This window comes from Melanerpes formicivorus, unplaced genomic scaffold (assembly GCF_026170545.1).
Source record: "Melanerpes formicivorus ecotype bairdi unplaced genomic scaffold, bMelFor1.0.p_v2 SCAF_26, whole genome shotgun sequence".
Lineage (NCBI taxonomy): Eukaryota > Metazoa > Chordata > Aves > Piciformes > Picidae > Melanerpes > Melanerpes formicivorus.
In genome coordinates this window covers 612,522-751,357 of record NW_027142378.1, presented here as the reverse complement: position 1 = coordinate 751,357, position 138,836 = coordinate 612,522, and the positions used below count along the sequence as shown (strand labels likewise).

At 56.8% G+C, this 138,836-nt stretch overlaps 1 protein-coding gene across 1 annotated transcript; it reads left to right on the top strand.

The window, feature by feature from the left end:
- The first annotated feature begins 44,616 nt into the window (after positions 1-44,616).
- Positions 44,617-117,956, top strand: KHDRBS2 (KH RNA binding domain containing, signal transduction associated 2). Its single transcript, XM_068153425.1, is given in 10 exon segments — positions 44,617-45,065; positions 64,944-65,071; positions 82,199-82,315; positions 87,235-87,255; positions 87,257-87,382; positions 91,532-91,659; positions 93,073-93,268; positions 98,676-98,758; positions 111,670-111,728; positions 115,656-117,956. Coding segments are annotated over 10 exon segments (1,047 nt in total). The 5' UTR covers positions 44,617-44,974; the 3' UTR covers positions 115,754-117,956.
- Positions 117,957-138,836: the final 20,880 nt, after the last annotated feature.

Sequence of the window (138,836 nt, the reverse complement as noted above, 5' to 3'; positions counted from 1 at the left end):
GCTTGGTAAGTGTTCAGATGAGGGTTAGTTGTGCTCTGAAACAGAACCCCTGGGCTTGATGTGCCATGCAGGAACCCACCTTTGTTGGAATCAGAGAACCATTCAGGCTGGAAAACCCCTCTGAGAGTATCCACTCCCATGGCCACACCATTGCTGCTCCAGGCCAGGATGCTGGTGTCCTTCTTGGGCCATTTGCTCTCGTTCTGTCACTTGATGCTGGTTGGACTCAGTCATGCAAAGAGAAAGGGACCTGGGGATGCTGATTGACAGCTGCCTAAGCATGAGCCAGCAGTGTGCCCAGGGGGCCAAGAAGGCCAATGGCATCCTGGCCTGCATCAGGAAGAGTGTGGCCAGCAGGAGCAGGGAGGTCATTGTGCCCTGTGCTCAGCACTGGTGAGGCCACACCTTGAGTCCTGTGTCCAGTTCCGGGCCCCTCAGGTTAGGCAAGATGTTGAGTTGCTGGAAGGTGTCCAGAGAAGGGCAAGAAAGCTGGGGAGGGGTCTGGAGCACAGCCCTGTGAGGAGAGGCTGAGGGAGCTGGGGTTGCTTAGCCTGGAGAAGAGGAGGCTCAGGGGAGACCTTCTTGCTGTCTGCAACTCCCTGCAGGGAGGTTGTAGCCAGGTGGGGGTTGGTCTTTTCTCCCAGGCAAGCAGCACCAGAACAAGAGGACACAGTCTCAAGCTGTGCCAGGGGAGGTTTAGGCTGGAGGTGAGGAAGAAGTTCAATCCAGAGAGAGAGATTGCCCATTGGAATGTGCTGCCCAGGGAGGTGGTGGAGTCCCCATCCCTGGAGGTGTTTAGCAAGAGACTGGCTGAGGCACTTGGTGCCATGGTGTAGTCATGAGGTCTGTGGTGACAGGTTGGACTTGGTGATCTTTGAGGTCTTTTCCAGCCTTGGTGATTCTGTGATTCTGTGATCCTCTTCCTAGTGAGGGTGGTGAGACACTGGCACAGGTTGCCCAGGGAGGCTGTGGCTGCCTCCTCTCTGGAGGTGTTCAAGGCCAGGCTGGATGAGGCCCTGAACAACCTGGGCTGGTGGGAGGTGTCCTTGCTAGTGACAGGGAGGCTGGAACTGGATGATCTTGAAGGCCCCTTCCAACCCAACCCATTCCATGGATCTGTGAACCTTGAAGGTCTTCTCCCACTGAAGCAGTTCCATGATCCCATGGCAGTGGAAGGGCTTCCATATCAAATATTTTCCCTTTGCCTTCTGGCTCAGTAATGATTATTGATTGCCTGCAAGGTCTGGGAATACTCTGATGGCTTCTGATTAGCCACCACAGCCAGGTGCAGGGTGGCAGCAGCTCAGCCATTTAATAGAGCAGTAAAAATGCAAGGGCAGAGCTGTTAGCTCCTGCCCATTCCTCTCAATTACAGCTCCAGCCATCAATTTCCATGACAGCTCCTAATGTGTCACTTAAAGCTAACTGCTTAGCCAGTGATTCTCAATTACTCAGGGATTAATGATCCCCAGAGGGGCTACTAATAAGGGAGAGGAAAAAACAATTAAAGTCTGCGGGCACATGACGAGTTCCCTTGGAATGAAAAGCACAGCGAAGGGCTCTGAGAGCCGGGTGAGGTTTCTCTGCCCGGGTCAATGGTGGTTTGCACTCCTGCCCTTGGAACAGCTGCAGGGGAAGGAGCTCTAGGAGGAACACAGGGTTGTTTGGGTGGGAGAAGCACCACAGAATCATTCAGGCTGGAAAACGCTCTCAGGGCCATCAGGTCCAACCATTAACCCTGCTCTGCAAAGCTCCCCCAGAACCGTATACCCAAGCACCACATCCAAACCACCTTTAAACACCTTGGGGAAGGACTGCTCAGGATCTCAGGTAGTGATAGGACTAGGGGGAATGGAATGAAGCTGGAGGTGGGGAGATTGAGGCTGGAGGTGAGGAGGAAGTTCTTCCCCATGAGAGTGGTGAAGCCCTGGAATGGGTTGTCCAGGGAGGTGGTTGAGGCCCTGTCCCTGGAGGTGTTTAAGCCCAGGCTGGATGAGGCTCTGGCCAGCCTGATGTAGTGTGGGGTGTCCCTGCCCATGGCAGGGGGGTTGGAACTAGCTGATCCTTGTGGTCCCTTCCAACCCTGAATGATACTATGATACTATGATACCTCCAGGGCTGGGGACTCAGCCACCTCCCCAGGCAGCCTGTGCCAAGGTCTGAACACTCCTGCGTGGGAAAAGATTCTTCCTGCTGTCCAGTCTCACCCTGCCCTGCTGCAGTCTGAGGCCAATCCCTCCTGTTCTGTTCCAAAATGCCTGTGAGAAGAGAGCAGCACCAACCTCTCCACAAGGTCTCCTCTTAAAGCTCTCTGAGATGATTGAGTCCCAGCAGCAGCCCACCAGGAATAAGGATAAACAGGAAAATGTGTAAAACCAAGCCTGGATGGCCTAATATTTCCCTGGATGTGCATGGATTCAGTGCTTTAGAGAAGCATGGATGCAGCAGGGAGAGCCCAGGAGGCTGGAAGGAAAGATGTTGAGTTGCTGGAAGGTGTCCAGAGAAGGGCAAGAAAGCTGGGGAGGGGTCTGGAGCACAGCCCTGTGAGGAGAGGCTGAGGGAGCTGGGGTTGCTTAGCCTGGAGAAGAGGAGGCTCAGGGGAGACCTTCTTGCTGTCTGCAACTCCCTGAAGGGAGGTTGTAGCCAGGTGGGGGTTGGTCTCTTCTGCCAGGCAAGCAGCACCAGAATAAGAGGACACAGTCTGAAGCTGTGCCAGGGGAGGTTTAGGCTGGATGTTAGGAAGAAGTTCTTCCCAGCAAGAGAGATTGGCCATTGGAATGTGCTGCCCAGGGAGGTGGTGGAGTCCCCATCCCTGGAGGTGTTTAGGAAGAGCCTGGATGAGGCACTTGGTGCCATGGTTTAGTTGATTAAACTTAGAAGAAACCAAACCAGGTTGGAAGAGACCTTCAAGATCATCGTGTGCAACCCATCAACCAATCCAACACCACCTAAACAACTAACCCATGGCACCAAGCACCCCATCAAGTCTCCTCCTGAACACCTCCAGTGATGGTGACTCCACCACCTCTTTGGGCAGCCCATTCCAATGGGCAATCACTCTCTCTGTATAGAACTTCTTCCTAACATCCAACCTAAACCTCCCCTGGTGCAGCTTGAGACTGTGTCCTCTTGTTCTGGTGCTGGCTGCCTGGGAGAAGAGACCAACATCCACCTGTCTACAACCTCCCTTCAGGTAGTTGTAGAGGGCAATAAGGTCACCCCTGAGTCTCCTCTTCTCCAGGCTAAGCAATCCCAGCTCCCTTAATCTTTCTTCATAGGGCTTGTGTTCCAAACCCCTCACCATTAGATTAGATCAGATGGTGTTGGGTGATAGGTTGGTCTGGATGATCTCCAAGGTCTTTTCCATCCTGGTTAATTCTATTCTATTCTACTCTGCTCTGCTCAGGCCACAGCTGGAGTCTTGTGACTAGACCTGGGCTCCCCAGGCCAAGGACAGGGAACTGCTGGAGAGAGTCCAGGAGAGGCTGTGAGGATGCTGAAGGACCTGGAACATCTCTGGAAGGAGGAAAGGCTGAGAGAGCCCTGGGGCTGCTGAGCCTGGAGAGGAGAAGGCTGAGAGGGGATCTGAGCAATGGAGTCCCCATCCCTGGAGGAGTTCAAGAGGGGATTGGATGTGGCACTTGGTGCCATGGTTTAGTAGTCAGGAGGTGTTGGGTGACAGATTGGACTTGATGATCTCTGAGGTCTTTTCCAACCTTATTGATTCCATGAGTCTATTGTTCCTCTCAAGCAGGTGAGGCAGAGGAAAGAGGGAAAAGGGCAGCAGTGTCTCCCTTTTTACAGCCCTGCTGGACAGGCAGGGGGAGTGGAATAGACCACCTCTGACCCAGGGGACCCCACCTCCTGGGAGGGGGAAATCAAGTCCCTCTCTGTTCCCCTGGATCAGGTTTCTTTTGTCCCCTGGGGGGAAGCAGGGCTCTCAGGGCAGCCCTCCCCCACGATGGGTGTAAGCCAGCACACTTGAGCAGCTCCAGGGATGGGGACTGGGTGAGATTACATCCTGGGACAAGGCAAAACTGCTCTGCCAATGCTGTGTACAAGGAGGACCTTCAGCTCCTCCTGTGCCAGGGAAGGGCTCTGGAGCAACCTCACCTAGGGGGACATGCTCCTGCCCTTGACAGGGGGCTTGGAACTGGATGGTCTTAAAGGTCCCTTGCAACCCAACCCATTCTGTGACTCTTGGAGGGATTTCAGCTTCCTGGGAAAATCCTTGCCCTGGTTTCCCAGCTGTCCTGGTTCTGGGGGGGCAGGGTCCCAGGCCAGCCATGGGCTGCAGGCCCCTGCACACCTGAGTCCAACTGGCTCCAGGTGTACCTCAGACCAGGAGCATCACAATCAGTATAAAAGGGGGAGCCTGAGGCAAGAAGAACTCCCTGCTTGGGCTGCTCCTTGACCTGCTCTCCTTTTCCTTCCTGCTCCTGAGGCCTTTGCTGCCTGGCTGGGCTGGGGGTCACTTTACATCTCCTGTGGGGGCTTTGCTCTGGGTTTGGCTGTTTCACTGGATCCATCCTCAGTTCAACCTGGGGGGGCTTCTCTCCTTCTCCTGAGCCCCTCCTCTCTCCAGGGAGGAGCCTTTGCTTCAGGGTGGCTGACCACCACGCAGAGCTTGGTTGGATCAGTCCAGCTTGTGCTGCATGCAAGTATCAAACAGAGGAGCTCATCCCCTGCATGAAATGAGGTGGGGGTCCTCCTGGTACGGAGTGTTGGCAGAGCAATTTGCACAGAGCCATCCAATTGGTTCAGCTGGAAGATACCTCTGAGACCATCAATCTCACCTTGTAGCAGAGCACAGCCTCACCTCTGATGTGCTGCTTAACTGCCAGCCATAAAGCAGAGCAGAGGGCTAGCCAAGGGTCCAGCCCCAGCTGCTAGGGCAGCCCGTGGGGCAGGGGCCGTTAGTGTAAAGTGCCTGAGGAGCGCTGCAGGGCCTCTGCCAGGCTGCCCCTGCTCCCTTCCCAAAGGCTGTGGCATGGGTTTAAAGCACTCCCAATAAACCAGGACACTGCTGCTCAGATCCGGGCTGCTGGGATGGGAGCTGCTTAACCCTGATGCTGCTCCTCTAAGGCTGCTTGTGATGGCTCTTCGAAGGGCAGGCTGAGTGTGTGTGTCTGACATGCTCAACAAGCTCAGGGCTTGGCTGATTGCCTCTTTAAGTGCCACTAGACATTATCAGAGCCATGAGATGCATCAAAACAGTTCTGAGCAATAATCTGGGGCTGGAAGGCAATTACATATCCTAGGCAAACCCGTTCCAGATGGAGATACATTGAATAAATTTCTCTGCCCAGGTGCCTGGAACCTGATAGTTTGGTTTATTGTTGGCATATTTCAGCTCCTCAGAGAACACAATCCACAAGGCAGGGTTTAAAACTCATGAACTCCTGCCTTGGAAGGAGTTCAGTGTGGAGAAGAGGAGGCTGAGGGAGACCTCCTTGCTCCCTGCAGCTCCCTGAGAGGAGGCTGCAGGGAGCTGGGGGTGTTGAGTGTGGAGAAGAGGAGGCTGAGGGTGACCTCATTGCTCTCTGCAGCTCCCTGAGAGGAGGCTGCAGGGAGCTGGGGGTGTTGAGTGTGGAGAAGAGGAGGCTGAGGGAGACCTCCTTGCTCTCTGCAGCTCCCTGAGAGGAGGCTGCAGGGAGCTGGGCTCTGCTTCCCCAGTCTCAGGTGAGAGAGGGAGGGGGAATGGCCTTGCTGGGCTGTGCAGCACAACCACAGCCTTCAATTTACTCCTCCTGTCACAATCCCTGGCAATCCAGCTGGGGGAAGCAGAAATCCCTGTTCTACGTTCTCTGGAGCTGAGAGGAGCAAATGCCACTGGCAGCCCTGCAGCAGCAGCAGCAGCAGGCAGTGCCAGCAGCAAGAGCTTTGCTCTCCAGAGCGATTGCACCGAGTTGCAGGTTACCAGCAGCGCCCTGACCCGCAGCGAACCATTCCCTTTGCAAAAGGTCAAACATCCTCTGCCTCCAGCTTCTGAAATGGAGCAGAGAAAACAATTTCAGGGCTATTTACTCTGCAGCTCTCTGCCAGCTTTTGTCCTGGCTCCCTGTAAGAGATATTTGCTTTCAGAGTCGTAATCCTTTAACTCCATGTGATGCTTCTGGCTGTGGGGGAAAAGGCTTTGGGTGGTTGTGTTTGAGTCACAAAGCTTCAGCCTCGTTCCCCAAAGCACCAAAGATACCTGGCAATGCCTCTGGTTATCTCTGGGCCAGTGTTTGATGTCCTTGCTCATGTTTTAGGCTAGGCTGCAAGAGTGGTCAGGGACTGGCAGAGGCTGCCCAGGGAGGTGGTGGAGTCCCCATCCCTGGAGGGGCTCCAGAAAGCTGTGGCCATGGCACTTGGTGCCAGGGGTTGGTGGCCATGGTGGGGTTGGGGTGCTGGCTGGACTGGATGATCTCAGAGGGCTTTGCCAAGCCAAGCAATCCTCTGCAGTTAGCTGTCTAAGGCAAAATTCCACCCTTGGATGTAGCCACAAGTTGGTTATCCAAGGCAAGTGTCTAGAGGACTCTCAGCTGCAGCTCTTTGCAGTTGTGACAACCTCTCTGTGTGTCCAACCCTTCAGCTGCATCTCTTGTTCCACTGCTCAAGAGAGGGACCTGGGGGTGCTGATTGACAGCTGCCTAAGCATGAGCCAGCAGTGTGCCCAGGTGGCCAAGAAGGCCAATGGCATCCTGGCCTGCATCAGGAAGAGTGTGGCCAGCAGGAGCAGGGAGGTCGTTGTGCCCTGTGCTCAGCACTGGTTAGGCCACACCTTGAGACCAGTTCTGGGCCCCTCAGTTTAAGAAGGACATTGAGACTCTTGAAGGTGTCCAGAGAAGTTCTTCCCAGAGAGAGTTGTTGGCCATTGGGATGTGCTGCCCAAGGAAGTGGTGGAGTCCCCATCCCTGGGGGTGTTGAAGAGGGGATTGGATGTGGCACTTGGTGCCATGGTTTAGCAGTCATGAGGTGTTGGGTGACAGCTTGGACTTGATGATCTTTGAGGTCTCTTCCAACCTTGGTGATTCTGTGAAGAACACTCCTGGCACTCCAAAGGGTTCCAGGGGTTCACCATCCCCTTTGACAGCTCTTTCCAGCTGAAGGTCTAAGTTCCTGCTGAAGTGTGCTTGTGGAGGGCTAACCCAGCTGGTGCCTCTGAGTGGGTGTCAGCTGTGAGGCCGGGGCAGTTTGGGGTTAATGTGCTGGGGTTTGCTCCCCGAAGCCGTTTCTGAGCAGTCAGCTAATGGGGAGGGCAGAGCACCACATGGGCTGGGAGGGACTGATTCATGCAGGACCTGGTGATAATTGAGGTCAGATGTTAAAGAAAAGAGAAAATCAGCTGGGGAAATGGCTTTGAGTCTCGGGAGAGATCCAAGGTCCTGAGGTGGTGAGTGCTGAATGACAAACGTTTCACTGCTGGCCGACGTGGCCCTTGGCAAAAGTCCCTCCCCAGCTCCCCTGCAGCCCCCTCAGGTACTGCAAGGCTGCTCTGAGGACTCCCCAGAGCCTTCTCTTCTCCAGCCTGCACAGCCCAAACGATTTCAGCTTCTCCACTGATCATCTCCTTGTCCTCCTTGGACCCTCTCCAGCGGTGCCCTGTCCTTGCCTGCATGCCCGTGGGTGCTGTGACTGAAGTGGTGCCACCTCTGTGCTTGGGAAGGTGGCTCTCTGGGGGCTGCTGTTGGCACTGGGCTGCTGTGGAGGGCAGGGATTATCAGCACCCCTCAGCTGGCTGCCTCCTGCTCTGTGCCCAGCGTCACTGAGCTGCCTGGAGAGGAGAGGAGCTTGCTGAACACCTCTGCTTAAGGCTCCTTCTGCTTTGGCAACACCACAGGCTGAGTCAGAACTCCTGCTGTGGTCACACCAAAGGATTGTTAACAGGGACAACAAAAGCTCTACCTGTGAACTCGAGGCACGATGAAAGGTGCTCCAGTGGCTTTTAGGACCCCTAGAAGCTCTCCCAGTGGCTTTTAGGACCCCTAGAAGCCCTCCCAGTGACTTCCAGGTACAACAAAAGGTGTCCCTGTGGCTTTTAGGAGCCACACCTTTCTGCAACCCCTCCAGGGATGGGGACTCCACCACCACCTCCCTGGGCAGCCTCTGCCAGTCCCTGACCACTCTGGCAGCAAGGACACTCTTCCTCCTCTCCACCCTGACCCTGCCCTGGCACAGCCTGAGGCTCTCATTTCATTCCCCATGCTGTTACATCTCGTAGCTGCCTCTTTCCTTCTGCTCCTGAAGGCATTTTTTCCACTTCTCCTGCAAGTCCACACTTAGTCCCAGAGCACAGACTGGGTTGGGTTGGAAGGGACCTTCAAGACCATCCAGTTCCAACCCCCTGCCATGGGCAGGGACACCTCCCACCAGCCCAGGTTGCTCAAGGCCTCATCCAGCCTGGCCTTGAACACCTCCAGGGAGGAGGCAGCCACAGCCTTCCTGGGCAGCCTGTGCCAGTGTCTCCCCACCCTCACTCTCAGGAATTTCTTCCTCCTCTGCAGTCTCTGTGCTTGGCTCTGGCTGTCTCAATGTGCTCCTCGCTTCTTCCTCTCTTTACCTCCCACACGTCTTCAAACCTTTCCCTTTATGAGCCTCACTTAGTTCCTGTGCTTACCAGGCTGCTGCTCACCTCCCACACGTGGGGGTAGGTTTGTTTAGCAGGGATTTATTTCATTCTGCCTGTGGCATTTATCCCTTCAGCCCGAGGAGCAGCTTCCCCACCCAGTGATGTCTTCATCAGGCAGGGAGCACCAGGGGGCTCAGCCCCCTCCAACCATCCCTTACACACCACCTTCCTCTCCCAGCCTTGCAGACTGCACAGACATCTGAACCCTGGCAGCAAATTCAAATAGGATAAAATAAACCAGGTGGGAAGAGACCTCAGAGATCATCGAGTCCAACCTATCACCCAACACCATCTCATCAACTAAACCATGGCACCAAGTGCCTCAGCCAGGCTCTTCCTAAACACCTCCAGGGATGGGGACTCCACCACCTCCCTGGGCAGCACATTCCAATGGCCAATCTCTCTTGCTAGGAAGAACTTCTTCCTCACCTCCAGCCTAAACCTCCCCTGGCACAGCTTGAGACTGTGTCCTCTTGTTCTGGTGCTGCTTGCCTGGCAGAAGAGACCAACCCCCACCTGGCTACAACCTCCCTTCAGGGAGTTGCAGACAGCAAGAAGGTCTCCCCTGAGCCTCCTCTTCTCCAGGCTAAGCAACCCCAGCTCCCTCAGCCTCTCCTCACAGGGCTGTGCTCCAGACCCCTCCCCAGCTTTCTTGCCCTTCTCTGGACACCTTCCAGCAACTCAACATCTTTCCTAACCTGAGGGGCCCAGAACTGGACACAGGACTCAAGGTGTGGCCTAACCAGTGCTGAGCACAGGGCACAATGACCTCCCTGCTCCTGCTGGCCACACTCTTCCTGATGCAGGCCAGGATGCCATTGGCCCTCTTGGCTGCCTGGGCACACTGCAGGCTCATGTTCAGCCTACTCTCAACCAGTACCCCCAGGTCCCTCTCTGCCTGGCTGCTCTCAGCCACTCTGACCCCAGCCTGTAGCACTGCCTGGGGTTGTTGTGGCCAATGTGCAGAACCTGGCACTTGGATGTGTTCAATCTCCTGCCCTTGGACTCTGCCCATCTGTCCAGCCTGGCAAGATCCCTCTGCAGAGCTCTCCTAGCCTCTAACAGATCAACTCCTGCCCCCAGCTTGCTGTCATCTGCACATTTACTGCTGATGGACTCAATCCCCTCCTCCAGATCATCAATAAAGCTATTGACCAGGCTGGGGCCCAGCACTGATCCCTGGGGGACACCACTGGTGCCTGGCTGCCAGCTGGCTGTGGCACCATTCCCCACCACTCTCTGGGCTCAGCCTCCAGCCAGTTCCTCACCCAGCTCAGAGTGCTGCTGTCCAAGCCACAGCAGCAGGGGGGCAGGAGGGGCAGGAGAGCCTCCCTCGACCTGCTGCCGCACTTCAAGGGCTGTGCTGTCTGGGCTCTGTGTAAGCAGTGTTTGGAGAGGCAGAGAGCACAAGGAGAGGACTCAGTGTTCTGGGGGACTTTAATGAGTGGTGGCAGCAGTGGCAGCAGCCAGCCCTGCTGTGTGAGACAGGTGAGAGCTGCTCCCCGTGGAGGCAGCTGAGGAGAGAGTTCAGAGAGGAGCTGTTCACTGCCGACAGTGTCTGACACATGGCTCCGGAGAGGAAAAGGACTTCCAAGTCCTTGAGGACTGGCACAAAGGGGAGACAGAGACAAGAGCAGGGCAATTTGTCCTGTTGACAAGCAGGAGGGGAAAGGCAGAGCAGGATCAAAGAGGGAGATTTCCTGTCTGAGAGCACAGCCGAGGAAAGCAATTTGTGCCTGGAGAGTGAAGAGCTGCAGAGCGCAGGGAGGAATCTGCTCTTGGAGGCACTTGAGAGGAGAGTCCTGCACTTGTGCAGAGAGCTGAGGACCTGTGCAGCCTACAGGCAGCTCAGCAAGGCAAGCACTGGGAGAGCTCCTGGCTCCCTGCAATGCCCTGAGAGGACTTTGGGGACAGTTGGGGGCTGATCTCTGCACCCAGGTGGCGACTAGAGGAGAGCCACCAGCAGCCTGGCCTGGAGCAGCAATGCTGTGGGCAGCAGCAGCAGGGCAGGGATTGTGCCCCTGGGCTGGGCACTGGGGAGGCCACAGCTTGAGTGCTGGGTTCAGGTTTGGACTCCTCACTCCCAGAAGGACATTGAGGGCTGGAGCAGGGCCAGAGAAGGGCAACAGAGCTGGGGAAGGGTCTGGAGGAGAGGGCTGGAGAGGAGCAGCTGAGGGAGCTGGGGGTGCTCAGCCTGGAGAAGAGGAGGCTGAGACAGGGTTGCCAGCCCAGCAATAGCTGCAGACTGTGGCTCAGAGCAGGGCAGTGCCCCACACCGTGCTGGCCTGGCACTGCCTGGCAGGTGAGCTGCAGGAGCAGCAGCAGTGCTGAAGGTACCTGCCTGCAGCTAGTGGCCAATCGCCATGGCAACAGCGGCTCCACAATAGCAGCAACCAGGGAAGTGCCACCTGGGAGCGTTTGTCCTTGTGCTGAAGAGGAGTGCATCTTACAAACACCAGCTGGCTGTGGCAGCACCTACTGCTGGGGCTCAGCACCCACGGTTTGGTACAACCATGGAACTGTTTGGGCTGGCAAAGCCCTCTGAGATCACCCAGCCCAGCCCCACCACGGCCACCAAAGCATGGCCCCAGGTGCCACAGCCACCCCTTTCTGCAACACCTCCAGGGATGGGGACTCCACCACCTCCCTGGGCAGCCTGGGGAACTGTGCCAGGGGAGGGTCAGCTTGGAGAGGAGGGAAAAAATCAGCTTGGAGAGGAGTGGTCAGGGACTGGCACAGGCTGTCTAGGGAGGTGGTGGAGTCCCCAGGCTGCACAGCCCCACCTCTCCCAGCCTGACCCCATAGCAGAGCTGCTCCAGCCCTCTGTTCAAGAGGGGATTGGACGTGGCACTTGGTGCCATGGTCTAGTCATGAGGTCTGTGGTGACAGGTTGGACTCAATGATCCTCCAGGTCTCTTCCAAGCTTGGTGATACTGTGATACTGTGATCATCATCATGGCCTCCTCTGGACCTGCTCTGAAGCTCTTCCTGAGCTGTTTTAGTTTGCTTTCCACCGTGGCTGTTGCCTTTTCTGTGTCTAACTCCCCTGAAGCAGCTCAGCCTCCCCCCCGAGCAGTGAGCACCTCTCCAGCCCCTCTCTCATGGCCTCTCTTGCAGTGCAGGTAGTCAATCCTGGCTTGCTTTAACAAGGGCTATAAAAATGTAAATTGCCCAGCTCTGATTTGCTCTCATTGCCTTCACTGAGCTCCAGCAGTCAGATGTAAGATCTAGAGCTGCTGCAGCTTGTTAATGCAGCCTGATCTGCATATTCAGAGGGAGCCCCTTGCAGTCCCTTCCTCTCAGCAGAAGAGGAAGGAGCAGAAGCTCCCCAGGGCACTTCAGTCAGAATAGAATAGACTTAACCAGGGTGGAAAAGACCTCAGAGATCATCAAGTCCAACCTATCACCCAACACCATCTAATCAACTAAACCATGGCACCAAGCACCCCATCAAGTCTCCTCCTGAGCACTTCCAATGATGGTGACTCCACCACCTCCCTGGGCAGCACATTCCAATGGCCAATATCTCTCTCTCTGTAGAATTTCTTCCTAACCTCCAGCCTGAACCTCCCCTGGCACAGCTTCAGACTGTGTCCTCTTGTTCTGGTGCTGCTTGCCTGGGAGAAGAGACCAACCCCCACCTGGCTACAACCTCCCTTCAGGGAGTTGTAGACAGCAAGAAGGTCTCCCCTGAGCCTCCTCTTCTCCAGGCTAAGCAACCCCAGCTCCCTCAGCCTCTCCTCACAGGGCTGTGCTCCAGACCCCTCCCCAGCCTCATTGCCCTTCTCTGGACTCCTCAGGTTTGGCCTTGCTTTGCTTTGCTTTGTTAGGCTTCCTGCAGGACTGTGCCAGCTGATGGTGTCTCCTGGCTGGGTGCTTGTGGAGGTCTATCAAGCAGGAAGCATTTTCCTTGGTTTCATCTGGGCTGGGGCATTAGGAAACATCAGCACTGGAGCTGGCTGCCCAGAGAGGTTGTGCAGCCTCCTTCCCTGGAGACCTCCAAGACCCACCTGGATGTGATCCTGTGTGGCTTGCCCTAGCTGGGCCTGCTTTGCAGGGAGGTTACAACCAGTTTTGGAGCCCTCACTCCTAGAAGGACACCAAGGGGCTGGAACAGGTCCAGAGAAGGGCAACAAAGCTGGGGAAGGGCTGGGGAGGAACAGCTGAGGGAGCTGGGGGTGTTGAGTGTGGAGAAGAGGAGGCTGAGGGAGACCTCATTGCTCTGTGCAGCTCCCTGAGAGGAGGCTGCAGGGAGCTGGGGGTTGGCTTCTTCCCCTAGTAATAAGCTACAGGATGAAAGGAAATGGCCTGGAAATGCCCCAGGGGAGGCTTAGGTTGGATAGCAGCAGAACCTTCAGGCCTGAAAGGCTTCTCCAAGCCTGGCCCAGGCTGCCCAGGGAGGAGGCTGAATGCCCATCCCTGGAGGTGTTTCAGAGGCAGAGCTGTGGTGCTGAGGGCCATGGGTTAGGGCTGACTTGGCAGAGGTAGAGAACCGTTGGACTGGATGATCTTGAAGGTGTTCTCCAACCAAAACCATTCTCTATGACCTCCCCAGGCCCTCAGCAAACTCTGTATTAGCTGCAGTGGGATGGCTGCAGGTGCTTGACTTGCCCAGGTGGCTTCTAGTGGGAGGTGTCCCTGCCCATGGCAGGGGGTTGGAACTGGATGACCATCAAGGTCCAGTCCATTCCATCCCCATCCCATCCCATCCCATCCCATCCCATCCCATCCCATCCCATCCATCTCTGAATCTCAGTCCTATGTGGTCCTGACACCTGGATTAAGAACTCAGCCTTCATGCTTTCACCTTTTGTGTTGGGTAAGCTATGCCAGCAGCAGCTCTAAAGGCTTCTGAAGGTCCTCAGCCACCTCAAGAAGGAGACAGAGCTGGAGTGAGGCTGCCAGAGGCTGATGGAACCTGATCAGGAGCTTCACATACTGCCAGGTGCCTCTGAACACCTCGCTGGGTGGAGGCTGCACTTTGAGCAGCCCCAAAGCCTGAGCCCTGCAGGCTCTGGGAGGGCAACTAAGGATATTTGTTTAATCTGCCACTGCCTGCTGTTGAACACCTCTTGAGCCCTTATTTATTTGCTTGTTTATCTCTCTGCCTGGGATGCTTTTGTGTTTCTGGAGCAGTGCAGCAGGGATCTGGCAGCATTAACGCCACTCACTGCAATTTATTCCTCGGAGTGAGCTTTACATCAGGCCCTCCAGAGCCATCAATTCCCTGAGTGATGGCCCAGATGACATTAAACAATGCAGGCTAAGGAAAGCAGCTTTGCCTTGGGAGGTACAGCACGGCCTGCAGCGGCCTGGCAGGGACTCTCAAAGGGCAGCTCCAGCTCCTGGCACCCAGCACCCCCAGGGCCATTGCTGCTGGGAGCTTCCCAGCCTCTCTGCCCCCAGCCTGGAGCCTTCCTGGGGTTGTTGGGGCTCAGGTGCCGCACCCAGCACTTGGCCTTGGTGAACTCAGTTGGGTGATAGGTTGGACTTGAGGATCTTGAAGGTCTTTCCCAACCTGGCCTGGTGTTTAGGAGGAGACTGGATGGGGTGCTTGGTGCCATGGTTTAGTTGATTAGATGGTGCTGGGTGATAGGTTGGACTGGATGATCTCCAAGGTCTTTTCCACCCTGGTTAATTCTATTCTATTCCTATTCTATTCTATTCTATTCTATTCTATTCTATTCTATTCCATTCCATTCCATTCCATTCCATTCCATTCCATTCCATTCCATAAGCCTGGGCCTGAAGGGGAACTGAGCTTCTCTTTGCTGCCTGCCCCTCTGGCTGACCTTTCCTCCAGGTGTTATCCTTTGCTGTGAACATTAAGGACACAAACCCTGCACTCTCCTCTCCTCTCCTCTCCTCTCCTCTCCTCTCCTCTCCTCTCCTCTCCTCTCCTCTCCTCTCCTCTCCTCTCCTCTCCTCTCCTCTCCTCTCCTCTCCTCTCCTCTCCTCTCCTCTCCTCTCCTCTCCTCTCCTCTCCTCTCCTCTTCCTCTCCTCTCCTCTCCTCTCCTCTCCTCTCCTCTCCTCTCCTCTCCTCTCCTCTCCTCTCCTCTCCTCTCCTCTCCTCTCCTCTCCTCTCCTCTCCTCTCCTCTCCTCTCCTCTCCTCTCCTCTCCTCTCCTCTCCTCTCCTCTCCTCTCCTCTCCTCTCCTCTCCTCTCCTCTCCTCTCCTCTCCTCTCCTCTCCTCTCCTCTCCTCTCCTCTCCTCTCCTCTCACTCTCCTCTCCTCTCCTCTCCTCTCCTCTCCTCTCCTCTCCTCTCCTCTCCTCTCCTCTCCTCTCCTCTCCTCTCCTCTCCTCTCCTCTCCTCTCCTCTCCCCTCCCCTCCCCTCCCCTCCCCTCCCCTCCCCTCCCCTCTCCCCTCCCCTCCCCTCCCCTCCCCTCCCCTCCCCTCCCCTCCTCCCCTCTCCTCTCCTCTCCTCTCCTCTCCTCTCCTCTCCTCTCCTCTCCTCTCCTCTCCTCTCCTCTCCTCTCCTCTCCTTCCCCTCCCCTCCCCTCCCCTCCCCTCCCCTCCCCTCCCCTCCCCTCCCCTCACAACTGGAGCCAGCTGGAAGCCAGCAGAGCCCCAGGAGGTTGGGAGAGATGTGAACATCTCCTTGAGCAAGAGGTGGATTCCTTCATGCCCTGGTTTTGTGGACTCCTCCTTTAGCTGGGCCCCCTCTCAGTGGGGTTGGGTTGGTGGCTGGGCTGGATGACCTCAGAGGGCTTCTCCAACCCAAACAGCTCCATGGTCCTATGAGAAATGGTGCAGACTGCCTCAGCCCAGGCACTGACAGGCAGAGTGTTGCAAGGAGAGAAATCCTTCCTGTTGTTTCAAGGAGCTGCTGAGGACTTGGAGAGTCCTTTCCCCAGCTCTGTTGCCTGCAGCCCATCAGGTGAGGGCAAAGTGGGATGTGTAAAGCTGCAGGTGATGAAGTTCCCTGGAGCTGGTACCCTCAGAGTCCCCACAGGCTGTGGGGCCTTCTGCTCCAAGCTGTCCTCATTCTATGTGCAGGGCAAGCGAGCTGCTAAAGCAGCCCAGGTGTGCTGGGATGGATCCCATCAGGGTGCACCCAGGACAGCCCTGCTCACCCCTTCCATGCCTCACCCTCCAGCCACTGAATTTGTCCCCCTCGAGGGGGGTTTCCCTTACTCTCCAGTGCCCAAAGGAATCCCCAGCTGGTGGTGTTGCATTTGTGAGGCATGGCCACTAGAGTGCTGCAGGAATCCATGGAGCCTCTGGCGCTCTGCAGCACCACCCCCAGCTTCACAATGGGTCTGTGACACAGGAATGGGGTTGGGAGGTGGCTTTGGGGAACTGATAGCCTCCAGCAGGGTGATGGGCATCAGCAGGGTCACAGCTGAGGTCTCTGTGCCTGCAGGAAAGAGCAGTGCTGCTGCTGGGGCAGGGTCTGGTGGCCATGGGGGGGTGGGTTGATGGGTGACCTCAGAGGGCTTTGCCAACCTTCATGATTTGGTGATTCAGTGGTTTAGTGATCATGATGGTGTTGAGTTGACAGCTGGGCTTGATCTCAGGGGGCTTATTCCACCCTTGATGATTCCAAGATGATTACATGATTCCATGGCTGGAGGCTGAGCCCAGAGAGTGGTGGGGAATGGTGCCACAGCCAGCTGGCAGCCAGGCACTAGTGGTGTGCCCCAGGGAGCAGTGCTGGGCCCCAGCCTGGTCAATAGCTTTATTGATGATCTGGAGGAGGGGATTGAGTCCATCAGCAGTAAATGTGCAGATGACACCAAGCTGGGGGCAGGAGTTGATCTGTTAGAGGCCAGGAGAGCTCTGCAGAGGGACCTTGCCAGGCTGGACAGATGGGCAGAGGCCAAGGGCAGGAGATTGAACACATCCAAGTGCCAGGTGCTCCACATTGGCCACAACAACCCCAGGCAGTGCTACAGGCTGGGGTGAGAGTGGCTGAGAGCAGCCAGGCAGAGAGGGACCTGGGGGTGCTGGTTGGGAGTAGGCTGAACATGAGCCAGCAGTGTGCCCAGGTGGCCAAGAAGGCCAATGGCATCCTGGCCTGCATCAGGAAGAGTGTGGCCAGCAGGAGCAGGGAGGTCATTGTGCCCTGTGCTCAGCACTGCTTAGGCCACACCTTGAGTCCTGTGTCCAGTTCTGGGCCCCTCAGGTTAGGCAAGATGTTGAGTTGCTGGAAGGTGTCCAGAGAAGGGCAACAAAGCTGGGGAGGGGTCTGGAGCACAGCCCTGTGAGGAGAGGCTGGGGGAGCTGGGGTTGCTTAGCCTGGAGAAGAGGAGGCTCAGAGGAGACCTTCTTGCTGTCTGCAACTCCCTGCAGGGAGGTTGTAGCCAGGTGGGGGTTGGTCTCTTCTGCCAGGCAAGCAGCACCAGAACAAGAGGACACAGTTTCAAGCTGTGCCAGGGGAGGTTTAGGCTGGAGGTGAGGAGAAAGTTCTTCCCAGAGAGAGTTGTTGGTCATTGGAATGTGCTGCCCAGGGAGGTGGTGGAGTCCCCATCCCTGGAGGTGTTTAGCAAGAGCCTGGCTGAGGCACTTGGTGCCATGGTTGAGTTGATTAGATGGTGTTGGGTGATAGGTTGGACTTGATGATTTTGAAGGTCTTTTCCAACCTGGTTAATTCAATTCAATTCAATTCTATTCTATTCTATTCTATTCTATTCTATTCTATTCTATTCTATTCTATTCTATTCTATTCTATTCTATTCTATTCTATTCTATTCTATTCTACTCTACTCTACTCTATGCTATGCTATGCTGTGCTGTGCTGTGCTGTGCTGTGCTATACTGTGCTGTGCTATGCTATGTTATGCTATCCTTAGAGGCTTTCCCAACCTTGCTGATTCCATGATTCCCTGACTGCTTTCTAGGCAGTCTGCAACTGGGCAATGGTTTAGAGGCTGTGGTGGTGTCCCTGCCAGTGCCAGGGGGGTTGCAACTAGATGGTCTTCAAGGTGCCTTCCTGCCCAAACCACTCCATGTATCTAGGAGCTGCCATTGTCTGCTGAAGGGCTATCAGTGCTGTTGGAGGCCTGTTTCCCTGTTGAAGCTGTCTGTGGTATGGCTGATTTGGCATTAATGAGAGTGTCTGTAGAGCTAATTAGTTATCCTCAGCTCTCCCATCCCTTCCCTAATGAGCACTGACAGCAGATAAGAGCCAAGGCTTGTTTCAGGAGCTCGAGTGCTAACATGAATAGCAGAGCACCACAGAGCCATTCAGGTTGGAGAAGCCCTCTAAGACCATCATGGGACCCTTGACATGGGAAAAGCCCTCCAAGATCAAGTCCAACCCCACCATGGCCACCAAACCCTGGCCCCAAGTGCCATGGCCACAGCTTTCTGCAACACCTCCAGGGGATGGGGACTCCACCACCTCCCTGGGCAGCCTCTGCCAGTCCCTGACCACTCTGGCAGCAAGGAAATCTTTCTCCTTTCAGTACAGAAAGACCTTTAGAGGAACCTTTCTTCAGTCCCTCTGCCCAGATGTGCCAAGCAGAACCAGTCCAACAGGGAGACCCAGGGATGTCCTCATGGTCCCTGAGACAAGCTCTGGACCCACCAGAGCCATTCAGCCCTGACAGCACCACACTGCTCTTCCTAACATCCAATCTGAACCTTCCCACTTCTAGTTTTGCTCCATTCCCCCCCATCCTATCACTCCCTGACACCCTCAAAAGTCCCTCCCCAGCTTTCCTGCAGTCACAACTGTAGGATCTCAAACTGGGTTTGCTTCAGAATGGGTTGGGTTGGAAGGGACATGAAAGCTCATCCAGCAGTGTGATGCCTTCTAGGGCAGCAGTTGTAAGAGCAGCAGCCTGACTGGAGAGGTGACACAAGACCCTCTGCTGGAGCCTGCTAAGTGCTGAGTGGAAGCCAAGTCTGATCTCGTGTTGCTGTGGTTTCAGGGTTGACCTTGGTCCTGTCCAGGACAGCAGAAAGCCTCCTGGCCAAACCCCTTCACAGCCACAAGTCAGTGATGGGGCTATGAGGACAGGCTGAGTGAGCTGGGGCTGTTCAACCAGCAGAAGAGAAGGCTCCAGGGAGACCTCAGAGCAGCCTTCCAGTACCTGAAGGGGCTCCAGGAGAGCTGGGGAGGGACTTTGGACAAGGGCTGGGAGTGACAGGGTGAGGGACAAAGGCTTTGAGCTGGGAGAGGGGAGACTGAGACTGGAGATGAGGAAGAAATTGGTGGCAGTGAGGGTGGGGAGACCCTGGCACAGGTTGCCCAGGGAGGCTGTGGATGTCCTCCCTGGAGGTGCTCAAGGCCAGGCTGGATGAGGCCTTGAGCAACCTGGGATAGGGTGAGGTGTCCCTGCCCATGGCAGGGGGTTGGAGCTGGATGAGCTTTCAGGTCCCTTCCAACCCAACCCATTCTGAAGCAAACCCAGTTTGAGATCCTGCAGTTGTGACTGCAGGAAAGCTGGGGAGGGACCTTTGAGGGTGTCAGGGAGTGATAGGACTGGGGGGGATGGAGCAAAACTAGAAGTGGGAAGGTTCAGCTTGGGTGTTAGGAAGAAATTCTTCCCCATGAGGGTGGTGAGAGACTGGCACAGGTTGCCCAGGGAGGTGGTGGAAGCCTCATCTCTAGAGGTTTTGAAGGCCAGGCTGGAGGTGGCTGTGAGCAACCTGCTGTAGTGTGAGGTGTCCCTGCCCATGGGTTGGACCTGGCTGATCCTGGAGGTCCCTTCCAACCCTGACAATTCTATGACTCTATGACTGTCTGGTTTAACTCAGAGCTACACAAACATCAAAGCTGCAGGAGAACAAGGCCAAAACATTCCTCCAAGGTCAGGAAAGATAAAAGCCAAGAGGGGAAGTGCTGGTGGAGGGGAGATGAAAGCTGAGCACTTCCAGCCTGCTCGGGGAGCCCAGCAGGACACAGCGTGGGGAGGGGGGAGGCTGCTGGGCCACAGAGGCTGAGCAGTGCAGACAGAGCCCCAGGGCTGCCCAGGCTGGCATGGCACAGCTCTGCTGCCACACACAGCTGCCAAAGCCAGAGAGAGCCTCGGGAGAGCCTGAAAGCTGGGGACTGAGGTCATGGTCACCATGGTGAGCAGCAAAACAGACAGGGGAGAGGAGGCAAAGGGAGAGCAGAGGGAGGGCACACAAGCAATTTCTGATCACCCAGGGGGAAAGGAGAGTGGAAGGAAGGAGGGAAAGGCTTTCAGTGGTACACAGAGCAGGGCAGGGTTTCGTCTGCCTTGCTCCCTCAGCCTGGCTGAAATTCCATCCCCTTTCCCTGCCACCTCCTCAACTGTTGCTGTCAGACTCTGCTGGAGAGGCAATGAAGGATGTGGTGGGGAAGGGTTTGAGCTCTGAGACATCTTCTCAATGTCATTGTGTGCCAGCAGTCCCTGGCTGCAGTGGTCAAGCTTCTGTCCCAGTTATAGGCTCACAGAATAGGTTGGGTTGGGACCTCAGAGATCATCCACTCCCCACCCCCTGCCATGGGCAGGGACACCTCCCACCAGCCCAGGCTGCTCAAGGCCTCTTCCAGCCTGGCCTTGAGCACCTCCAGGGAGGGGACATCCACAGCCTCCCTGAGCAGTCTCTTCCAGTGTCTCTCCACCCTCACTGTCAGGAATTTCTCCCTAACCTGCTGCCTGAAGTTGCCCTCTCCCAGCACAAAGCCATCCCTCCAGCTTTACCCCTCAGGACTGGCTCTATTCTGGACACCTCCCTGCATGCCAGGGCTCTGATGAACAAGTTCCTTCATCAGGATGTTGGGTCAGAGATGAGCCTGGAGAAACCTGAGTTTCCTCTTGCCCCCCCCACCCCTCCCAGCCCTTGCCTCCAGTTTGTTCTCTGTGGATCTCCTTGGTCTCTAAACCAGGGATCATTATTCAAGGGGGGGGAAAAACCCACTTCTTTTAGCTCTGCTGGTGTGTGTGCCACTGAGCAGATCTGCAAGGTTCAGGCACTAAGCAAAGCCTTCAGAAATCTCAGGTGTCTGGGATCTCCCCAAAGCCCCAGAGATGTTCTCCACAGCTCCTCAGGACAGTGCTGCCCAGACCATTGTTCCTGCTCCTCTTCACCTCTCCCAGTGCAGCCCTTCACTCCTTCCTGCTGTGTTCCAGTGGTGAGCACAAAGAGCTCCTTCATTTCCAGGGTCTTTCCATGCTCTCCCCTATCATCTCCCACTCATCATGAAGCTGTCAGTCCTGTCCCTGAGCCTCTCACCCATCTCATCTCTCAAACAATTTTCTTTCAGAAATCTCCACTCTCCTCCCCCAGGGTTTGCAACGAGCTCCCTGCAATTGCCTGCATTACCATTCTGCTGAGCTCCTTTTCAGGCCCTTCAGCTGCTCCTTTTGATTTGCACAATGGGCAAGTGCCCACTGCTGCTGCAGACAGCTCTGAGAAAGAGCAGCCCTGCAGAGAAGGACTTGGAGGGTGGAGAGTGGGGGGAGGTGGGGGTGAGAAGCTGGGCAGGAGCACTGGCAGCACAGAAGGTCAAGGGCAGCCTGGGCAGCATCCAAAGCAGTGTGGCCAGAGATGGAGAGAGAGGATCCTGCCCCTCTGCTCTGCTCTGGGGAGACCTCACCTGCACGGCTGTGCCCAGCTCTGGGCCCCCAGCACAAGGGTTGCTTAGCCTGGAGAAGAGGAGACTCAGGGATGACCTTATTGCTCTCTACAACTACCTGAAGGGAGGTTGTAGACAGGCAGAGGTTGGTCTCTTCTCCCAGGCAACCAGAACAAGAGGACACAGTCTCAGGCTGCCCCAGGGGAGGTTTAGGCTGGAGGTGAGGAGAAAGTTCTACGCAGAGAGAGTGATTGCCCATTGGAATGGGCTGCCTGGGGAGGTGGTGGAGTCACCATCACTGGAGGTGTTCAGGAGGAGACTTGATGGGGTGTTTGGTGCCATGGTTTAGCTGATTAGGTGCTGTTGGGTAGTAGGTTGGACTTGATGATCTTGAAGGTCTCTTCCAACCTGGTTTATTCTATTCTATTCTATTCTATTCTATTCTATTCTATTCTATTCTATTCTATTCTATTCTATTCTATTCAAGAGAGACACAGACCTGATGGAGAGGGCCCAGAGGAGGCCACAAAGATGATCAGAGGCTGGAGAACCTCTTCTGTGGGGACAGGCTGAGAGAGTTGGGGCTGTGCAGCCTGGAGAAGAGAAGGCTCCAGGCAGACCTTAGGGCTGCAATTCATTATCTGCAGGGGAGCTGCAGGCAGGCTGGGGAGGGACTGCTCAGAAGGGGCTGTGGGGATAGGACAAGGGGCAAGGGTTTGGAAGTGGAGCAGGGCAGGGTTAGGTTGGACATCAGGAGGAAGTTCTGCACAGTGAGGGAGGGCAGACACTGGCACAGGCTGCCCAGGGAGGTGGTGGAGGCTCCATCCCTGCAGACATCCAAGCTCAGCCTTGCTGTGTCCCTGGGCAGCCTGCTGTGGCTGGAGCTGTCCCTGCTGCCTGCAGGGGGTTGGCCAAGATGCTTTTGGAGGGTCCCTTCCATCCCAGTGCATTCTGTGCTCCACAGCAGTCAGGGTTTAGCTTTCAGTTGCAGTCCAGGAGTGCCAGAGAAAAGCAGTAAATGTTCCTGTACAACTCTTAAGCTCCATTAGCTTTGGGATTTGGAATAACTGGCACCAGCCTGAGAAATTACTGAGCCCAAAGATGTGAGAAGCTGGGAAATGCTCCAGGCTCCCAGTAGCTTCCCCTGCCCTTGCCAACAAGTGGCACTGTAGGAGCTCACAATCAGTGGAGGCTTTGTCTTGGATCATGGATCCAGAGGCACTGGAGCAGGCTGCCCAGAGAGGTGGTGGAGTCCCCATCCCTGTAGGTGTTCCAGAAACCTGTGGCCATGGCATCTTGTGGTCCAGTGGTCAAGGAGGTGTTGTGTGGAAGGTTGGAAGTGATCTTAGAGATCCTCTCCAACCTTCATGATTCTGTGGTTCATTGGTCATGCTGGTGTTGGCTTGATGGTTGGACTTGATGACCTTAGAGGTCTCTTCCAGCCTTCATGGTTCTGTGCTGGTATTGGGTGGAAGGTTGGGTTTGATCACCTTGGATGTCTTCTCCAACCTCAATGATTCCATGCTGGTGTTGGCTTGATGGTTGAACTTGATGACCTTAGAGGTCTCTTCCAACCTTCATGACTCTGTGATGGTGTTGGGTGTAAGGTTGGGTTTGATCACCTTGGATGACTTCTCCAACCTCAATGATTCCATGCTGGTGTTGGGTTGAACTTGATGACCTTAGAGGTCTCTTCCAGCCTTCATGGTTCTGTGATGGTATTGCTTGGAAGGTTGGGTTTGAGCACCTTGGATGTTCTCCAACCTCAATGATTCCATGCTGGTGTTGGCCTGATGGTTGGACTTGATGACCTTAGAGGTCTTTTCCAGCCTTCATGACTCTGTGATGGTATTGGGTGGGAGGTTTGGTTTGATCACCTTGGATATCTTCTCCAACCTCAATGATTCTATGCTGGTGTTGGCTTGATGGTTGGACTTGATGACTTTTGAGGTCTCTTCCAGCCTTCATGACTCTGTGATGGTATTGGGTGGAAGGTTGGGTTTGAGCACCTTGGATGTTCTCCAACCTCAATGATTCCATGCTGGTGTTGGCCTGATGGTTGAACTTGATGACCTTAGAGGTCTCTTCCAACCTTAACGACTGCATGGTTCCGTGGTGCTGCTTGGGTAGAAGGTTGGACTTGATGATCTTCGAGCTCTTTAATGATTCTCTTTTATGACTCTCCCTGGAACAAGCAGAGAGGAGCTGTCTCTGCTCTTCTGCATCCAGTCATAAATATCAGTGTAGCAGGAAAATGTCCAGCAGATGTAAAGGATTCATGGCAAAAATAAAACAAGAAGCAAAGAGGCCAACGTTTAATAAGACAATAACTCACAGGCAGGCTGATAAATGAAAGCAGCAGTTCCTCTTCCCTCCCTTTCTTCTCTGGGTAATGATTGCCAAGGTCAGCTCCAGAGATTATTGATGGGGGAAAGCTAATTGGTTCTGTGCACATCAGAGGTGTGAGGCAGGGAGTTGTGGGATGAGCAATGAGGAGATCAGCGCGTCGGAGAAAAATGAGGCCAGAGACAAATTGTCACCGGAGAGTTATGCATAAAATCATCATTTTTAGGCCTTTCTTTGGGTTGGGCTTTTTTTTTGCATATTTATCTCCCTCTGCTGCTGCTTTGCTTCAGCAGTTGCTACCCAGGCCTTGCTTGCTGCCTCAGTTGGTTGGAGATGGCTGTTCCTCGGGCGCCGAAGCTCTTTGGGACGGCAGCGGCCTTCCGTGCTGACGCTCGCCTGGACTCTGTCTCTGCTGTGGGAGCAGCAGCACAGCATCACCTTTGCAGAGACTCTGCAGCTGCCTGCAGCTGGAGCAGCTCTTGGCTTGTTGCTTTGGACCGAGGGATGGAGACACAAACAAAGCAGCCCTGCAGAGCTGGGCTGCTGGGGGGTGAGAAGCTGGGCAGCAGCCAGCAATGGCTGCACAGCCTGGAGAGGAGGAGGCTCCAGGCAGACCTTAGAGATGCAGCTCAATCTGCAGGGGAGCTGCAGGCAGGCTGGGGAGGGACTGTTCAGAAGGGGCTGTGGGGATAGGACAAGGGGTAGTGGTCTGAAACTGGAGCAGGGCAGAGTTAGGCTGGACATCAGGAGGAAGTTCTGCACAGTGAGGCTGGGGAGACACTGGAACAGGCTGCCCAGGGAGGTGGTGGAGGCTCCGTCCCTGCAGACATCCAAGCTCAGCTTTGCTGTGTCCCTGTACAGCCTGCTCTGGTTGGAGGTGCCCCTACTGCCTGCAGAAGTTGGACAAGATGCCCTTGGAGGGTTTCTTCCACAACAGTGCCCTCTGATATGTCATCTTCTCTCCATGCTGACTTCAGGCTGGCCAGACCAACCTCTCTGCCCTTTGTCTTCCTCATATTCATGGTAAAAGCTTCAGGTGGACACTCTCAGGCTTTCCTGTTTCCCATGTTCTGCCACACCTCTTGCCCTGTGTGTGCAATGCCAGCACTGCTGGGTTCCAGGCAGAAGGAGCACTCTGGGTGCTGCAGATGGATGGCATCAGCCAGTGGCAGCTCTGCCTGGTCCTGCATCTCTGTCACTCCCTGCTCCATGCTGGATCAAAAAGCTGCTGTGAAGCAATCCATCATTCCAGCGGCCAGCAGGAAGGGGCTGAAGCTCCATCTGGGCTGGGTCAGGACACAATTTGATGCTCAACTCCTCTGTCTGTTTATCAAATGTTGCCTGGAGGCAATGGGAAGGTTGGTGAAGTGCTGCTGCCAAGAGGCTTCTGGTTCTGTGCTGTTAGCAGCCCGTGCAGCCCAGCCACCTCGGCGTGAGGGATGGAGCCCTGTCAGTGGCAGCTTTGTCACTGGCTTCAGCTGCAAATGGAGCTGGCTTGTGCTTGTGTCTCCAAGTGTCAGTGGAGGAAAGGAGCTTGGCAGCTCCTATTTATCTTAGAGGGATTAGCACATCAGTCTGGTGCCACAGACCCACCAGCAGCGTGCAGCACCACAGCTCTGTCTCCTGTGTGTCACAGCAGTGCAGAGCGGCAGAGGTTGGAAGGGACCTCTGCAGATCATCCACTCCAACCCCCCTGCCAAGATGGGGGTCACCTGGGGAAGGTCATGCAGGGTCACATCCAGATGGGTTTGGAAAGTCCAGAGAAGGAGACTCCACCACCTCTCTGGGCAGCCTGCTCCAGGGCTCAGCACCCTCCAGTTACAGAAGGTCCTCCTCATGCTCAGATGAACTTCTGATGTTCCACTCTGTGCCCCTTGCCCCTTGTCCTGTCCCTGGGCACCTCTGAACCAAGCCTGGTGCCATCCCCCTGACCCCCACCCTTGCAGTATTGATCAGCACTGATCAGATCCCCCTCAGGCTGCTCCTCTCCAGGCTCTCAGCCCCAGGGCTCTCAGCCTTTGCTCCTCCCAGAGCTGCTGCAGGCCTCTCAGCAGCTTTGCAGCCCTTTGCTGTGCCCTCTGCAGCAAGTGCCTGTCCTTGGACTGGGGAGCCCAGAACTGGAGAGCAGCCTCCAGCTGTGGCCTCAGCAGAGCAGATGTCAGTTGCTTGTAGCTCTCTGCTGTACCTCTTGCCCTGCTCATTAAGAACATCACTAATTGCTCAGTTTGGGACTGCTGTTGCTGAGCTGTGGCATGGATTCAGCTGGGGCCAGTCTCATGTTTGTTTTGAAGCAAAAATGTCAGTGCCCAGGAACCCTCCCATGCTCTAATTTCAGCACTAAAAGTAAGATTTTATCCTTCTAAATTTATTCCTGGAAGAGCAGAGCCTTTCTGCTTCCCTTTTCCTTTCCACTCACAACCAATGCCAAGAGCTCCATGGGTTGAGTTTCATGTGATGAGGAGAGGTGGTTCAGAGGCAGTGATGTGGTGCTGAGGACCCTGGGCTAGCCCCAACCTTGCCAGAGTTAGGGAATGGTTGGACTGGAGGATCTGGAAGGGCTTTTCCAACCACAATAATTTGATGGTTCTAGACTGTGCAAAAGGCCTGGGGGAAGATGGGGACTCTGGTTCACAGAGGCACTGAGGATTCATGCTCTTTAATATCTTTACTGATGATCTGGAGGAGGGCATTGAGTCCATCATCAATAAATGTGAAGATGACACCAAGCTGGGGGCAGGAGTTGATCTGTTAGAGGCTAGGAGAGCTCTGCAGAGGGACCTTGCCAGGCTGGACAGATGGGCAGAGGCCAAGGGCAGGAGATTGAACACATCCAAGTGCCAGGTTCTGCACATTTGCCACAGCAACCCCAGGCAGTGCTACAGGCTGGGGACAGAGTGGCTGAGAGCAGGCAGGCAGAGAGGGACCTGGGGGTACTGGTTGAGAGTAGGCTGAACATGAGCCTGCAGTGTGCCCAGGTGGCCAAGAAGGCCAATGGCATCCTGGCCTGCATCAGGAAGAGTGTGGCCAGCAGGAGCAGGGAAGTCCTTGTGCCCTGTGCTCAGCACTGGTTAGGCCACACCTTGAGTCCTGTGTCCAGTTCTGGGCTCCTCAAGTTAGGAAAGATGTTGAGTTGCTGGAAGGTGTCCAGAGAAGGGCAAGAAAGCTGGGGAGGGGTCTGGAGCACAGCCCTGTGAGGAGAGGCTGAGGGAGCTGGGGTTGCTTAGCCTGGAGAAGAGGAGGCTCAGGGGAGACCTTCTTGCTGTCTGCAACTCCCTGCAGGGAGGTTGTAGCCAGGTGGGGGTTGGTCTTTTCTCCCAGGCAAGCAGCACCAGAACAAGAGGACACAGTCTCAAGCTGTGCCAGGGGAGGTTTAGGCTCGGGGTGAGGAGAAAGTTCTTCACTGAGTGAGTTGTAGCCATTGGAATGTGCTGCCCAGGGAGGTGGTGGAGTCCCCATCCCTGGAGGTGTTTAGGAAGAGCCTGGCTGAGGCACTTGGTGCCATGGTTTAGTTGAAGAGATGGTGTTGGGTGATAGGTTGGATGTGATGATCTCTGAGGTCTCTTCCAACCTGGTTTGTTTTCTCTTCTCTTCTCTTCTCTTCTCTTCTCTTCTCTTCTCTTCTCTTCTCTTCTCTTCTCTTCTCTTCTCTTCTCTTCTCTTCTCTTCTCTTCTCTTCTCTTCTCTTCTCTTCTCTTCTCTTCTCTTCTCTTCTCTTCTCTTCTCTTCTCTTCTCTTCTCTTCTCTTCTCTTCTCTTCTCTTCTCTTTCTCTTCTCTTCTCTTCTCTTCTCTTCTCTCTTCCGTTCCATTCCATTCCATTCCATTCCATTCCATTCCATTCCATTCCATTCCATTCCATCCTATCCTATCCTATCCTATCCTATCCTACCCTATCCTACCTCCAGGGAGGGGCCATCCACAGCCTCCCTGGGCAGCCTGTGCCAGTCTCTCCCAGCCCTCCCTGTCAGGAATTTCCTCCTAGAAGGCAGCTCACTGAAGTTAACCTTACAAGGAAGAGCTGCATCCTGGCTCCCTGGCTCGCCTGGGCTGTGCTCCAGCTGCTCTCTGTTTCTGCTGGAGCTGCAGGGGTACATCCACAGTGATTTGTAGGAGTCAGAGCCCTGGTGACAGCTCAGTGCTCACTCTTTGGTACCAGACAATTACTTGCAGGAATAATCTTTGGCAGGGCCCAGGAGGCGTTCAGTTGAGTGCAGCAGGACGTGGATGCTCTCTAGATGGAAGGTTAATGTCAGAGCTAAGTGACCAGCACTGAGGAGCTGCATCTGCTTTGCTAGGCTGTGGAATGATGAAGATGTGCCTCCAGGTCTCCAGCTGCACTTCTGATCACAAGGCAGCATCCCTTGCATGTCTTTGGTGTGAACTGAGAACGTCTGAAAGGGTTTCTTGAGCATGGCAGTGCAGAACATCCCTGCAGGCATTTCACAGAGTGCTGGGGCTGGCAGGGATCTCTGGGGATCACCCAGCCCAACCCTCTGCCAGAGCAGGGCACCCACAGCAGCTTGCCCAGCAGCACAATAGCCAGGGGGACCTGGAGGCTCTCCACAGAAGGAGACTCCACAGCCTCTCTGGGCAGCCTGCTCCAGGGCTCAGCATCCTCACACCAAAGAAGTTTCTCCTCCTGCTGAGATGGAACCTCCTGGCTTCCAGCTGGTGTCCACTACCCCTTGTCCTGTCCCAGGACACCACTGACCAGAGCCTGGCCCCTTCTTGCCCCCCACCCTCAGATATAAGAGGGGGGGGGTTGGGCTCTTCTCCCTTGTATCAAGTGATAGGAGGAGAGGAAATGACCTCAAGTTGCCCCAGGGGAAGTTTAGGTTGGACATCAGAAGAAACTTCTTCCCTAAAAGGCTTCTCCAAGCCTGGCCCAGGCTGCCCAGGGAGGGGGCTGACTCCCCATCCCTGGAGGTGTTCCAGAGGCAGAGCTGTGGTGCTGAGGGCCATGGGTGAGCCCCAGCCTGGGCAGAGCCAGAGAAGGGTTGGACTCAAAAGGCTTTTCCAGCCAAAACATTTCTCTGCTGCCAGCTGCTGATTTCTGTGCAGCACACCCAGAAATCTGCTGCAAACCACTGTCATCAGTGTCCTCTGAAACATCTCACCAGGGCCTCCAGCTGTGGTGGCAGAGGTGTGGAGCAGGCTGCCCAGAGAGATTGTGGAGTCTCCTTCTCTGGAGACTTCAAACCCCCCTGGATGTGTTCTGTGTGCCCTGCTCTGGCAGGGGGTATGATGTCTTTGAGGTGCCTTCCAACCCCAGCATTCTGTGATCCATATTTCACAGCCTGTGACTCTTAAAACCTGGGGTGGATGAATTCCATAGATACAAAGAACTGCTTGGTTGGAAAAGCTCTCTAAGACCATAGGCCAGCCATAGCACAGCCAGCACAGCCCCTCACGGCCATTAAACCATGGCCACAGGTTTCTGGAAGCCCTCCAGGTGCTCTCATTCTACAGGATGAGGGACAACACAGAAGTGCAGCAGGCAGGCAGTAGGTCAGGAAGCACCCAGGGAGTGTGCAAGAGTTGCTGAACATGAGCCTGCAGTGTGCCCAGGTGGCCAAGAAGGCCAATGGCATCCTGGCCTGCATCAGGAAGAGTGTGGCCAGCAGGAGCAGGGAAGTCATTGTGCCCTGTGCTCAGCACTGCTTAGGCCACACCTTGAGTCCTGTGTCCAGTTCTGGGCCCCTCAGGTTAGGAAAGATGTTGAGATGCTGGAAGGTGTCCAGAGAAGGGCAAGAAAGCTGGGGAGGGGTCTGGAGCACAGCCCTGTGAGGAGAGGCTGAGGGAGCTGGGGTTGCTTAGCCTGGAGAAGAGGAGGCTCAGGGGAGACCTTCTTGCTGTCTACAACTCCCTGCAGGGAGGTTGTAGCCAGGTGGGGGTTGGTCTCTTCTCCCAGGCAAGCAGCACCAGGACAAGAGGACACAGTCTGAAGCTGTGCCAGGGGAGGTTTAGGCTGGAGGTGAGGAGAAAGTTCTTCCCAGGAAGAGAGATTGACCATTGGAATGGGTTGCCCAGGGAGGTGGTGGAGTCCCCATCCCTGGAGGTGTTCAAGAGGGGATTGGATGTGGCACTTGGTGCCATGGCTTAGCTGTCCTGAGGTGTTGGGTTATAGGTTAGACTTGCTGATCTCTGAGGTCTTTTCCAACCTTGTTGATTCTATGAATTCTGATGTGAATTGAGTCAAATGCTTCATTCTGTGGCAAGACACAACCCCCCTGGGTGTGAGGAAGATGTTCCTGGGGATGACAGGGAGGTTTCACTTGGCATTCATAGAGAGCTGCTCGTTCCCAGTGTTTTTCCTGTGACTCCAACAGAACCTACTCAGCACCAGCAGTGACCTTTAAATAAATAGCTTCCAAACCTTTACAAATGTCATAACTGAAGCTCAGGAAGCAGGAAAAGCCAATTTTCCCCATGTGATCCTGCTGGTGATGGCTGTATCCAAATGCTTGGAAAGGCTCTCAGGAAGCTAACTGTTGGGAGGTGAAATTTCTCTCCCTTTGAAGCTGTTTGCTCTGCCTGGCTAAAGGCTGGAGGCACTCCATGGCTCTGTCATCAGATGCCAGCTCAGCAGTGCCCAGCTTTGTCCCAGCAGCCACAGCAGCTTTGTCAGGATGCTTCAACTCCTTTCACAGAATCAATAAGGTTGGAAAAGACCTCAGGGATCATCAAGTCCAACCTCTCACCCAGCACCTCATGACTAAGTAAACCACGGCTTCAAGTGCCACATCCAATCCCTTTTTGAACTCATTCCCTCTCCCTCAGACACAGGAAGGCCTAAGTTCAACCCAGGTTCTCCACTGGCTTGATGTTGCCAGGGGGTGGGATGGGGCACAGCTCAGGCTCTGGAGGATTTTCTGCACTGGGGGAGGTTAAATGCAAGTTACTTAGTCCCTAGTGTAGGGGCACAGACAGCTCTTGGCCACCAGAATAAAAGAGAAGGAAACTGAGGGACACTGAGCTGTGGAGCAGCCTGGCCTGGAGCAGCAGTGGTGTGGGCAGCAGGAGCAGGGCAGGGATTGTGCCCCTGGGCTGGGCACTGGGGAGGCCACAGCTTGAGTGCTGGGCTCAGGTTTGGGCTCCTCACTCCCAGAAGGACATTGAGGGCTGGAGCAGGTCCAGACAAGGACAACAGAACTGTACTACAAACACAGTCAGAGAGGAGCCACCAGGGTGCTGAAACATCTCCCCAGGCCCCTGTGCATGCAGCACTGCCCAGCTCACCAGAGAATCACAGAATCACCAAGGTTGGAAGAGACCTCAAAGATCATCAAGTCCAACCTGTCACCCAACACCTCATGACAACTAAACCATGGCACCAAGTGCCACATCCAATCCCCTCTTGAACACCTCCAGGGACAATGACCCCTAATGACTCCACCACCTCCCTGGGCAGCACATTCCAATGGACAACAACTCTCTCTGGGAAGAACTTTCTCCTCACCTCCAGCCTAAACCTCCCCTGGCACAGCTTGAAACTGTGTCCTCTTGTTCTGGTGCTGCTTGCCTGGCAGAAGAGACCAACCCCCACCTGGCTACAACCTCCCTTCAAGGAGTTAGAATAAAACCTTTATTAGAATAAACCAAACCAGGTTGGAAGAGACCTTCAAGATCATCGTGTCCAACCCATCAACCAATCCAACCCACCTGAACAGCTAACCCATGGCACCAAGCACCCCATCAAGTCTCCTCCTGAACACCTTCAATGACGGCGACTCCACCACCTCCCCGGGCAGCACATTCCAATGGGCAATCACTCTCTCTGTATAGAACTTCTTCCTAACATCCAACCTGAACCTCCCCTGGCGCAGCCTGAGACTGTGTCCTCTTGTTCTGGTGCTGGGTGCCTGGGAGAAGAGACCAACCCCCACCTGGCTACAACCTCCCTTCAGGGAGTTGCAGACAGCAAGAAGGTCTCCCCTGAGCCTCCTCTTCTCCAGGCTAAGCAACCCCAGCTCCCTCAGCCTCTCCTCCCAGGGCTGTGCTCCAGACCCCTCCCCAGCTTTCTTGCCCTTCTCTGGACACCTTCCAGCAACTCAACATCTTGCCTAAACTGAGGGGCCCAGAACTGGACACAGGACTCAAGGTGTGGCCTAACCAGTGCTGAGCACAGGGCACAATGACCTCCCTGCTCCTGCTGCCCACACTGTTCTTGATGCAGGCCAGGATGCCATTGGCCTTCTTGGCCACCTGGGCACACTGCAGGCTCATGTTCATGGTGACATTCCCCCCCCCAGAGGCAAACACTGTGACAGCTCCCTGCAGAGGTTTGTGCTGTGGTGCCCAGACAGACAGGCAGCATGTTCCCACCCCTTCTTGCTCCAAGACTACAACAGGGCTGTTGATCTGTAGTCACCCTTACACAAGCAGTGGGGAGGTTCCAGCCCTGGCAGGCAGAGCCCTTCTGCTCTGCTGAAGAATCTTTGCTAGGGGAGGCACAAACTGGAGAACCAGCAGCTCCATCTGAGCGTGAGGAGGAGCTTCTGTAATGGAAGGGTGCTGGAACCCTGGGGCAGGCTGCCCAGAGAGGTGGTGGAGTCTCCCTCTTTGGAGATACTCCAAACCCTCCTGTGACCTTGGCCAAGCTGCTGTGAGGTGGACTAGGGGCTGGTGGGCTCGGTGAGCCCCAGAGGTCCCTTCCAAGCCTCACTGTGCTGGGATGTTGTGATACTGTGTTGTGTGGGTTGGATTGGTTGATGGGTTGGACGTGATGATCTTGAAGGTCTCTTCCAACCTGTTCTGTTCTGTTCTATTCTATTCTATTCTATTCTATTCTATTCTATTCTATTCTATTCTATTCTATTCTATTCTATTCTATTCTATTCTAAGCTATGCTATGCTATGCTATGCTATTCTATGCTATGCCATCCAGAGGGACCTGGACAGGCTGGAGAGGTGGGCACAAGCCAACCTCAGGAGGTTCAACAAGACCAAGGGCAGGGTCCTGCAGCTGGGTCGAGGCAATCCCAGGCACAAATCCAGGCTGGGCAGGGACTGGCTGGAAAGCAGCCCTGAGGAGAGAGACTTGGGGGTGCTGGGGGAGGAGAAGCTCAACAGGAGCTCTCAGTGTGCACTTGCAGCCCACAAAGCCAATCAGATCCTGGGCTGCATCAGGAGAAGTGTGGCCAGCAGGGCAAGGGAGGTGATTCTCCCCCTCTGCTCAGCTCTGGGGAGACCCCACCTGGAGTACTGTGTCCAGGTCTGGAGCCCCTATTACAAGAGGGATGTGGAGGTGCTGGAAGGTGTCCAGAGAAGGGCCAGGAGGATGATCAGAGGGCTGGAGCACCTCTGCTGTGAGGACAGACTGAAGGAGTTGGGGCTGTTCAGTCTGGAGAAGAGAAGGCTCCAAGGTGACCTCCTTGTGGCCTTCCAGTATCTGAAGGGGGCTACAGGAAGGCTGGGGAGGGACTGCTCAGGATCTCAGGGAGTGATAGGACTAGGGGGAATGGAATGAAGCTGAAGGTGGGGAGATTGAGGCTGGAGGTGAGGAGGAAGTTCTTCCCCATGAGAGTGGTGAAGCCCTGGAATGGGTTGTCCAGGGAGGTGGTTGAGGCCCTGTCCCTGGAGGTGTTTAAGGCCAGGCTGGCTGAGGCTGTGGCCAGGCTGATGTAGTGTGGGGTGTCCCTGCCCATGGCAGGGGGGTTGGAACTGGGTGATCCTTGTGGTCCCTTCCAACCCTGCCTGATACTATGGTACTGTGATACTATTCTATTCTATTCTATTCTATTCTATTCTATTCTATTCTATTCTATTCTATTCTATTCTATTCTATTCTATTCTGTTCTGTTCTGTTCTATTCTATTCTATCCTATTCTGTTCTTCTCTGTTCTTTTCTGTTCTATGTTCTAAGCCAAGGCTAACAGTGAGATGTTTCTGAAGTGGTAAGCTCAGGAGGCAGCAAACTGCAGCTCTCTGCTCCTCACAGCCCGCAGCCTGCCCAGGCTGGCAGCACCCTCAGCACACCGCTCCCCGCAGGCAGCCGGAGCCGTGCTGCTTCCCTGCTCTCAGGCAGCCCCACGCCTGCCTGGCAGGTGGGCTGGGAGTGCTTGGTGTGGCTGGCTGAGGCTCCAGCAGACAGTGACTCAGCAGCACACAGGGTGAGGAGAAGGCTCCCTGTGAAAGGCAGGAGCTGAGCAGGGCTGGGCACCATGCTGCAGCTCCCCCCCACACCTGACAGCAGGGATGGAGCCAGGGACCACTTGAGAGCCATCCTGGAGTGGAGAGCAGCCAAACCTCCAGTGCTCCAGATGTGGTCTCACAGGAGGTTCCACCTCAGCAGGAGGAGAAACTTCTCTGGTGTGAGGGTGCTGAGCCCTGGAGCAGGCTGCCCAGAGAGGTTGTGGAGTCTCCTTGTGTGGAGAGCTTCCAAACCCCTCCTGTGTGCCCTGCCCTGGGTGCCCCTGCTCTGGCAGGGGGGGTCACACTGGATGGCCTCCAGAGGTCCCTTCCACCCCTTGCCATTTGTGGTTCCTTGATTCAGTGCAGTGGATGTGAAGCTGGCTGCAGGAGGGGCAGGGTTCCATGCTTGGGTGATCTGTGGCTTTGGTATGGTGCCAGCCACAAAGCTGTGATGGAAACCCCGAGAGGAGAGCTGCAATCTTCTGTGGCTGGGTGCCCAGGCTGACTTGAATTTCCTGGCACCAGCCCCTGGTGTTTTCCTGGCACCAGAACTCTTCCCCCACGGTTCCTGATCCAGCTGAGGATGCTGCTGCCCTTCTTGGCCACACGCTGGCTCCTCTCCAGCCTGCTCTGAACCAGCACCCTGAGGGGTTTCTCTGCTGGGCAGAGTCTGCCTTGTTTGACCTTCCAGTACCTGAAGGGGCCCCAGGAGAGCTGGGGAGGAGCTTCTGACATGGGCTGGGATGAGGCCTTGAGCAAGCTGGGCTGGTGGGAGGTGTCCCTGCCCATGGCAGGGGCTGGGAACTGGATGAGCTCTGAGGGCCTGTCCCAACCCTTCTATAGCTCTATGGCTGAAGGCAACTCATCAAGCCCTGAAGTAAGAGTAAGGCAAAGAAATAAAGGTGTGGTTGGGTCCTTGGGAGGGTCACAGTTTGAGAGTCACAAACCCAGAGAAACTCATGCTTAGAGGTGGTGAATGCTGTGTCCAGTTCTGGGGCTCTGAACACAAGAGAGATGTGGACTTGCTGGAGAGGGCCCAGGGGAGGCCACAAAGATGAGCAGAGGGCTGGAGAACCTCTGCTGTGGGGACAGGTTGGGAGAGTTGGGGCTGTGCAGCCTGGAGAAGAGAAGGCTCCAGGCAGACCTTAGAGCTGCAGTTCAATGTCTGCAGGGGAGCTGCAGGCAGGCTGGGGAGGGACTGCTCAGAAGGGGCTGTGGGGATAGGATGAGGGGCAAGGGTTTGGAAGTGGAGCAGGGCAGGGTTAGGTTGGGCATCAGGAGGGAGTTCTGCACAGTGAGACTGGGGAGACACTGGAACAGGCTACCTAAGGAGGGTGTTGAGGCTCCATCCCTGCAGACATCCAAGCTCAGCCTTGCTGTGTCCCTGGGCAGCCTGCTGTGGCTGGAGCTGTCCCTGCTGCCTGCAGGGGGTTGGCCAAGATGCCCTTGGAGGGCCCCTTCCAAGCCATGCCCTCTGTGAATCTGAAGTCGTGTCTAAGGCAAAGAATTCAGACAAGGGCTGGGATGAGGCCTTGAGCACCCTGGGCTGGTGGGAGGTGTCCCTGCCCATGGCAGGGGCTTGGCACTGGATGATCTTGCAGGTCCCTCCCAACTCAAACCATTCTGTTAGTCTGTGGTTCTGTACCCATGCAGACACAAGGCTTGTGAAGCTGCTGCGACTGTGACAGCATCAAACAGACCCTGGCAGCCATGAGACTGCTTTTTGAGGCTCATAAAGTGACTGCTAATTAGTGCTTTGTTTGATGGCCCTTTCATAGCTGGATGCAGCTGGATGGAAGCAAACCACCAGGGGAGCCCAGTTTTGTTTACCATGAATTTTAACTGGGTTCTGGAGACACTGGAGAGGCCCTGCAGTGATCTCCTTAATTTGTCACCTATTGTCCATGGATTTAGGGAGCTGAGTCTCTTCAGGACTCCTTTCTGGCTTCCCCTCACCACTCTGACCAAATGAACACGTTTGGTAACAAGCTGGGCCCCAGAGCCAGCCAGGGAGGATCCATCCCTTAGAGATGTTTGAGCAGCCTGATCTGGTTGGGGCTGTGCCTCCTCACTGCAGGGGCACTGGCTGACCTCCAAAGGTGCCTTCCAACCCAGTGCTGTCTGGGATTCTGTTTTGCCCCAACTCATGAGGTCAGCTTCTGCTTTCTTACAGTGCTGGCTGACACTGGAGCATAGTGTGAGGGTTTCCAGTGTCCTGAGGGCATTTTCCATGCAGCACAGAAGGCTGCCCAGGGAGGTGGTGGAGTCCCCACTCCTGGAGGGGTTCCAAACCATTCATAGAGTGGGTTGGGTTGGAAGGGACATGGAAGACCATCCACTTCCAACCCTCTGGCCATGGGCAGGGACACCTCCCACTAGCCCAGGCTGCTCAAGGCCTCATCCAGCCTGGCCTGGCTGTTTCAGCCTCCTGACTGCAAGGGGTGGCTGTGGTGACCAGAGTAGATTTTGGACATCTGCTTTTTGCATGCTAAAGCTGGGTGAGGTTTCCATTTTCTGTGCTGTTCAGGGGTCAGGGACTGGCAGAGGCTGCCCAGGGAGGTGGTGGAGTCCCCAGCCCTGGAGGTGTTCCAGAAAGCTGTGGCCATGGCACCTGGGGCCAGGGTCTGGTGGCCACGGTGGGGTCAGGTTGGTGGCTGGGCTGGATGATCTCAAAGGGCTTTTCCAGCCCAACCAATTCTATGATTCTATGGAGCAGGGCTCTGAGATGACTCCTTTAGGCTTTTGTTCCAGCCAGCCCTTACTCCACATGTTCCTGAGGAACAGCATTTGCAGTGGTGTTCAGATAATGGCTCTTAGAGAGTGTTAACAAAATAAGCAGCAGGACATAACTGTCCTCACTGCTGCTTTAACATCTCCACTCCTAAAGCACCTCTAGAGCACAGACTCACACAGTTATTGTGGTTGAAAAAGATCTCCAAGTTCATTCAGACCAACCACCAACCCAACCCCACCATGGTCACCAACCCCTGGCCCCAAGTGCCATGGCCACAGCTTGCTGCAACACCTCCAGGGCTGGGGACTCCACCACCTCCCTGGGCAGCCTCTGCCAAGTCCCTGAAGAGGTTTTTTTCCTCCTCTCCAACCTGACCCTCCCCTGGCACAGTTTTCATTCTCCCCCAACAGTTCCTGCAATCAGGCAGTACCAGGAGCTCTGGGCTGGCTTGTTTGCAAAATAAAACCCTTGCAAGCTGAGGCTGCACTTAATGATCTGCTCAGCAAGGGAATGACTCATCCTCCATTGGCTCCATGGGCTTTGCCCTGGTGGAGGCTGAGAGGGCAGAGCTCCTGCAACAGAGCAAATCCATTTGCTGTGGCTCCAGCAGCAAATCATTCCCAGCAACAAATCATTCCCAGCCACAAATCATTCCCAGCAGCTTCAACAGCCTCTGATGAGCTTTGCCCATTTCCATCCTCAGCACTTTGAGAGTGGAGCTGGGCAGCCCCTGCAGCCCCTTTCAGCTCTTTCTGCCCAGCAGCTGCCTGAATGTTTGCCTAAAGCATTTCTTCCCTTGCAAGCTTCCTGACCTTCTCCACCTCTTAAGCACGTCTCTGAGACCCATTCAGGGTACAATGAGATACTGATGACCCCTCCTAAAAACAAACTGCTGGTTGCACTCACAGACTGGCTTGAGTTGGAAGAAACCTTCAAGATCACCCAGTTCCAGCCCCCTGCCATAGGCAGGGACACCTCCCACCAGCCCAGGCTGCTCATCCAGCCTGGCCTTGAACACCTCCAGGGGGGAGGCAGCCACAGCCTCCCTGGGTGAGCTGTTCCAGTGTCTCCCCAAAGGGTGTGCATTCAATGGGTCTGCTGATCACAGAGCAGTTTCAGCTGGACAGGAGCTCTAAGATCATCCAGCCCAAGCACACTGGGAATACAGCAGACACTAACTGCTTCCCAGGTTTCAGGTTCCCACTGAAATGTTCTGCCTAAAACAGTGGGGAAAAAAAAATATATGAGAGGTTTAGGCTCCTTTAAATCTCCAAAGCTTCTCTCTTCCATGGTTCTGGACAGTAGTGACTTCCAGTCCAATGCTTATAGAATCATTAAGGGTAGAAAAGCCCTTTACAGTCACTCAGCTCAGCCAACACCACCATGGCCAATCAAGCAGCCCCCCAGGTGCCTAACCAGGGAGATGGTGGAGTCCCCATCACTGGAGGTGTTTAAGAAGAGCCTGGATGAGGACCTTGGTGCCCTGGTTTAGTTGATTAGATGGTGTGGGGTGGTAGGTTGGACTTGATGATCTCAAAGATCTTTTCCAACCTGGTTAATTCTATTCTATTCTATTCTATTCTATTCTATTCTATTCTATTCTATTCTATTCTATTCTATTCTATTCTATTCTATTCTATCCTATCCTATTCTATTCTATCCTATCATGTTCTATTCTATTCTATCCTATCCTATTCTATCCTATCCTATCCTGTCCTGTCCTATCCTATCCTATCCTGTCCTATCCTATTCTATTCTATCCTATCCTATTCTATTCTATTCTATTCTATCCTATTCTATTCTATTCTATCATGTTCTATTCTATTCTATCCTATCCTATTCTATCCTATCCTATCCTGTCCTGTCCTATCCTATCCTATCCTATCCTATCCTATCCTATCCTATCCTATCCTATCCTATCCTATTCTATTCTATCCTATCCTATTCTATTCTATCCTATCCTGTTCTATTCTATTCTATTCTATTCTATTCTATTCTATTCTATTCTATTCTATTCTATCCTATTCTATTCTATTCTATCCTATCCTATCCTATCCTATCCTGTTCTATTCTATTCTATCCTATTCTATTCTATTCTATTCTATTCTATTCTATTCTATTCTATCCTATCCTATTCTATCCTATCCTATCCTATTCTATTCTATCCTATCCTGTTCTATTCTATTCTATCCTATCCTGTTCTATTCTATTCTATTCTATCCTATCCTATCCTATCCTATCCTATCCTATCCTATCCTATCCTATCCTATCCCATTCCATTCCATTCCATTCCATTCCATTCCATTCCATTCCATTCCATTCCAATCCATTCCATTCCTGGTTTATAGCCTCTGCAGGCTCTCAGTGTCTTCCTGTAGCAGCAGGTTTGTGCCCATCTCAGAGCAAGCACACACTGCTGCATCTCTCCTCCTTGCCTCCAGTGAATTGCACCAGGTGGGGCTGGTTTTTCCCTTCCCCCCCCCCATGTATGCCTGAAGCAGAACACACATTTGATGAGCCTCAGAGGCCCCTTTGCAGGGACTTGTTTTGTGTTGTAAGATGATGAACTCCTCTGGCCTCCTCGGTGTCCTACACTGCTGAAATGTGCTGCAGCTCGTCTGCACTGATGTCCTTATGCACGAGACAGCTGTTTGTGTCTCATCCAGTTACTGACTGCTGAGCCAGTGGAGAGAAAGCAGATTTTGCTTGGATGACTTCCCTCAACCAAAACCAGGTACCTGCAGGCCACACATAAACACTGCTAGGAGAAAAGGCTGCTAGGTGCTCAAGAAACCTGTGGCCATGGCACTCTGGGGCATGGTTTAAGGACCATGTTGGTCTTAGGCTGATGGTTGGACTCTCTTGGAGCTCTTTTCCAACAGGAGCAACTTCAATTCATAGATTCATAGAATGGGTTGGGTTGGAAGGCACCTGAGAGACCATCCAGTTCCAACCCTCTGGCCATGGGCAGGGACACCTCCCACTAGCCCAGGCTGCCCAAGGCCTCATCCAGCCTGGCCTGGCCTCCTAACTGCTAGGGGTGGCTGTGGTGACCGGAGTAGATTTTGGACATCTGCTTTTTGCATGCTAAAGCTGGGTGAGGTTTCCATTTTCTGTGCTGTTCAGGGGTCAGGGACTGGCAGAGGATGATAATAATAATAATAATAATAATAATAATAATAATAATAATAATAATAATAATAATAATAATAATAGTAATAATAATAATAATAATAATAATAGAAAACCAGGTTGGAAGAGACCTTCAAGATCATCGTGTCCAACCCATCAACCAATCCAACCCACCTAAACAATTAAACCATGGCACCAAGCACCCCATCAAGTCTCCTCCTGAACACCTCCAGTGATGGTGACTCCACCACCTCCCCAGGCAGCCCATTCCAATGGGCAATCACTCTCTCTGTGTAGAGCTTCTTCCCAACATCCAACCTAAACTTCCGCTGGTGCAGCCTGAGACTGTGTCCTCTTGTTCTGGTACTGGCTGCCTGGGAGAAGAGACCAACCCCCACCTGGCTACAACCTCCCTTCAGGGAGTTGCAGACAGCAAGAAGCTCTCCCCTGAGCCTCCTCTTCTCCAGGCTAAGCAACCCCAGCTCCCTCAGCCTCTCCTCACAGGGCTGTGTTCCAAACCCCTCCCCAGCTTTCTTGCCCTTCTCTGGACACCTTCCAGCAACTCAACATCTTTACTAATCTGAGGGGCCCAGAACTGGACACAGGATTCAAGGTGTGGCCTAACCAGTGCAGTGTACAGGGGCAGAATGACCTCCCTGCTCCTGCTGGCCACACTGTTCTTGATGCAGGCCAGGATGCCATTGGCCTTCTTGGATGCCTGGGCACACTGCAGGCTCATGTTCAGCCTACCATCGACCAGTACCCCCAGGTCCCTTCTCTACCTGGCCGCTCTCCAGCCACTCTGACCCCAGCCTGCCTGGGGTTGTTGCGGCCAATGTGCAGAACCAAGATGCCCAGGGAGGTGGTGGAGTCCCCATCCCTGGAGGTGTTCCAGCAAGCTGTGGCCATGGCACTTGGGGCCAGGGTTTGGTGGCCACGGTGGGGTCAGGTTGCTGGCTGGGCTGGATGCTGATGCAGGGCTTGGCCAACTGAAGCAGCTCCATGACTGTGTATCCTTGCCAGTGGCAGCTCAGCTCTGCAGGCAGGGGAAGCAAAAGCTGAGCACTCTTTCAGGACAGGAATTGTTGCTGCTATCCATCATTACCTGCCCTGTCTTCAGAGAAGCTCTGGTCTGGCCTGCTGGGATCCACTTGGGTATCAGATGTGGTACTAAAGCACAGATAAACTTTCATTTGGCTTGACACTGCAAAGGCAAAACAAAAAAAAAGGAGTTGTTAAATGTCTCTTTGGCTTTTAGTAGCTTTCCACAAACTAAAATTGATCCTCAGCTGGCAATGAAGCCATGCCTGGTGTCAGCAGAGGTCTGCATTTCCTCCCTGACAGATTTTAATGCTTTTCTCTCTTTTTTTTTTTAATGAGGTCTCAGGGAAAATTCAGAGAAGCCTCTCCCTGGCTTTGCAGTTTCAGCATTGCTGAAAGTCATTTTAACTTCAGGACTTCTGAGAATTGAACTTTCAGGGAGCTTGTTTCTCCCTGGCTGTATAAAGGTGTGAAGCAAATCTGCTCTCTGCTCCTCTGACCAGAAAAAGAAAGAGAAGAAGAAAGAAAAAGATGAATGCTGTGGTTGCCACTGTTTAATAAACTTAAGGGTGTTGGAATGAGAGCTTCCCATGAGCTAAGTGGGTTAAGCACAATTAAAGTGGCTGAAGTAATGCTGCTGTCCTCCTCAGAGTCCAGATGGAAAGCCCCCAAAACTCATTTCCCAGAGATGTGGCCATATGGTGTGCTCTGAAAGCTACCAGGCCAGGGCTGCTGTGGAGGGAGCACAGCTTGGGGTTGGCTGGAAGGTGCTTCAAGAGAAGACTTCTAGGTCAACAGTTAGCCCAGCAGAGAAGGGGGCATCAGGAGAAGGAAGGAGAGAAGAAGGTGGTGTCAGGAGAGGGAAGGAGAGAAAGAGAAGGCGGTGTCAGGAGAGGGAAGGAGAGAAAGAGAAGGGGATGTCAGGAGATGGAAGGAGAGAAAGAGAAGAGGATGTCAGGAGATGGAAGGAGAGAAAGAGAAGGGGGTGTCAGGAGAGGGAAAGAGAGAAAGAGAAGGGGGTGTCAGGAGAGGGAAGGAGAGGAGAAAAAGGGGCATCAGGAGAAGAGCCACAGGGTGGGATGAAAATGGCTTGAATGAAGCAGATAAATTCCCTCCACTGCCAGCACAAGGGACAGAAAGTGACACTCAGCCCAGCCAAGGGCAGCACTCACAGCATCCAGGCAGGCTCCAGGAGCAGGGTGAGGAGAAGCCCAGGCAGGAAGCTCCTCTCTTCTTAAACTTACCACTTTATACTGGTTTAATGGTCATGGCCTGGAGTACACCTGGAGTCAGCTGTGCTGGCTGGCCTGGGATTCTGGCCCAGTAAAACCAGGACAACCATCAGCAGCCTTCTCTCTCCTGAGCTGAGGGGCACCAGCCCAAGCTGTCCTGGTGGGCAGAGGCACAGATTCGTGATCTGAAGGCTCAGGTGATCTCTGGAGCAAACAGGGCTGTGCTGCCCAATGCACAACACTGCAGGCTGTGCCAGCAGGGAAGAATTGTTGATGGCAGCAGACTGGACTGGGGTAAATTAGGCAGGAAATGGCTTCTCTCTTATCCTTCCCTTTCTTTTCTCTTTCATTTTCCCTTTCAGTTTTTCTTCTTTTTTCTCCCCCTTCCCCTTCTCCTTCTCCTTCTCCTTCTCCTTCTCCTTCTCCTTCTCCTTCTCCTTCTCCTTCTCCTTCTCCTTCTCCTTCCCCTTCCCCTTCCCCTTCCCCTTCCCCTTCTCCTTCTCCTTCTCCTTCTCCTTCTCCTTCTCCTTCTCCTTCTCCTTCTCCTTCTCCTTCTCCTTCTTCTCCTTCTCCTTCCCCTTCCCCTTCTCTTCCCTTCCCCTTCCCCTTCCCCTTCCCCTTCTCCTCCTTCTCCTTCTTTCTCCTTCCCCTTCCCCTTCCCCTTCCCCTTCTCCTCCTTCTCCTTCTTTCTCCTTCCCCTTCCCCTTCCCCTTCTCTTCCCTTCTCCTTCTCCTTCTCCTTCTCCTTCCCCTTCCCCTTCTCTTCCCTTCCCCTTCTCCTTCTCCTTCTCCTTCTCCTTCTCCTTCTCCTTCTCCTTCTCCTTCTCCTTCTCCTTCTCCTTCTCCTTCTCCTTCTCCTTCTCCTTCTCCTTCTCCTTCTCCTTCTCCTTCTCCTTCCCCTTCTCCTTCTCCTTCTCCTTCTCCTTCTCCTTCTCCTTCTCCTTCTCCTTCTCCTTCTCCTTCTCCTTCCCCTTCTCCTTCTCCTTCCCCTTCTCTTCCCTTCCCCTTCCCCTTCTCCTTCTCCTTCTCCTTCCCCTTCTCCTTCTCCTTCCCCTTCTTTTCCCTTCCCCTTCCCCTTCTCCTTCTCCTTCTCCTTCTCCTTCTCCTTCTCCTTCTCCTTCCCCTTCTCCTCCTCCTCCTCCTCCCCCTTCTCCTCCTCCCTCTCCTCTTTCTTTGTTTTTCCTTTCTCCTCTTTCCCTTTTTTTCCAGGAGGACTTCTGCCTCCCCTCTCCCCTGTGCCTTGTTTCTGGCAAAGTCTATTTCCAGTTAAACCTTCCAGTCCTGCTGTCACTGCTCTCTGCTTCTAAATAAAGCATTTCACAAGCCTGCTGAAATCCCACTGTTTTCCTGCTCTCACTCTGTCTCAGCAGGGAAGTTCATTCTCAGGTCTTTTCTTTCCTCTGTGCAGTAGGAAAGCAGAGCCTGGGCCGTGGCCATCCTCTCCACCGTCCTCTGGACACCTGTAGGCCTTCAATCACCTGCACGCTGAGCAGGAATTGCTTAAAAGCTGTCTGCAAGCATCTTAGGATGCTGAACACATCACAGAGCAGATTTTGATGCAATGGCTGTGGAACAGCTCTGAAATCCTGCTCCTACAGAGCTATTGTCTTCATTTTTACCTCTCTTTGTGCCTTCATCCTCTGATAAATAAAAAGTAAAATGCCCAAGTACCTGGGGTGGGCACATGGGAGACTGCACCTCCAACAGAGGGTTCAGTTTTGGGGCCCTCATCCCAATAAAGACATTTTGGGGCTGGAGCAGACCCAGAGAAGGACAACAGAGCTGGGGAAGGGTCTGGAGAGCAGGGCTGGGGAGGAGCAGCTGAGGGAGCTGGGGGTGTTGAGTGTGGAGAAGAGGAGGCTGAGGGAGACCTACAGCTCCTGAGAGGATGCTGCAGCCACTTGTGGGTCGGGCACTTCTGCCTAGCCTCTGGTGATATAAGGAGAGGAAATGTCCTGAAAAGGTGCCTGGGGAGATTTAGGTTGAAGATGAGGAAGAAATTCTTTGCTGCAAGAGTGGTCAGGGACTGGCAGAGGCTGCCCAGGGAGGCGGTGGGTCCCCATCCCTGCAGGTGTTGCAAAAAGGTGTGGCCATGGCACCTGTGGGCATGGCGGGGTTGGGTTGCTGGCTGGACTGGGTGATCTCAGAGAGCTTTTCAAGTGTAGTGACCCTGTGGAAGGAGCCTCATGCCCATCCCCCTTGAGCTACTGGCAGCACCGGTGACATCTTCTTTCTTCTCTCTTCTCCACACCTCCTGCAGCAGAGCCACCGCCTCCGCCCCGCCCGCGGCTTCAGCACCACGGAGAGCGCCCGGCCGACGGCGGGGCCAGGGCTGCGCAGACACACGGACACGGACCCACGGACACGGACCCACGGACACGGACCCACGGACACGGAGGGACAGGGACACAAGCACACAGACACGCCGACACAGGGCTGCAGAGGTACACGCTGGTAGGCAGATACACATGCACCGACACCCAGACAAGCGACACAAATACAGGCACACAGGCAGACAGACAGACACACGGACAGGGGTAACAGCACGCGCGCGAGCACACGCACCAGCACACAGAGGTACGAGTGCACACAGACAGGCACAGACACGGATAATCACGCCCACACTTCCACAGACACACGGACACGCCAGCATACACGCGCAGACACACGGACAGACATGCACGGACACACGGACAGCCCCCAGTGACACACACAGGCAGAGCCCTCCCACCGCCGGCCGCCAGCCAATGGCGCTGCGAGCCTCCCTGCAGGACGCCCCTCCCCTATTCGCCCCTCTCCACCAATGGGCGCTGGGGGCGTGGCTCCCTGGCCCGGCCTCCCTTCTTAAGGCCGTGGTGGGGCCGGGCCGCTCAGTGCCGGGCGTGGGGGGGCAGCAGCTGAGCGCCCCCGGACCCGGGCCCGCCCAGGGCAGCCCCCGCCCGGCACCCAGCGGGGCCGGGGGGAGCGGCCAGGCAGGAGCCAGGTGCTGAGTGTTGCCCATCCCCGGAGCACCGAGAGGAGCCGGGTACCAAGCACTGCCCATTCCCGGGGCTCCCCCCGGGAGGAGCTGGACACCGAGCGGTGCCCATCACCGGAGCACAGAGACGATCCGAGTACCAAGTGTTGTCCATTCACGGAGCACCGGGGCGAGCCGGGCTCCAAGTACTGCCCGCCCCAGAGCACCGATCGGAGCCGGGTACCGAGCGCTGCCCGCCCCAGAGCACCGATCGGAGCCTGGCCGCGGGGCGATGGAGCAGGAGAAGTACCTGCCCGAGCTGCTGGCGGAGAAGGACAGCCTGGACCCCTCCTTTGTTCACGCCATGCGTCTCCTGGCCGACGGTAAGGCTGTGCCCCCCGCCTTGCGCCGTCCAACCCTGTCCCCGCTCCCGCAGGCCTCTCCGGGGTGGGTTGGCCAGGGGCAGCCGAGGGTACGCGGGGGAGTCTCCGGGCGAAGGCTGGGGAGCGGCTGGGGGAGTGCTGCCCACGCGTGGGGATGCGCAGGACGAGCCGTCCAGTCCCCCCTGGGGCCGGGCAGCGGCCTTGCGGGGTTTGTGTGCCCCGCAGCCTCTCCTGGTCCCCCGCCCGGCTCCGGGCTGAGGGACCCTGCTGTGAGCCCCCGCCCCGCGGCTGTGTCGGCTCTGCCCGCTGGGCTGCCCCGTCCCGCTTCGCACGCACAAAGGCAGGCGCTGCTTCTGCGGGAGGTTCATTCCAGCCCCGTTCCCCGCGCTGGAACCGCCAGGCTTGTCTGGCAGGGCTGGTACCCATCGGTGTGGCGCTGCCCGGGCTTGCCTGTACTATGCCAGGCACGGGTGAGATCTGGGTCATAGTTCCGTGGCTGTGCTGTCCAGAGCGTGGTTTTCCCTCGGATTTTGTGTGCTGGTGCAGAAAATGCTGCTGGTGGCACCTTGCTGTGCATTGCAATTGGCTCTGCTCTCCTGGTGATGGTTGAACAGGTTCAGCTGGGGCTCGTTGAGAAAGTTCTTCATTTAGGCTCTCTTCTAGCAGCTGCTCCAGGCAGTTGTTGTGTGCAGGCCTTGATGGTTAAACAGGTTCAGCTGGGGCTCGTTGAGAAAGTTCTTCATTTAGGCTCTGTCTTGACAGCTGATCCAGATAGTTGTTGCGTGCAGGCCTTGATGGTGATGGTTGAACTGATTCAGCTGGGGCTTGTGGAGAAAGTTCTTCATTTAGGCTCTCTCTTGACACCTGCTCCAGGTAGTTGTTGAGTGTGGTGTAGCACGGCAGCTTCTGCAGAAGGGTAATCCTTTGAGTTCCCTTAGAACCCTGCTTCTCCTCTCATGGGCACTCTGAGGGTCCCTGTTCAGCCTGGAACCCAACTACACAAAGTAGTGAAGAATGATGCAGAATTCAGGCAGCCCACCAAGGAAAGGGCAGTGCCCAGGGAGGCTGTGGCTGCCCCCTCCCTGGAGGTGTTGAGGGCCAGGCTGGATGAGGCCTTGAGCAAGCTGGGCTGGTGGGAGGTGTCCCTGCCCATGGCAGGGGCTGGGAACTGGATGAGCTCTGAGGGCCTGTCCCAACCCTTCTATAGCTCTATGACTGAAGGCAACTCATCAAGCCCTGAAGTAAGAGTAAGGCAAAGAAATAAAAGTGTGGTTGGGTCCTTGGGAGGGTCACAGTTTGAGAGTCACAAACCCAGAGAAACTCATGCTTAGAGGTGGTGAATGCTGTGTCCAGTTCTGGGGCTCTGAACACAAGAGAGATGGGGACTTGCTGGAGAGGGCCCAGGGGAGGCCACAATGATGAGCAGAGGGCTGGAGAACCTCTGCTGTGGGGACAGGCTGAGAGAGTTGGGGCTGTGCAGCCTGGAGAAGAGAAGGCTCCTGGCAGACCTTAGAGCTGCAGTTCAATGTCTGCAGGGGAGCTGCAGGCAGGGGAGGGACTGCTCAGAAGGGGCTGTGGGGATAGGATGAGGGGCAAGGGTTTGGAAGTGGAGCAGGGCAGGGTTAGGTTGGACATCAGGAGGAAGTTCTGCACAGTGAGGGAGGGCAGACACTGGCACAGGCTGCCCAGGGAGGTGGTTGAGGCTCCATCCCTGCAGACATCCAAGCTCAGCCTTGCTGTGTCCCTGGGCAGCCTGCTCTGGCTGGAGCTGTCCCTGCTGCCTGCAGGGGGTTGGCCAAGATGCCCTTGGAGGGTCCCTTCCAAGCCATGCCCTCTGTGAATCTGAAATCGTGTCTAAGGCAAAGAATTCAGTCTGTGGTTGAGCCCAAATCTGGAGTCTGGAATCCAGATGAGCACAAAGGTGGTGAATAATGTCTCAAGTTGTGCTGGGGCTGCAGGAAACTTCACAAATGAAGCCCTCCAGGAGCAGCAGTGTCCTTCTGTCTTGATGTTCCCTTCCCTCAGTGTGTTTGGTTGGCTGTGGATGGAGATCCCGAGCCTGGGCAGCCTGGGAGTTGAGGTTGAGCACTGCTCCTGGCACAGCTGCCCTGCTGCTGGCTCTGGCAGCCAGGCTGCTCCTTGCTCCTGCTGGGCTGGGTGCTGTGGGGTTTGCATCCCTGCAGTTCGGGTTTTGTCCCAGAGGGGGGAAGTGTCTGCTGAGAGCCTGCATGGGAAAGAAGGAAAATGCATGGAGGACAAAACTGAAGTGAGGAGAAAAGAGAAGAAGAGAGGTGTGTGTAGGTGCCGGCTCTGCTGCACTGGCACTTTGGGCAGCTGAGGTGGGACACATGAGGAGCTGCCTTGCTGCTTCTTAGTACAGGTGGATTGGGTTGGATCCTGCCTGGGTTGGACCTTCGGGGTGGTTGGAGGATGAAAGCAGGTTGCTTGCAGGGAATGCTGATGCCAGGTTCACACCAGCTAGCTGGCATTAGCCTCCAGAACACCATCTGGCAGCTTTCTAGAGAAGCAGTTGGCAGCTGACATGCTGCCTGGAAAAAAGCACTTTGCCCAAGGTAGGAGTGGAGCTGCTGGAGGCAGCAAGCATTAATCAACTGGTTGCTGCTGGGTGTAACGGGAAAGGACACCTATGGGGCTGGCAGGGGCTGCTTGGGCTGCCAGGTGGACTGTCCAGGGGCAGGGGATTGGTTGGATGATCACATCCAAAGGGCAGTGGTCAACAGCTCAATGCCCAGATGCAGATGGGTGACCAGTGGTGTCCCTCAGGGTCTGCCCGGGGCCCAGTGCTGGTCAGTGCCTTCAACAGTGCCACAGAGGCACCCTCAGCAGCTGTGCAGGTGGCACCAGGCTGTGTGGTGAGGTGGTTGTGACCCAAGCACAGGACCGTTGTCTTGGCAGTGCTGCTGGTGACAATCCCACCTTCAGCCCTGTTGACCAAGCCTGTGCCCTGCTCAAGTCACTCCTCTGCTGTTGGTTAACTTCTACCAGATCTTTGTGTTGAGAGCTGCTTGTGACAGTGGTGCTGCAGATGGCTTAGCTGACTCTGCCTCAGCAGGATGGGTGTGGAGGGGTCCTCTGAAGCCCTCCAGTAATATCCTCCTGCCAGCAGTCACCTGCTGCTGCTTGGGTCTGTGTTTGCCTTGGTGTTGCCCTCAGGAGGGAGGAAGTCTGTGCTGACACCACAGCTTGCATCACTGTCTGCTTTGCTGTCCCAGGGAGGCTGCAGGACTGACTTGGGAAACACAGGGATGAATAGAATAGCATTAACCAGGTTGGAAGAGACCTTTGAGATCATCAAGTCCAAGCTATCACCCAACACCATCTAATCAGCTAAACCATGGCACCAAGTGCCTCAGCCACGTTTGGAATCTGCTTATGTAAAGGTCACTGCTGGTGCTGAGTAGGTTCTGTTGGAGTCACAGGAAAAACACTGGGAACGAGCAGCTCTCTATGAATGCCAAGTGAAACCTCCCTGTCATCCCCAGGAACATCTTCCCCACACCCATGGGGGTTGTGTCCTGCCACAGAATGAAGCATTTGACTCAATTCACATCAGAATTCATAGAATCAACAAGGTTGGAAAAGACCTCAGAGATCATCAAGTCCAACCTGTCACCCAACACCTCAGGACAACTAAGCCATGGCACCAAGTGCCACATCCAATCCCCTCTTGAACACCTCCAGGGATGGGGACTCCACCACCTCCCTGGGCAGCACATCCCAATGGCCAACAGCTCTCTCTGGGAAGAACTTTCTCCTCACCTCCAGCCTAAACCTCCCCTGGCACAGCTTGAGACTGTGTCCTCTTGTTCTGGTGCTGCTTGCCTGGGAGAAGAGACCAACCCCCACCTGGCTACAACCTCCCTTCAGGGAGTTGGAGACAGCAAGAAGGTCTCCCCTGAGCCTCCTCTTCTCCAGGCTAAGCAACCCCAGCTCCCTCAGCCTCTCCTCACAGGGCTGTGCTCCAGACCCCTCCCCAGCTTTCTTGCCCTTCTCTGGACACTTTCCAGCATCTCAACATCTTTCCTAACCTGAGGGGCCCAGAACTAGACACAGCCTGAGTCTGGGCAGCTTGTCTGGGCTGGAAAGTGGATTTGCAGAGCTGCTCTCTGGCTGCTGTTGAGGAGCAAAGGCTCCTGGTGAGAACAGGGGACTTCATGATTTCTCCACAGCAGCCATGTGTCAGGCATGGGTGGTGGCTGGGACCTGAGAGTGGTGGGGAACAGAGTTAACTCCACTTGGTGTCTGGTCACCAGTGGTGTTCCCCAGGGCTCAGCTTGGGCTCAGTTCTCTTTAACAGCTTCATCAGTGATCTGGGTGAGGGCATCCAGGCAGCCTCAGTCAGTTTGCAGATGGCACTAAGCTGTGTGGCAGTGGTGATCTGCTGGAGGGCAGGAAGGCTCTGCAGAGGGACCTGGCCAGGCTGCACCCATGGCTGAGGCCAATGGGATGAGATCCAACAAGCCAAGAGTTGGGTCCTGCCCTTGGGGCACAACAACCCCAGGAAGGCTCCAGGCTGGGGGCAGAGTGGCTGGAAAGTGCCCAGCAGGAAAGGCCCTGGGGGTGCTGGGTGGCAGTAGCTGGAGATGAGCCAGGGGGTGCCCAGGTGGCCAAGAGACCACCAGCAGCCTGGCCTGGAGCAGCAATGGTGTGGGCAGCAGGAGCAGGGCAGGGATTGTGCCCCTGGGCTGGGCACTGGGGAGGCCACAGCTTGAGTGCTGGGTTCAGGTTTGGGCTCTCAGAAGGACACTGAGGGCTGGAGCAGGGCCAGAGAAGGGCAGTTTTGCAGCCCAGCAGAAGAGGACCTGGGGCTGCTGGCTTTCTTCCCTGTACTGTGAACATCTTCTGTTTTCCATCTGTAAGATGCAGGCTGCTGCTGAGCTCACTCCCATCTCTGAGGGTCCCTAAGTGAAATGAGGCTCAGAAGAAATGCCTCTGATCCTTCTGGCTTCTAATCCACAGCTATTCTTCCTAAATGTGCAGGCAAACATAATCCTGGGGGGGTCCAGCCCCCGTGGAAGCCCTGTCATGTTTTAATTAGCTCTGCTCCTTTCCAGCAGGATTCTATTTCCTCATCCTGAAAAGGAGGGGAGAGAATAATTAATATATATATATAGAAAAACCTCATCTTAAGTCTTTCAGCAGATTAAAAACCTCCACCTCCCCCAAGCCCCTCCTGGAATAGCTTCATCCTGTTGCTACTTTTGCTGTTAAAAGGCATTTTTTTTTACTTGGCTACTGAAACAAAAAAATGTCCCTAAGGATTGCCTGGAGCTGCTGAAGGAGCCAGGAGATAGAATAGCATAGAATAAACATAGAATAGAGCAGGTTGGAAGAGACCTTCAAGAGCATCGCATCCAACCCACCTGAACAACTAACCCATGGCACCAAGCACCCCATCAAGTCTCCTCCTGGACACCTCCAGGGATGGGGACTCCACCACCTCCCCAGGCAGCACATTCCAATGGGCAATCACTCTCTCTGTATAGAACTTCTTCCTAACATCCAACCTAAACCTCCCCTGGCACAGCCTGAGACTGTGTCCTCTTGTTCTTGTACTGGCTGCCTGGAAGAAGAGACCAACCTCTGCCTGTCTACAACCTCCCTTCAGGGAGTTGGAGAGAGCAAGAAGGTCTCCCCTGAGCCTCCTCTTCTCCAGGCTAAGCAACCCCAGCTCCCTCAGCCTCTCCTCACAGGGCTGTGCTCCAGACCCCTCCCCAGCTTTCTTGCCCTTCTCTGGACACCTTCCAGCAACTCAACATCTTGCCTAAACTGAGGGGCCCAGAACTGGACACAGGACTCAAGGTGTGGCCTAAGCAGTGCTGAGCACAGGGTACAATGACCTCCCTGCTCCTGCTGGCCACACTATTCCTGATGCAGGCCAGGATGCCATTGGCCTTCTTGGCTGCCTGGGCACACTGCAGGCTCATGTTCAGCCTACTCTCAACCAGCACCCCCAGGTCCCTCTCTGCCTGGCTGCTCTCAGCCACTCTGACCCCAGCCTGTAGCACTGCATGGGGTTATTGTGGCCAATGTGCAGCACCTGGCACTTGGATGTCTTCAATCTCCTGCCCTTGGACTCTGCCCATCTGTCCAGCCTGGCTAGGTCCCTCTGCAGAGCTCTCCTGTTCTCTAACAGATCAACTCCTGCCCCCAGCTTGCTGTCATCTGCACATTTACTGCTGATGGACTCAATGCCCTCATCCAGATCATCAATCAAGACATTGAACAGGCTGGGGCCCAGCACTGATCCCTGGGGCACACCACTGGTGCCTGGCTGCCAGCTGGCTGTGGCACCATTCACCACCACTCTCTGGGCTCAGCCTCCAGCCAGTTCCTAACCCAGCTCAGAGTGCTGCTGTCCAAGCCAGGGGCTGACAGCTTGGCCAGGAGTTTGCTGTGGGGATGGTGTCAAAGGCCTTGCTGAAGTCCAGGCAGACCACATCCACAGCCTGCCCCACATCCGCCTGTGGCACCTGGGGCTGTGGTCTAGTGGTCATGGAGGTGCTGGCTAGAAGGCTGCTGATCTTTGAGGGCTTTTTCCAACCTCAGTCGTTCAAATAAGGTAGTTTTGAAGACCCTCCAGGTTTAAATAGGACTTGTGGTCATCTGTGGCTACATGGAACAGAGTCATCTTGCAGACTTCCAGGGCTCTGCTGCTTCTGGGCGTTGCTGTTTGTCACAGTATCAGTCAGGGTTGGAAGGGACCACAAGGATCATCCAGTTCCAACCCCCCTGCCATGGGCAGGGACACCCCACACTAGATCTGCCTGGCCACAGCCTCATCCAGCCTGGGCTTAAACACCTCCAGGGACAGGGCCTCAACCACCTCCCTGGACAATCCATTCCAGGGCTTCACCACTCTCATGGGGAAGAACTTCCTCCTCACCTCCAGCTTCATTCCATTCCCCCTAGTCCTATCACTACCTCAGATCCTGAGCAGTCCCTCCCCAGCCTTCCTGTAGCCCCCTTCAGATACTGGAAGGCCACAATGAGGTCACCTGGGAGCCTTCTCTTCTGCAGACTGAACAGCCCCAACTCCCTCAGTCTGTCCTCACAGGAGAGGTGCTCCAGTCCTCTGATCATCCTCCTGGCCCTGCTCTGGACACCTTCCAGCACCTCCAGATCCCTCTTGCAATAGGGGCTCCAGACCTGGAGGCAGTACTCCAGGTGGGGTCTCAGCAGAGCTGAGCAGAGGGGGAGAATCACCTCCCTTGCCCTGCTGGCCACACTTCTCCTGCTGCAGCCCAGGATCTGATTGGCTTTCTGGGCTGCAAGTGCACACTGAGAGCTCCTGGTGAGCTTCTCCTCCCCCAGCACCCCCAAGTCTCTCTCCTCAGGGCTGCTTTCCAGCCAGTCCCTGCCCAGCCTGCATTTGTGCCTGGGATTGCCTCGACCCAGCTGCAGGAGCCTGCCCTTGGTCTTGTTGAACCTCCTGAGGTTGGCTTGTGCCCACCTCTCCAGCCTGTCCAGGTCCCTCTGGATGGCCTCCCTTCCCTCCAGCTGTCTGCTGCACCACACAGCTTGGTGTCATCAGCAAACTTGCTGAGGGTGCACTCAGTGCCACTGTCCATGGCACCCACAAAGATGTTGAACAGGTCTGGTCCCAGGACTGATCCCTGAGGGACTCTGCTTGTCCCTGGCCTCCACTGGGACATGGACCCATGGACAACCACTTGTGGTCATCTGTGGCTCCATGTGACAGGAACAAAGTCATCTTGCAGACTTCCAGTGCTCTGCTGGCTCTGGGCATTGCTGTTTGTCCTCCACAGCCAGAAGACAGCACAGCTCACTGCTGCCCTGGAATGTCTCTGCCCCTGCTGAAGTATCCATCAAGCACTCCAGCATCTGCTGCTTCTTGGCAAGGTGCCACTGAAAGGTGGAAACCTCAAACCCTTTTGATTCCCAAAGCCCTTTGAAGTCTGGGAGCTGCTGCAGCTGAATTGTAGAATAACACCACAGAATGGATTGGGTTGGAGAAGAGCTCTAAGCTCCCCCAGTCCAACCATTCTCTACCTGTGCCCAGCCCTGGGGCTCAACCCTGGCCCTCAGCTCCACAGCTCTGCCTCTGGAACACTTCCAGGAATGGCACTCAGCCTCCTCCCTGGGCAGCCTGGGCCAGGCTTGGAGAAGCCTTTCAGGCCAGAAGGTTCTGCTGATGTCCAACCTAAACCTGCACTGGTACAGCTTCAGGTCATTTCCTCTTGCCCTATCAGTTCATACTGAGGCAAGGAGCCCAACTCCCAGCTCCCTGCAGCCTCCTCTCAGGGAGCTGGAGAGAGCAAGGAGGTCTCCCTCAGCCTCCTCTTCTCCACACTGAACACCCCCAGCTCCCTCAGCTGCTCCTCCCCAGCCCTCTTCTCCAGACCCTTCTCCAGCTCTGTTGCCCTTCTCTGGACCTGCTCCAGCCCTCAATGTCCTTCTGGGAGTGAGGTGCCCAGAACTGAGCCCAGCACTCAAGCTGTGGCCTCCCCAGTGCCCAGCCCAGGGGCACAATCCCTGCCCTGCTCCTGCTGCCCACACCACTGCTGCTCCAGGCCAGGCTGCTGGTGGTCTCTTGGCCACCTGGGCACTGCTGGCTCATCTTCACCTGGCTGCTGACCAGCACCCCCAGGTGTTTCTCTCCTGGGCAGTTTGCAGCCACTCTGTGTCCCCAGCCTGAGGGTCAGGCTGCCCAGAGAGGTGGTTGAGCCCCCTTCTCTGGGGGTATTCCAGAAAGGTGTGACTTGAGGCCATGGCTTAGTGGCCATGGCAGTGCTGGGCTGGTGGCTGGGCTGGATGACCTTCAAGGGCCATTCTATGATTCTAATTCCAGCCATGACAAATTGCAGTGTTTGTGTCTGTCCAGAAGCTCCCAGCCAGCAGCTGGCTCTCCATGTGCTCCCCTGGAGGTAGGGAGGGAGAGGGAAGGGAGTGAAGGTGAAGCTGTTTGCTAACCTGTGAGGCATCTCTGCTGCTGACACTGTTCCAGGAGGTACTGTTTGATCTGGCTGGCAAAAGGCCCTCTGAAGCTCAGTGCCTCATTTGAATGCTGAGGGCTGGGAATGCCATCAGAAGCTCTGTGACCTCTGAGGTCTCCAACTTCCTCCTCTCTCCTCATTTCGATGTTTATAGCCTGAGGTGCAGGCACTGAGAGGGGAGGCTTGGTCCGGAGGCCTCTGGCAGCACTGCCAAGGCAATGATCCTGCCCTCATTAGGAGTTAGTTTGGAAGACAAATGACCCTTTTACAGCAGCCATTTAGTGAAGACCTTTACAGGAATCATCTGGAGGAGCTGCCTCCTCCTGGTGAAATGCTCTCCGGTGCCTGGAGCTGGGAGTTGCACAGGGGGAGAGTGGCTCAGGATTTAAGCTGGCAGGAATCCAAAGCTAAACTTATCTTAGCACTACTGCCAGCCCTTGGAGAGCTGCTAGGGCAAAAGGACTCTTTGGTGCCCAGTTGGGTTCACTCCTAAATGGGCATTCCCTGAGGGGACACCCCCTGGCTCCCTACAGCTCCCTGAAAGGAGGCTGGAGCCAGGTGGGGGTTGGTCTCTTTTCACAGAGTCACAGAAGGGGTTGGGCTGGAAGGGACCTTAAAGATCATCCAGTTCCAACCCCCTGCCATGGGCAAGGACACCTCCCACTGAACCACTTTTCCCTAGTAACAAGTGATAGGAGGAGAGGAAATGGCCTCAGGTGGCAGCAGGGGAGGCTTAGGTTGGACATCAGAAGAACCTTCTGGTCTGAAAGGCTTCTCCAAGCCTGGCCCAGGCTGCCCAGGGAGGAGGCTGAATCCCCATCCCTGGAGGTGTTCCAGAGGCAGAGCTGTGGTGCTGAGGGCCATGGGTGAGCCCCAGCCTGGGCAGAATTAGGGAATAGAATGAAGCAGGTTGGAGGAGACCTTCCAGATCATGGAGTCCAACCTATCATCCAACACCATCTGATGAACTAAACCATGGCACCAAGCACCCTATCAAGTCTCCTCCTGAACACCTCCAGGGATGGTGACTCCACCACCTCCCTGGGCAGCACATTCCAATGGCCAATCTCTCTTGCTGTGTAGAATTTCTTCCTCACCTCCAGCCTAAACCTCCCCTGGCACAGCTTGAGACTGTGTCCTCTTGTTCTGGTGCTCCTTGCCTGGGAGAAGAGACCAACCCCCACCTGGCTACAACCTCCCTTCAGGGAGTTGGAGAGAGCAAGAAGGTCTCCCCTGAGCCTCCTCCTCTCCAGGCTAAGCAACCCCAGCTCCCTCAGCCTCTCCTCACAGGGCTGTGCTCCAGACCCCTCCCCAGCTTTCTTGCCCTTCTCTGGACACTTTCCAGCAACTCAACATCTTTCCTAAACTGTTCATGAGAGCTGACAGAAGTTTCTGTGACCAGAGGGGTGAAGGGCTTGGGCAGCACTTCACTGATGCTTGTTCTCTTCAGGGTCTTCAGTAATGGTCTGGGTGAGGACCCTGAGGGCACCCTCAGCCACGTGGCAGATGACAATAGGGTGGCAGTGTTGATCTGCTGGAGGGTAGGAAGGGTCAGCAGAAGGACCTGGCCAGGCTGAGGTGATCAGGTGAGGCCAACTGCATGAGATCCAACAAAGGCAAGTGCTGGGTCCTGCATTTGGCTCACAACAACTCTGTACAGCTCCCTGAGAGGAGGCTGCACTGAGCTGGGGGTTGGGCTCTGCTCCCTAGGCTCAGGTGATAGCACAAGCCCTGAGAGGAGAGGCTGAGGGAGCTGGGGTTGCTTAGCCTGGAGAAGAGGAGGCTCAGGGGAGACCATCTTGCTCTCCACATCTCCCTGAAGGGAGGTTGTAGCCAGGAGCGGGTGTAGCCAGTTGGATGTTTAGGATTTCTCCTCCGTGCCCTAGCATGAGCCGTGGCAGCTGATGGTGCAGGAGCCTTCACACTCAGAATCTCCCTGCTGCCTTGGAGAGGCTCTTTGCTCCTAGCTGCTGGAGCCCTTCCCTGAAGGGAGGAGGGCAGCCTTTCGTCTCTGGACTTGGATTTAAAGTACCTATTGTGGCTGGTGAGCCCTGCTGGGGCTGCGGGCGGTGCTGGGGCTGCCGCCTCGCCAAGTCACGTTCTGCTCATCATTCACACATTTAGTTCAGATAATAAAATTGCTGCTGGAAGTTCTTAACAGCCAGCAAAGAAAATCAGCTGCAATTATCTCAATGACACCAATAAAGATGGGCTCCTGCACCTGAGCTGCTGGGGAGGGCAGCCAGAAGCCCACAGCCAGAGTGCTGTGGCTCAGGGCTCTGCTTCGTGGTTTACAAACTGCAGCAATAAAGCTTTGTTTGGCCTCCACCTCTGGAGGTGTGCCACAAACCTGTGGCCATGGCAGCATGGATTTAGGAAGGGCAGGTCCTGCCTCTCCAACCTGATCTCCTTCCATGCCCAGGTGACTGCCTGGTGGATGTGGGGCAGGCTGGGGATGTAGTCTGCCTGGACTTCAGCAAGGCCTTTGACACCATCCCCCACAGCAAACTGCTGGCCAAGCTGTCAGCCCCTGGCTTGGACAGCAGCACTCTGAGCTGGGTTAGGAACTGGCTGGAGGCTGAGCCCAGAGAGTGGTGGGGAATGGTGCCACAGCCAGCTGGCAGCCAGGCACCAGTGGTGTCCCCCAGGGATCAGTGCTGGGCCCCAGCCTGTTCAATATCTTTATTGATGATCTGGAGGAGGGGATTGAGTCCATCAGCAGTAAATGTGCAGATGACAGCAAGCTGTGGGCGGGAGTTGATCTGTTAGAGGCTAGGAGAGCTCTGCAGAGGGACCTTGCCAGGCTGGACAGATGGGCAGGGTCCAACAGGATGGCATTCAACAAGTCCAAGTACCAGGTGCTGCACTTTGGCCACAACAACCCCATGCAGTGCTACAGGCTGGGGTCAGAGTGGCTGAGAGCAGCCAGGCAGAGAGGGACCTGGGAGTGCTGGTTGAGAGTAGGCTGAACATGAGCCTGCAGTGTGCCCAGTGGCCAAGAAGGCCAATGGCATCCTGGCCTGCATCAGGAAGAGTGTGGCCAGCAGGAGCAGGGAAGTCCTTGTGCCCTGTGCTCTGCACTGCTGAGGCCACACCTTGAGTCCTGTGTCCAGTTCTGGGCCCCTCAGGTTAGGCAAGATGTTGAGTTGCTGGAAGGTGTCCAGAGAAGGGCAAGAAAGCTGGGGAGGGGTCTGGAGCACAGCCCTGTGAGGAGAGGCTGAGGGAGCTGGGGTTGCTTAGCCTGGAGAAGAGGAGGCTCAGGGGAGACCTTATTGCTCTCTACAACTACCTTCAGGGAGGTTGTATACAGGTCTCTTCTGCCAGGCAGCCAGCACCAGAACAAGAGGACCCAGTCTCAAGCTGTGCCAGGGGAGGTTTAGGCTGGAGGTGAGGAGAAAGTTCTTCCCAGAGAGAGTTGTTAGCCATTGGAATGTGCTGCCCAGGGAGGTGGTGGAGTCACCATCCCTGGAGGTGTTCAAGAGGGGATTGGATGTGGCACTTGGTGCCATGGCTTAGTCATGAGGTGTTGGGTGACAGGTTGGACTTGATGATCTTTGTGGTCTCTTCCAACCATGGTGATTCTGTGACAGGGGCTGAGGGGACCTCTGGAGCTCATTGAGCCTGGCTCCCCTGGCAGAGCAGGGGCACCTAGAGAAGGTCGCAGAGGAACACAACCAGGGGGCTTGGGAATGTCTCCAGAGAAGGAGAGTCCAGAGCCTCTCTGGGCACTGGTTGCACTTTTTTCCCCTTTCCAAAGCACACTGAGGCAAGCAGGCAGTTGTAAAATTGAGGAGTGCATTAAAACCTGTAAAATCAAATAATTATGCACCAGAGTCAGCCCCTGGAGCTGATTAACTCTGCAGGGCATTCAATCAAAACCTGAGGCTTCACTTCCATTCCCTCTGAGCACTGCAGACAAATAACTCAGGCTGCTCTCCATGGCAGAGGGCTGTGGGTGGCCTTTGAAATCCCTACAAGGTTGGTGGGGGAACCAACATTGCACTGATCCCTCTCAGGTGGGGCTGACTAAGCAGGGCCATGCTCATGCAGGCTGCTGTGAGTAGGGCCTCAGGAGTGCTGCTCTGGCAGCATGTCAGCTTCTGAGGGTCATGGAATGGGAGAACTGGTGAGGCTGAAGGAGGTCAGAGAGGGCTGGAGAGCCTCTGCTATGGGGAGAGTTGGGGCTGTGCAGCCTGGAGGAGAGAAGGCTCCAGGCAGACCTCAGAGCTGCAGTTCAATACCTGCAGGGGAGCTGCAGGCAGGCTGGGGAGGGACTGCTCAGAAGGGGCTGTGGGGATAGGAGGAGGGGCAGTGGTTTGGAGCTGGAGCAGGGCAGGGTTAGGTTGGACATCAGGAGGAAGTTGTGGGGATGGGAGACACTGGAACAGGTTGTTCTATCCCTGCAGACATCCAAGCTCAGCCTTGCTGTGTCCCTGGGCAGCCTGCTCTGGCTGGAGCTGTCCCTGCTGCCTGCAGGGGGTTGGATAAGATGCCCTTGGAGGGTCCCTTCCAGCCCAACCCAATCTGTGAACTGCAGATCGCTGCCCTTGGGATCTGTGAAGTGTACAAAGGATGAAACCAAAAGGAGAGATCCCTGAGGGGCTGTGGAGAAGCCCAGAGTGCTTGGAGTGAGGCTGGTGTTCTGGTCCTGTGGGCAGGTGTTTGCTTGATGCCATTGATTTAACATAAAGGAGTATGAAGCTGCTTCACAAGATCAAAGTACCAAGGAGCAGCCTCATTGGAATTCAGAGATGCAGCTGGGCTTTCTTAATTAAAAATGAGCCTGGAGATGAAATTCAGACTTAAAGCTCTGCAGGCAGAGCTGCTCAGGAGTTGTGAGGAGAGTGGCACCACTGCTTGTGGTCCTGGGACGTGCTTTCTGCTGTCACAGGGGAGAATGGCAGAGCCAGGAGATCACTTGGCTTGGGAAAGCTCCTGAAGAGCACCCAGCCCAACCACTGCAAGTGCCAAGGCTGGGGCTAGCAGGCAATGGGCTCAGGCAGTTGGTTGGGTTCCCTTCCAGCAAGCACACAAAACTGTTTGTCAGCTGAGGAGATGTCAGAGAACCATGGAATAATTGGGGTTGGCAAAGCCCTTTCAGCTCATCCAGCCCAGCCATCCCCTGACTGTGCCCAGGCTGGGGCTCACCCATGGCCCTCAGCACCACAGCTCTGCCTCTGGAACACCTCCAGGGATGGGCATTCAGCCACCTCCCTGGGCAGCCTGGGCCAGGCTTGGAGAACCACCTCAGCCAAGAAGTTTCTTCTCATCTCCAACCTAAACCTCCCCTGCTGCCACCTGAGGCCATTTCCTGTTGTTCTATCATAGGATGGGATAGGGTAGGGTAGAATTAACCAGGTTGGAAAAAGACCTTTGAGATCATCCAGTCCAACCTATCACCCAACACCATCTAACCAACTAAACCATGGCACCAAGTGCCTCAGCCAGGCTCTTCCTAAACACCTCCAGGGATGGGGACTCCACCACCTCCCTGGGCAGCACATCCCAATGGCCAACAACTCTCTCTGGGAAGAACTTTCTCCTCACCTCCAGCCTAAACCTCCCCTGGCACAGCTTGAGACTGTGTCCTCTTGTTCTGGTGCTGCTTGCCTGGGAGAAGAGACCAACCCCCACCTGGCTACAACCTCCCTTCAGAGAGTTGCAGACAGTAATAAGATCTCCCCTGAGCATCCTCTTCTCCAGGCTAAGCAACCCCAGCTCCCTCAGCCTCTCCTCACAGGGCTTCTGCTATCATCTGAGCCTAGGGAGCAGAGCCCAACCCCCAGCTCAGTGCAGCCTCCTCTCAGGGAGCTGTAGAGAGTTGTTGTGAGCCAACTGCAGGACCCAGCACTTGGCTTTGTTGGATGTCATGCACTTGGCCTCACCTTACCACATCAGCTAGGCCAGGTCCCTCTGCTGACCCTTCCTACTGTCCAGCAGATCAACACTGCAACCCAATTGTCATCTGCCAGGTGGCTGAGGGTACCCTCAGGGTCCTCACCCAGACCATTACTGAAGACCCTGAAGAGAACAGGCATCAGTGAAGTGCTGCCCAAGCCCTTCACCCCTCTGGTCACAGAAACTTCTGTCAGCTCTCATGAACAGTTTAGGAAAGATGTTGAGTTGCTGGAAGGTGTCCAGAGAAGGGCAAGAAAGCTGGGGAGGGGTCTGGAGCACAGCCGTTGGCCATTGGAATGTGCTGCCCAGGGAGGTGGTGGAGTCCCCATCCCTGGAGGTGTTTAGGAAGAGCCTGGATGAGGCACTGGGTGCCATAGTTTAGTTGATCAGATGGTGTTGGGTGATAGATTGGACTTGATGATCTCAGAGGTCTTTTCCAACCTGGTTAACTCTGTTCTGTTCTACTCAAACAGGTGGAGCAAGGACAATGAGCAGAGTGCAGCCACTGGCTGTGGTCTCTGTCCCAGTGCCAGCAGGCCCAGGCTGTTGCTTGTTGTTATTGTGGAGAGGTTCAAGCCAACTGAGTTTCTAGTTTGAAGTGCTCCTCAGCTGCTAATGTGTTCTGATTGCCTGCTGATGAATTCCTTAATGGGGTGTGATAAATATTTCTGGTGAGCATTTAGTGCCACCTTGCCTAATGACTGAGCCTGCACTGTGCAGTGGGGATGGATGGGCAGGGTGGGGGCAGCCAGGCAGCCTCAGGCAGCTTGCAGATGGCACTCAGTTGGGTGGCAGTGGTGATCTGCTGGAGGGCAGGAAGGCTCTGCAGAGGGACCTGGCCAGGCTGCAGCCATGAGCTGAGGCTATTAGGGATGAGGCTCAGCAAAGCCAAGGGCTGGGTCCTGCACCTAGGGCACAACAACCCCAGGAAGGCTCCAGGCTGGGGACAGTGCCTGGAAAGGTCCCAGGAGAGAAAGACCTGGGGGTGCTGGGTGCCAGCAGCTGGAGATGAGCCAGTAGTGCCCAGGTGGCCAAGGAGGCCACCAGCAGCCTGGCCTGGAGCAGCAGTGGTGTGGGCAGCAGGAGCAGGGCAAGAGTGGTCAGGGACAGGAGGAGCAGCTGAGGGAGTTTAGTGTGGAGAAGAGGAGGCTGAGGGAGACCTCCTTGCTCTCTACAGCTCCTGAGAGGAGGCTGCAGGGAGCTGGGGCTTGGGCTGTGCTCCCTAGCCTCAGGTCATAGAAGGAGAGGAAATGCCCTGGAATTGTGCCAGGGGAGGGTTAGGCTGGAGAGAAGGAACAATGTCTTTGCTGCCAGAGTGGTCAGGGACTGGCAGAGGCTGCCCAGGGAGGTGGTGGAGTCCCCATCCCTGGAGGTGTTCCAGCAAGCTGTGGCCATGGCACTTGGGGCCAGGGTTTGGTGGCCATGGTGGGGCTGGGTTGGTGGTTGGGGGGGATGCTCTTGCAGGGCTTTCCCAACCCATTCCATGAGTATCTGGTTTCAGTAGGCTCCAGGCTGATGTAGAGGCTGGAGGGTCATCACCTTTTAAGCAGAAGCTTGAAGCCCAGCCCTGGTTGTCCCTTTGTGCTGAGCTCCTCCTGGCTTGTCTGTGCTGCTGCACTTCCCCTGCTCTCCCTTGTGTGGGGGATGCAATTGCCCTCTAAATCACCATGCCACTGCCTCAGCCTTCTGCCAGTGCCCTCTGCAGTGTCACCCCCATGCCTGTGCCCACAGAACACTGCAGCAGGACACTGTGGGTGGGTGGCAGGCTGAGAGCTCCTGAGCCACCCAGGGCAGCCTGGGGTGGCTGTAACTGTGAGGTCCCAGTCCTCCATCATCCTGGGCTGTGTTCTCCTCATGTGGCTGACTGGGAACGGGCACAACCTGGAACACAGGAAGTTCCAGCTAAAGATGAGGAGGAACTTCTTGGCTTTGAGGGTTCTTCCTTGAAAGGATTGCCCAGGGCTGGCCCAGGGGCAGCAGTGCAGTCCCCATCCCTGCAGGCACTGGAAGGCTGTGTAGGTGTGGTGCTGAGGGACCTGGTGGATGTGGATGTGGCTGTGCTGGGTTGGCAGTTGGCCTTGATGCTCTTAAAGGTCTTTTCCAACCTAAATTCTGTGGTGATCACTCTGTGGGACTTCTTGAGCCATTGATTGATTCATCCTTCACCCCTGCTCTGTTCCACTCCACAGAGCATGTAGCACAACACTGCTGTTTGCTCCAGGAGAGCACCTCAGCATCCCCTCAAGTGCCTGGCTGAAAGGATTTTAACACAGCAGAAGGTACAGAAAACCCTTCCTGACAGAGGGCTGCTTTGCTTTTCCTTCCACATCACAGCAGCACAGCTGCTGCAGGATGTTAAAGTCAAGGGCATCCAGAGCTCTGTTCAGTAATGAATCCACTCTGGGCGCTTGGTGAGCTTTGCTGCCTTCCTTTTTTGGTCTGAGTAAATCGTCACACTCTCTGCTTCCTCTGTTCTAGGAGTAGTTCCATGCTCAGATGAGAACAAGGCTGGGGAGGAGCTGCTGAGGGAGTTTAGTGTGGAGGAGAGGAGGCTGAGGGAGACCTCCTTGCTCTCTACAACTCCCTGAGAGGAGGCTGCAGGGAGCTGGGGGTTGGGCTCTGCTCCCCAGTCTCAGGTGACAACAGAGGAAATGGCCTGGAATTGTGACAGGAGAGGATTAGGTTGGAGAGGAGGAGAAATGTCTTTGCAAGAGTGGTCAGAGACTGGCAGAGGCTGCCCAGGGAGGTGGTGGAGTCCCCAGCCCTGGAGGTGTTCCAGCAAGCTGTGGCCATGGCACTTGGGGCCAGGGTTTGGTGGCCATGGTGGGGCTGGGTTGGTGGCTGGGCTGGATGATCTCTGAGGGCTTTTCCTACCCAAACCATTCTGTGATTCTATGAAGGAAACCAGAAATAAACAAAGAACAGATCAGCAGCTCCCAGGTGTGCCTTCAGCTGACAGACACAGCACTGTCTGAGCTGCTCTAGGGTGTGGTAGTGAGAGGGAAGAAGGGAGTACTGCAGAGTTCAGCTGCCAGCACCCAGCTGTCATCATAGCTGGGGCAGGCCAGCTCCCCAGACAGGCACAGGAGGTTTCAAAGACGCTTCTGGGGGAAGCCTGAATTGAATCACAGAATCACCAAGGTTGGAAGAGACCTCAAAGATCATCAAGTCCAACCTATCACCCAACACCTCATGACTAGCTAAACCATGGCTTCAAGTGCTACATCCAATCCTCTCTTGAACACCTCCAGGGATGGTGACTCCACCATCTCTCTGGGCAGCACATTGCAATGGACAACAACTCTCTCTGGGAAGAACTTTCTCCTCATCTCCAGCCTAAACCTCCCCTGGCACAGCTTGAGACTGTGTCCTCTTGTTCTGGTGCTGCTTGCCTGGGAGAAGAGACCAACCCCCACCTGGCTACAACCTCCCTTCAGGGAGTTGGAGAGAGCAATGAGGTCTCCCCTGAGCCTCCTCTTCTCCAGGCTAAGCAACCCCAGCTCCCTCAGCCTCTCCTCACAGGGCTGTGCTCAAGGCCTCTCCCCAGCTTTCTTGCCCTTCTCTGGACACATTCAAGTGTTTCGATGTCCTTCTTAAACTGAGGAGCCCAGAACTGGACACAGGACTCAAGGTGTGGCCTAAGCAGTACTGAGCACAGGGCACAATGACTTCCCTGCTCCTGCTGGCCACACTATTCCTAATGCAGGCCAGGATGCCATTGGCCTTCTTGGCCACCTGGGCACACTGCTGGCTCATGTTCAGCTGCTGTCAATCAGCAGCCCCAGATGCCTTAGTGTTTGGCAGCTCTCAGCCACTCTGTCCCCAGCCTGTAGCTCTGCATGGGGTTGTTGTGGCCAAAGTGAAGCTGCAAGACCCCCAGGCCATCCTGACCGAGCACTGGTGCTGCTGCTGGTGGTTGTGGGTGGCTGTAGGTGTGGGGTGCCAGGTGCTGGCAGAGGCAGCAGCAGGAGCCCTGGCAGACAGGGCAGGCACAGCTCCTCGCTGCCCACAGCTGATGCAGCCCAGCAGGACTGCTGGTAGAGCACCGTCCCCAGGGCCTGGGCCTGGATGGGGCTGAGGCAAATGGGGGCAGATGTGCTCCTCAGAGTCATCCTGTGCCACGGCCTGGCTGCTGCTGGAGGCTGCTCCCTCTGCCCAGTCCTCCTGTGAGGAGAGCTGCAGAGCCCCTGGGCGGCAGCTGCATTGGCTGGGAGCAGCCAGGCTGCCGAAGTGGAGGCTGAGGAGCTGTGGCTGTGCCCCAGCAGTGCAGGCAGCTCCTGGCCTCTCTGCAGCATAGCCTGAGCCTGGCAGGGCAGCAGCCTGCAGCCTGCTCCTGTTCCCTCTCTGTGCCCTCCAATGGAGCCTGCAGGAGAGGCCTCCTTCGTGGCCCCACCTGCAGAGGTCTGTGCCCAGTGCTGGGGGACAGGCACTGTGCCCCCTCAGGGCTGCCACACAGCCTGCAGAGCAGCAGGGGCCGCAGGGTCCCGTCCGAGCCGTGGCTCTGCGCAGTGGGTGGCAGCTCTGTGGGCTCCTGGCTGCTGTCACTCTGCTCCTCCACGCTGGTCTCCTGGGTACTGTGTCCCCCTCAGAGCCACAGCTGCCCTCTGAGCCTCCTCATGAGCTCCTCAGGAGCGAGGCTGTTTGCCTTGGCACTGCTGCCCTGGGCAGCCTGCTCCGCTGGGTCCCTGCTGTCCTGGGAGGGTCCCCCGCTGCAGGCTGCGGAGGGAGCTGTGAGGATGGTCCCCTCTTCACCAGGCTGACAGAATCCTGAGCCCCCTCTGCTCCCAGGGTGGTCACTTGGCTTCAGGGTCAGCTGGGGAACAGCCAGGTGAGAGCATGACCTGCTGGTGGCCTTCAAGCTTGAGCGGAACCTGCAGCACCTGGTCCCACGCCAGCAGCAGCTGCCAGGGCAGTGCGAGCAGCAGGAGAGCTCTGCAGGGAGCAAGCTTCTGAGGTGGCCAATCCCCTGTCACTCACTACCCCTCTCTCTGGTTTCTTTCAGAGATAGAGAAATTCCAAGGCTCTGAAGGCAAGAAGGAAGATGAAGAGAAGAAATACCTGGATGTCATCAGCAACAAAAACATCAAGCTGGCAGAAAGAGTCCTGATCCCTGTCAAACAATACCCAAAGGTACTGGGGATTGCCTGCCACTTGTTGGGCAGAGCAAGGCAGACCCTGAGCCATATTGGAGAGGCTCTTGGCATGCAGACCCCAAGAAGTCTTGGCTGCTGTAGGGATTTGCCTGCTCCTTAGCCTTAGGCTGTGCTGCCTTCTGTCTTGCGGCCTCTCAGAAATGGTGGTGAAGTGAATACAAGTTTTGGGGTTCACAGAATCACCAAGGCTGGAAGAGACCTCAAAGATCATCAAGTCCAACCTGCCACCACAGACCTCATGACTAAACCATGGCACCAAGTGCCACATCCAATCCCCTCTTGAACACCTCCAGGGATGGGGACTCCACCACCTCCCTGGGCAGCACATTCCAGTGGCAAACAACTCTCTCTGGGAAGAACTTTCTCCTCACCTCCAGCCTAACCTTCCCCTGGCACAGCTTCAGACTGTGTCCTCTTGGTCTGGGGCTGCTTGCTAGAGAGAAGAGATCAACCCTCACCTGGCTACAACCTCCCTTCAGGGGGTTGGATTGAGCAAGAAGGTCTCCCCTGAGCCTCCTCTTCTCCAGGCTAAGCAACCCCAGCTCCCTCAGCCTCTCCTCACAGGGCTGTGCTCCAGACCCCTCCCCAGCTTTCTTGCCCTTCTCTGGACACCTTCAAGCTCAAGGTTCTTTACTTCAAGTACATTTTGCAGCTGCTCTGCAGGCTGTGCTGGACTCTCTCCAGCAGGTCTCTGTCTCTTGATCTGGGGAGCCCCAAACTGGCCACAACACTCCAGCTGTGCTCTCAGCAGGGCAGAGCAGAGGGCAGCAGAACCTCCCTGCTCCTCCCTGCTCCTCCCTGCTCCTCCCTGCTCCTCCCTGCTCCTCCCTGCTCCTCCCTGCTCCTCCCTGCTCCTCCCTGCTCCTCCCTGCTCCTCCCTGCTCCTCCCTGCTCCTCCCTGCTCCTCCCTCCCTGCTGGCCACACTTCTCCTGATGCACCCCAGGATGCCCTTGGCCACAAGGGCACATTGCTGTCCCCTGGGGAACTTGCTGCCCAGCAGCACTCCAAGGTCCTTCGCTGTGGAGCTGCTCCCTTCCATTCTCTGCTTTACACTCATAAGGATGTGGGAACTTAGGCTGCTACCAAAATGAGTCTTGAGATTGTGCTGCTTGTGCTCTGCAGCTGAATCCTTCACAGATCAGCCTGGACAAGTGAGGGGAGCAAACTCTTAACTGAGATAATCAGTGCACTGGAACTGGTGCTGGTTCTTTGAACAAGGAATGTTCCCCCATCCATTGGTGGAGTGGGTTGGGCTGGAAGGGACCCTAAAGCTCATCCAGTGCCATGGGCACACCTCCCACTGGGACCAGGTTCTCAGGTCCTCCCCAGGTTGCTGAAGGCCTCAAGGATCCTGAACCTGCATCTCATAGAATCAGTCAGGGTTGGAAGGGACCACAAGGATCATCCAGTTCCAACCCCCTGCCATGGGCAGGGACACCTCCCACTAGAGCAGGCTGGCCAGAGGCATCCTTTAACTAAAATGTCACTGTTTTGTGACTCAGGGGCAAGGGACTCAGGCTGTGTTTTCAATCACAGCCATATTAACCTCCTATCCAAACACTATAGCTGCCCACAGGCTCTGCTCCACACAGCACCAGGGACTGCAGGGGCAACCCCCCACCCCCCTCCCTTGGTTGTGTCCTGGGGTTGAATCTGGACTCTTAACAGTGTTTGCTGCCTGCACTAAAGCTCTCCTCTCTGGAGCCACTGCTAGAGAGAAAATGATCACAGGAAATTTGCATCAAGTGCTTAAGGCTCAGAAAAATCTCTTGAAAAGGTGTTGGGATAAAAATGATTCAGTGATGAAAGGGCCAGGCTCTAATTAAGCTGCTCAAGATATTAGGGGGAAAATATCTTTGAGTTGTATGCAGTTTAATTTCTACTTCAGAGCAAGTTTCTTATTAATCTCTGCTTCCCCTCCTGCTTATTAATTTCATTCCTAATACACTGGCAGAAATGTTGCAATATTCAGGCTGCAGCTCTGCAGTGTTTGCTGCTCTGCCACAGATCAATAACCAAGGTGGGGGGCAGTCACTTCTGGGTCTGCTGCCCAGCTCCTGCCTAAAGGTGAAGTCCTGTGGGAACCCCTGAGCAGAGGAGGACTGCAACAGGAGTCCTCTTCTTTTGGTGTCTTCCTTTACTGCAGCTGAAAAAAGGGGTAGGGATCCAGAAGGACCTGGACAGGCAGGAGAGGAGAGGATGGAATGGAATGGGATGGGATGGAATGGAATGGAATGGAATGGAATGGAGTAGAATAGAATAATAGACCAGACCAGACCAGGTTGGAAGAGACCTTTGAGATCATTGAGTCCAACCTATCACCCAACACCATCTAATCAGCTAAACCATGGCACCAAGCACCCTATCCAGTCTCCTCCTGAACACCTCCAAAGATGGTGACTCCACCACCTCCCTGGGCAGCACATCCCAATGGCCAATCTCTCTCTCTGGGTTGAACTTCTTCCTAACCTCCAGCCTAAACCTCCCCTGGCACAGCTTGAGACTGTGTCCACTTGTTCTGGTGCTGCTTGCCTGGGAGAAGAGACCAACCCCCACCTGGCTACAACCTCCCTTCAGGGAGTTGCAGACAGCAAGAAGGTCTCCCCTGAGCCTCCTCTTCTCCAGGCTAAGCAACCCCAGCTCCCTCAGCCTCTCCTCACAGGGCTGTGCTCCAGACCCCTCCCCAGCTTTCTTGCCCTTCCCTGGACACCTTCCAGCACCTCAACATCTTGCCTAACCTGTGGGGCCCAGAACTGGACACAGGACTCAAGGTGTGGCCTAACCAGTGCTGAGCACAGGGCAGAATGACCTCCCTGCTCCTGCTGGCCACACTCTTCCTGATGCAGGCCAGGATGCCGTTGGCTTTCTTGGCCCCCTGGGCACACTGCAGGCTCAGGTTCAGCCTACTCTCAGCCAGTACCCCCAGGTCCCTCTCTGCCTGGCTGCTCTCAGCCACTCTGACCCCAGCCTGTAGCACTGCCTGGGGTTGTTGTGGCCAATGTGCAGCACCTGGCACTTGGATGTGTTCAATCTCCTGCCCTTGGCCTCTGCCCATCTGTCCAGCCTGGCAAGGTCCCTCTGCAAGAGGGGCTGAGGAGAGCCTCATGAGGTCTTTGGTGACAGGTTGGACTTGATGATCTTTGAGGTCTTTTCCAACTTTATTGATTCTATGATTCTATGAGGGCCAATAAGGCCTAGGGCAAGGTCCTGCAGCTGGGTTGGAGCAATCCTGGACATCAGTCCAGGGCTGGGTTTGAGTGACTGGTGACTCCTGTGCTCCTGATGTGTTGCAGAGCAGGGAGGGAAAGGAGTGGAGGGATCCTCCTGGAAAGGCTGGGAGTGCCAAGATGAGGGACAATGGCTTTGAGCTGGGAGACTGAGACTGGAGAGGAGGAAGAAATTCTTGGCACTGAGGGTGGTAAGACCCTGGCACAGATTGGGCAGGGAGGCTGTGGCTGCCTTCTCCCTGGAGGTGTTCACGGCCAGGCTGGATGAGGCCTTGAGCAAGCTGGGCTGGTGGGAGGTGACCCTGCCCAAGGTAGGTAGTTGGATGTAGATGATCCTGAAGGTCCCTTCCAAGCCAACCTATTCCATGGTCCTGTAAATTCTGAAGTTAGTGAAATGAAAGCCCCTCAGAAAGGCACCTACTGCACTCTTGGCAGTGCCATCAGAATGCAGGACCTGCCCACAGCCATGGAGAGCCCTTGGGCAAGCCTCCCTCTTGCCCTGGCTTAAAGCTAAGAGCAGGTTTCTCAGCCCAGAGGGAGCAGGGTTGGGAAGATGCTGAGGAGCCACCAGCAGTGCTGTGCAGCCCTTGTCCCCAGGGTGCAGAGGGGCAGTATCATAGTATCATAGTGTCAGTCAGGGTTGGAAGGGACCACAAGGATCAGCTAGTTCCAACCCCCCTGCCATGGGCAGGGACACCCCACACTACATCAGCCTGGCCAGAGCCTCATCCAGCCTGGGCTTAAACACCCCCAGGGACGGGGCCTCAACCACCTCCCTGGACAACCCATTCCAGGGCTTCACCACTCTCATGGTGAAGAACCTCCTCCTCACATCTAGCCTGAATCTCCCCACCTCCAGCTTCATTCCATTCCCCCTAGTCCTATCACTACCTGATATCCTGAGCAGTCCCTCCCCAGCCTTCCTGTAGGCCCCTTTCAGATACTGGAAGGCGACAATTAGGTCACCTGGGAGCCTTCTCTTCTGCAGACTGAACAGCTCCAACTCCTTCAGTCTGTCCTCACAGGAGAGGTGCTCCAGCCCTCTGATCATCCTTGTGGCCCTTCTCTGGACACGTTCCAGCACCTCCACATCCCTCTTGTAATAGGGGCTCCAGAACTGGACACAGTACTCCAGGTCCTCCAGCACCCCCAAGTCTCTCTCCTCAGGGCTTCTTTCCAGCCAGTCCCTGCCCAGCCTGGATTTGTGCCTGGGATTGCCTCGACCCAGCTGCAGGAGCCTGCCCTTGGTCTTGTTGAACCTCCTGAGGTTGGCTTGTGCCCAGCTCTCCAGCCTGTCCAGGTCCCTCTGGATGGCCTCCCTTCCCTCCAGCTGTCTGCTGCACCACACAGCTTGGTGTCATCAGCAAACTTGCTGAGGGTGCACTCAATGCCACTGTCCATGGCACCCACAAAGATGTTGAACAAGCCTGGTCCCAGGACTGATCCCTGAGGGACTCTGCTTGTCCCTGGCCTCCACTGGGACATGGAGCCATTGACAGCCACTCTTTGGGTGCAGCCATCAAGCCAGTTCCTTACCCATCTAGTGGTCACCCATCCAACCCATGTGCCACCAGCCTGGAGACCAGGATGTGGTGTGGGACAGTGTCGAAGGCTTTGCTCAGCTCCAGGTAAACAACATCAGTTGCTCGCCCCTCAGCTATTAATTTCATCCCCAGTGGTGGTTGTGAGGCTTCAGGGGTGTGCTGAGTTTGGTTAGGAACATTTGGAAGAGGCAGCAGCTGCTGTGTGAGTTGTGGCTGCTGTGTCCCTGCAGCCAGCCTGTTTGGCAGCTCTCAGAGGGGAGCCCCAGCAGGGGCAGCTCCAGGCCGCTGCGTGGCGCAGCTCTGGAAGCGATGCCCAGAGCAGGGAGCAGTGCTGCCTGCTGCAGCCATCCCTGCCACTGCACAGCCCTTTTCCTGGGCTGTGGAATAAATCCAGACAAGATGCTTCACATTTTTCAGCTGAGCCTGACAGCCAGCTTCATCAATAAGAAAGACCCCATCCATCCTGGGGTGCTGGAGGCTCCTCTGTGGGATTTATCACAGGGTAGGAGAGAATGTCTGTGCTCAGAGGGAAGGCAGAGTGACTATGGAGAGCCAATAAGTCAAGGGAGTGGAGAGGCAGTGAACTCCAGAGATATATGGAATGGGTTGGGTTGGAAAGGACCCTCCAAGATCATCCAGTTCCAGCCCCCTGCCATGAGCAGGGACACCTCCCCCAAGCCCAAGTTGCTCAAGGCCTTATCCAGCCTGACCTTGAGCATCCCCAGGGCCAGGGACTCCACCACCTCCCTGGGCAGCCTCTGCCAGTCCCTGACCACTCCTGCAGCAAGGAAAGTTTTCCTCCTTTCCAACCTAAGCCTCCCCTGGCACAATTCCAGGCCCTTTCCTCTCCTTCCATCACCTGAGCCTAGGGAGCAGAGCCCAACCCCCAGCTCCCTGCAGCCTCCTCTCAGGTAGCTGCAGAGAGCAATGAGGTCTCCCTCAGCCTCCTCCTCTCCACACTCAACACCCCCAGTTCCCTCAGCTGCTCCTCCCCAGCCCTCTTCTCCAGACCCTTCCCCAGCTCTGTTGCCCTTCTCTGGACCTGCTCCAGCCCTCAATGTCCTTCTGGGAGTGAGGAGCCCAAACTGAACGCTGTACTGAAGGTCCTTTGTGATCTTTAGTCTCTCTGCCAACCCTTCAGGTGTGTTCTCCACTGAGATCACTTCCCTGCTGTTCATGTCCTGCCTTCTCTGGCTGCTCCCCAGGGTTTGCTCTTGCAGAGCAAGTTGTAATTGAGAGGAACTAAATGAGGCCCCCCCCATCCCCATTTGTCTTGGAGGCAGGAGAAGCACTTGTGCAACTTTCAGTGCAATTTGGGTCACTGAAGCATTGCAGAGGCTCTGATTAGTCCCCCTGAGTGGAGCCTCCTCTCCTCACTCCAGAGGAGCCATTAGAGCTGTGTGAGCTGTGGTGATGCATGAGCTGGGGGTTGGAAATTCCCTGCCAGCCAACCCATCCCTCACCCTGCCAGCTTGTGCTGCCTGCTGGGAAGCCTGCAGGCAACCCAGGGACATAGGGGCAGCAGGCTGGGGGAAGGAACAGCAGAGGTGATGCTTACAGGTTCCTGATGAAGCTGCTGGGGAAGAGTTTGTGTTAAAACTATTTGCACATCCCTGGGACTGAGGAGCAACACAGGGCAGGGTCTGCAAAATGGCTTAGAACATCTGGGATTAGAGACCATGGAATGGGTTGGGCTGGAAGGGACCCTAAAGGTCATCCAGCTCCAACCCCCTGCCATGGGCAGGGACACCTCCCACCAGCCCAGGTTGCTCAGGGCCTCATCCAGCCTGGCCTTGAACACCTCCAGGGATGAGGCAGCCACAGCCTCCCTGGGCAGCCTGTGCCAGTGTCTCCCCACCCTCACTGCTAAGAATTTCTTCCTCCTCTCCAGTCTCAGTCTGCCCTCTCCCAGCTCAATGCCCTTGTCACTCCCAGCCCTTGTCCCTCCCCAGCTCTCCTGGAGCCTCTTCAGGCACTGAAGTTGCCAGGAAGCATTCTGTAGAGCCTGGGGAGAACTGTAGAGCTCCCAGTAAATGTTTGTTTGTGCTTAGTGGGTGGTTTGCAGCCTTTGTTTTCAGACACTGCTCTCAGCTCTGCTGGCAGAAGCTGTCCCATTGATTACCTCTGGCTCTCTGCTCAGAGGGGGCTCTGCTGACAAGGAAATGAGAGGCACAGATCCAGGCTGGCCAGGCACCAGTCCAGGCTGGGTGAAGAGTGGGTTGAGAGCAGCCCTGAAGGAAGAGCCTTGGGGGTGCTGGGTGCTGAGCAGCTCCCCAGGAGCCAGCAGTGCCTCCTGCAGCCCAGCAGGCAGCTGTGTGCTGGGCTGCAGCCAGAGCAGTGTGGGCAGCAGGGCAGGAGAGGGGATTCTGCCCCTGGGCTCTGCTCTGCTCAGACTTCACCTCCAATCCTGCCTCCAGCTCTGCTCTCCCCAGCACCAGAAGGACACAGAGCTGCTGGAGAGAGTCCAGAGGAGGCCACAAAGATGCTCCCAGGGCTGGAGCAGCTCTGCTGTGAGGCCAGGCTGAGGGAGCTGGGGGTGCTCAGCCTGCAGAGGAGAAGGCTCCAGGGGGACCTCAGAGCTGCCTGCCAGGACCTGGAGGGATCCTGCAGGAAGGCTGCAGAGAGACTTCTCCTGAGGGGGTCTGGGACAGGCCAAGGGGGAATGGTTTGGAGCTGAGGCAGAGCAGGGTCAGATTGGAGCTGAGGAAAAAGTTGTTCAGTGCCAGGGTGCTGAGACTCTGGCACAGGCTGCCCAGGGAGCAGGAGGTGTTGAAGGCCAGGCTGGATGAAGCCTTGAGCCTAGCTGAGAGGTGTCCCTGGGCATGGTGGGGAGGGTGAAGGGGATGAGCTCTGAGTGCCTTGAGGCACTCTAGGGCAACAGGAAAAGCTTTTGGAAGGGCTTAACTTCAGATTTCTTTGTATGCATCCTGATGCAAAAATCCCTTTTAGCGGCGGATCGAAGCTATTGATCAGGCCTAAAAGCTGCCATTGAGCAGCTGAGAGCCCAGCGCTTCCAGCCCCCTCCGCGGCAGGCAGGAGCAGCTGGGCACATTCACTCTTTCAGTAATTCCCTTTCATGGCAGCGATTTCTCTCCCCGGGAAGCCTCAGGTTGTGCAGGAGGAGGGGGGACTGTGGCACCGAGAGGATGTTTTTCGGCGTCTTCCCTTCAGCCTTGCCATAAAGCCTGGGCTGTGAGCAGCTCTGAGTCATCTTTCACTCCTTGCTCGCCCTCATAATTTGCTATAAACCAATTTCCTTGCTTTTTATGGTGATAATCATCAGCTCTTCAGTGCTCCCCACAATAATTATTAGGCAGTGTGCCAGCTGCCTCCCATCCAGGGCTTGCAGCTGCCTGGAAACCCTGTCAAGATAAAAGAAAGATTAAATATTTATTTTGGAGGGGATGAAATATTTATTCTGGATCAATTAAATATTTATTGGGGATAAAGTAGCCATTTATTATGGATACTGTGCAGCTCAGCCTTCCTGGCTGCACTGCTCCACTATTTCACTCTCCACACCCCACCCACCCCAACCTCCTGCCCGTAAATTTGGTGCTTTTCAAAGGCAGAAGGCAAAGTGAGGGACTGGGTGCTGCACCTTGGCCATAGCAACCCCAGGCAGAGCTACAGGCTGGGGGCAGAGTGGCTGAGAGCAGCCAGGCAGAGAGGGACCTGGGGGTGCTGGTTGATAGTAGACTGAACATGAGCCTGCAGTGTGCCCAGGCAGCCAAAAGCGCCAATGGCATCCTGGCCTGCATCAGGAACAGTGTGGCCAGCAGGAGCAGGGAAGTCATTGTGCCCTGTGCTCAGCACTGGTTAGGCCACACCTTGAGTCCTGTGTCCAGTTCTGGGCCCCTCCGGTTAGGAAAGATGTTGAGTTGCTGGAAGGTGTCCAGAGAAGGGCAAGAAAGCTGGGGAGGGGTCTGGAGCACAGCCCTGTGAGGAGAGGCTGAGGGAGCTGGGGTTGCTTAGCCTGGAGAAGAGGAGGCTCAGGGGAGACCTTCTTGCTGTCTGCAACTCCCTGAAGGGAGGTTGTAGCCAGGTGGGGGTTGGTCTCTTTTGCCAGGCAACCAGCACCAGAACAAGAGGACACAGTCTGAAGCTGTGCCAGGGGAGGTTTAGGCTGGAGGTTAGGAGGAAGTTCTACACAGAGAGAGTGATTGCCCATTGGAATGTGCTGCCCAGGGAGGTGGTGGAGTCACCATCACTGGAGGTGTTTAGGAGGAAACTTGATGGGGTGCTTGGTGCCATGGTTGAGTTGATTAGGTGGTGTTGGATTAGTTGATAGGTTGCACATGATGATCTTGAAGGTCTCTTACAACCTGCTCTGCTCTATTCTATTCTATTCTATTCTATTCTATTCTATTCTATTCTATTCTATTCTATTCCATTCCATTCCATTCCATTCCATTCCATTCCATTCCATTCCATTCCATTCCATTCCATTCCATTTCATCCTCCTCTTGGAACAGCCAACAAATGCCTGCATATGGGAGCTGTGACTGGTGGGCCGGCACTGCCAGAAGTTGGACAAGGGGGAATGGTTTGAAGCTGAGGCAAAGCAGGGTCAGGCTGGAGCTGAGGAAGAAGTTGTTCAGTGCCAGGGTGCTGAGACTCTTGTCAGTGGTGCCCAGGGACAGCACAAAGGGCAGAGATCACAAACTGGAACCCAGGAGATTCCATCTGAACATGAGGAGAAACTTCTTTGGTGTGAGAGTGCAGCCTGGAGAAGGCTCCAGGGGGACCTCAGAGCTGCCTGCCAGGACCTGAAGGGATCCTGCAGGAAGGCTGCAGAGAGACTTCTCCTGAGGGGGTCTGGGAGAGGACAAGGGGCAATGGTTTGGAGCTGAGGCAGAGCAGGGTCAGACTGGAGCTGAGGCACAGCAGGGTCAGGCTGGAGCTGAGGAAGAAGTTGTTCAGTGCCAGGGTGCTGAGACTCTGGCACAGGCTGCCCAGGGAGGCTGTGGCTGCCTCCTGCCTGGGGATGTTGAAGGCCAGGCTGGATGAGGCCCTGAGCAGCTGAGTCTAGCTGAGAGGTGTCCCTGGGCATGCTGAGTCCAGAGGAAGCCACAAAGATGATCCCAGGGCTGGAGCAGCTCTGCTGTGAGGCCAGGCTGAGGGAGCTGGGGGTGCTCAGCCTGATGTAAAAAGGGGAGGGTGGAACAGGTGAGCTGTGAGGTCCCTTCCAAGCATAGTTATGGTAGGTGGCACATGGGGCACTGTCACTCTGTGTGCTCTCCCTGGGCTGTGCTGAGAACATGGAAGAGCAGCACTGCCTGGGGCTGTTTCCCTCATAGAATCAATAAGGTTGGAAAAGATCTCAGAGATCATCAAGTCCAACCTGTCACCCAACACCTCATGGCTACTAAACCATGGCTCCAAGTGCCACATCCAGTCCCCTCATAAACACCTCCAGGGATGGTGATTCCACCACGTCTCTGGGCTAACAACTCTCTCTGGGAAGAACTTTCTCCTCATCTCCAGCCTAAACCTCCCCTGGCACAGCTTCAGACTGTGTCCTCTTGTTCTGGTGCTGGTTGCCTGCAAGAAGAGACCAACCCCCACCTGGTTACAACCTCCCTTCAGGTAGTTGTAGACAGCCATAAGTTCTCCCCTGAGCCTCCTCTTCTCCAGGCTTAACCTTCTTCAAGAGCTAAGTTTAAGTTGTGATTGGACTGGGGTTGGACCAGATGACCTTTAAAGGTCCCTTCTGACCCCAACCACTCTATGCCTCCATGGCTCTGTGACTGGGTGCTGGATAACTGGAGGAAGCTGGAAGCTCCAGGCCTGTCAGCCTGACCTCAGTGCCAGGGACAATGATGGAGCAGATCATCCTGGGGGCAATCACTGCACACCTGCAGGATGGCCAAAGGATCAGCCTAGCCAGCATGGATTGAGGAAGGGCAGATCCTGCCTCTCCAACCTGATCTCCTTCCATGCCCAGGTGACTGCCTGGTGGATGTGGGGCAAGCTGTGGATGTGGTCTGCCTGGACCTCAGCAAGGCCTTTGACACCGTCCCCCACAGCAAACTCCTGGCCAAGCTGTCAGCCTCTCCAGGCTAAGCAACCCCAGCTCCCTCAGCCTCTCCTCACAGGGCTGTGCTCCAGACCCCTCCCCAGCTTTCTTGCCCTTCTCTGGACACCTTCTAGAGTCTCAATGCCCTTCTTAAACTGAGGGGCCCAGAACTGGACACAGTTCTCAAGGTGTAGCCTAACCAGTTGCTAAAGTCAGCTCAGCTGCAGGACATCATCCAGAGCAGAGCAGCATAGGCTGCAGCAGGCACCACCAAGCTCCCCAGTGGGGAGGTTTGCACAGGTATGGAAGGAGGCACTGAGCCTGCAGCACTGCAAAGCACAACCAACACATGTGGCTAATTGGGCTCCTTCCTCCCACAGGCAGCAATTCCCTGGTCAGAGCAATAAACACCATCTGCTCCTGGCTAGCTGGCAGCAGCCCACCAGCACCTCTCCAACTGCAAGAGTCTGGGAGGGACCTTCCCATCTGCCATGGGAAATGGCCCAAAATGGTGCCAGGGGAGGGTGGGCAGGAGGAAGAATTGCTTTGCTGCAAGAGTGGTCAGAGAAGAAACACAGAAAGAGCTGGGACCTGCTGCCTTGGATGTCAGCCTGAAGGCTGCAGTGGGACAGAGGACAAGTGGTGGAGAAGAGGCTGAGGGAGCTGGAGCTGTTTTCCTGGAGAAGAGGAGGCTCAGGGGAGACCTTCTTGCTCTCTACAACTACCTGAAGGGTTCTTCACAGAGAGAGCTGTTGGCCATTGGAATGTGCTGCCCAGGGAGGTGGTGGAGTCCCCACCCCTGGAGGTGTTCAGGAGGGGATTGGATGTGGCACTTGGTGCCATGGTTTAGTCATGAGGTCTGTGGTGACAGCTTGGACTTGGTGATCTCTGAGGTCTCTTCCAACCTTGGTGATTCTGTGAATTCCAAGACCTCCTTAGCATTTGCCTTCTGCCCTGCTCATTTTTCAGTAGTCCAAGCTGACTGCTTCAGGCCTGGCTAGGTGGAACATGAACAGCCAGGTTGGTTTTTGTCCTCAGGAGACCTCTTGTGCTTGACTCCCCAGAGCGTGGCTCAGTGGGGCCAGGCCGTTGTGAGCTCAGCTTGTGCTGCACTCCTCCACAGCTTGGCTCTTCTTCAGCACTCTGTTAAGGGGCAGCCCCCAGACAGCCCTCACACATACTCTTTAGAGACATGGGCTGGCACCTGTCATGGCCTCAGGTGGCACCAGGGGAGCTTTAGGTTGGATGTCAGAAGAAGCTTCTTGACTGAAAGGGTTCTCCAAGTCCAGCCCAGGCTGCCCAGGCAGGTGGCTGAATGCCCATCCCTGGAGGTGGCTGAATGCCCATCCCTGGAGGTGGCTGAATGCCTATCCCTGGAGGTGACTGAATACCTATCCCTGGAGGTAGCTGAATGCCCATCCCTGGAGGTGACTGAATACCTATCCCTGAAGGTAGCTGAATGCCCATCCCTGGAGGTGACTGAATGCCCATCCCTGGAGGTGGCTGAATGCCCATCCCTAGAGGTGGCTGAATGCCCATCCCTGGAGGTGGCTGAATGCCCATCCCTGGAGGTAGCTGAATGCCCATCCCTGGAGGTGGCTGAATCCCTATCCCTGGAGGTGACTGAATACCTATCCCTGGAGGTAGCTGAATGCCCATCCCTGGAGGTGGCTGAATACCTATCCCTGGAAGTGGCTGAATGCCCATCCCTGGAGGTGGCTGAATGCCCATCCCTGGAGGTGGCTGAATGCCCATCCCTGGAGGTGGCTGAATGCCTATCCCTGGAGGTGGCTGAATGCCCATCCCTGGAGGTGACTGAATGCCCATCCCTGGAGGTAGCTGAATATCTATCCCTGGAGGTGGCTGAATACCCATCCCTGGAGGTAGCTGAATGCCCATCCCTGGAGGTGACTGAATGCCCATCCCTGGAGGTGACTGAATGCCCATCCCTGGAGGTGTTTCTGACAGGCAGAGATGCTCTCTGAGGACCCTTCCAACCCAGCCCATGCCAGGAACCCATGGTATGCTTTGTTGCTCCCCTGCAGCACAGAGCTCTAAGCCCCACTTCTCCCCAGGAGACAAACTCCTTTCACAGGAGGAGGGAGTGGCTGGGCTCCCCCAGCACATCCCCACCCCAGTGCTTGTTCCCAGTGTCAAGATTCAAGCCTGAGCCTGGGTGCAGTGATGGACACAGCCAGAGGAGGATTTGTGCCCCTCCTGCAGCAGCCCAGCTCCATCCCTGGTGCAGCTGAGCAGCTCCTGCCTGACAAGCAGCTTTAATGGGGCTGTGCAAGCAGCAACACGCAGGGGAAGTGTTGGTGTCAGAGCCTGCTGCTGCCTGCTGCACAGAGCAGAGCAGGGCAGCAGAGCCTCCATAAATAAAGGCTGGGACAGACAAATGTTTGCAGCTGGAAGATAAAGCAGCACAACTCTGGCAGCAGGGATTAATTTTGTCTGGAAACACAAAGCAGAACAGCCTGGGCTCGGCAGCACAGAGTGGGGCTGCTCCTCCTGCCTCTGCTCACCCCTGCCTTGCTGGCAGACAAAGTGCCTGGCCATGCTCAGGCCTCAGCACGCAGAAACCTTGCTCAGGGGGAGGAAAAAAAGAGTCCTTCCAAACCCAGTCCTGGGCTAAAGAACATTCCCAGAGGGGTGGGGATGGAAGGGACCTCCAGAGATCACCCAGTGAGGGGATTCCAGAGCTGTCAGCCTGACCTCAGTGCCAGGCAAGATTATGGCACAGGTCATCCTGAGTGCAGTCACACAGCACTTACAGCATGGCCAAGGGATCAGCCCAGCCAGCATGGATTGAGGAAGGGCAGGTCCTGCCTCTCCAACCTGATCTCCTATGCCCAGGTGACTGCCTGGTGGATGTGGGGCAGGCTGGGGATGTAGCCTGGGCTTCAGCAAGGCCTTTGACACCATCCCCCACAGCAAACTCCTGGCCAAGCTGTCAGCCCCTGGCTTGGACATCAGCACTCTGAGCTGGGTTAGGAACTGGCTGGAGGCTGAGCCCAGAGAGTGGTGGGGAATGGTGTCACAGCCAGCTGGCAGCCAGGCACCAGTGGTGTGCCCCAGGGAGCAGTGCTGGGCCCCAGCCTGTTCAATATCCCTTATTGATGATCTGGAGGAGGGGATTGAGTCCATCAGCAGTAAATGTGCAGATGACAGCAAGCTGGGGGCAGGAGTTGATCTGTTAGAGGGTAGGAGAGCTCTGCAGAGGGACCTTGCCAGGCTGGACAAATGGGCAGAGTCCAAGGGCAGGAGGTTGAACACATCCAAGTGCCAGGTTCTGCACATTGTCCACAACAACCCCAGGCAGTGCTACAGGCTGGGGTCAGAGTGGCTGAGAGCAGCCAGGCAGAGAGGGACCTGGGGGTGCTGGTTGATGGTAGGCTGAACATGAGCCTGCAGTGTGCCCAGGCAGCCAAGAGGGCCAATGGCATCCTGGCCTGCATCAGGAAGAGTGTGGCCAGCAGGAGCAGGGAAGTCATTGTGCCCTGTGCTCAGCACTGGTTAGGCCACACCTTGAGTCCTGTGTCCAGTTCTGGGCCCCTCAGGTTAGGAAAGATGTTGAGTTGCTGGAAGGTGTCCAGGGAAGGACAACAAAGCTGGGGAGGGGTCTGGAGTACAGCCCTGTGAGGAGAGGCTGAGGGAGCTGGGGTTGCTTAGCCTGGAGAAGAGGAGGCTCAGAGGAGACCTTCTTGCTCTCTCCAACTCCCTGAAGGGAGGTTGTAGCCAGGTGGGGGTTGGTCTCTTCTGCCAGGCACCCAGCACCAGAACAAGAGGACACAGTCTCAAGCTGTGCCAGGGGAGGTTTAGGCTGGAGGTGAGGAATAAGTTCTTCCTAGCAAGAGAGATTGGCCATTGGAATGTGCTGCCCAGGGAGGTGGTGGAGTCACCATCATTGGAGGTGTTCAGGAGGAGACTTGATAGGGTGTTTGGTGCCATGGGTTAGTTGTTTAGGTGCTGTTGGGTGATAGGTTGGACTTGATGATCTTGAAGGTCTCTTCCAACCTGGTTTATTCTATTATTCAGTCCAACCCCCTGGGCCTCAAGGGCCTTCAGGCTCAATGTGCAGTGGGAAAATGCCGCTTCTGGGGAGCTGTGTGCCAGGGGAAGGTCTGGATTCCAGCACCAGGGCTGCCTCAGGCAGGAATCTCATCTGAGGAGCAAAGTTGGGCTCATCAGAGCTCCTGCCTGGAAATGAACTTTTTTAATGACTCTTTTCTCAGTCTGGAGGAGTGCTGGGAGCTCAGACTTGGGGTGAGCTTGCAGAAGATGCTGCAGCAGTGGTGTGGCTGACAGCAGGCATCTGAACCTGGAATAGAAACAGGCTCCTGGCAGGCATCCACGAAGCAGATGGTCAGCAGCTCCACCAAACCCCTGCCAGATCCCAGGCTGCTCTCAAGCAGCAGAACCCCTCCCCTCCTGCTGCACTGGTAGCAGCTTCCTGGCCCAGTTTGGTAATGAGCTGTGCTCTTGGAACAAAACAGTGGAAATGAGCCTTGAAAGTCAGCTAAATGCTCAGACTGTAACAGCAAAGATCAGCTTTGGGTCTGATGTGTCTGCATTCAGACCTCCTCAGCCCAGGACAGCCTCAGCAGCTCCAGCAGTATGATTACTGCCACCCCTGTGTCCTCTGCTCCCTCTGGAGCTCAGGGGGCTGAGGAGCAGCCAAGGAACACAGCCACAGGTTGCAGGGGGTTGGAAGGGACCCTCCAAGGGCATCTTGTCCAGCCCCCTGCGGGCAGCAGGGACACCTCCAGCTAGAGCAGGCTGCTCAGTTGAGCCCCTGCAGGGAGGGGACATCCACAGCCTCCCTGGGCAACCTGTGCCAGTGTCTCCTCACCCTCCCTGCCAAGGATTTCCTCCTCATTTCCAGCCTCAGTCTGCCCTGAGCTGTGACCAAAGCAGCCACCAGTCTGAGCTCGTAGAACCACAGACCCATTTGCCTTGGCAAAGCCCTTTGAGCTCACCCAAGCCAACCATTCTCCAACTGCCCAGGCTGGGGCTGAGCCACGGCCCTCAGCAGGGTCAGGCTGTGGGGCTGCAGCCAGAGCATACAGACAGGCAGTGGCTCTGCAGCCTGGCTCAGTGCACACAGACACAGGGCAAGAGCCACCACCTCCTCCACCAGCTGTGTCTGTAGAGATCCTTACTCAGTCACTGATGCTTCTGCTGCCCAGTTCCTCCTGCAGGGAGTCTGTCTGTCTCTCCCCAGGGAGCTCCAAGGGAAGCTGTAAGCAATACAGCAGCAGTCAGCACAGAAAGGCAGCAGTCACCCAGCACAGAGCTGCTGTCTGCAGCCACCCACAGCAGCACTGACAGGAGCACTCACTTGCTGGGCATCCATCTGATGTTCCTCTCAGCTCCTCTCAGCCAGGAGCAGCTGCCTCATCCTGGGAAGCAGTCCTGGGGCACACCAGGAAGTGCTCTGCACCTGGCAAGGGAGGCTTGGTCAGAGCTGCCATGAGAAATGGGTGAGGAAATCCAATGGGCTCCAACCCAAGGCTCTGCAGGGCCAGCACAGGACCTTTGCTCTGGCCACCATGCCCAGGGACACCTCCCACCAGCCCAGGTTGCTCAGGACCTCATCCAGCCTGGCCTTGAGCACCCCCAGGCAGGAGGCAGCCACAGCCTCCCTGGGCAGCCTGTGCCAGAGTCTCAGCACCCTGGCACTGAACAACTTCCTCAGCTCCAGTCTGACCCTGCTGTGCCTCAGCTCCAAACCATTCCCCCTTGGCCTGTCCCAGACCCCCTCAGGAGAAGTCTCTCTGCAGCCTTCCTGCAGGATCCCTTCAGGCAGGCAGCTCTGAGGTCCCCCTGGAGCCTTCTCCAGGCTGCACTCTCACACCAAAGAAGTTTCTCCTCATGTTCAGATGGAATCTCCTGGGTTCCACTTTGTGCCCTCTGCTCCTTGTGCTGCCCCTGGGCACCACTGAGCAGAGCCCAGCCCCAGCCTCTTGCCCCCCAGCCTTTAGCTCTTGCTGAGCATTGCTCAGATCCTTTCTGGGGCTGCTCTTCTCCTTCAGATGCTGGCAGACAGCTCTGAGGTCCTCCTGGAGCTTTCTCTTCTGCAGGCTGAACACCCCCAGCTCCTTCAGCCTGGCCTCCCAGCAGAGCTGCTCCAGCCCTGGGAGCATCTTCGTGGCCTCCTCTGGACTCTCTCCACAGCTCTGTGTCCTTCTCCTGCTGGGGAGAGCAGAGCTGGGGGCAGTGTGTGAGGTGGGGTCTCAGCAGGGCAGAGCAGCTGGTTTGTAGACTTCTGGAGGTTTCCCTCTCTGCAACACTCCTGTTCTCTGCTTTCTAGTTCAATTTCGTTGGGAAATTGCTTGGACCAAGAGGAAACTCCTTGAAGAGGTTACAAGAAGAGACAGGTGCCAAAATGTCCATCCTGGGGAAAGGATCCATGAGGGACAAAGCCAAGGTACTCTCTGTCTTCCAGCTGTGCCAAACCCACTGTGCCTCAGCTCTCAGCCCTGCACTGCCTCTCTGCTTCTTCATCACCCAGGCAAGGGGCCCAGAAGAGCTGCTTTGGTTTTCCCAGCTCCATCAATTGCCTCAGGAGAGCTTTCCTCTTGCTGCTCAACCCTTGCTCCCTGTGGAGCTGGAGGCCTCCACAACTGCTGTGCTCCACCTAAAGGAAACCCAGAGTAAAGCTGGGGTGGCTCCCTCAGGAGTCTGAGGAGCAGCAGAGCTGGGGCTTGGCCAGGCTGAGAGCTGGCTGAGGTGGGACCTCAGGAGCCTTAGCTGGCTGAGGGGGGACCTCAGGAGCCTTAGCTGGCTGAGGTGAGACCTCAGGAGCCTTAGTTGGCTGAGGTGAGACCTCAGGAGCCTTAGCTGGGTGAGATGGGACCTCAGGAGCCTTAGCTGGCTGAGATGGGACCTCAGGAGCCTTAGTTGGCTGAGGTGGGACCTCAGGAGCCTTAGCTGGCTGAGATGGGACCTCAGGAGCCTTGGCTGGCTGAGGTGAGACCTCAGGAGCCTTAGCTGGCTGAGGTGAGACCTCAGGAGCCTTAGCTGGCTGAGGTGAGACCTCAGGAGCCTTAGCTGGCTGAGGTGAGACCTCAGGAGCCTTAGCTGGCTGAGGTGAGACCTCAGGAGCCTTAGTTGGCTGAGGTGAGACCTCAGGAGCCTTAGCTGGGTGAGATGGGACCTCAGGAGCCTTAGCTGGCTGAGATGGGACCTCAGGAGCCTTAGTTGGCTGAGGTGGGACCTCAGGAGCCTTAGTTGGCTGAGGTGGGACCTCAGGAGCCTTAGTTGGCTGAGGGGGGACCTCAGGAGCCTTAGTTGGCTGAGGTGAGACCTCAGGAGCCTTAGTTGGCTGAGGGGGGACCTCAGGAGCCTTGGCTGGCTGAGGTGGGACCTCAGGAGCCTTAGTTGGCTGAGGTGAGACCTCAGGAGCCTTAGTTGGCTGAGGGGGGACCCCAGGAGCCTTAGTTGGCTGAGGTGAGACCTCAGGAGCCTTAGTTGGCTGAGGGGGGACCTCAGGAGCCTTGGCTGGCTGAGGTGGGACCTCAGGAGCCTTAGTTGGCTGAGGTGAGACCTCAGGAGCCTTAGTTGGCTGAGGGGGGACCTCAGGAGCCTTAGTTGGCTGAGGGGGGACCTCAGGAGCCTTAGTTGGCTGAGGGGGGACCTCAGGAGCCTTGGCTGGCTGAGGTGGGACCTCAGGAGCCTTAGTTGGCTGAGGTGAGACCTCAGGAGCCTTAGTTGGCTGAGGGGGGACCCCAGGAGCCTTAGTTGGCTGAGGGGGGGACCTCAGGAGCCTTGGCCAGGCTGAGAGTTGGCTGAGGTGGGACCTCAGGAGCCTTAGCTGGCTGAGGGGGGACCTCAGGAGCCTTAGTTGGCTGAGATGGGACCTCAGGAGCCTTAGTTGGCTGAGGTGAGACCTCAGGAGCCTTAGCTGGCTGAGGGGGGACCTCAGGAGCCTTAGTTGGCTGAGATGGGACCTCAGGAGCCTTAGTTGGCTGAGGTGAGACCTCAGGAGCCTTAGCTGGCTGAGGGGGGACCTCAGGAGCCTTAGCTGGGTGAGATGGGACCTCAGGAGCCTTAGCTGGCTGAGGTGAGACCTCAGGAGCCTTAGCTGGCTGAGGGGGGACCTCAGGAGCCTTAGCTGGGTGAGATGGGACCTCAGGAGCCTTAGTTGGCTGAGGTGAGACCTCAGGAGCCTTAGTTGGCTGAGGGGGGACCTCAGGAGCCTTAGTTGGCTGAGGTGAGACCTCAGGAGCCTTAGTTGGCTGAGGGGGGACCCCAGGAGCCTTAGCTGGGTGAAATGGGACCTCAGGAGCCTTGGCTGGCTGAGGTGGGACCTCAGGAGCCTTAGCTGGCTGAGGTGGGACCTCAGGAGCCTTAGTTGGCTGAGGGGGGACCTCAGGAGCCTTGGCCAGGCTGAGAGCTGGCTGAGGTGGGATCTCAGGAACCTTAGCTGGCTGAGGGGGGACCTCAGGAGCCTTGGCCAGGCTGAGGGGGGACCTCAGGAGGTTCAACAAGAGCAGGTCTAGAGTCCTGCACCTGGGGAGGAGCAAGTCCTGCACCTGGGGAGGAGCAACCCCTGCACCAGGAGAGGTGAGGGGTGACCTGCTGGGGAGCAGCTCCAGGGAGAAGGACCTGGGAGTGTTGGTGGACAGCAGGAGAAGGCTGAGAGGGGATCTGAGCAATGTCTGTGAATATCTGAGGGGTGGGGAGCAAGAAGGGGCCAGGCTCTGCTCAGTGGTGTCCTGGGACAGGACAAGGGGCAGTGGACACCAGCTGGAACCCCTGGGGCTCCCTGAAGACCTGCCTGAGCTTTGCTTCATGGTGCTGTTCCTCCTTGGTTTATTGATCTGTCTGGGGCTTCCCAAGGAGCTCTGCTGGAGCTCTGGTAGGTGATGGTGTCCTTGCTGTGTCCCAGCAGGAAAAAGGCAGGAGGAGCTGCCCTGGATTCTCTGTAGCAGTGCTGGTAACTGCTCCCCATGCCTGGTGTCATCTTGAGCAGCATGATGAATACTTTTAATATCATCTAATGGGTTACTGTTGGCAGGAGTTCTGGGCTGCCACACCAGGGACAGCTCTGCAGGGAGGTAAATCAGAGGGAAGGCAATTAAAGGGGATAATTAAAAAAGCAGGGTGGCAGCAGCAGCTCTTTGGAGTCCTCACTGGAGTCCCTAGCAGGAATGGTTGGTGAGCTGGGTGTGGACAGCTGAGCTGGATGTGGCTGTGCTTGGAGCGTCTCCATCAGGGCTCAGTGTTCTCCTCTGCAGAGCCCTTGGGTGCTCCCTGGGATCCTTTCCTGACTGATTGCTGATGCAGTGCAGCTTTCCCTTCTCATTGATCCACCCAACATCAATATGCCTTCAGAGCTGGGACTCCATCCTGCTGCAGTTGTTGGGCAACCTGCAGTCCCTTCTGGCTGCTCAAAGCAGCTTTAAGGCAGTCTGGGCAGATCTACCTTGAGCTCCTACCCCATGCATCAGCACAGAGTCATGGAATGGCTTGGGTTGGAAGGGACCTCAGACATCATCCAGTCCCCACCATGGGCAGGGGCACCTCTCACCTAGGTGGTGAGCAGTGCAGGAGATGCAGCTGGGCTCTCCTGTGGCCTTTGTGGTTGCTCTCTTGCTGGAAGGTGTCCAGAGAAGGGCAACAAAGCTGGGGAGGGGTCTGGAGCACAGCCCTGTGAGGAGAGGCTGAGGGAGCTGGGGTTGCTTAGCCTGGAGAAGAGGAGGCTCAGGGGAGACCTTCTTGCTGTCTACAACTCCCTGAAGGGTGGTTGTAGCCAGGTGGGGTGTCGTCTCTTCTCCCAGGCACCCAGCACCAGAACAAGAGGACACAGTCTGAAGCTGTGCCAGGGGAGGTTTAGGCTGGATGTTAGGAAGAAGTTCTTCCCAGCAAGAGAGATTGGCCATTGGAATGTGCTGCCCAGGGAGGTGGTGGAGTCCCCATCCCTGGAGGTGTTTAGGAAGAGCCTGGATGAGGCACTTGGTGCCATGGTTTAGTTGATTAGATGGTGTTGGGTGATAGGTTGGACTGGATGATCTCAAGATCTTTTCCAACCTGGTCTATTCTATTCTATTCTATTCTATTCTATTCTATTCTATTCTATTCTATCCTGTCCTGTCCTGTCCTGTCCTGTCCTATCCCATCCTATTCTACCCTACCCTACCCTACCCTACCCTACCCTAGATGGTTCCCATCACGAGAGACCATATTTATTCTCTCTCACGCGGTCTGTGCCGGTGCCCAAGCCAAGGCAGGTGGCAGCGGTGCTGCCCATGCCCAAGCCCAGGCAGGTGGCAGCGGTGCAGCCGGTGCCCAAGCCCAGGCGGGCAGTAACGGTGCTGCCTGTGCCCAAGCCAAGGCGGACGGCAGCGGTGCTGCCTGTGCCCAAGCCCAGGCGGACGGCAGCGGTGCAGCCGGTGCCCAAGCCCAGGCGGACGGCAGCGGTGCAGCCAGTGCCCAAGCCCAGGCGGACGGCAGCGGTGCAGCCGGTGCCCAAGCCCAGGCGGACGGCAGCGGTGCTGCCTGTGCCCAAGCCCAGGCGGACGGCAGCGGTGCAGCCGGTGCCCAAGCCCAGGCGGACGGCAGCGGTGCAGCCAGTGCCCAAGCCCAGGCGGACGGCAGCGGTGCAGCCGGTGCCCAAGCCCAGGCGGACGGCAGCGGTGCTGCCTGTGCCCAAGCCCAGGCGGACGGCAGCGGTGCAGCCGGTGCCCAAGCCCAGGCGGACGGCAGCGGTGCAGCCAGTGCCCAAGCCAAGGCGGGCGGCAGCGGTGTGCTGCCTGTGCCCAAGCCAAGGCGGACGGCAGCGGTGCAGCCGGTGCCCAAGCCAAGGCGGACGGCAGCGGTGCAGCCAGTGCCCAAGCCAAGGCGGACGGCAGCGGTGCAGCCAGTGCCCAAGCCCAGGCAGACGGCAGCGGTGCTGCCTGTGCCCAAGCCCAGGTGGACGGCAGCGGTGCTGCCTGTGCCCAAGAAAGGCGGACGGCAGCGGTGCTGCCTGTGCCCAAGCCCAGGCGGACGGCAGCGGTGCTGCCTGTGCCCAAGAAAGGCGGACGGCAGCGGTGCTGCCTGTGCCCAAGCCCAGGCGGACGGCAGCGGTGCTGCCTGTGCCCAAGCCCAGGCGGACGGCAGCGGTGCCAGCGGTGCCCAAGCCCAGGCGGACGGCAGCGGTGCTGCCTGTGCCCAAGCCCAGGTGGACGGCAGCAGTGCCGGCGGTGCCCAAGCCCAGGCGGACGGCAGCGGTGCCCAAGCCAAGGCAGGCGGCAGCGGTGCAGCCAGTGCCCAAGCCCAGGCAGGCGGCAGCGATGCTGCCTGTGCCCAAGCCCAGGCGGGGCGGTGGTGGTGCTGCCAGCCCCAAGGCTGTCTCATCCGCAGGAGGAGGAGCTGCGGCGCAGCGGGGGAGGCCAAGTTCGCGCACCTGAGCGACGAGCTCCACGTGCTGATCGAGGTGTTCGCGCCGCCCGGGGAGGCCTACTCCAGGATGAGCCACGCCCTGGAGGAGATCAAGAAGTTCCTCGTTCCTGTAAGTGCCCCCTGGGGTGCCCCTCTGCCTGCTGGGGATGGGGGGGTGGGGGTGTTCCTCCTTGGAAGGGTGCCATGGGTTAGTTGATCAGATGGTGTTGGGTGAGAGGTTGGACTCGATGGTCTCAAAGGTCTTTTCCAACCTGGTTTATTCTATCCTGTCCTACTCTGTTCTCTTCTATTCTATCCTATCCTGGCCTAGCCTAGCCTAGTCCTAATCCTATCCTACTCTATCCTATCCTACTCTACCCTACCCTACCCTACCCTACTCCTTCTCTCCTCTTCTCTCTTCTCTTCTCTTCTCTTCTCTTCTCTTCTCTTCTCTCTCTTCTCTTCTCTTCTCTTCTCTTCTCTTCTCTTCTCTTCTCTTCTCTTCTTCTCTTCTCTTCTCTTCTCTTCTCTTCTCTTCTCTTCTCTTCTCTTCTCTTCTCTTCTCTTCTCTTCTCTTCTCTTCTCTTCTCTTCTCTTCTCTTCTCTTCTCTTCTCTTCTCTTCTCTTCTCTTCTCTCCGAACCGAACCTCTCCCCTCCCCTCCCCTCCCCTCCCCTCCCCTCCCTCCCCTCCCCTCCCCTCCCCTCCCCTCCCCTCCTCTCCTCTCCTCTCCTCTCCTCTCCTCTCCTCTCCTCTCCTATCCTATCCTATCCTATCCTATCCTATCCTATCCTATCCTATCCTATCCTATCCTATCCTATCCTATCCTATCCTATCCTATTCTGCCTGTGCTGCTGCCTAGAGAACCAGAAACTTATCTGGGTTGGCAAAGCCCTCTGAGAGCATCCAGCCCAACCACCAACCCAACCCCACCATGGACACAGCTTTCTGGAACACCTCCAGGGATGGGGACTCCACCACCTCCCTGGGCAGCCTCTGCCAGCCCCTGACCACTCTTGCATGGAAGAAATCTTTTCTGCTCTCCAAGCTAGCCCTCCCCTGTGCAGTTAGATGAGGCTTGGTTTGCTTTGTTCCTGTAGAGACTGAAGGGTCAGAGCTGAAGTCTCAGTCTCACAGTTTGCACTGTGAGGCTGGCAGCCTCTCTTCAGTCCCTGAGGAGTGAGTGAGGCCTCCCCTCCCTGCCCTGCTGCTGGTGGAGTGCAGTGCCCCAGGCTGGTGGTGCCAGGCAGCTCTAGTGGTGCGTGCTGCAGGAGCAGGGTGGCAGCCACGCTGGGCTTGCTGCTCTGTGGCTCACTGACAAATCCCCCAGCTGTCAGCTGCCCCCAAGGGCACCAGGACATGGCTCCAGCTTCTGTCTGCTTGTCTTCTGCCTGTGGGCATTGTGAAGCTGAGACTCAGACTGCCTGCAGGCTTCAGGCTGCTGCTGCTTGCTGTGTCTCTGTTCCCAGAGGTTCTCCATGCAGCTGAGGTTTGTTTGTCAGACAGACCTTGAGCAGGTGAAGGCTGCCTGGGCTGCATCCAAAGCAGTGTGGCCAGAGATGGAGAGAGGGGATCCTGCCCCTCTGCTCTGGGGAGACCTCACCTGCAGGACTGTGTCCAGTTGTGGGCCCCCAGCAGGAGATGGAGAGGGTCCAGAGGACGCCACAAAGATGAGCAGAGGGCTGGAGAGCTTCTGCTGTGAGGAGAGTTTGGGAGAGTTGGGGCTGTTCAGCCTGGGAAGGCTCCAGGCAGACCTCAGAGCTGCAATTCATAAGTATCTGCAGGGGAGCTGCAGGCAGGCTGGGGAGGGACTGCTCAGAAGGGGCTGTGGGGATAGGACAAGGGGCAAGGGTTTGGAACTGGAGCAGGGCAGGGTTAGGTTGGACATCAGGAGGGAGTTCTGCACAGTGAGGGAGGTCAGACACTGGAACAGGCTGCCCAGGGAGGTGGTTGAGGCTCCATCCCTGCAGACATCCAAGCTCAGCCTTGCTGTGTTCCTGGGCAGCCTGCTCTGGCTGGAGCTGTCCCTGCTGCCTGCAGGGGGTTGGGCAAGGTGACCTTGGAGGCTCCCTTCCATCCCAGTGCAGTCTGTGGGAGGACAACATGGTGTTCACAGCTGGGGACCTGCTGAGCTGCTGCCTCCTACAGAGGCTGGGCTCTTCCAGCCTCAGCTGGGTGATGTTTCCCCTCTGGAGGGTTTGGGGGTTCCTGGCTGCCAGGGGGCTGCATGCACACACAGTGGCCTTCCACAAGTGCCAGCCTAGATGGGCAAATGCAGAGACCTGTGTTGGGACTGCAGTGCTGGAGTCATGCAGAGGCCTTCTGGCAGAAGCACTGTCACCTGGTGTGCTCTACAGGCTGCCCATCTCAACCCATTATGACCTGGCACCTGTGCCCAGTGCAACAACCCAACCAGCCCACACATGGGCAAGAAGCCACCTTAGCAGATGGCTTTGGCTGTAGGTGGCCAGGAACCCATGGGCAGGCATCAGCCATGGCCTCAGGGAGCTCTTACCTAGGCAGCTCAGCACAGGTGTGGGCACTGAGCTCCTCCATGCCCCACTGAGAACATTTGCAGTGCCCACCAGGCACCCACAGTGGGTGGGCTGGAGCCAGGTGCCAGAGCTCTGCTGGAGCTTTGCAACAGATGCCTGGCTCAGGAAGGGCTCAGCTACAGATCACTCTCCTGTCTCAGGAAGGGCTCAGCTACAGATCACTCTCCTGCTTTGCACTGAGCTTTGGGTCTGCATGGGAGAGGCAGAGTCAAGTCTGGGGATGCAGCTGCAGCCACCCTGTGTGCATGGCCAGCACAGACACTGTCTCACCCCAGCCCTGCCATGGCATCAGGGAATGGGTTGGGCTGGAAGGGACCCTAAACACCATCCAGTTCCAACCCCTGCAGGAGGCTGCAGTCAGCTGGGGTTGGGTTCTCACCTAGTGTCAGGTGAGAGCAGGAGATGAACTTACCTGAAACTGTGCCAGGGGAGGGTTAGGTTGGACATCAGAATAGCATAGAATTAACCAGGTTGGAAAAGACCTCTGAGATCATCAAGTCCAACCTATCACCCAACACCATCTAATCAACTAAACCATGGCACCAAGGGCCTCATCCAGACTCTTCCTAAACACCTCCAGGGATGGTGACTCCACCACCTCCCTGGGCAGCACATTCCAATGGCCAATCTCTCTTGCTGGAAAGAACTTCTTCCTAACATCCAGCCTAAACCTCCCCTGGCACAGCTTCAGACTGTGTCCTCTTGTTCTGGTGCTGGGTGCCTGGCAGAAGAGACCAACCCCCACCTGGCTACAACCTCCCTTCAGGTAGTTGTAGACAGCAAGAAGGTCTCCCCTGAGCCTCCTCTTCTCCAGGCTAAGCAACCCCAGCTCCCTCAGCCTCTCCTCACAGGGCTGTGCTCCAGACCCCTCCCCAGCTTTCTTGCCCTTCTCTGGACACCTTCCAGCAACTCAACATCTTGCCTAACCTGAGGGGCCCAGAACTGGACACAGGACTCAAGGTGTGGCCTAACCAGTGCTGAGCACAGGGCACAATGACCTCCCTGCTCCTGCTGGCCACACTATTCCTGATACAGGCCAGGATGCCATTGGCCTTCTTGGCCACCTGGGCACACTGCAGGCTCATGTTCAGCCTACCATCAACCAGCACCCCCAGGTCCCTCTCTGCCTGGCTGCTCTCAGCCACTCTGACCCCAGCCTGTAGCACTGCATGGGGTTGTTGTGGCCAATGTGCAGCACCTGGCACTTGGATGTGTTCAATCTCCTGCCCTTGGCCTCTGCCCATCTGTCCAGCCTGGCAAGGTCCCTCTGCAGAGCTCTCCAACCCTCTAACAGATCAACTCCTGCCCCAAGGTTAGCAGAACCTTCTTGCCTGAGAGGCTTCTCCAAGCCTGGCCCAGGCTGCCCAGGGAGGTGACTGCATCCCCATCCCTGGAGGTGTTTCAGTGAGGCAGAGCTGTGGTGCTGAGGGCCAGGGGTTAGCCCCAGCCGGGTCAGAGTTGGAGGATGGTTGGGCCAGAGGCTCTTGGAGGTCTCTTCCAGCCAGGACCATTCCATGGACTTGGTGATCTCTGAGGTCCTTTCCAACCTTATTGATTCTATGATTCCATGATGCCCTAGCAGAGGGGACCTCAGCAGCTGTCCCTCCCTCCGCCCAGTGGCTGCGCACACACAGAGCCGCCCAGCCCAGCCCAGCCCAGCCCAGCCCGGCCTGCCTGGCGCTGGCGTGCCGCGGGGCTGAGCGGGTCTCCTGTTGTGTGTTGCAGGACTACAACGATGAGATCCGGCAGGAGCAGCTGCGGGAACTCTCCTACCTGAACGGATCGGAGGACGCCGCGCGCGGCCGGGCGCTGCGGGGCCGCGGCCTGCGAGTGCCCCCCGCAGCTCCTGCCAGGTCTGCCCCCCCCGGGCCTCCAGCCCTGCCCGCAGACACCTAAGCACCAGCTCAGTACAGACCAGGGGCGTGCCATGGGGGGGAATCAGCATGGTACTGTGCTGGGAGCTGCCCTGCAGCACGGGGAGCGGACTCTGCCCCTCTGCTCCCCGCCGCTGAGAGCCCCCCCCCCCCGCAGCACTGCAGCCAGCTCTGGGGTCCCCAGCACAAGGAGGGCAGGAGAAGGTTAAAAGGAAACCAAACCCCCAAACCCTTCTGCTAACAGCTGCTGCCAACAGCACAGTGACTGACTCACAGCCTTCATGGGCTTGGAAGGGACCCTCCAAGGGCATCTTGGCCAACCCCCTGCAGGCAGCAGGGACAGCTCCAGCCACAGCAGGCTGCCCAGGGACACAGCAAGGCTGAGCTTGGATGTCTGCAGGGACCACCACCACCTCCCTGGGCAGCCTGTGCCAGTGTCTGCCCACCCTGACTGTGCAGAACTTCCTCCTGATGTCCAGCCTAACCCTGCCCTGCTCCAGTTCCAAACCACTGCCTTCAGGGAAGGGATATCCTGCAAAGGAACCTTCACATACTCCAGAAGTGGGTCCCTGGGAACCTCACAAAGTTCAACAAGGCCAAGTGCAAGGTGCTGCACCTGGAGGACCAGCAGTGCCAACACAGCCAGAGGGGTGAAGGCACTGGCAGTGGCTCTGCAAACAGAGCCTTGGGGCTCTCTGTAGAGGAGAATAGAATAGAATAGAATAGAATAGAATAGAATAGAATAGAATAGAATAGAATAGAATGGAATAGAATAGAATGGAATAGAATAGAATGGAATAGAATAGAATGGAATAGAATAGAATGGAATAGAATAGAATGGAATAGAATAGAATAGAATAGAATAGAATAGAATAGAATAGAATAGAATAGAATAGAATAGAATAGAATAGAATAGTCCAGGTTGGACTATGGAGACCTTCAAGATCATTGCATCCAGAGAAGCTGGGCATGAGCTGGCAGTGTGTGCCCACAGCCCAGGAGCCAGCTGTGGCTGCACAACAAGAAGGGTGACCAGAGGGTCAAGGAAAGTGATTCTTCCCCTCTAGTCTGCCCCTAGAGACCTCATCTGGAGTGCTGTGCCCAGCTCTGGGGTCCCCAGCACAGAAAGCAAAGGGATCCAGGGACCAGAGGGCTGGGGGGGAAGGCTGAGGGTGTTGGGGTTGCTCAGCCTGGGGCAGAGAGCTCTGAGGCCTCAGGGCAGCCTCTCCACACACCAAGGGTGCTTCTAGGAACGAGTGCCTGTCCCTGGAGGCGTGCAGGGCCCCTGTGGCCCTGGCACCTGGAGGTTGGGTGGCCGTGGCGGGGTTGGGTGGGTGGTCTCGGGAGGCTTTTCCACCCCCAGCAGCTGAGATCTCTTTCCGCTCTCCCCAGGGGCCGTGGGGGTGCCATTCCTCCCCCCCTGCCGGGCCGAGGTGCCCAAGCGCCCAGAGGAGCACCGGTGAGCCGCGGAGCCCTGCCCGTGCCCCCCGTGGCCAGGGGCGTTCCCACCCCCCGGGCGAGGGGCACCCCGGCTGTGCCGGGCTACCGCGCCCCCCTGCCGCCCGCGCACCAGCCCTACGAGGACTATGTGAGTAACCCTGGGCCTGGCCTCCCGCACCCCCTGCACCAGCCCCCTGCCCGGCAGACCCCTGCCCGACAGGCCCCTGTCCAACAGCTCCCTGCCCGACAGCCTCCTGCCAGCCAGCCCCCTGCCCGACAGCCCCCTGCCTGCCAGCCCCCTGCCTGACAGCCCCCTGCCCGACAGCCCCCTGCCCGGCAGACCCCTGCCCGACAGACCCCTGCCCGACAGCCTCCTGCCAGCCAGCCCCCTGCCCAGCAGCCCCCTGCCCGGCAGACCCCTGCCCGACAGCCCCCTGCCCGACAGCCCCCTGCCCGGCAGACCCCTGCCCGACAGACCCCTGCCCACCAGCCCCTGCCCGACAGACCCCTGCCCGGCAGACCCCTGCCCGACAGACCCCTGCTCGGCAGACCCCTGATGGACAGCCCCCTGCCTGGCAGCCCCCTGCCCGACAGCCCCCTGCCCGACAGCCCCCTGCCCAACAGCCCCCTGCCTGGCAGCCCCCTGCCCGACAGCCCCCTGCCCAACAGCCCCCTGCCTGCCAGCCCCCTGCCCGGCAGACCCCTGCCCGACAGCCCCCTGCCCGACAGCCCCCTGCCCGGCAGACCCCTGCCCGACAGACCCCTGCCCAACAGCCCCCTGTCCAACAGCCCCCTGATGGACAGCCCCCTGCCTGCCAGCCCCCTGCCCGACAGCCCCCTGCCCGACAGCCCCCTGTCCAACAGCCCCCTGATGGACAGCCCCCTGCCTGCCAGCCCCCTGCCCGACAGCCCCCTGCCCGACAGCCCCCTGTCCAACAGCCCCCTGATGGACAGCCCCCTGCCTGCCAGCCCCCTGCCCGACAGCCCCCTGCCCGACAGACCCCTGCCCGACAGCCCCCTGTCCAACAGCCCCCTGATGGACAGCCCCCTGCCTGCCAGCCCCCTGCCCAACAGACCCCTGCCCGACAGCTCCCTGCCTGCCAGCCCCCTGCCCGACAGCCCCCTGCCCCCTGCCCCTCTCTCTCTGCTGCTGCCTCCCCTCCGCTACCCGCTGTGCTCCTGGTGGGGCAGGGTCTGCAGAGCTGCCTTTGGTGTGCTGGGGCTCACAGAGCTGCTCCCAGCTCGCCCTGGGAGGTGAGAAGGTCGTGCTGGGAGGCTTGTCCGACCCAAACCATCCCTTGGTTCTGTGATGAGCTCCAGGCAGCTCCTGGTGCTGCCCCCAGCACCCCTGCACCTCTCAAACACTGTCCTGTTGGGCCTGGCTGCTGCTTGCTGCAGGCTGAGCTCTGGTCCCCAGGTATGAGGCCAAAGCCTGGCACAGTTCACAGCCTGAGCTGGAAGGGACCTTCAGGACCATCCATTGCCAAGCCCTTGCCATGGGCAGGGCCTCCTCCCCCTAGCCCAGGCTGCTCCTGCTGGTGCCCATCCCATGCTGTTAATATCTTCAGCCTGATTTTGTTTGTTTCTCATCTGCTTTAACCTGCTGCTGTAGCTGGGGGTGGCCCTGCTCTCTGCAGAGGGGATGCTCAAGGTGACCTTTGAGGGTCCCTTCCAGCCCAGTGCAACCTGTCAGGCTGTGACTCCTCTCCCAAGGATAAGGGCAGGGCAGTTTCCAGGCATTAACCACAATTCCTGACCAAACCAGCTGTGGCTTTGTGCCCAGGGCTCTGAAGCCTCACCCCTGACCCTGACATGGATTTACAACCCAGTGGTGGATAATCAGCAGAGCCTCCACTTAATGAAGCCAGAGCTTTGTGTTTTTAACACTCATTTGGACACCCAATTAGCTCTGCCTCTATCCAGCAGCTCCACCAGGAAATAAATCAAGTGTGGAAGCAGCAGCCAGGGCAAGCCTGGCTGGAGCTGGAGCCGTGCCCAGGGCTGACACCGTGCTCTGCAGCTCTGGGCACTGACAGCTTCAGCTGCCCAAAGCAGCTCAGACCTCTGCTCCCCTTCTGACACAGACACCAAAGCCACCAGGCCACTCCTCAGGCCGGTTCAACCTGGCCTTCCACACCTCCAGGGATGGGAACTCCACCACCTCCCTGGGCAGCCTCTGCCAGTCCCTGATCACTCTTGCAGCAAGGAAATTTCTCCCCTACAACCTAAGCCTCCCCTGGCACAATTCCAGGCTGTTTTCCTCTCCTTCCATCACCTGAGCCTAGGGAGCAGAGTCCAACCCCCAGCTCCCTGCAGCCTCCTCTCAGGGAGCTGGAGAGAGCAAGGAGGTCTCCCTCAGCCTCCTCTTCTCCACACTCAACACCCCCAGCTCCCTCAGCTGCTCCTCCCCAGCCCTCTTCTCCAGACCCTTCCCCAGCTCTGTTCTCTGCACCTGCTCCAGCCCTCAAAGTCCCTCTGGCAGTGAGAGCCCAAACCTGAACCCAGCACTCAAGCTGTGGCCTCCCCAGTGCCCAGCCCAGGGGTACAATCCCTGCCCTGCTCCTGCTGCCCACACCACTGCTGCTCCAGGCCAGGCTGCTGGTGGTCTCTTGGCCACCTGGGCACTGCTGGCTCATCTCCAGCTGCTGGCACCCTGCACCCCCAGATCCTTTTCTGCTGGGTAGCTGGATTGAGTAGAGGACGTGGCGCACAGCACAGCACAGCACCCAGCCCTGGAGGTGTCCATTTGACACAGAAACAGCAAAAAGCATTCCCTGGGATGTGAGTTTGAGAACATTGCTGCTGCTCCTCTCTCAACCACCACCAGCAGAGATGTGGCTTCAAGAGGAAAAAGCAGAACCCCCCTTGCTTTCCTTGGCTAGTGTGGGGTTGCCTTGTTGCCCAGGATCTTTTCCCAGCAGCCTCCCTCTTGACCTGAGCAGGAGCCCAGGGATCCCTCAGCTGTGGTTCAGTTTCAAGCTGTTTCCAGCTCTGCTTTGTGAAGCTCCTCAAGGCCTTTCCCCACCTGAATGCCTCTGGGATTGCACTTCACAAACTTAAGCCCTGCAGAGCTCTGCTCCCTGCAGGCTCAGGTGTTACCTTCATCTCCTCTCCCAAACCTCCTGACTCCCCTTTTCAGGTGGAATTTGAATCTTTGCCCAGGCTTGCTCAGCACACAGGATGGTAAATTCATCTCTGCAGTGGAAAAGAGCAGCCTCCTATTGCTGGCTGTGAGCAGGACCTCTGCAGGGCAGGGAGCATCCAAGATAAATGATTCTGAACCATCCCCTGGCAGGAGAGGCTCTAATGAGGTTTTGGGAAGCTATTATGTAGCCAAAGAAAATGGATTTGATGTCCTCCTAACCTGGAAAAGTCCTGCTTGGAGGCTGCTTTAGATCCAGGGGCTGGAACAGTGCTTGGGAGACAGAGAGAGAGAGAGAAATTCTTGGCACTGGGGATGGGGAGAGTCTGGCACAGGCTGCCCCCTCCCTAGAGGTGTTCAAGGCCAGGCTGGATGAGGCCCTGAGCAACCTGGGCTGGTGGGAGATGTCCCTACCCATGGATGATCTTTGGGGTCCCTTCCAAGCCAACCCATCCTGTGACTCTGTGACTCTTCTACCCAAGCTGACTGCTCTGCACTCCTCTGCTCTGCACCTCCCCCTGCAGTGCAGGGCACAGCAAATGCTGGGAGCTGGCAGCCTCAGCACAGAGAGCAGCACAGTCCCCTCCTGCTTTCCCACAGCCCAAGCCCACATGTTCCTGCTCTGAACATCCTGCAACCTGAGCACTCCAGAGCAGAGGGCTCTGAGCATGGGCTGGGAGCTTTGCAGAGGGCTTTGAGACCTCAGGAGGAGACTCCAGGCCGAGGACCTGGAGCAGGGCAGGATGATGTTCCCTGCTCACTGGTGGTGCTGATTGTGCCTGGAGCAGTGCAGGATGATGTTCCCTGCTCATGGTGGTGCTGATAGTGTCTGGAGCAGGGCAGGATGATGTTCCCTGCTCACTGGTGGTGCTGACTGTGTCTGGAGCAGTGCAGGATGATGTTCCCTGCTCACTGGTGGTGCTGATTGTGCCTGGAGCAGTGCAGGATGATGTTCCCTGCTCAGTGGTGGTGCTGATTGTGCCTGGAGCAGTGCAGGATGATGTTCCCTGCTCCCTGGTGGTGCTGATTGTGCCTGGAGCAGTGCAGGATGATGTTCCCTGCTCCCTGATGGTGCTGATTGTGTCTGGAGCAGGGCAGGATGATGTTCCCTGCTCATGGTGGTGCTGATTGTGTCTGGAGCAGGGCAGGATGATGTTCCCTGCTCATGGTGGTGCTGATAGTGTCTGGAGCAGGGCAGGATGATGTTCCCTGCTCAGTGGTGGTGCTGATAGTGCCTGGAGCAGGGCAGGATGATGGCTCCCTGCTCAGTGGAGGTGCTAGGTGATTGCTCACTGGTGGTGCTGATTGTGTTTGCATTTCTAATCCTTGTGTCTACATCTGAGACCTGCAGAGGCCTTGAGTAGATCCAGATGAGTTCAATAAACCTTTCCCAGTGGTCTCTTGGGGGTGCAATCAAAGTCAGGCTGAGCTTCTGGGGCAGCAGCCTCTCAGCCTCTCTCCAGTCCTGTCCCTTTTTCCTTCTGCCTCTCCTTCTGCCCTCTCTGGAACTTTCTGTACCAGTGGTGGAGTTGTGCCTGTGTGCTCCTGGGCTGGTTGTGCCCAGGGCTGATTTCAGCTCTTCTGAGAGGTTTCCTGTCTTTGCTTTCTCATCAAGGCCTGGTGAGCAGCTCAGTGTGGTCAGTGTCACACTGGTGGTGTCAGAGTCATGCAATGGGTTGGCTTGGAAGGGACCTTAAAGCTCATCCTGTGCCAACCCTCTGCCATGGGCAGGGACACCTCCTACAAGCCCCACATGCTCAAGGCCTCAGAAAACCTGGGCTTGAACACCTCCAGGGAACACATCCACAGCCTCCCTGGGCAACCTGTGCCAGTGTCTCCCTACCCTCACTGCCAAGCATTTCTTCCTCCTCTCCAGTCTCCATCTCCCCTCTCCCAGCTCAAAGCCATTGTCCCTTTTCCTGACACTCCCAGCCCTTGTCAGAAGTCACTCCCCACCACCCCTGGAGCCTGTTGTGGTACTGGAAGGCAGCTCTAAGGTCTCCCTGGAGCCTTCTCTTCTCCAGGCTGAACAGGGAGCTGCAGGCAGGCTGGGGAGAGACAGCTCAGAAGAGGCTGTGGGGATAGGACGAGGGGCAAGGGCTGGGAACTGGGACAGGGCAGGGTTAGGTTGGACATCAGGAGGAAGTTCTGCACAGTGAAGGAGGGCAGACACTGGCACAGGCTGCCCAGGGAGGTGGTGGAGGCTCCATCCCTGCAGACATCCAAGCTCAGCCTTGCTGTGTCCCTGGGCAGCCTGCTGTGGCTGGAGCTGTCCCTGCTGCCTGCAGGGGGTTGGCCAAGATGCCCTTGGAGGGTCCCTTCCAAGCCCATGCCCTCTGTGGTTGTGTGCTGCTGCCTTGCCCCCTTGCTGCTGGCTCTGGAGCCTCTCTGAGCTGTGCTGTTGTCTCCCCAGGGCTATGATGATGGCTATGGGGGGGACTATGAGGACCCCAGCTACGAGGCCTACGACAGCAGCTACGCCACCCCCGCACAGAGGTAAGCTCCTGGGCTCTCCCCTCCCCTGCTTCCTCTGCTCCTCTCCCCTTCCTCTGTCAGTGTCCTGCTTGGTTCCCCACCTTCAGTGCCACATCTCACAGGCCTGGGGAAAGCTGTCCCAGCAGGGGCAGTGAGGGCTGACAGGGAGCATGGCTCAGCTGGAGGCAGGGTGCCAGCCTGAGCTGGAAATGTGGGCACGTTTGGGGGGTTACAACTCAACCTGCAGCCCTCTGTGCCTGGGGCTGTTCTCAGCCTGTTTGTGCAGCTGGGGGCTGGCAGCCCTTGGCCAGGGCACAGCACTCAGGGGCACCCCAGCATTGTGGGGGTTATAATGGTCTGAGGCTGGGGCTGATGATCTCTGAGGGCACTTCCAACCTCAGGCATCCTGTGATTCACAACCAGAAGGAAATGAAACAGCTTTAGGAAGCCACAAAGATGATCCCAGGGCTGGAGCAGCTCTGCTGAGAGGCCAGGCTGAGGGAGCTGGGGGTGCTCAGCCTGGAGAAGAGAAGGCTCCAGGGGGACCTCAGAGCTGCCTGCCAGGACCTGAAGGGATCCTGCAGGAAGGCTGCAGAGAGACTTCTCCTGAGGGGGTCTGGGACAGGCCAAGGTGGAATGGTTTGGAGCTGAGGCAGAGCAGGGTCAGGCTGGAGCTGAGGAAGAAGTTGTTCAGTGCCAGGGTGCTGAGACTCTGGCACAGGCTGCCCAGGGAGGCTGTGGCTGCCTCCTGCCTGGGGGTGCTCAAGGCCAGGCTGGATGAGGCCCTGAGCAGCTGAGCCTAGCTGAGAGGTGTCCCTGGGCATGGTGGGGAGGGTGGAGGGGATGAGCTCTGAGCTCCCTTCCAGCCTGAGGCATTCTGGGATGATTCCATGAATCCTCTTCCAAACAGCTGGAGTACACTTGACAAGAAGAACATCTCCCCAGGCCCTGCCAGGTGGTTCACTCTCTCTTCTGGGCTTGGTTAGCAACCAAGGATGGGTTAGCAACCCATCCTTCAGCTGCAAAAAGCAGATTCTGAGTGGGTGCTTTGGTGGCCATGGTGGTGTTGGGCTGATGGTCTGGGAGGGCTTCCCCAGCCCAGGCCCTGCTGTGACTCCATGGAGCTTTGGTCTCCTTGTCTCTCCCACCAGACATGCTGTGGCAGCCTCTCTCCTCACTGCTGCACACAGAGGAATGTGTCCCAGTGGCTGGGATGGGTGTGCTGGGTGCCAGCCTGAGAGCAGAGCACACACAGGCTCTGCCTGCTTCCCCTGCTCACCCAAAGCATGGAGGGGAGATGGAGCTTGGGCAGCTCACCACCCCCCTCTGACCTGCACCTTTGTCTTCCAGACCTTTGCCCTGCTCCCCAGAGGCCTCTGCCCATAGATCCTTCCTAGGGCCCTTGGTCCTACACTGCCCCTGAGGTCTGCTTTAGGCATTGCTGCCTTGAGCAGGCTGGGCCAGTGGAGCTGTCCCTGCCCACAGCAGGGGGTTGGAGCTGGCTGATCTTGAAGCTGCCTTCCAACCCAACCCATTCTGTGATTCCATGAGGCTATATGCCAGGCTGTGCCAACAGCAGCAGCATGAGCAGGCCCCCAAAGCACAGCCTGTGCTGCAAGGCTGTGCTTTAAGCAGAAGGAGCACCAGAGATGCCAAGGTCCAGGAGCATCCAGCTGCAAGCAGAGATGAAGGCTCCACTCTGTGCCCAGCTGTCTGCAGGTCCACACCAGAGGTCAGGAGCAGTGGTGCAGGCCAGCAGCACACCTGGTGTAGCTCCTTCTGTGACAAGCACCACCACTGCTAGCCTTCCAGAGGCTCCATCAGAGCAGCCTGAGGCTTGGGCTGCAGACAGGGGGGATTGGGTCACTGGTGGAAGAGAGCATGGCAGAGCCTCAGGATCAGACTGGGATGAAGCCCTGAGGAAGTCTGCGTGGCTGGATGAGCTGAGGCACCTCAGGAGCACTTTGAAATGGACACAATCAGCAGCCTGAAGGAAGAGGACAGCAGGACCTCCAGCAGGGTAAGTGCCACCTCTGCCTTAGTGTTGTGGGGGAGACTTGTTTGAGCTGGAGAGGGCAGAGTGAGCCTGGAGATGAGGGAGAAATTCCTGGCAGTGGGGGTGGGGAGACCCTGGCACAGGCTGCCCAGGGAGGCTGTGGATGCCTCCTCCCTGGAGGTGTTGAAGGCCAGGCCTCCCAAGCTGGGCAGGTGGGAGGTGTCCCTGCCCATGGCAGGGGTTGGAGCTGGATGAGCTTTCAGGTCCCTTCCATTCTGTGGTGAGTGAGGAAGGAGAGAGCCCTGGGCTGTGACACGTGCAGGCTGTGTCACAGGAGCTGTGCCTAGCTGCAGCTGCCAGCAGCTGTGTTTCTAAAGCCACCTCCATTCCTCCTCATCTTCCTGGCCCATAACAGCCACCCAGGACACAGGATGGAGGCTCAGGACAAAGACAGAAAAGAGCTTGGCTGCCCTTCCCACCCTGCCTGCCCACACACCCCAGGAGAGGCTAAGGAGCTGGTAAGCTTCTCTGCTCCTGCCTGGGCACTTGGGAGTCAGGCAGAGGAGACTCAAACCCTTGCTGTCAGTTGGATTTACCTCCTGGCCCTCTAGTCTGACAGCTCTGGTTAAAAATAGAACCCCAATCCATGCTGCTCAGAGTACAAAGCCCTTGCTGAGCAGGACCATCCCTGCTGCTCCACACCTGGCACTGGCCAGGGGCAGAGTTCTCCTGGTGCCCCCAGGCAGCAGCAGCTCCTCTCAGTTAATGACCAAGTTTTGCACTCCCGTTACACTTGGTCCTCAAAACCTTGTCAGGAGGATATTCCCAGAGTCACAGATTGCATCAGGATGGAAGGGAGCCCCCAGTGTAATCCTGCCCAGCAGGCTGCCCAGGGACACAGCAAGGCTGAGCTTGGATGTCTGCAGGGATGGAGCCTCCACCACCTCCCTGGGCAGCCTGTGCCAGTGTCTCCCCACCCTCACTGTGCAGAACTTCCTCCTGATGTCCAACCTAACCCTGCCCTGCTCTAGTTCCAAACCCGTGCCCCTCATCCTATCCCCACAGCCCCTTCTGAGCAGTCCCTCCCCAGCCTGCCTGCAGCTCCCCTGCAGGTAATGAAGCATTTTGGCTATCTAACAGAGTTCTGGCATCAAGCAAAGTGCCTCTGAGTGCTTGGGTGGTTGGCTGGAGCCAGCCCTCCCCCATGGGCATTCTGTCAAGTGCTGCTGAGGTGCAGAGCAGCCCTGTGCAGAGGACAGGACAGGCTTGGTCCTCTCTAAAGGGTTGCTGTGAGCAGTTGGAGCACCTCAATGGCTTCTTACCTTCAAACCACATTGGAAGAGAACTGGATGATCTTGGAGGTCCCTTCCAACCCAACCCATGTGGTGCCAACCATTCTTCCTGTCCATGCCCACTCAGGTCTTGCTCTGAAGGAACAAAGAGGACTTTTACAGGCCACAAGCAGGTTCCTCCAGCTGCAGCATGGTGGAAGTCCCAGGCTGCAGCTCAGCTGTGGCACAGGAGGTGGAGGAGGGCTCTGTGAGCTGCCAAAGCATAGCACATGGGGTTTGTGTCCTTAGGAGGACCTTGGGAGTCTGTTGAGCCACTGCCACTCTCCAGATCCATGGGTAGGAAGAACAGCTGACCACCAGGAGAAGAGGAGGAGGACTTCATGGAGAGGACCTCCAAGAGCTGCCCTCTGCTCGCTCAGAGGCAGCAGGGGATCAGTGTGCCACAGGCAGAGTGGGGCCCAGCTCCTCAGCCAGGACCCCCAGAGCCATGTTGTGGAAGTGGATGATGAATCAGCTGAAGACCCTGAGAGCCAGCAGAGCCACCTGTGCTCATCTCCTCATGGCCTTGGTGCCCATGCCAGCCCCAGTAGCCTCATTTCATAGCTGCCATGTCTCAGGCCAAAAGGGACACTAAGGTGGGACCTGCCTGGCAGGTGACAGCCTGGCTCACTCTGTGTCTTCAACCAAGGCCAGAAGAACACCCAGCCATGACTGGAGAGGAGGAGGAAACTCCTGACAGCAAGGGTGGGGAGACACTGCAACAGGCTGCCCAGGAAGGCTGTGGATGTCCCCTCCCTGGAGACAGCTCTGGGCAAAGGGAGCAGCTTTGTCCTTTGCCTACAAATCCTGGCTGGAGAGGCCTGTGGGTGACCACCAGTGGGGTCAGTGGATGCTCACTGTGTGATATCCCTGGGGACATGAGCAAAGGCTTGCTCACTTCTCTCCCAGTATCTAAACCACAGAATCACAGAACATTAGGGGTTGGAAGGGACCTCTGGAGCTCACCCAGTCCTACCCCCTGCCAGAGAGGGCACCCAGGGCAGGGCACCCAGAACACAGCCAGCTGGGGCTGCAAAGCCTCCAGAGAAGGAGACTCCACAACCTCTCTGGGCAGCCTGCTCCAGGGCTCAGCACCCTCACAGGGACAAAGTTTCTCCTTCTGTTCCCATGGCACCTCCTCTGCTCCAGCTTGCAGCCCTCACCCCATGTCCTGTCCCAGGACACCACTGAGCAGAGCCTGGCCCCTTCTTGCTTCTGAAATGCTGGCTCATTAGTCTGTGTGGATGGGAAAAGCAGATGGGAATGGAGTTGTGGAGAAGGAGTGAGATAATGGAATCATGGAACTGTTTGGGTTGGCAAAGGCCTCCAAGATCACCCAGCCCAGCCACCAACCCAACCCCACCATGGCCACCAAAACCTGGCCCCAAGGGCCATGGCCAGGAACACCTCCAGGGATGGGGACTCCACCACCTCCCTGGGCAGCCACTGCCAGTCCCTGACCACTCTGGCAGCAAAAAAATCCCTCCTCATCTCCAGCCTCACCCTGCCCTGGCACAGCTTCAGGCCATCTCCACAGAGCACTGTGCAGATGCAGGTGCCAGCAGTGCTCAAAGCAGATGAAGCTTCTCTTGGCCCTTCCAGCTCTGGCTTTGGTGAGCCCCTGGGAGGTCTGCAAGCACACCATGTGCTGCCCAGCTGGGGGCAAACGAGATGCAGCTCTCAGCCAGGCAAAGCAAAGAACAGAGAGGGAGAAAGGAAGAACAGAGAGGGAGAAAGGAAGAACAGAGAGGGGGAAAGGAAGAACAGAGAGGGGGAAAGGAAGAACAGAGAGGGGGAAAGGAAGAACAGAGAGGGGGAAAGGAAGAACAGAGAGGGGGAAAGGAACAGATCCACCCAGAGGACCTGAGGCTACAGGAAGATCTTCAGTCTCACAGCCTTCTGCTGCCTGGTATCCCAGAAGCTGCCAGGGAACCAGCTGGCAATGTTGCTACCTGTGTGCAGGCAGGGGCTGGCCAAGGGCCAGCACAGGCTGTCAGTGCTGTGATTTGCTGTCCCTGACACCACAGACCTCAGAGCAGCACCACCAGCCTGCCCCAGCAGCTTTGTCCGCCCAGGAGCCTGTGGCTTCAGCCTTCACCCCTCTGCCCATGCTCCTCTGCTTACCCCCCCTGCAGCACCATCCTGCACTGCCTGGGCAGCAGGAGCTGGGAGGGCTGACAGGCAAAGCTCAGTCCTGCTCAGCTGCTGTCAGCCTGGAGCAGTCCCGGTTCTTGAGAGGTTAAAAGCCTTCAAGGCTGCTGCTTAGAGATGGAGCCTCTGAGCTTGAGCCTTTCTATGGCACAGCAGCAGCAGGTGAGCCAGGCTGGAGGGCATCTGAGCTCCCACATGAGGAAACATCACTGGTGTTTGCTCTCTTTGGGACTGACCTGGCTTTGCCTGCATGAGGAGACATCACAGGTGTAGGGAAGCTGTGCTCCTCTTTGAGGGTAGGATCATGGAGATCAACAGGAGGCTCTGGCCTCCACAACAGGAGCGGGGACAGGAGCACACCTTGCATGGAATCACAGAATGCCTTGGAAGGGACCTCCAAGACCATCCAGCTCCAGCCCCTGCCATGGGCAGGGACACCTCCCACCAGCCCAGGCTGCTCAAGGCCTCATCCAGCCTGGCCTGGAACACCTCCAGGGAGGGGGGGAAAGTGCCACATGGCTAGAGAAGTGATACCAGAGCTGTGTGAGACACCAAAGTCATTAAGCCACTTGTAAGAGCCATGGTCCTGTGCACACACAATCTGCCCCGAGTGGCATGTGGAGAAGGCTGCTGAAGAGGTCTGCAGAAGGCTGCTGAAGAGGTCTGGAGAGGGTTACTAATAAGCCTGTAGGTGGTTCCAAAGCCTGTCCTGGCCCATCAAGACCTGTCTCAGAAGCCTGCCGGTGCTGAAGAGCCGGAGCTGAGCCGCTGCTCGGCAGCTAATGTTCTCTGCCCTGCAGGATGCTTTGCTGCTGCCTCCAGGTGGGTCCTGGTGCTCCGGGAAATGACACTTGAAAGTAATGAATGCTAATGACAGCTAATGGCCTTGTCTGCAATTAGCGCTGCGGGATGGAGCCTTCCTCAGCTCCTCATCCCCGCCCTGCCCGGGGGCAGGCTGAGAAGCCCTCGGTGAGAGCAGCACCGTGTCTGTGTGCAGGGTGCTTGGCTGATGGCTTCCTCCCAGGGCTGGCCGCCACGCAAAGGGACTTCAGCTCTCTGAAGGCCTCTTGCAGGTGCAGCCAGGTGCCAGCAGCACTGGGTGTGCTCAGCACTGGTGCTGCCCTTTGCTGCAGGAGGGAGGGAAGGTTTGCAGTCACTGCAGCCAGGGGGCAGGAGGAGGATTCGGGGGGTTGCTCTTGGGTAAGCAGCGTGGCTCACAGAGTGGCCTCACCTCAGGAGGTTGAACCAAAGCAAGGGCAGAGCCCTGCCCCTGGGCAGGAGCAACCTCTGCACCAGCACAGGCTGCAATACTGTGTCCAGTTCTGGAGGCCCCAGTTCAAGAGGGACAGGGAACTGCTGGAGAGGGTCTGGCAAAGGGCTGTAAGGATGCTGAAGGGCCTGGAGCATCTCTGTGAGGAGGAAAGGCTGAGCCTGGGGCTGCTGAGTGACCTGGTTCTGTGTGACCTGGCAGTGGTGCTGGCAGTGACCAGGCTCTGTGTGACCTGGCAGTGGTGCTGCAGTGGTGCTGGCAGTGGTGCTGGCAGTGGCCTGTCTCTGTGTGACCTGGCAGCGGTGCTGGCAGTGAGCTGGCTCTGTGTGACCTGGCAGCGGTGCTGCCAGTGAGCTAGCTCTGTGTGACCTGGCAGTGAGCTGGCAGTGGTGCTGGCAGTGGTGCTGGCAGTGAGCTGGCTCTGTGTGACCTGGCAGTGGTACTGGCAGTGAGCTGGCTCTGTGTGACCTGGCAGTGAGCTGGCAGTGGTGCTGGCAGTGGTGCTGGCAGTGAGCTGGCTCTGTGTGACCTGGCAGTGAGCTGGCAGTGAGCTGGCTCTGTATGACCTGGCAGCGGTGCTGGCAGTGAGCTGGCTCTGTATGACCTGGCAGCGGTGCTGGCAGTGAGCTGGCTCTGTGTGACCTGGCAGTGAGCTGGCAGTGAGCTGGCTCTGTGTGACCTGGCAGCGGTACTGGCAGTGAGCTGGCTCTGTATGACCTGGCAGCGGTGCTGGCAGTGAGCTGGCTCTGTGTGACCTGGCAGCAGTGCTGGCAGTGAGCTGGCTCTGTGTGACCTGGCAGTGGTACTGGCAGTGAGCTGGCTCTGTGTGAGCTGGCAGCGGTGCTGGCAGTGAGCTGGCTCTGTGTGACTTGGCAGTGAGCTGGCAGTGAGCTGGCTCTGTGTGACCTGGCAGTGGTACTGGCAGTGAGCTGGCTCTGTGTGAGCTGGCAGCGGTGCTGGCAGTGAGCTGGCTCTGTGTGACCTGGCAGCGGTACTGGCAGTGAGCTGGCTCTGTATGACCTGGCAGCGGTGCTGGCAGTGAGCTGGCTCTGTGTGACCTGGCAGCAGTACTGGCAGTGAGCTGGCTCTGTGTGACCTGGCAGTGGTACTGGCAGTGAGCTGGCTCTGTGTGAGCTGGCAGCGGTGCTGGCAGTGAGCTGGCTCTGTGTGACTTGGCAGTGAGCTGGCAGTGAGCTGGCTCTGTGTGACCTGGCAGTGAGCTGGCTCTGTGTGGCCTGGCAGTGAGCTGGCAGTGGTGCTGGCAGTGGTGCTGGCAGTGAGCTGGCTCTGTGTGGCCTGGCAGTGAGCTGGCAGTGGTGCTGGCAGTGGTGCTGGCAGTGAGCTGGCTCTGTGTGACCTGGCAGTGAGCTGGCAGTGAGCTGGCTCTGTGTGAGCTGGCAGCAGTGCTGGCAGTGAGCTGGCAGTGAGCTGGCAGTGACCTGTCTCTGTGTGACCTGGCAGTGAGCTGGCAGTGGTGCTGGCAGTGAGCTGGCTCTGTGTGACCTGGCAGTGAGCTGGCAGCGGTGCTGGCAGTGAGCTGGCTCTGTGTGACCTGGCAGTGACCTGGCAGTGGTGTTGGCAGTGACCTGGCTCTGTGTGACCTGGCAGTGGTACTGGCAGTGAGCTGGCTCTGTGTGACCTGGCAGTGAGCTGGCAGTGGTGCTGGCTCTGTATGACCTGGCAGCGGTGCTGGCAGTGAGCTGGCTCTGTGTGACCTGGCAGTGACCTGGCAGTGGTGTTGGCAGTGACCTGGCTCTGTGTGACCTGGCAGTGGTACTGGCAGTGAGCTGGCTCTGTGTGACCTGGCAGTGAGCTGGCAGTGAGCTGGCTCTGTATGACCTGGCAGCGGTGCTGGCAGTGAGCTGGCTCTGTGTGACCTGGCAGTGGTACTGGCAGTGAGCTGGCTCTGTGTGAGCTGGCAGCGGTGCTGGCAGTGAGCTGGCTCTGTGTGACTTGGCAGTGAGCTGGCAGTGAGCTGGCTCTGTGTGACCTGGCAGCGGTGCTGGCAGTGAGCTGGCTCTGTGTGAGCTGGCAGTGAGCTGGCAGTGAGCTGGCTCTGTGTGACCTGGCAGCGGTGCTGGCAGTGAGCTGGCTCTGTGTGAGCTGGCAGCGGTGCTGGCAGTGAGCTGGCTCTGTGTGACTTGGCAGTGAGCTGGCAGTGAGCTGGCTCTGTGTGACCTGGCAGTGAGCTGGCTCTGTGTGACCTGGCAGTGAGCTGGCTCTGTGTGGCCTGGCAGTGAGCTGGCAGTGAGCTGGCTCTGTATGACCTGGCAGCGGTGCTGGCAGTGAGCTGGCTCTGTGTGACCTGGCAGTGGTACTGGCAGTGAGCTGGCTCTGTGTGAGCTGGCAGCGGTGCTGGCAGTGAGCTGGCTCTGTGTGACTTGGCAGTGAGCTGGCAGTGAGCTGGCTCTGTGTGACCTGGCAGCGGTGCTGGCAGTGAGCTGGCTCTGTGTGACTTGGCAGTGAGCTGGCAGTGAGCTGGCTCTGTGTGACCTGGCAGTGGTACTGGCAGTGAGCTGGCTCTGTGTGAGCTGGCAGCGGTGCTGGCAGTGAGCTGGCTCTGTGTGACCTGGCAGCGGTACTGGCAGTGAGCTGGCTCTGTATGACCTGGCAGCGGTGCTGGCAGTGAGCTGGCTCTGTGTGACCTGGCAGCAGTACTGGCAGTGAGCTGGCTCTGTGTGACCTGGCAGTGGTACTGGCAGTGAGCTGGCTCTGTGTGAGCTGGCAGCGGTGCTGGCAGTGAGCTGGCTCTGTGTGACTTGGCAGTGAGCTGGCAGTGAGCTGGCTCTGTGTGACCTGGCAGTGAGCTGGCTCTGTGTGGCCTGGCAGTGAGCTGGCAGTGGTGCTGGCAGTGGTGCTGGCAGTGAGCTGGCTCTGTGTGGCCTGGCAGTGAGCTGGCAGTGGTGCTGGCAGTGGTGCTGGCAGTGAGCTGGCTCTGTGTGACCTGGCAGTGAGCTGGCAGTGAGCTGGCTCTGTGTGAGCTGGCAGCAGTGCTGGCAGTGAGCTGGCAGTGAGCTGGCAGTGACCTGTCTCTGTGTGACCTGGCAGTGAGCTGGCAGTGGTGCTGGCAGTGAGCTGGCTCTGTGTGACCTGGCAGTGAGCTGGCAGCGGTGCTGGCAGTGAGCTGGCTCTGTGTGACCTGGCAGTGACCTGGCAGTGGTGTTGGCAGTGACCTGGCTCTGTGTGACCTGGCAGTGGTACTGGCAGTGAGCTGGCTCTGTGTGACCTGGCAGTGAGCTGGCAGTGGTGCTGGCTCTGTATGACCTGGCAGCGGTGCTGGCAGTGAGCTGGCTCTGTGTGACCTGGCAGTGACCTGGCAGTGGTGTTGGCAGTGACCTGGCTCTGTGTGACCTGGCAGTGGTACTGGCAGTGAGCTGGCTCTGTGTGACCTGGCAGTGAGCTGGCAGTGAGCTGGCTCTGTATGACCTGGCAGCGGTGCTGGCAGTGAGCTGGCTCTGTGTGACCTGGCAGTGGTACTGGCAGTGAGCTGGCTCTGTGTGAGCTGGCAGCGGTGCTGGCAGTGAGCTGGCTCTGTGTGACTTGGCAGTGAGCTGGCAGTGAGCTGGCTCTGTGTGACCTGGCAGCGGTGCTGGCAGTGAGCTGGCTCTGTGTGAGCTGGCAGTGAGCTGGCAGTGAGCTGGCTCTGTGTGACCTGGCAGCGGTGCTGGCAGTGAGCTGGCTCTGTGTGAGCTGGCAGCGGTGCTGGCAGTGAGCTGGCTCTGTGTGACTTGGCAGTGAGCTGGCAGTGAGCTGGCTCTGTGTGACCTGGCAGTGAGCTGGCTCTGTGTGACCTGGCAGTGAGCTGGCTCTGTGTGGCCTGGCAGTGAGCTGGCAGTGAGCTGGCTCTGTATGACCTGGCAGCGGTGCTGGCAGTGAGCTGGCTCTGTGTGACCTGGCAGCGGTACTGGCAGTGAGCTGGCTCTGTATGACCTGGCAGCGGTGCTGGCAGTGAGCTGGCTCTGTGTGACCTGGCAGTGGTACTGGCAGTGACCTGGCTCTGTGTGAGCTGGCAGCGGTGCTGGCAGTGAGCTGGCTCTGTGTGACTTGGCAGTGAGCTGGCAGTGAGCTGGCTCTGTGTGACTTGGCAGTGGTACTGGCAGTGAGCTGGCTCTGTGTGAGCTGGCAGTGAGCTGGCAGTGACCTGTCTCTGTGTGACCTGGCAGTGAGCTGGCAGTGGTGCTGGCAGTGAGCTGGCTCTGTGTGACCTGGCAGTGAGCTGGCAGCGGTGCTGGCAGTGAGCTGGCTCTGTGTGACCTGGCAGTGACCTGGCAGTGGTGTTGGCAGTGACCTGGCTCTGTGTGACCTGGCAGTGGTACTGGCAGTGAGCTGGCTCTGTGTGACCTGGCAGTGAGCTGGCAGTGGTGCTGGCTCTGTATGACCTGGCAGCGGTGCTGGCAGTGAGCTGGCTCTGTGTGACCTGGCAGTGACCTGGCAGTGGTGTTGGCAGTGACCTGGCTCTGTGTGACCTGGCAGTGGTACTGGCAGTGAGCTGGCTCTGTGTGACCTGGCAGTGAGCTGGCAGTGAGCTGGCTCTGTATGACCTGGCAGCGGTGCTGGCAGTGAGCTGGCTCTGTGTGACCTGGCAGTGGTACTGGCAGTGAGCTGGCTCTGTGTGAGCTGGCAGCGGTGCTGGCAGTGAGCTGGCTCTGTGTGACTTGGCAGTGAGCTGGCAGTGAGCTGGCTCTGTGTGACCTGGCAGCGGTGCTGGCAGTGAGCTGGCTCTGTGTGAGCTGGCAGTGAGCTGGCAGTGAGCTGGCTCTGTGTGACCTGGCAGCGGTGCTGGCAGTGAGCTGGCTCTGTGTGAGCTGGCAGCGGTGCTGGCAGTGAGCTGGCTCTGTGTGACTTGGCAGTGAGCTGGCAGTGAGCTGGCTCTGTGTGACCTGGCAGTGAGCTGGCTCTGTGTGACCTGGCAGTGAGCTGGCTCTGTGTGGCCTGGCAGTGAGCTGGCAGTGAGCTGGCTCTGTATGACCTGGCAGCGGTGCTGGCAGTGAGCTGGCTCTGTGTGACCTGGCAGCGGTACTGGCAGTGAGCTGGCTCTGTATGACCTGGCAGCGGTGCTGGCAGTGAGCTGGCTCTGTGTGACCTGGCAGTGGTACTGGCAGTGACCTGGCTCTGTGTGAGCTGGCAGCGGTGCTGGCAGTGAGCTGGCTCTGTGTGACTTGGCAGTGAGCTGGCAGTGAGCTGGCTCTGTGTGACCTGGCAGTGGTACTGGCAGTGAGCTGGCTCTGTGTGAGCTGGCAGTGAGCTGGCTCTGTGTGACCTGGCAGTGAGCTGGCTCTGTGTGGCCTGGCAGTGAGCTGGCAGTGGTGCTGGCAGTGGTGCTGGCAGTGAGCTGGCTCTGTGTGGCCTGGCAGTGAGCTGGCAGTGGTGCTGGCAGTGGTGCTGGCAGTGAGCTGGCTCTGTGTGACCTGGCAGTGAGCTGGCAGCAGTGCTGGCAGCAGTGCTGGCAGTGAGCTGGCAGTGACCTGTCTCTGTGTGACCTGGCAGTGAGCTGGCAGTGGTGCTGGCAGTGAGCTGGCTCTGTGTGACCTGGCAGTGAGCTGGCAGCGGTGCTGGCAGTGAGCTGGCTCTGTGTGACCTGGCAGTGACCTGGCAGTGGTGCTGGCAGTGACCTGGCTCTGTGTGACCTGGCAGTGAGCTGGCAGTGAACTGGCTCTGTGTGACCTGGCAGTGACCTGGCTCTGTGTGACCTGGCAGTGAGCTGGCAGTGACCTGGCTCTGTGTGACCAGGCAGTGAGCTGGCAGTGACCTGGCAGTGACCTGGCAGTGACCTGGCTCTGTGTGACCTGGCAGCAGTGCTGGCAGTGACCTGGCTCTGTGTGACCTGGCAGTGAGCTGGCAGCGGTGCTGGCAGTGAGCTGGCTCTGTGTGACCTGGCAGTGAGCTGGCAGTGAGCTGGCAGCAGTGCTGGCAGTGAGCTGGCAGTGAGCTGGCAGCAGTGCTGGCAGTGACCTGGCTCTGTGTGACCTGGCAGTGGTGCTGGCAGTGAGCTGGCTCTGTGTGACCTGGCTCTGTGTGAGCTGTCAGTGACCTGGCAGTGAGCTGGCAGCGGTGCTGGCAGTGACCTGGCTCTGTGTGAGCTGGCAGTGAGCTGGCAGTGAGCTGGCAGTGAGCTGGCAGTGACCTGGCCCTGTGTGAGCTGGCAGTGAGCTGGCAGTGACCTGGCTCTCTGGCTCTCTTGCAGCGTGCCTGACTATTACGACTACGGCCCCGGGGCGAGCGAGGAGGCCTTCGGCAGCTACGGTAAGCTCTGCTCCATCCCCAGCCCAGGGCGAGGGCAAAGGAGAGCTGCTGCTGGCGGCTCAGGCATTGCTTCCCCTGGTGGGATCATGTGGAATGGCCTGGGCTGGAAGGGACCTGAAAGACCACCCTGCTCCAACCCTCTGCCGTAGGCAGGGGCAGCTCCCACCAGCCCAGGCTGCTGGATGATCTTGAAGGTCCCTTCCAACCCAGACCATCCTGTGACTCTGTGACTGTTCCACTGCTTTGTTATTGTCTCATTTATTTCCTGGTGCTGTTTGTCCTGCAGAGTCTGCTCTGTGATTAGAGAGACCTTAAATCACAGTGAGAGTTTGTGCTGAACCAGGAGCAGCACAATAATGATGGAACCTGGGCAGGAAAGAGTGCCTGGAGGGCACAGCTTACACAGTGCTGCTCCAAGGGGGGACTGGAGAGACCTTGCCTGAGCAGGCAGAGATGCTCAGACTTCATTGCCAGCAGCTCAGGCATTGAGGGGCTGGAGCAGGACCACAGAGGGGCTACAGAGCTGGGGAAGAGTCTGGAGAAGAGGGCTGGGGAGGAGCAGCTGAGGGAGCTGGGGGTGTTGAGTGTGGAGAAGAGGAGGCTGAGGGAGACCTCACTGCTCTCTCCAGCTCCCTGAGAGGAGGCTGCAGGGAGCTGGGGGTTGGGTTCTGCTCCCTAGGCTCAGGTGATAGAAGGAGAGGAAATGTGCTGGAATTGTGCCAGGGGAGGCTTAGGTTGGAGAGAGGAAAAATTTCCTTGGTGCAAGAGTGGTCAGGGACTGGCAGAGGCTGCCCAGGGAGGTGGTGGAATCCCCATCCCTGGAGGGGTTCCAGAAAGCTGTGGCCATGGCACTTGGGGCCAGGGTTTGGTGGCCATGGTGGGGCTGGGCTGGGTGATCTCTGAGGGCTTCCCCACCCCAAGATCTGTGTGACTCTGTGCCTGGCAGTTCAAGGTTAGCAGTCTCTATTCCTACAGAGTTCTTTTTTTGTCTCCTCCCTGCCCTGCCCTGCTTCCCTGGCTCCTGCACAGGAGGCAGATCATCAGATGCTGTCCCCAGCCCAGCACCTTGGTGTCACTGAGGAGAAAGTGAGCTCCGAGCTCTCGTAGCTCGCGCTGGCAGCTGAGTGACACAGCCTGACCTGCAGGTTAAATTCCCTGCAGGATCTGTGCCTCTCTGCATTGGTCACAGAGCCACAGAATGGGTGAGGTTGGAAGGGATCTCTGGAGGTCATCTTGTCCAGCTCTGCTGTTGAAGCAGAGTCCCCCAGAGCTGTTTCTCCCAGACTGGCTGTTTTTCAACTGGCTTTTGAGGATGCCCAGGGTGGGAGACTCTGCAGCCTCCCTGGGCAACTGTGCCAGAGCCTGGTTACACTTACAGTGCAGAAGTGTTTCCTGATGCTCAGAGGAACACTTGAATGTGTGCCCACTCTCTCTGGCACCACTGGGAGGAGACTGGCTCTGTCTTTACACCCTTGCCTTCAGGTGTTTGTGTGTGGTGGGCTTGGTAGAGCAGGGCTGATGGTTGGGCTCAATGATCTTGAAGGTCTTTTCTAACCTAAATGATTCTGTAGGCTTCTCCAATGGGTTGGGTTGGAAGAGACCTTCAAGACCATGCAGTTCCAACCCCCCTGCCATGGGCAGGGACACCTCCCACCAGCCTCATCCAGCCTGGCCTTGAACACCTCCAGGGAGGGAGGGGGCAGCCACAGCCTCCCTGTCTCCCCACCCTTACACAAGACAAGGACAACTCTTCTCCATGTGGGTTTATGGGGAGAGCTCCTGCCCTGGATAATGCTGGACCTTACTGATGAGCTGGTGTAGGGCAGAGCTTCCATTGCTTCGTGCTTCTCATGGCAGGAGAGGTCTGGGGGCTTGCCAGAGAGGCAGCACAGAGTTCTCCCCAGAGATTCCCTGCAGTTTCCAGTGTGCTCATCCAGAAGGCAAAGGGCTGCCTTCTGCTGGGGCTCCTCCTCAGCTGATCCCTGGCACTTCCCTGCTGGTGCTCAGGCTCTTCAGCAGCTCTCAGAGCACCCTGGGAAGCAGGAATTCCTGGCTCAGCCTGGCAGCCAACAAGCCACAGCAGAGAGTCTGAAACAATTACCCAGGGTGCGACAAGCAGCAGAGGTGGCAACGTCCTGCACCCCACGCACTGCCCACCGCCAGTGCCCTGAGCTCTCCCCACCTCTGTACAGAGTAACCACCCCAGAAGCAGAGGTTTTGTTCCTCAGGGAAAGAAAATGATCTCATTCAGGATTGCAAGCAGCTGCTGCCTGCCTGAGAGCACCAGGGGCAAAATGGCAAAGCAGCCGGAGCCATTCTCTGTGCTGCGCAGACCCTCACTGCCTGACCTGAGCACCTCCTCCTGGCTACCTCTCCAAAGTCACTGGCCACAGATGACTAGAACTGCCCCAGGGCTGTGGGCAGCAGTCAGAAGTGAACTCAGCCGCCAGGAAGAAGAGGTGGTGAGGTCTCTGCTGCTGCAGGGAGTGAGGACTGAGCTCAGCTGTGAGCTCATCAGGACACCAGAGCTTGGTATGCGCATCACACACTGCTGCCACCTCAGGTTTTGTTCCCCAGCAGCTGCTGATGGGCTTCTGCCTTTTAATTACTCCTGGGGTTGCCCTCTTTGCATTTCTGATAGAATTTGATTCAAGGCTGGAAAATTCCAGTACAGGGTCGCAGAGTGTTCATGGAATCATGGAATGGGTTGGCTTGGAAGAGACCTTCAGGATCAGCCAGTCCCAACCCCCTGCCATGGGCAGGGACACCTCCCACCAGCCCCAGGTTGCTCAGGGCCTCATCCAGCCTGAACACCTCCAGGGAGGAGGCATCCACAGCCTCCCTGGGCAACCTGTGCCAGGGTCTCCCCAGCCTCACAGTTAGAAATTTCTTCTCCAGTCTCCATCTCCCCTCCTGGCACTCCCAGCCTTTGCAGCCTTAGTAGACTGAAGAGCAGGGCAGGAGTGCACTAAGTGTGTCGGTCTTGACCCTTGCACCAGAAGACAACTGAGCAAGTGTCAGCCCCTGCTTGGGGCAGGTGGCACCACTGTGACCTTTACTGTGCTTTCAGTGCTGCCCAGGTGAAACAGGGAGACACCAGTGACAGGAGGCACTGGTACAGGCTGGGAGGCACGGGAGCAGGTCGCCCAGGGAGGTTGTGGATTCCTCCTCCCCTGCTCCTTCAGCCTCTCCTCATAGCAGAGGTGTTCCAGACAGGTGTGGCCATGGCACCTGGGGCCAGGGTCTAATGGCTATGGGGGTGCTGGGTTGATGGTTGGACTGGATGATCCCAGAGGGCTTTACCAACCCAAACTCTTCCCTGGTTCTATGATTCCACAAACTATCTGGCAGAGCAGGTTCCTGAGTGCAGAAGCTCCACGGCTGCCTATCACTTTTCTCCCTGTTTCCTTTCTTGTGGTCTCAGAGGGCAGCCAAGACCCAGCTCTCACCTCTCCATGACCCAACTCCTCACCTTATTCACACCCCAGCTGCACCAGATGCCACTCACCTTGCTGCCTAACTCCAGAGCCAGAAGCTCACAGCATCAGACACCTTCTGAGCTCCAGGGCTGACCGAAGCCTTGAGCAGCTGAGTCTAGCTGAGAGGTGACCCTGCCCGTGGTGGGGAGGGGTCGATGAGCTCTGAGGTCCCTTCCAGCCTGGGCCATCCAGTGATGACTCCATGACTGCAGAGCCCCTCGTTCCCTGCTGCAGGTGCAGCAGTCAGTGCTGTCGGGCCTGAGCTGGCCAGCTTGCCAGGTTAGTTTCCAGGGGAGGATAAAGCAGCGGATCCCAAGCCCAGCCCTGTTTGCCGTCTCTGCAGCTGGCACCCAGGCCGTGGAGAAGGCTGCCAGCCCCTGGCACGGCCTCAGCCTGTTGTGTCCAGGGGAGCTGTTCACAAACCAATCTTTCTCTCCTCTGTTTTTAGCACCAGAAGAATGGGCCACAACCCGTTCCAGCCTAAAGGCACCACCTGCAAGGTCAGCCAGAGGGGGTTACAGGGAACACCCCTATGGTAGATATTGAAGGTCCTGCTCACCTGTGACCTCGTCTCAAAGACAATTAATAGCCTGTGGTCTCCACAGAAGCAGCACCAAGACAAGTAATAGTCCATTTCTTTTCTACCCTAGGGCTTACTGCTCCTTCTTAGCCTCTGTGCTCCTGCCTCTCCTACAGCACTGAGGGGCAGCAGGAGAATTTTCTAGCACGGACTTACCCCCCCTGAGACAAAGCCCCCTGGCAAGCACTGTCTGAGCCCCTGCAGATGCTGTTCTGTTGCTTGTACCATTGCTGTCTGTACCCTGCCAAGCATGACACTGCTCAGAGCTGCAGCCTCTCGGGGCTCAGGCTTTCTCTAGGGCTGCTGAAGGACTAGATGAATTTCCCCCCTTTGCTTTTCCCCTTTCCTTTCCCCTCCCCTCCCCCCCTTTTCTTCCCCCTTTCTTCCTTTTTTCCATTTCCTCCCTTTTTCCCCCTTTTTTTTAGCTTTTCCCCCCTTTTATTTTGCCTTTTTCCCTCCTTCCCCTCTTTTTTCTCTCCTTTTTTCCCCCCACCCTTTCCCCCCCCCCCTCCTTTCACCTCCTTCTCCCCCCTTTCCCTCCCTTTTCCCCCCTTTTCCTCTCTCGCTGTGCCCACTCTGAGCCAGCCACCGGGCCAGCTGCAGCTGAGCTGTTCTGCCCTGTCTCTCGAGTAGCTGTGAGTTTAGATGGAGCTGTGGGTCCCCACTTTGTCCCTCTACTTTCCCTGCTGTTTGGGGGTGGGGGCCAAGCAGCTGCTGTTGTCTGTAGCCACCTGAGCTGTGCAGTGTCTGAAGCTGTATCTGTGAACAGAAACCAACTCACCCCGAGCTCCATCTGTAAGCCTCTCTAAATAGGAGACCATAACTCTGTCAAATGTTTGCCATAACTTGTCAATAAAGCTGAAGCCTTTTGTAACCAACTAAATTTGGGATTGTTTTCTAGCTTTAAATGCCTGCTTTGATTGATTCATTTATCTATCTTTCTTTTCAAGAGATGCCTACCTACCTACCTACCTAAAAACTGCTTTTTCTCTAAAACTCACAACACAAGCAAAAGGAACCCAGGCCTGCTCTAAGCTTTGCCTTTACTTCTTGTGTAAGACTTTAAAAGCTGTATTAATCACTTCTGGTTGTTAAGGAACTTAAAAGCTAACCTCCTAACCTGTGACCTGAACCGTGGGCAGCACCCACTCCTGTACGAGGTGGGGATGGAGACCAATGCTTTAGCACAATAAATGGATTTTAAACTAGCCTCTTAAGCTTGATCTTGCTAAACACCAACTCTTGATTGCCTTGTCTGCATTAGCATGGCTCTGCTGAGAGTGTAATGGAGTTTAAAGAGGTAAGATGACCACTTACCACCCTTAGCCTGTCTAAACGCCAGTCCCTCAACCTCGGAGCTTCCCCACGCATTAAATCTCCCATCCGACATGTGAGCATCGCATAGCCCTCACCTCTCTTGTCTTCACTCGCCAGAGTGCCTCGGCTGCATCTCTCGTAGTCCCCAGCACACCATCGGTGTCCCTGCCCCCTGTTGGTGCTCCGCCTCAGCAGCTCTGTCTGTAATTCGCAGCGCTAGAGCCCAGCCCTCGGCGGCAGTGTTGAGGGCTGCTGTTGGTTTGAGACTATCAGACTTGATGGCTAAGGACTGGAGGGATGGCTAAACGCTAACCAGGTAACACCCAGAGTGGCACCACTCGTCTTAAATATCCTCAGTGACTAAGCTACTGGTAGTTAAAAAAGTAAACCTGCCAACAGCTAACAAGTAGGTGCCCAGGCCGCTAAACCAGCTAATTAACCAATTAACTAGTGACAACCGAGCTCTGCCACCAGACCTAACCCTCAGGGCACTAAACCAGCACTAAAATTAACCATAACAGTAAAGCAACTCTTGCTAACCACAAAGCTAGAGCCTAAATTGTGATGAAAGAGGGAAAGCAACCGAGCAAACCAAGCCAGCCAAGCCCAACCACTCCACGGAAGACTCGGTGGTAGGGATGCCAAGACTTGGACCTCTGGTGCAGCCTGTGTGTGGGAGGAGGCTCTTTGTCAGTGTCCTTGGTTTACTTTTTTTGCTGAGAGCAGAGTGCAGTGTGTGAGCAGCCCCTGCAGCTGCAGTTGCATGCTGGCTGGTCTGCAGTAGCTGAGCTGTGTGCTGTCCTGTGCGGTGCTGCTGCCCGCAGGCTCTCACTCACTCTCTCCTCTCTCACTCTTGCAGGGGCTGGAGCGCCGCAGAGCTGAGCAGCAGATCTGCTGGGAGCTGCCAGGTGAGCTCTGAGGGGGGTCAGGCTTGAGGGGGGTGCTGCTCATGGCCTGCTTTGGTTTGGCCCTGCCTCTGGACTGGCACAGAGACATGAGATTGAACACATCCAAGTGCCAGGTTCTACACATTGGCCACACCAATCCCAGGCAGTGCTACAGGCTGGGGTCAGAGTGGCTGAGAGCAGCCAGGGAGAAAGGCACCTGGGGGTGCTGGTTGAGAGCAGGCTGAACATGAGCCTGCAGTGTGCCCAGGTGGCCAAGAAGGCCAAGGGCATCCTGGCCTGCATCAGGAAGAGTGTGGCCAGCAGGAGCAGGGAGGTCATTGTGCCCTGTGCTCAGCACTGCTTAGGCCACACCTTGAGTCCTGTGTCCAGTTCTGGGCCCCTCAGGTTAGGAAAGATGTTGAGGGGCTGGAAGGTGTCCAGAGAAGGGCAAGAAAGCTGGGGAGGGGTCTGGAGCACAGCCCTGTGAGGAGAGGCTGAGGGAGCTGGGGTTGCTTAGCCTGGAGAAGAGGAGGCTCAGGGGAGACCTTCTTGCTGTCTGCAACTCCCTGAAGGGAGGTTGTAGCCAGGTGGGGGTTGGTCTCTTCTGCCAGGCACCCAGCACCAGAACAAGAGGACACAGTCTGAAGCTGTGCCAGGGGAGGTTTAGGCTGGATGTTAGGAAGAAGTGCTGCTGGCCACACCAGCCCTGATCCAGGCCAAGGTGCCATATGGATGTGACAACTCATTCTGTGCTCCCCAGGGAAGATGTCCACCCAGCTTTGTCTTGGTTGCAGGGTTGTGGAGCCCTGGAGGGGAGCTGTAACTTCTGAGTGCTGTCCCAGGAGAGCCTGCAGCACTGCTGGCAGCAGCTCAGTGGGACCCTGCACAGCCCTGAGCCCTGCACCTGCCATTGCCATCCTCCCTGGGATGTGCCAGCACCTGGCCTTACAGTGGTCTCCATCCCCCCAGGTGAGCTCTGGTGTTTGTCTGGCTGCAGTTTGTGTCAGGGCATGGAACACCTGAAGGGATTCTGCAGGAGGGCTTCAGAGGAACTTCTCCTGAGGGGGTCTGGGACAGGCCAAGGGGGAATGGTTTGGAGCTGAGGCAGAGCAGGGTCAGGCTGGAGCTGAGGAAGAAGTTGTTCAGTGCCAGGGTGCTGAGACTCTGGCACAGGCTGCCCAGGGAGGCTGTGGCTGCCTCCTGCCTGGGGGTGCTCAAGGCCAGGCTGGATGAGGTCCTGAGCAACCTGGGCTGGTGGGAGGTGTCCCTGGGCATGGTGGCCAGAGCAAAGGTCCTGTGCTGGCCCTGCAGAGCCTTGGGTTGGAGCCCATTGGATTTCCTCACCCATTTCTCATGGCAGCTCTGACCAAGCCTCCCTTGCCAGGTGCAGAGCACTTCCTGGTGTGCCCCAGGACTGCTTCCCAGGATGAGGCAGCTGCTCCTGGCTGAGAGGAGCTGAGAGGAACATCAGATGGATGCCCAGCAAGTGAGTGCTCCTGTCAGTGCTGCTGTGGGTGGCTGCAGACAGCAGCTCTGTGCTGGGTGACTGCTGCCTTTCTGTGCTGACTGCTGCTGTATTGCTTACAGCTTCCCTTGGAGCTCCCTGGGGAGAGACAGACAGACTCCCTGCAGGAGGAACTGGGCAGCAGAAGCATCAGTGACTGAGTAAGGATCTCTACAGACACAGCTGGTGGAGGAGGTGGTGGCTCTTGCCCTGTGTCTGTGTGCACTGAGCCAGGCTGCAGAGCCACTGCCTGTCTGTAGGCTCTGGCTGCAGCCCCACAGCCTGCTTCTGGCACACCCTGCACAGGGACATTTGGCTGGGCCACAAGCAGCTGCCAACCACTCAGCTTGGCAGAGCTGTTCCCTGGGGTCCCTTCCAACCTGGCATTCTGTGACTCTGAGGTTCATCCAGGCAATGTGTGGCCTTGCCTGTCCCTCCTTTAACACATCCAAGTGCCAGGGTCTGCACATTGGCCACAACAACCCCAGGCAGTGCTACAGGCTGGGGTCAGAGTGGCTGAGAGCAGCCAGGCAGAGAGGGACCTGGGGGTGCTGGTTGAGAGTAGGCTGAACATGAGCCTGCAGTGTGCCCAGGTGGCCAAGAAGGCCAATGGCATCCTGGCCTGCATCAGGAACAGTGTGGCCAGCAGGAGCAGGGAGGTCATTGTGCCCTGTGCTCAGCACTGCTTAGGCCACACCTTGAGTCCTGTGTCCAGTTCTGGGCCCCTCAGGTTAGGCAAGATGTTGAGTTGCTGGAAGGTGTCCAGAGAAGGGCAAGAAAGCTGGGGAGGGGTCTGGAGCACAGCCCTGTGAGGAGAGGCTGAGGGAGCTGGGGTTGCTTAGCCTGGAGAAGAGGAGGCTCAGGGGAGACCTTCTAGCTCTCTCCAACTCCCTGAAGGGAGGTTGTAGCCAGGTGGGGGTTGGTCTCTTCTCCCAGGCAAGCAGCACCAGAAGAAGAGGACACAGTCTCAAGCTGTGCCAGGGGAGGTTTAGGCTGGATGTTAGGAAGAAGTTCTTCCCAGCAAGAGAGATTGGCCATTGGAATGTGCTGCTCAGGGAGGTGGTGGAGTCACCATCCCTGGAGGTGTTTAGGAAGAGCCTGGATGAGGCACTTGGTGCCATGGTTTAGTTGATTAGATGGTGTTGGGTGATAGGTTGGACTTGATGATCTCAGAGGTCTTTTCCAACCTGGTCTGGTCTATCCTATCCTATCCTATCCTATCCTATCCTACCCTATCCTATCCTATCCTATCCTATCCTATCCTATCCTACCCTATCCTATCCTATCCTATCCTACTCCTGGCACTGTGGCTGCTCTCAAGCTTACACCCAAGCTCACTGCTGTGCCTTCTGCTTTGGAGGTTGGCACAGCTGATCCCTGTGGTGCCTTCCAAGCTGGCATTCTGTGACTGTGTGCCCAGAGGATGAGTGGAGTGTGAGTGACCAGAGACTTTGCACAGGCTCACAGAGCAGACCTCTATGGTCCCTGAGTCCAACCAGGACTCCTCAGCCTGAGGCTGTGAGTTGTCAGATTTCAGTGAGCATCCTTGCAGCTCCTTGTTGGGAGTGGAGAGCAGTGCTGCAGCTCTGTTGAGTCCATGCCTGTTGTGGGCCTTGAGCTGCACCATGCATGGCTCTGCTCTGCTCCTGCTGGATGTGCTGTGTCCTGACTGGATCCTTCTCCATTCTCTTTCTCCAGGTGCTGAGGTTTTAATGCAGAGGATCAAAGCTGCAGTGCAGAGCAGTGTGAAGTACTGCCCTGGGAAAGGTCAGGCTGGCTCATTACAGCCTCATCATCCAGAGGAACAGAGGAGTTCAGTGTCCTGCCAGCAGGGCCCTCTGGAGAAGACATGAACCAAGAACTGGAAGTGGCCCAAGGCCCCCCCTGCCCTGTGACAAGGATTGTAAGAGCACACCCAATAAAACTGCTGCTGCTCTCCTGGCCTGCCTGTGCATCCTGCCTGCAGTTCCAGAGCCTGAGCAGAGCCTCCACACCTGCTGCTGGGCTCAGGTCCTTCACAACCCTCCTCCTGCTTACACAGCCCAGGCTGGACAAGGCCTTGAGCGGCCTGGGCTGGTGGGAGGGGTCCCTGCCCATGGCAGGATGCTGGAGGATCTTGAAGGTCCCTTCCAGCCAAACCCATCCTGTGACTCTCAGCAGCTCTGCCCTGGTTTTGGCTGGGAGAGAGTTCATTTGCTCCTAGCAGCTCCTAAGTGCTGTGCTCTGCATTTAGTGTGACGATGCTGTTGGTGCCACACTGAGGTTTCAGTTGCTGCTGAACAGCCACTGTCCTAAGTGAAGGATGCTTCAGCTTCCCATGCTCTGCCAGCCAGCAGTGAGGGAACATGGCCAGGAACAGCTGAACAGCTAAAGGGATGTTCCATCCTCTGAGGGGTGTTCCATACCACCATGCTCTGTGTATGAACTGGAGGGAGCTGGCTAGGAGGGGCAGATCTCTGCCTGGTTCAGAAGGGCCAGGGATCTACTGAAGACAGTCCAGGGGAGGCTGTGAGGATGCTGAAGGGCCTGGAGCATCTCTGCTGTGAGGAAAGGCTGAGAGCCCTGGGGCTGAGAGCCTGGAGAGGAGAAGGCTGAGAGGGGATCTGAGCAATGCCTGTAAATATCTGAGGGGTGGGGGGCAAGAAGGGGCCAGGCTCTGGTCAGTGGTGTCCTGGGACAGGACAAGGGGCAGTGGCCACCAGCTGGAAGCCAGGAGGTTCCACCTCAGCAGGAGGAGAAAGTTCCTTGGTGTGAGGGTGCTGAGCCCTGGAGCAGGCTGCCCAGAGAGGCTGTGGAGTCTCCTTCTCTGGAGGCTTTGCAGCCCCAGCTGGCTGTGTTCTGTGTGCCCTGCCCTGGCAGGGGCTTGGAGTGGGTGAGCTCCAGAGGCACCTTCTAACCCCTACCCTTCTGTGGTTCCACTCAGTCAGGAGGTAGCAAGCAGCTGTGCATCACTCATCCTTTGCTGGGGTTCCTTCCCCCCTCGGTGTTGCCTCCCTTGTTGCTGCTGTTCCTGCTGTTATTTTAGGTCAGATGTTAAACTGCTCAGCCCAGAGCTTTCCTCAGCTGGGAGGCTGATCTGGAAAATCCAGCCCACAGCTGCCTCCAGAGCTGCTTCTGATCCCTTTCACCTGAAGTGTTTCAGGCCTTGAGCATCTTCCTGGAAACAGCTTGAGGGGTAAAGAGCTGCTCCAAGGGGGAAAGCAGCAGCTGGGAGCTAGAAGCCTGTAGGCTGCTTTTGCAGACAGCTTTGTCATCACCTGGAGCTGCTGTGCTGTTTTTAGCCGAGGATGAGGCACTCTGCATGGAAATGTCTCTTAAAGAGCCTTGGATGCATTTTTCTTTTGGAGCTGGTGAAGGTGGCTCCCAGTGTGCACATTGCTCAGCGTGCTCAGACATCATCCTGTGCACACAGAGCCCACTGCAGTCTGCACCTCCCACAGAACCACAGAACTCTTTGGGTTGGCAAAGCCCTCTGAGATCAGCCAGCCCAACCCCACCATGGCCTCTAAAGGCCCCAGCTGCCATGGCCACAGCTTTCTGGAGCCCCTCCAGGGATGGGGACTCCACCACCTCCCTGGGCAGCCTCTGCCAGTCCCTGACCACTCTTGCAGCAAAGAAATTTTTCCTCCCCTCCAACCTAACCCTCCCCTGGCACAGTTCCAGACCATTTCCTCTCATTCCATCAGCTCATACCAAGGGAAGATACCGAGTCCAGCCTCCTCTCAGGGAGCTGCAGAGAGCAATGAGGGCTCCCTCAGCCTCCTCTTCTCCACACTGAACACCCCCAGCTCCCTGCAGCCTCCTCTCAGGGAGCTGGAGAGAGCAAGGAGGTCTCCCTCAGCCTCCTCTTCTCCACACTCAACACCCCCAGCTCCCTGCAGCCTCCTCTCAGGGAGCTGGAGAGAGCAAGGAGGTCTCCCTCAGCCTCCTCTTCTCCACACTCAACACCCCCAGCTCCCTCAGCTGCTCCTCCCCAGCCCTGTTCTCTAGGTGGATAAGATTTGCATCCTTTGGTGCTATTTCCTTCTTGTCCCCACCTCAAGAGAATGCTGATGTCCCCAACCCTTTCTGAGGAGAGGGCTGGAGCTGGAGAAGCCACCAAGTGCTGCTGCTGCTGCTCTCCCAGATCCGATGCCCCCCTGGCATCCACGAACGCAAGCTGAGCACCAGGAGCTGGGGACTGACACCTCACTGCAGCAAGGCACAGCCAGCGATGCTGGCACCCACTCAACAGCACAAAAATAGCCAATTTGCATCCAAGCTTCTCCTGCTGACAGCATAATGATGCCATCAGGACTGCCGGGGAAAGAGAGGAGCTCCCCAGAGCCTCTGCGCGGCAGCAGCGCGCCGCTCCGGCTGTGTGTGGGGCGCGGGCTGCTCCTCGCTGTGACTGGAAGGTGCCCTCCAACAACCTCCTGCGGCAGGGGGGGCTGGCAAGCAGGCAGCACTGCAGAGAGCTCCAACAGGACGTTCTGTAAGCAGGGCTGCCGGCTGGGGATCTCCTCGCAGCAAGTTTGCCTTGCAGACTCTGCCAGGGAGCAGAGCAGCAGGCAGCAGTGCTGCGCCAGCAGCTTCCCCCTGCCAGCCGGGGGTTTCAGCTTCCCGAGGCAGCCCTGCACGCTGCTGCCACCAGCTTCACACCTCCCAGCTCGGCTGGGCACACAGGGAGAAGCTGTCCTGCAAGCAAGGGCATCTTTGTCCCTCATTTTTCCCTTTCTATGTCCGTCATCTTTTCTTTATCCACTAGCACAGTTCATGGAATCACAGAATCCTTTGGGTTGGGAGGATAGCTGCAAGATCCTTAGGTCCAACCTTCAGCCTGAGATCACTGTGGCCACTAAAGCATGTCCCAGAGTGCCACGTCGCAATCTGCCCTCTTCCAGCTGCACTCCACTGCCCCTCATCCTGTCACTCCCAGCCCTTGCAAGAAGTCCTTCCCTGGAGCCCCTGCAGCCTTCTCTTGCCCAGGCTGAAGAGCCCCAGCTCTGCCAGCCTGTCTCCAGAGAGAGGTGCTGCAGCCCACCACGAGGTGGCTGGAACGCAGCCCTGTTGCAGTGGGGCAGAGCCAAGAGCGTTCCTGGCTACTGCCACTGACCCTGCAAACCACAAATGGGTTGCACTGGAAGCACTCTCAGCTGCCAGCTGCTGCCTCCAGTTAATGCCTGCCTTGGCTTTCCTTCTCCCAAGCCACAAAAGCTCCTGGAAGTGGCAGGGTGAGGAGACTGCAGGAGAGCAGCTGCTCAGCTGCAGCTCCCTCTGCAGCAGTCACCCAGCTCCTGCCACATGCCTGGGCTGCCTGGGGCAGAAGTTGGTCTGGAAACCAGTGAAGGGCAAGAGGCAGCAGGTTCAGAGGGGCTGTGGGTGACTGGCACTCAGCTGCAGCTCCCAGCCCTGCTGTAGCTGGAGGGAGAGCACTTCCCAGACACCTAAGCACTGCCTTTAGCTCTGCTTAACACAACAGCCCCAGCCAGGGGTGCTCTCTGCTCTCCCCCAGCTGCTCAGGGACAGGGGTGCTCTCTGCTCTCCCCCAGCTGCTCAGGGCCAGGGGTGCCCTCTGCTCTCCCCCAGCTGCTCAGGGCCAGGGATGCTCTCTGCTCTCCCCCAGCTGCTCAGGGCCAGGGGTGCCCTCTGCTCTCCCCCAGCTGCTCAGGGCCAGGGATGCTCTCTGCTCTCCCCCAGGTGCTCAGGGCCAGGGGTGCTCTCTGCTCTCCCCCAGCTGCTCAGGGCCAGGGATGCCCTCTGCTCTCCCCCAGCTGCTCAGGGCCAGGGATGCTCTCTGCTCTCCCCCAGGTGCTCAGGGCCAGGGATGCTCTCTGCTCTCCCCCAGCTGCTCAGGGCCAGGGATGCTCTCTGCTCTCCCCCAGCTGCTCAGGGACAGGGGTGCTCTCTGCTCTCCCCCAGGTGCTCAGGGCCAGGGGTGCTCTCTGCTCTCCCCCAGCTGCTCAGGGCCAGGGATGCTCTCTGCTCTCCCCCAGCTGCTCAGGGCCAGGGATGCTCTCTGCTCTCCCCCAGGTGCTCAGGGCCAGGGATGCTCTCTGCTCTCCCCCAGCTGCTCAGGGCCAGGGATGCTCTCTGCTCTCCCCTAGCTGCTCAGGGCCAGGGGTGCTCTCTGCTCTCCCCCAGGTGCTCAGGGCCAGGGATGCTCTCTGCTCTCCCCCAGCTGCTCAGGGCCAGGGATGCCCTCTGCTCTCCCCCAGGTGCTCAGGGCCAGGGATGCCCTCTGCTCTCCCCCAGCTGCTCAGGGCCAGGGGTGCTCTCTGCTCTCCCCCAGCTGCTCAGGGCCAGGGGTGCTCTCTGCTCTCCCCCAGCTGCTCAGGGCCAGGGATGCCCTCTGCTCTCCCCCATCTGCTCAAGGCCAGGGATGCTCTCTGCTCTCCCCCAGCTGCTCAGGGCCAGGGGTGCCCTCTGCTCTCCCCCAGCTGCTCAGGGCCAGGGGTGCCCTCTGCTCTCCCCCAGGTGCTCAGGGCTGGCTTCATGACAAACATTACACTGGGCTTATGTGGAACTGCTAACCGGGGGGGGGGAGCTTCTCTCCTTCCTGGGTGCCTTCTGTGTCGGTTCCATCAGTCACTGCAGATTCAAAGCCACTCAGTGCCCCTCCAAACGCCACTTGGGGAGGTTAAGTGGCCCTCATCTGAGCAGTGCCCGCGCCGCAGCTGCCAGAGGAGGCAGGGGGACAGAGCAGCCAATCTGCTGTGACATTCAAGCTTTAAGTGATGCTCAAGGAGGTGGAAGGGCTGGCTCTGAACGGATCCCAGCGTGTGCTGGCCTTGTGTCTGTTAACTTGCTAATGAACCGTGATTGAGTGAAGTAATGAAGAGTTTACAGAGAGCCCCAGGAAACCAATTTCCAATTTTGCAGCCAGCAGGCTCCAGCCCTGCTGCAGCTCCTGCTCCTGCCGGGGAGGAGAGGCCCTGGATGCTCGCTGCCATCCTGCTCTCTGCAGCACACCGCCTGGGCCGGCCCCTCAGCACTCCTGCTAATGAATCTCCCTCCTTCAGAGCCGGCTCATTGTCATCTGTAGCTGTTAAAAATACCCTGAACAACTGGGATGTTGTTGCTGAGATAAATGAAAGCCTGGGCACTGAAAGCAGAGGAACTGCTGTAGGCTTGTGGCGAGGAGGAGAGTTTCGTCTTCAGCCTGACCTGGGATGAACCATGCTGGTAAGAGACACGCAGAAGGGTAATGGGGAGAGGTGAAAGGAGGCTCAGGGGAGACCTTCTTGCTCTCTCCAACTCCCTGAAGGGAGGTTGTAGCCAGGTGGGGGTTGGTCTCTTCTGCCAGGCAAGCAGCACCAGAACAAGAGGACACAGTCTCAAACTGCACCAGGGGAGGTTTAGGCTGGAGGTGAGGAGAGAGTTTGTCACAGAAAGAGTAATTGGCCATTGGAATGTGCTGCCCAGGGAGGTGGTGGAGTCCCCATCCCTGGAGGTGTTTAGGAAGAGCCTGGATTTGGCACTTGGTGCCATGGTTTAGTCATGAGGTCTGTGGTGACAGGTTGGACTTGATGATCTCTGAGGTCTCTTCCAACCTTGGTGATTCTGTGATTCTGTGTGAAAAACAAAAGTGACTTTGAAAACCTTTTAGACACAGAATGAGACAATCTAAGTCCTCCAAGAGCATCCAGTCCAGCCATCAACCCACCACCACCACGGCCACTCAACCATGGCCCTAGGTGCTCCTGGGGAGGAGCAGCTGAGGGATCCTCAGGGTGTTCAGTGTGGAGAAGAGGAGGCTGAGAGGAGACCTCATTGCTCTCTGCAGCTGCCTGAGGGGAGGTTACAATGAGCTGGGGGTTGGTCTTGATGCTGTTGGAGGTCTCTTGCAACCCAAAGAGCCATCCATGGCTGCATCCACCAGCAGGCAGTGTGGGCTGTGTGGCCCACCGGAGCCTCCCGGCGCAGGTATCACAGTATAACTTAGGTGGGAAAGGACCTCGAGGATCATCGAGTCCAACCTATCAACACAGACCCCATGACTAGACCATGGCACCAAGTGCCACATCCAATCCCCTCTTGAACACCTCCAGGGATGGTGACTCTACCACCTCCCTGGGCAGCACATTCTAATGATGAACGACTCGCTCGGTGAAGAACTTCCTCCTCACCTCCAGCGTAAACCTCCCCTGGCACAGCTTGAGACTGTGTCCTCTTGTTCTGGTGCTGCTTGCCTGGCAGAAGAGACCAACCCATTCCCAGCTACAACCACCTTTCAGGTAGTTGTAGAGGGCAATGAGGTCACTCCTGAGCCTCCTCTTCTCCAGGCTAAGCAACCCCAGCTCCCTCAGCCTCTCCTCACAGGGCTGTGCTCAAGGCCTCTCCCCAGCCTTGTTGCCCTTCTCTGGACACCTTCAAGTGTCTCAATGTCCTTCCTAAACTGAGGGCCCCAGAACTGGACACAGGATTCAAGGTGTGGCCTAACCAGTGCTGAGCACAGGGCACAATGACTTCCCTGCTCCTGCTGGCCACACTATTCCTAATGCAGGCCAGGATGCCATTGGCCCTCTTGGCCACCTGGGCACACTGCTGGCTCATATTCAGGCGGCTGTCAATCAGCACCCCCAGGTCCCTCTCTGTTTGGGAGCTCTCAGCCACTCTGCCCCCAGCCTGTAGCTCTGCATGGGGTTGTTGTGGCCAAAGTGCAGCACCTGGCACTTGGACTTGTTGAATGCCATCCCGTTGGACTCTGCCCACCTGTCCAGTCGGTCGAGGTCCCTCTGCAGGCAGAGGGCTGCAGGGCTCAGCTGTGCCCCCAGCCCAGCAGCAGCAGCAGCTCTCCCCTGCCCACGCTGCATTACTTGGGAAATTTAGCAGAGAGAAGGGGATGGGGAAATATGAACACAAGAAATAGGGAAATAATGAAATTTTAATGCAGCAGGGAAAAGTGTGACAGATGTAATGCCACAAAGAGCCATTAGATACTTCCCAGGCCATCTCTTTACAGCTCTCTCCTCCTGTCACCATCAATTATTCCTCACGTTGCTCCTTGTTCCTGCTAGGCTTAAGGAAGGGAAAATAATTGATGGCTCCTTCCTGCTCCTCCCTGCTCCCGAGGAGGCTGCTGGCACCGGGAGGTGCTGAGCCATGTGCTGCACACCCACTGGTGGTGGGAGGGGAGGCAGCCACGCTGCGAGATAAGGCAGGAGCAGTGCCCTGCTCATCTGTCACACTACAGAGACCCCTGGCTGAGCACCAGCAGTGCTCACAGCTCCCAGATAACCTCCTTATCTCCTGCTTGCTGCTCGGGTGTAGGCCCCCCACAGCTTCCAGCAGAGCTTCTGCTGGGCTTTTTAGCATGGATCAATGCAGATGAGAGAGTGGCCCCCAGCAGAGCTCATCCCTCCTTGTCAGCTGTGGAGAGCAAACTAATACACTTAACAGAGGGTGACAGCCAGGCAGCCTGCTCCCAGGGCTTCAGCTCAACTCATCAATGCTGGTAGGTCTTTAAGACCTACTTTAAGATGTAATAGCTACACAGATGCACTGAGCTCACCTGAAGCAGTGTTTCAGCTGGCAAACTGAAGTAGTGTGGCATGCAGAATTAACACACACACAGACACACAGGCACACACACACACTCCCCTAAAACCCAGCTGCTAATTCTGCAGACAAAGCCATGTCAGAGCTAAATTAATTGTTTCATTCTGCTCATTATTCTCAGGGCAAAGCCTTTGCAATGCCCATGGCCTGTGAAAAGACAGGCAGTGATCAGCAGCAGGGGAGCACAGCCACCCACAGGCACCTGGGGTTGGAAGGAGCTCTCCAAGGTCACCTTGTCCGACCCCCTGCAGGCAGCAGGGACAGCTCCAGCCAGAGCAGGCTGCCCAGGGGCACATGCAGTCAGAGCTTCATTGTCCCCAGGGATGGAGCCTCCACCACCTCCCTGGGCAGCCTGTGCCAGTGTCTCCCCTCCCTCACTGTGCAGAACTTCCTCCTGATGTCCAGCCTAATCCAGCATGGATTTAGGAGGGGCAGGTCCTGCCTGACCAACCTGATCTCCTTCTATGCCCAGGTGACTGCCTGGTGGATGTGGGGCAGGCTGGGGATGTAGGCTGCCTGGACTTCAGCAAGGCCTTTGACACCATCCCCCATAGCAAACTGCTGGCCAAGCTGTCAGCCCCTGGCTTGGACAGCAGCACTCTGAGCTGGGTTAGGAACTGGCTGGAGGCTGAGCCCAGAGAGTGGTGGTGAATGGTGCCACAGCCAGCTGCCAGCCAGGCACCAGTGGTGTGCCCCAGGGAGCAGTGCTGGGCCCCAGCCTGTTCAATATCTTTATTGATGATCTGTAGGAGGGGATTGAGTCCATCAGTAGTAAATGTGCAGATGACACCAAGCTGGGGGCAGGAGTTGATCTGTTAGAGGCTAGGAGAGCTCTGCAGAGGGACCTTGCCAGGCTGGACAGATGGGCAGAGTCCAAAGGCAGGAGATTGAACACATCCAAGTGCCAGGTGCTGCACATTGGCCACAAGAACCCCAGGCAGTGCTACAGGCTGGGGTCAGAGTGGCTGAGAGCAGCCAGGCAGAGAGGGACCTGGGGGTACTGGTTGAGAGTAGGCTGAACATGAGCCTGCAGTGTGCCCAGGTGGCCAAGAAGGCCAATGGCATCCTGGCCTGCATCAGGAAGAGTGTGGCCAGCAGGAGCAGGGAAGTCATTGTGCCCTGTGCTCAGCACTACTTAGGCCACACCTTGAGTCCTGTGTCCAGTTCTGGGCCCCTCAGGTTAGGCAAGATGTTGAGTTGCTGGAAGGTGTCCAGAGAAGGGCAAGAAAGCTGGGGAGGGGTCTGGAGCACAGCCCTGTGAGGAGAGGCTGAGGGAGCTGGGGTTGCTTAGCCTGGAGAAGAGGAGGCTCAGGGGAGACCTTCTTGCTGTCTGCAACTCCCTGAAGGGAGTTTGTAGCCAGGTGGGGGTTGGTCTCTTCTCCCAGGCAACCAGCACCAGAACAAGAGGACACAGTCTCAGGCTGCACCAGGGGAGGTTTAGGTTGGATGTTAAGAAGAAGTTCTATACAGAGAGAGTGATTGCCCATTGGAATGGGCTGCCCAGGGAGGTGGTGGAGTCACCATCATTGAAGGTGTTCAGGAGGAGACTTGATGGGGTGCTTGGTGCCATGGGTTAGTTGTTTAGGTGGGTTGGATTGGTTGATAGGTTGGACACGATGATCTTGAAGGTCTCTTCCAACCTGGTCTGGTCTATTCTATTCTATTCTATTCTAACCCTGCCCTGCTCCAGTTCCCAGCCCTTGCCCCTCATCCTATGCCCTCAGGTCCCTTCCAGCCCATTCTGTGAGTGCCTGGCAGCAGATGCACCACCGCAGGCTGCACTCCGAGCGGCTCTCTGGCTGGCTGCCCTGCAGGCTGGGCTGCTGCCACACACCCCACGCCCTCCAGACCTGCCAAAGCCACCAAAAAGGCCAATTTTCCAGACTGCTTCCTTCCCTCTCTCCCCTCCTATCTCTCTGCTTTGTTAGAGCAAGATAAGAGCAGCACCGAGAGGTGAGTTAAACGCCCTCCATTAAGAGCTGGGGACTCTAATGGACACAAAGGCTTTTCCCTTCCAATAAAAGTGGATTGAAAGCAGCTTTTACACTGGGATTTATCACCCAAACTTCAATTTATTGAGAGCAATACACTAATGCCCTGCACTCAACAGCACAAGCAATTCAATTTCACTTGCTGGGAACAGCAGGCAGCATTACTGTTATCTGCTGCAGGGAGCTCCAGGTGTTCTCAGCCTCTCACTTTGCCTCTTATCTCTTGCTTGTCAAATCCCCCCAGCTGGCCCAGAGCTTCACCCAGGTCTTGCTGCCTTGCTGTGCCCCTAAGCTAGGTCGAGCTTCTCCTTCCTCCCCTCCTCTGCTGTGTTCAGCTGCTTTGCTCCTGGGGATTTGGGGTCAAACCAGGGAAAATGGTGCTTCCAATTAGCAGAGCAAAGCCTTGTTCATATTCTACATCAGAGGAGGGCCACGAAGATGATCCAAGGGCTGGAGAACCAGCCATAGGCAGGGACACCTCCCACCAGCCCAGGCTGCTCAAGGCCTCATGCAGCCTGGTCTTGAACAGCTCCAGGGAGAGGACATCCACAGCCTCCCTGGGCAGCCTGTGCCAGTGTCTCACTGCCCTCACTGGCAAGAATTTCTTCCTCCTGATGTCCAACCTAACCCTGACTTGCTCCACTTCCAAACCCTTGCCCCTCATCCTATCCCCACAGCCCCTTCTGAGCAGTCCCTCCCCAGCCTGCCTGCAGCTCCCCTGCAGATATTGAGCTGCAGCTCTAAGGTCTGCCTGGAGCCTTCTCTTCTCCAGGCTGTACAGCCCCAACTCCCCCAGCCTGTCCCACAGCAGAGGTGCCCCAGCCTTCTCCACAACCCCCCCTGCTGCTTTTCTGTGATGCTCTTCCAGCTCTGTCTCCTCAGAATGGGTGCTGAACATTGCCTTTTTAGCTGTTTGAGGAGCAAAGAAGGCTCCCAGAGCTGTAAGCCCCAATCCCCTGCTCCTAGAAACGTTAAACCTCTCCCAGGGACAGGGACTGGCTGCAGAGCACACATTGCCTTGGAGCAAAGGCCTGCCCAAAGATAAGCTAAGGAAGGGCCATGAGCTGCTGCTCTACAGGGTCAGGCAATCATCTTTAGCTGCTGGTGTTGTGGATCAGCATAAGCAATGCTGAGCATTTAGCAAGCAGACACCAAGTGCAGCTGACCTCCAGCCATGCTTCCTGAGGGTTGGACTGCTCTCCTCTGCTATCAGTCTCCTGAACACCAAGCATGATGTCTCCACTACCCACTTAGACTCTGTGGGCAGAGGGATGCTCTTTCAAGGCATGATTCATGTTATTAGTCTTAATGGGGATGGATGGGGAAGCACCCAGCTTGCCCCTCTTCAGAGCCTGCAGCTCGTCCCAGCCCCTCTGCTGCTAACTCTTCGTTGGCAAACAGCAAGCTGGATAAATCCAGGCCTGAGGGATTCATGAACACATTGGAAAGGACTTTTTCCTTCTTAGCACAGGGGCCTTGGTCTGAATCAGAGCAGCTTCTGCTCTCAGAAGTGTAAATGATGAGCAGAGTTCTCACACAAAGCTGCATTAGCTCAGCCTGGGCAGCCTGCTCCTGTGCCTCCCCTCCCTCCCTGTGCAGAGCTTCCTCCTGATGTCCAACCTAACCCTGCCCTGCTCCACTTCCAAACCCTTGCCCCTCATCCTATCCCCACAGCCCCTTCTGAACAGTCCCTCCCCAGCCTGCCTGTGGTCCCCTTGTAGATATCAAGCCCCAACTGCTTTGTTTCTCAGTGTGAGAATAGAATAGAATAGAATAGAATAGAATAGAATAGAATAGAATAGAATAGAATAGAATAGAATAGAATAGAATAGAATAGAATAGAATAGAATAGAATAGAATAGAATAGACCAGGTTGGAAAAGACCTTTGAGATGCATCCAGGGGTAGTGCATCTGCTGCCAGGCACTCACAGAATGGGCTGGAAGGGACCTGAGGGCATAGGATGAGGGGCAAGGGCTGGGAACTGGAGCAGGGCAGGGTTAGAATAGAATAGAATAGAATAGAATAGAATAGAATAGAATAGAATAGAATAGAATAGAATAGAATAGAATAGAATAGAACCGAACCGAACCAAACCAGGTTGGAAAAGACCTTCAGATCATCAAGTCCAACCTATCATCCAACACCATCTAATCAACTAACCCATGGCACCAAGCACCCTGTCAAGTCTTCTCCTGAACACCTCCAATGATGGTGACTCCACCACCTCCCCAGGCAGCCCATTCCAATGGGCAATCTCTCTTTCTGTATAGAACTTCTTCCTAACATCCAACCTAAACCTCCCCTGGCACAGCCTGAGACTGTGTCCTCTTGTTCTGGCGCTGTTGCCTGGGAGAAGAGACCAACCCCCACCTGGCTACAACCTCCCTTCAGGGAGTTGGAGAGAGCAAGAAGGTCTCCCCTGAGCCTCCTCTTCTCCAGGCTAAGCAACCCCAGCTCCCTCAGCCTCTCCTCACAGGGCTTGTGCACAGGTCTGACAAAGCTGTGCCAGCAGTGATTGTGACCCCTGGGCTGTGAGGACAGCAGCACAGCAAGGGTGGCTGCCAGGAGGATGGAGACTCCCTTTGTACAAGGGGTGCCATGGAGAAGGGTGATGGGGACAAGGTACTGCTGGGCAGATCCCCACTGGCCCTCAGAAAACGTTTCCCATGAGAGCAGTTGGACACTGGAATCACCTCCCAAGGGCAGCAGTGGAGTCCCCTGCCCTGGGCAGTTTGCAGGCTCAGCTTCCCAGGGTGCTGGGGCAGCTCATTGCATCTCCACCATCACCTGGAAAGTTTGGGGCAGATGGTCCTTGGGGTCCCTTCCAGCCTGGCCCTGTGATCTACCTCCTGTCCATGTTGTTGATCTTCTCCCTTCTTTCACTTGTTTTGCTTTCCAGTTTGGCTCCACAGAGGCTGCCTTCCCCCCCAGCTGCAGATGCTTCAGGAGCCTGCTCAGAGCAGGGTAGCTTGCAGGGCAAATGCTCCAGCCTGAGACTCCTGTCTAAGGAGATCACAACAAAACCCCAAACCCTCCCTTAATGCTGAAATTCAATTTCCCCAGGTAAGGAAGAACAAAATGCAGCAGATGAATGTGCTGGGGGACAGGTGGCACTTAGCCTCCTGCAGGCCCAGGCTACAGGTCCCTCCTGAGCAGATGAGATATTGATCCAAGCACTTAGCATCACTGCTGCTCCCAGGGAGGGCAAAGCTGCACCCATTTCACCAGGCAGAAACAGGGCTGCAGAGGCACAGCAGCAGGGAGAAGGAAGGAGCTGAGGAATAGGGCTGGTGGGGAGGAGTTGTGGAGGCAGAAGAGCACAACAGATAGAATGAAACAGGAGGCTGCAGAAGGGAAGAAAGAAAAGCTTTGGAGGGCAGGGGGGGTGTGTGCAGTGGGACACAAGACACCAGCTGAGAATCAGCCCTGGTCCTCCTCCTGGGAGCTGGAGTCTGCCTCAGGGGCTCAGCTGCATCCCCACTGCCCAGCACAGGGCACACACCCCTGAGATCAAACACCAAGGAATCTGAGGGTGGCAGGGGTTGGAAGAGATCTCTGGAGCTCACCCAGACCAACCCCTGCCAGGGCAGGGGCACCCAGGGCAGGGCACCCAGAACACTTCCAGGTGGGGCTGGAAAGCCTCCAGAGAAGGAGACTCCACCACCTCTCTGGGCAGCCTGCTCCAGGGCTCAGCACCCTCCAGTTACAGAAGTTCCTCCTCATGCTCACATGAACTTCTGATGTTCCACTCTGTGCCCCTTGCTCCTTGTCCTGCCCCTGGGCACCACTGAACCAAGCCTGGTGCCATCCCCCTGACCCCCACCCTTGCAGTATTGATCAGCACTGATCAGATCCCCCTCAGGCTGCTCCTCTCCAGGCTCTCAGCCCCAGGGCTCTCAGCCTTTGCTCCTCCCAGAGCTGCTGCAGGCCCTCAGCAGCTTTGCAGCCCTTTGCTGTGCCCTCTGCAGCAAGTGCCTGTCCTTGGACTGGGGAGCCCAGAACTGGAGAGCAGCCTCCAGCTGTGGCCTCAGCAGGGCAGAGCAGAGGGGCAGGAGAAGCTCCCCTGAGCTGCTGGCCACACTCTTCTTGTGCCCCCCAGGCTGCCCTTGGCCTTCTTGGCCCCAAGAGCAGGTTGCTGGCTCCTGGGCATCCTGCTGGCCACCAGCACCCCCAGAGCTGCTCCCCAGAGCTGCTCTCCAGAGCTGCTCTCCAGCAGCTCAGCCCCCAGGCTGTGCTGATCCATGGGGCTGCTGCTGCTCAGGGGCAGGACCCTACACTGGGCTGACCCTCACAGCCTCCAGCTGAGCACAGCCTGAATTACAGAGCTGCAGCTCTCTGCCCTGCCAGGACTCAGTCCTCAGTCAGTCAGCTCAGCAGCAGCAGCAGGCTGTGAGCTGCTCAGCTTGCTCACTGAGGTGTGCTGTTGGAATTGCCCTGTCATGACAACAGCTTCCATGGACAAACTTTGTTGCTGAAGCCATTTTCCTCATTTTTACTTCACAAAACCTCAGCCTCTGCACTGTAATTAACTTCCCAGCAGTTTCCTTTGGCAAAGGGGAATAAAATATGGGATGGGATGATGGCTTAAGGGAATGATGGCCTAAGGGAACTGCTGCAGTTACCCCATGACAGCCAGCAGCTATCACAGACCCATGCAATGGGTTGGGTTGGAAAGGACCCTCAAGACCATCCAGCTCCAACCCCCTGCCATGGGCAGGGACACCTCCCACCAGCCCAGCTTGCTCAAGGTCTCATCCAGCCTGGCCCTGAACACCTCCAGGGAGGAGGCAGCCACAGCCTCCCTGTTCCAGAGTCTCCCCACCCTTACTGCCAAGAATTTCTTCCTCATCTCCAGCCTCAATCTGCCCTCTCCCAGCTCAAAGCCATTGCCCTCATCCTGTCATGTCCTGCTCTCCAACCTAAGCCTCCCCTGGCACGATTCCAGGCCATTTCCTCTCCTTCTATCACCTGAGACTGAGGAGCAGAGCCCAACCCCCAGCTCCCTGCAGCCTCCTCTCAGGGAGCTGCAGAGAGCAATGAGGTCTCCCTCAGCCTCTTGCCACACTCAACACCCCCAGCTCCCTCAGCTGCTCCTCCCCAGCCCTCTTCTCCAGACCCTTCCCCAGCTCTGTTGCCCTTCCCTGGACCTGCTGCACAATCTCTCTGGGAGTGAGGAGCCCACCACACAGTGACAGGTGGTAGAACACAGCCCAGTCCCTGAGAGCTGCATCACTCAAGCTCTTTATCTCCACATTAAGGCTCCAGGCTTCTCCTGCTCCACTGCCCCTCCAGAGCAGCTTCATCTCACTCTGCTGTTCCATGATGGGAAGCAAAGCCCAGCCCTGCTCTCCACGCTGCCTGTGATATCCTCAGCTCCCTGTCTCCCCATCCTTTCTCTGTATCAAAACTTGCCAAGTCATTTTTCTGCTTGAAAGGGAGGCTGAAGCTCAGTGGAGCTCCTGTCTAACGCTTCAGCTTTCATCTGTTATGTGCCTGCAAAGCCTTTTAGGCAACAAAGAAAACAAAGGCAAGAGGAAGAATTTTTCCCCCCCCAAGCTGATCTTTCCACTGTTGGATCTCCCCTCTCATAATAATTCTACCCCTGACTGCTGCTGGAAACTAACCCAGGGAATTCCTGTCTGCTTTGCAAGGGGTGGTAGAGACAGGCTGGTGAGAACTCCAGAGGGCAGAAATGCTGGAACCAGGACTCAACAGGAGCAGAAACTTCTGTGGTGTGAGGGTGCTGAGCCCTGGAGCAGACTGCCCAGAGAGGCTGTGGAATCTCCTTCTCCAGCAGCCCCAGCTGGATGTGCTCTGTGTGCCCTGCCCTGCGTGCCCCTTGCTCCATAATCATCAGCACCATAATCCATGCTCACAGCTCCATGGATTCCCACTCTCAGCCCATGGATTGGATGGGAGCACACTGGGTTGGGTTAGGAACTGACTGGAGGCTGAGCCCAGAGAGTGGTGGGGAATGGTGCCACAGCCAGCTGGCAGCCAGGCACCAGTGGTGTGCCCCAGGGAGCAGTGCTGGGCCCCAGCCTGGTCAATATCTTTATTGATGATCTGGAGGAGGGGATTGAGTCCATCAGCAGTAAATGTGCAGATGACAGCAAGCTGGGGGCAGGAGTTGATCTGTTAGAGCCTAGGAGAGCTCTGCAGAGGGACCTTGCCAGGCTGGACAGATGGGCAGAGTCCAAGGGCAGGAGATTGAACACATCCAAGTGCCAGGTTCTGCACATTGGCCACAACAACCCCAGGCAGTGCTACAGGCTGGGGTCAGAGTGGCTGAGAGCAGCCAGGCAGAGATGGACCTGGGGGTGCTGGTTGAGAGTAGGCTGAACATGAGCCTGCAGTGTGCCCAGGTGGCTAAGAGGGCCAATGGCATCTTGGCCTGCATCAGGAAGAGTGTGGCCAGCAGGAGCAGGGAGGTCATTCTGCCCTGTGCCCAGCACTGGTTAGGCCACACCTTGAGTCCTGTGTCCAGTTCTGGGCCCCTCAGGTTAGGCAAGATGTTGAGTTGCTGGAAGGTGTCCAGAGAAGGGCAAGAAAGCTGGGGAGGGGTCTGGAGCACAGCCCTGTGAGGAGAGGCTGAGGGAGCTGGGGTTGCTTAGCCTGGAGAAGAGGAGGCTCAGGGGAGACCTTCTTGCTGTCTGCAACTCCCTGAAGGGAGGTTGTAGCCAGGAGGGGGTTGGTCTCTTCTCCCAGGCAAGCAGCACCAGAACAAGAGGACACAGTCTCAAGCTGTGCCAGGGGAAGTTTAGGCTGGAGGTGAGGAGAAAGTTCTTCCCAGCAAGAGAGATTGGCCATGGGGATGTGCTGCCCAGGGAGGTGGTGGAGTCACCATCCCTGGAGGTGTTTAGGAAGAGACTTGATGGGGTGCTTGGTGCCATGGTTTAGTTGATTAGATGGTGTTGGGTGATAGGTTGGACGTGATCTCAAAGGTCTCTTCCAACCTGGTTAATTCTATTCTATTCTATTCTATTCTATTCTATTCTATTCTATTCTATTCTATTCTATTCTATTCTATTCTATTCTATTCTATTCTATTCTATTCTTCTACTCCTGGCACTGTGGCTGCTCTCAAGCTTACACCCAAGCTCACTGCTGTGCCTTCTGCTTTGGAGGCTGGCACAGCTGATCCCTGGGGTCCCTTCCAAGCTGGCATTCTGTGTCTCTGTGCCCAGAGGATGAGTGGAGTGTGAGTGACCAGAGACTGCACAGGCTCACAGAGCAGACCTCTATGGTCACTGAGTCCAACCATCAACTTCTTGTCCCCCAGGACTCCTCAGCCTCAGGCTGTGAATTGTCTGATTTCAGTGAGCATCCTTGCAGCTCCTTCTGTTCTATTCACTCAGCCTTATGCACTTCTTGAGAGCCCTTCACAGGTAGCTCAGCTACTGAAGGTGCTGGGCCAAACCCACCTCTATTACTTCTGTCTTGTAAAGGTCCCTCAGCAACAGCCAAGTTTCTGGTGCAGTCCTGAAGCAGCTGAGCCAGGACTGTCCTCCAGGACCAAAATTGTCCCACCTCAGCCCTACATTCAGCAGCTCCATCTGCTCTGCTCTGAGCCCTGCCAAGGTGATAAAGCTCCTGAGCCCAGCCTGCTCCGTGCTGGCTGCAGTCAGCAGAGTGCTGCAGAAAAGCCATTTTTCTAGAGCCACAGCCCTGGCAGACTTAGAGCACAGAGAGCACATCAAGCAAAGTTAATTGGGCACATAATGGTTCTGGAGACAGAAGGTTAAGTGTGGGAAAACAAGGAGATAAACAAACCCCAGCCAGCAGAGCAGGGTGCAGCTGCCTTGTAA